The 144,179-nt window shown below is 42.5% G+C and overlaps 5 protein-coding genes across 8 annotated transcripts; 2 read left to right on the forward strand and 3 right to left on the reverse strand.

Moving 5' to 3' along the window:
* Positions 1-48,004: 48,004 nt before the first annotated feature.
* e2f3 (E2F transcription factor 3) lies at positions 48,005-53,059 on the reverse strand. Its single transcript, XM_085791972.1, has 6 exons — positions 52,934-53,059; positions 50,239-50,482; positions 49,963-50,096; positions 48,893-49,005; positions 48,619-48,796; positions 48,005-48,379 (listed from the first exon to the last, which is right to left on the reverse strand). Exons 1-6 carry the CDS (start codon positions 52,962-52,964, stop codon positions 48,117-48,119), a joined length of 963 nt encoding a protein of 320 aa, XP_085648098.1. The 5' UTR covers positions 52,965-53,059; the 3' UTR covers positions 48,005-48,116.
* Positions 53,060-55,599: 2,540 nt separating this feature from the next.
* On the reverse strand, positions 55,600-58,175 carry srfbp1 (serum response factor binding protein 1). The gene is made up of 3 exons (XM_085791983.1): positions 58,105-58,175; positions 57,237-57,710; positions 55,600-57,111 (listed from the first exon to the last, which is right to left on the reverse strand). The coding sequence occupies exons 2-3, from the start codon at positions 57,708-57,710 to the stop codon at positions 55,855-55,857; spliced, it is 1,731 nt and encodes a 576-aa protein (XP_085648109.1). The 5' UTR covers positions 58,105-58,175; the 3' UTR covers positions 55,600-55,854.
* Positions 58,176-58,207: 32 nt separating this feature from the next.
* On the forward strand, positions 58,208-73,296 carry maco1a (macoilin 1a). Of its 2 annotated transcripts, none has more exons than XM_085791981.1 (11): positions 58,208-58,487; positions 59,508-59,649; positions 60,021-60,147; positions 60,335-60,458; positions 60,591-60,769; positions 61,914-62,457; positions 63,518-63,676; positions 64,756-64,938; positions 65,096-65,216; positions 65,343-65,517; positions 71,060-73,296. In XM_085791981.1, exons 1-11 carry the CDS (start codon positions 58,408-58,410, stop codon positions 71,260-71,262), a joined length of 2,037 nt encoding a protein of 678 aa, XP_085648107.1. In that variant the 5' UTR covers positions 58,208-58,407; the 3' UTR covers positions 71,263-73,296. The 2 variants fall into 2 exon arrangements, with proteins under 2 accessions (XP_085648107.1, XP_085648108.1); XM_085791982.1 differs by having other exon boundaries at positions 58,224-58,483.
* Positions 73,297-74,033: 737 nt separating this feature from the next.
* On the forward strand, positions 74,034-94,135 carry ldlrap1a (low density lipoprotein receptor adaptor protein 1a). The gene is made up of 9 exons (XM_085791984.1): positions 74,034-74,332; positions 83,550-83,692; positions 84,195-84,307; positions 84,432-84,546; positions 87,098-87,170; positions 87,421-87,516; positions 89,576-89,703; positions 90,625-90,659; positions 93,119-94,135. Exons 1-9 carry the CDS (start codon positions 74,248-74,250, stop codon positions 93,261-93,263), a joined length of 933 nt encoding a protein of 310 aa, XP_085648110.1. The 5' UTR covers positions 74,034-74,247; the 3' UTR covers positions 93,264-94,135.
* Positions 94,136-106,935: 12,800 nt separating this feature from the next.
* fndc5b (fibronectin type III domain containing 5b) lies at positions 106,936-131,016 on the reverse strand. Of its 3 annotated transcripts, none has more exons than XR_015037137.1 (6): positions 130,756-131,016; positions 126,802-126,920; positions 124,824-125,022; positions 115,810-115,899; positions 109,651-109,843; positions 106,936-108,884 (listed from the first exon to the last, which is right to left on the reverse strand). XR_015037137.1 is itself a non-coding variant. In XM_085791973.1 (5 exons), exons 1-5 carry the CDS (start codon positions 130,829-130,831, stop codon positions 109,704-109,706), a joined length of 624 nt encoding a protein of 207 aa, XP_085648099.1. In that variant the 5' UTR covers positions 130,832-131,016; the 3' UTR covers positions 109,573-109,703. The 3 variants fall into 3 exon arrangements, 1 of the variants encoding a protein (XP_085648099.1); XR_015037139.1 differs by having other exon boundaries at positions 108,778-108,867; positions 109,635-109,843; XM_085791973.1 differs by lacking the exon at positions 106,936-108,884 and having other exon boundaries at positions 109,573-109,843.
* Between the last annotated feature and the right edge of the window lie 13,163 nt (positions 131,017-144,179).

Below are 144,179 nucleotides of genomic sequence, written 5' to 3' on the forward strand. Positions count from 1 at the left end.
GAGTGTTGAAAGTACGGTAAATTATCGGTCCAAGGGCGGAGTTAAAAACATTTTGTTGTCAAGGTAACGTGTGGTGAGAGTGGGTAAGTGCTGTTCCATTCATGTTTACAGCATCTGGACCCTCACAGACTCTCACACTCTGTCACTCAGAGCTGATGTCACTTAAGTCAGTGAGCGTTCAGGGCTTGAGTCTTTAGGGGCGGATTGGAATTGGGCCAGAGGCTCCATCAGCTTCATGTCAGAGTGACCTGCTGATACCACGGTCAGAAAAAAACTCTTGGTAACACGTCTCATATGTTGGTTCATCTACGGCGTGAAGAACATGGACTAAGGCTCCTGTGGTTGCAGTTACAGAGTGTGTCTATGTGTGTCAGCGCTGTAGGCTACACACTGTGAGTCAGAGCAAAAACTTTAAGAGCAAAAAAGCAAAATATTCACCAAGAACCATAGAAGGAGATCCTATTTTATCATGATGACAGATGTAGATGTACAGCTGCCTAATCCCTCTCACTGCAGGTTGCCAAGTCCTAACTAATGCAGGCTAACACTGAACAGAGAGGCATCAACATCTCTATTTTTAATAAAATGAAATGAACAGAATGGTGTTTCAGCAGAGTTAAAAAATAGGGAAAACAACGACAATGTAAATCAAACCAAACTGTAGACCAGTGAACTATCTTACATGAAAGTGAACTCATGTCATTCCCCAAACTGAAGCCATCTCTGTTATTCAGGATTCAGTCAGGATGCTCCTCCAACTGGCAGCATCAGCTTGCTGTGTTAGTGACTGTGGAGCTTCCTACATGCCCCCTGCTTTCAGTTCAGTCCTTAATCTTTATCATTAAATAAAAAAAGTGCTCTGAGAACGCATCATTTGGTCTAAGTATTGTTATAGGAGACGAAAGTGGACTGCGGACAGTGGGCCCTGAGTTGGAATAGGTTGGGAGCCCCTGCTCTAGCAGATCATTTGAAGCAAGAGCTAAAACAGAATAACACGATGGTTGACAACATTAAGAGAGGATGGGACATATTCAGCCTGGAGATGTGAAAATATGGTCAGTAGCTACGAAATGCAACAGACTTTATATTTTCTGGTTTCTTTAATAATGTCATATCAGTAGGACAATTAGCAGATGTAAATGATTACATTAATAATGGATCAATTTAAATTAGCTGCTTCCATTTCAGGGTGCTTCTATTCCACACGCTGGCTCACTCACACCATCATGGCTGACTGGGACACTTGAGCAGCTCACAGCCTTGGTTAATGCCATCAGTAACACCTGTGTCTCTCTTAATGTGTTGTTTCAGATCACCTGCTGTGAGGAGAGGCTCTTTTCAAGAGATCTGAAGTCCTATTTACTCTGTAAGAGCTCCGTTATTAACAGATTTTCGTCAAAATTGCAATTTGAGGGAGAAAGTGCCATTTTCCAATCGCAGAAGCCAAGAGTTTTAATTAGGGAACAGCTTCTTTTATTAACAATGTCTTAACAAGCTGTGAGGTGAACTGTGACTGGCAAATGTACTCAGCTGTGGCTAATTAGAATTAACTCCAGGAGATGACCAATCTACTAAATGAAACTCTCAGCTCTTGTTTTGCTAATTTGTTGTCAGATGATTTCCTCAAGAAAAGACTGAACATTTTGCACCATTAGCCGCTAACAGTATGTTAGTTAAGCTACACGCTCACTAGCACTAAATAGCAGTATCGAATGGTCTTTTAATTGGTACCGACCGAGTATTGATGCACGTAAAATTAAAGGTACCACATATCAGTACCTCAACACGCCCTCAGTGATGCAAACACAAAATGTGTAGATTTTAATGTCCTCTGTAGAGCTGAGCGCAACACATTGCCTGTCCTCACCGCGCTCTCCATCTCTCACATTAAAGGGGACATATTATGGAAATATCACTTTCTGAAAGCTCTTTAACATATATATGGATGTTTGTCTTGCCCCAAAATGTGAGAATTGACAAAAAATCTGTAATGTTCAGGCTCCCTAGGTTGAAATCCACATGGTTTTACAACCCGTTCCCTTGTCCTCTAGTGATGTAACTAGGTTTTGAATTTGCATAACCCCACCCCTACCTGGTACCAGTAGAAGGGGCGGGGCAAGCAGTGTTCCATTTGCATTTAAAGGGACAGGCACTGAAACCAGCCGTTCTGAACAGGGCTGGATGATGAAAAGGATGAAAAGAGCTGTGATGTTTGATCTTTGGGGGATTCTGACCAAAGCATGTCACACACATGTCTTATAGGGGGCTTTCACACCTACCTCGTTTGGTCCAGACTTTCGGACTTTCCAGATAGTTCGGATCAAATTGACAGGTGTGAAAGCTCCCCCGGACCACGGTCCGGACTAAAGACCGAGTCTTTGGTCCAGCCTCAGGAGGTAGTCTCGGTCCGGACTATCCTGGACCAAGGTCCGCTGCTGCGTAGTGTGAAAGCATTTTTTTTGGAAGGTTCGAACTATCAGACCAAATACAGGAGATAACGTCAGATGCGCTCGTGCCGAAAAAAGTAAATAAACAGAAAAAAAGGAAAGAGGAGCCGCGGCAACCGGCGGCAACACTTGGGGAGAGGAAGGGATCATATTATATCCAGATTTGGTCAGAGGGATGGGTGTGTCAGTGTAGGCTTTGTAAACGTTTACACGGAATTAAACAGAGTGTATACTAGAAAATTTCCTCTCGGGAAATTTTGAATGGGCCACGGGAGCTACTGCGGGTTGTGCCATCTCTGTCAACATGGGAATCAAACCCACGATCTTAAGGTCAAGACAGAGCTGATCAGACAGACACATGATCATCTTTCTACATTAGGTTAACTGTGTGTGTGTGTGTGTGTGTGTGTGTGTGTGTGTGTGTGTGTGTGTGTGTGACTGTAATCACATGAAGCTGGCTCTAGAGTCTGTGTGTGTGTGTGTGACTGACTTGTCACATAGTTAGTTAGTAGCTGCATCCTGTGTCAGTCTGATTTAGCTGTGTCTCTGTTTATAAACATTTAAACGAGCGCCAGGTGGATTGTTTATGAAGTTAACGAGCTCTGGCCTGAGGATCAAAGAGGTTACCACGGCGATAGGGGCCCCCGCAGGCTGAGACAGACAGAAACGTGGAGAAAAAGAGCCATTTTCTGCCTCTGCACCGGCCTCACATTTAGGCTTAGGGTGAGAAAACGGTAACTCCTATCAGAACAAAACACAGATCACATTGCTCTAAGGACTTCCTGAAAATTTTGGTACGATTTGGTGTTTCTACAGTAAATATTTTGGCGACGCTGGCAGTTTTAAAACATCAGGCCGTTCTGCTTCTCTCCGAAAATATTTGTATTGGACACAATGAGGAGCAGAGACAGACGTGGCCGCACTTAGAGGCTCAGAGTTTAAATTCTGTAAGTCTCTCTGATATTTTGAGCAGATTAAGAGATCAAGGATGAGCTCGTCTACAACCGTGGCCGAAATTATGTGTCTAGAGTGTAAATTGTGGCCGTTTGGAGTTTGGATAGAGAAAAAATCTGGAGTTTTTCTGGCATCTCTCCCACTCTAACCGATGATGTCACCCACTCTGACACGAACATTCCGTCCAATACACACCCATTATAATCTCATAATTTCTCCAAAAATGATCATGGTCATTGAACAGGGATTGATCAAAAACTATATGACCTATCAAAACGTGGAGTAATACGCCAATACACAAGACTTGTGTCTACTGTTTAAAGTTTAAATGGAGTCTCTAGGTGAAAGTATGCCTGAGCAGTAGACGTTTGTTAAACTCCAATGATTGGTCTTTTTCGGTCTTTTTTTTCCGCCCGTCCCATTGACTTACATGCAAAAATTTTGCGCAGTTTTTCGCGACTTACGTCGCGAATAATTCGTACACTGTTGAGAAAAGTAATAGCACACCGATCCCGATCAAGACGCACGTTTTGATATATAATATGTCCTGCAGATGCGAATCGAAAAAGCGTCCGGAAGAGGACGGAGAATAATAAGAAAAAATCCACACAATAACAGTAGTGCTGTTGGGACCAGTGCCCGGTGCGATTGCCCGCGGCCCTAATTATAAATCCCCAAACGATACATGCAAGCCTATTTTTTATAATGACCCGAATATATATTTTTTCCGCCGAAAAAAGTCTGAAAAAGACGGATCAGCGGGTGACACCAAACAGCGTCTGCCCCAGCAAGTCAGAGCTTTTATTTCTCTCACACTCACACACAAGTGACCTGGAGAGATGCAGCCGCATCTGACAGGAGGATCGCGCGTGTGCGCATAGCGTGTGTGTGTGTTCCCCTCCACTACACAAAACAGCTGATCGCTGATCGCTGCCACTCTGATCAATGAGAGCATTTCGCCGCGGCACAAGCCTCTTTTTTTCTCTCCTTTCATCAGCTCTAAACTCACTCTTCTGCACCGCGATTACAAACCACAGCGTGCTTTCCAGCAGTAGGCTATATTTTTTCTTTTTTTTTTTTACACATATTTTTCTTTTATTTTTTTCAGAGCATTTTCTATGCGCTAACGTCAGACGCACGCTCATCCGTCATGACGTCGGTAGATCCTTTAGTCCGCTGTCATAATAGCAGTGTGAAAGCGAACTTTACTGGACTATATGGAAACAATGTAACAAAAAAAAAAATTAAGTCCGGACCTTGGTCCGGACTATTAGGTGTGAAAGCGCCCTAAGACACTTGGGAACTATTTTAATGTGTGGAAAGGGGGCAGAATATGTCTCCTTTAACAAAGGACCTGTATCAACAGGACGGGCCGGGCCAACCATCCAACCAGCCACGCTGGTTCAGGCTGAGAATATACTGTATACAAATCACTTGGACTCGGCTGAATCAGGCCGAGAGTTAAAGGGATAGTTCAACATTTTGGCAAATTGGCCCATTGCCATAATTGCTATAGTCATAGCAGTAGGTTCATTACCTTTAATTGTCGGTGTAAGCTATTTTCAGTACGGCGGAGCGCAGCAGCTGGCTGCTCAGAGCTACGCTATGGAGGCTAACGGAATTTCTTGGTTTCCCTCATTAAACTCATCAAATACAAAATCCCCAAACTCCACAGCGCTTTTGTAGACAAGTTGTGACCTGCACAACCACCACGCTATAAGATAATGACGGAACGATACGAAACGGAGCCGTTTTCGAGGTAAATACATACAAAACCGCTGATGCGCGTTGCGTTCAGGGACAGTTTTTCAGCAAGCAGTCTCCGTATTTACCCTGTATTTACCTCGAAAACGGCTCCGTTTCGTATCGTTCCGTCATTATCTCATAGCGTGGTGGTTGTGCAGGTCACAACTTGTCTACAAAAGCGCTGTGGAGTTTTGGGATGTTGAATTTGATGAGTTTAATGAGGGAAACCAAGAAATTCCGTTAGCCTCCATAGCGTAGCTCTGAGCAGCCAGCTGCTGCGCTCCGCCGTACTGAAAATAGCTTACAATTAAATAGCCTACAATTAAAGGTAACGAACCTACTGCTATGACTATAGCGATTATGGCAATGGGCCAATTTGCCCAAATGTTGAACTATCCCTTTAATGCTAGTGAGTCGGTCTGTGTTGGGTTCCAGTTTCAACACCTTTTCTGTTTTAATTTTCATGCCCATTAGAACTCTGCAGTCTGTGAAAAGCCTCTCCTCTCCCTGCACACTCTGAAGCCCATTTTAAATAGAGATCCCTCTATATTGCCCTCAAGGAAGAACCCTCATTAGGCCAGCCTGCTTGTTTCTAATGAACCATAACAATAAATATACAAAGAGGTTGACATTTTTTTTAAAAACAAAATAACTTTAGTCACCACACATACACACAAAAAAGTATCAAAGAATAGGGAACCGGTTATCAGTAGTGTATCGGTGTTATTTAGGAAATTTAAACTTTTATCAATTTTTTCTATTAATATGTTTCAAACATGTCCGTTTATGTTTAAGTTCATTCATTACAAACAAGACACTGGGACTGTCACAGTTAGCCACCATATGACTGTCAACTATGAATATGCGTCTAAATCAATATTCTAAGGCTATGGATCAGTTCTCATACATTGAGTGGTTTGTGGCCACCAGTCACTAACCACTATTCAAGTTCAAGCATCATTATGGTTGCGCAGCTTCTTTGTCCTCTGTAAAAGGCCAATATGAACGTCATCAAACCACCAGTTTAATCAATATAAAACTACAGAGATATTATCCACAGTATTTTTTCCGCTGCCTTTGATGCCGTATACAAATTCATGCTAGTCGAGCTAACAATGATTATGTTAAAGCAGAAGTAAGCGATCCGGTGGTTTTGGCTAACTTCCTGTCAGCAGATGGAGTTAGCAGTCCCCGCCCTCGTCCCTACGTCACCACATTCACGCGCATCCCTTGGCTGCACACACAGAGAGGACCGCCCCTTTATGCCGTTCTCTCTCCTCATTGGATAAAGCTTGTAGGATACAAGGAAAGTTTTCTCCTCGGCTTACAGCAGAGCAGAGTGACTGACAGACCCGTGTTTCAGACCAAACACTCTATAGAAGTGATTGCTGTCGGAAGATAGAACTATTTAAGACTTATATTAACACAAACATTCCGCTTACTTCTGCTTTAAGTGACAGAAATCGTACATAAATAGCTGCATTCAAACTAAGTCGTAAAACTAGACACAAGTTTGTGACAATGTTTACAAGTACATGGGGTGAGGGAGAGTGTTCTTCATGTGTTTGACCTGTAACTGTTATTCAAATGTTAATGTAGATTGTCCTCATTCAGCCTTGAAAAAGCTTTTCTTTTCTTTCCTTTTTTCTTGTGTCCTATAGTTCACATATGAGACGATCCTCATCAATTCATTCTGATCTCAGCTCTGTGTGATGGACAAAGCATCAGTCACCTTGCTGTTTGGCGTGTGTAATTCAATGTAACGTCCCAAACACTACAGTGACACATTGACCCTGAGAATGAGGAGAACGACTCACAATAGCACATTGGTTTACATTCAACCGGCCAAGTTCAGCACAGAAGAAAAATCTCTCAGACATACATAAACACAGACACTTAGAGCAAACACAACTTTTACTGGACAGCAGACACACACACACACACACACACACACACACACAGAGCACTGTTTCCCTCCAGGCTATAAAACTCTTTGGTTCAGTGTGAGGTCACCTGGGCTGGATCATCGACCTCTTGATGAGTGTGTATCCTGAGCCGACCTTGGCTCTGTCCCCATGCTGGTTCTGTCTCTCTGTGCTCCTCACTGCCCTGGGCTGGCTGCTATCTGTCTGGAATGGCAATGAGCCAAGCTATTTCCAGCTTTGTTATGCATTCGCAGGCAGACCTATAGACCCCTGCTCGTTTTCATGCAGAGCCTGGACATTATTTCGCACTGAAAGAGCCAGATACCTCAGACGGGATGAAAGCGCTTTTTATCTACTGTAAAAAAAAAAAAAGAAAAAAAAAAACGGGTGAGGAAGTCAGAGCTTTAAAAAACTGCATTAGCGAGCGAGGGAGAAAAGAGGATGGTAAAGTGTGTTTTCACAGCGGCTGTTCCAGTGCAAGCGGGGCCAAGTGTTGATTAAACACACCAGAAATACAGTGGGAATACGAGACAGAGCAGATAAGAGCCTTCCAAATATAACAACACACACGCATGCACGCACACACATTCATACACAAAACACTTCACACAAGGACATGAGTGGAGCAGACAATATCTACCTCTGCAGTGCTAACAGTAATTACAAATTATATCTATTTAACTCTCAGGGCCACGGAGAGTCTTTGTCGAGCCAACAAAGTTGAACCAGAGTGTGACGGGGGAACAACAGGCAAGGCTAAGTATTCACCCTCAACTTCATCCCAGCGAGGACACAGCAGCCCCTTTAATTACTAAAAAAAAAAAAAAAAACATCCATCTGACAATAAAGTCAAGGATACACACCAACAAGTGAGGGAACACATACAAAACACTATGTAGCGTCAATGAGAGAGAGAAATAAGAGGTAGTGACCTGTAGAGCTTTATTATTCTCTAACTATAAAACCACATTCTATGAATTTCTTCCATTTCTTCTCACAAACAGGAACCAAACATGACCCGTGCTGCCGCTTCCATCAGGACAGCTCCAACAATGGCGGTCTGTGTTGTGGTGGTAACTACTCCTTACTTCTCATACGTAGCCTACAGCTCCTAACGCGGACCACGTGAGAGCGCCAGCGCCGGTGCTGACGCCGACGCTCCGAGCTGCATTCTCAGAGACGGCGGCGCATTCCACACGGGTCACCCGGGGTCAGAGCGCTCGGCGTTTCTCCATGGGCCCTGTGATGAATGGGATGGTGTCTTGAATAGCGTCGTTTATTTATTTATTGTGTGAGTTGGTTCATGTTGTTGCTTGTGAATCGAAGTGACATTCAAGTGCGACAAAAAAACGCTCTAAAAGCGGTTGAAGGGGGTGAAATACGGTGAATGTTTTCATATGGGCCGTCGGCGGTTTTTGGTTGATACATGGCACAAGCATCAAGACATCTTGTCCCCACATCGTCACGCTGAAGGTAACGACGTTAGACAATTTGTCATTTTACAGGCAGGCCGACTCCCAGAAAGGTTAAAGAAGAGCGTTCTTGACTTGGCACGAGTCACGATATTTGTCCTCGGTGGTTTGGGGTTAATGGAGGGAATTAAAAGGAAGCCATAAATACTTCTGAGCGGCTCTTTGGTTTTCGGTGGTAACAGAGGTGACAGTCACAAGATCTTGTGTTTATCCTTCACGTTAACCTCCCACAGGATCTGAATAACAGAGAGTCACATGAATCTGTTGGTCCAGATCAACAGGTCGCTCACTGAGATGGTGTCAGACAAAGAGCTGCAACATAAATGACTTTTTATTGTATCATCTTGATTTTATTATGTAATTGTGTACTAATTAACTCATCTCTGCATATAGCAACAAACAGCACTTTAACATCTTGTTGTCTCTCTTTCTGCTTGGCTCTTTTTCCACTGTACTGCGCATCTGACATCTGTTTTATTTGTTAGAAGAATTTAATAACACCCCCACTGACCACTTGTGACATGCAGAGCTTTTGTACTTTTTTGTTGTTGTTTTTTTTGGAAGCACTCCTGACCCATAAACTCCTGCATGAGTTAAACGGCTGCAGTGTGTTTAAAATTATCCTGAGACATGGATGGATGAAATTCGGAGAGAGAACACGAATGTGACACAATTTATTAACTTCTAGAGTATCCATCAGTGCACAGATGTCATGGGGATGAAGTTAAAATTCAACCAACTTTATTCATTTACACATGCAAAACTTAATCCAACTGGCCGGTAATGGGCTTCAACAAAGGCCTTTGGCTCTCATACAGTTTTACCTGGAAGCAATCTGGGCTGACCAAACTTTATGGTGATGTTTTAATGATGTTTTGCGACTCCTTGGCCGTTACTGCTCACAGCGTCAGTGAGTGTCTACACTGGATCAGCCCAGACTATTAAAGGAGACATATTATGCCCCCTTTCCACAAATTAAAATAGTTCCCAGGTGTCTTGAAGACATGTGTGTGACATGCTTTGGTCAAAATCCCCCAAGGATCAAACATCACAGCTCTTTTCATCCTCTCTAAACAGCCCTGTTCAGAACGGCTGCTTTCAGTGCCTGTCCCTTTAAATGCAAATGAACCACTGCTTGCCCCGCCCCTTCTACCAGTCCTAGGTAGGAGTGGTATTATGCAAATTCAAATCCTAGTTACATCACTGGAAGACAACTGAGGGAACAGCTCATAAACCACGTGGATTCCAACCTAGGGAGCCTGAAAATTACAGATTTCTTTTGTCAATTCTCACATTTTGGGGGCTAGAAGTCGAGACAACTTGTCTCAACTTCTACAAAAATGTTTGAATGACTTGAATTGAGTAGTTGGTACCTTTCTCATCATACCCCCCCAGCCCCCCGCCTTAATTAGCTTTATATGCCGCTGATGTTGCATAAGGGGGCCCCACAGAAAGAATAGCCTAGGGGCCCATGACTACCTTAATCCGCCACTGGAGACAAACACCCAAATATATGTTAAAGGGCCTTCAAAAAGTGATATTTCAATAATAGGTCCCTTTTAAGACAGATTTACTGTTGACCAGCAATCAGCAATAGGTTTTCCTTGATTAATCTGGTTTGACTAAACCTAAAGACTGATTACATTTATCTTGTGCTTGCTAATATGCTCAGTTGAGTGGGCAGCTGTGGCGAACGGTAGTGATCACAACTTTACACACTAGGTAGGTTGTAGTCTGTGATATTCTGAGTGGAAGAGAGTGTGGTGCTTATTTGAACTCGTCAGATAAAGACTTTTTTTTCTCCTTTCTGGTATTTGCACTACCACTTAGAGGATGTTAGTGATTTTATATCTATTTTAAACCATCACTAATCTCACCGGGGCAGACAAGGACAGCTGCATGGGAAGTCGGTGATTCAATGCTAGCTAGCTATAGAGTCAGCTCTATTATGGGTTCATCCACACAAATTACATGGGGAGAACATTTGCTTCACTTTTACAATTGACCCATTTCGGGCCGATAGAGTAAGTTAGCCAGGCTAGCCAACAGTAACCTAACAGTAATTCTATTTTCCCTGGGGGAATGTGCCCTGTCTGAAAATAGCTCAGCAGTTTTATTGATTCATTTTAATTCCCTTGATTTTCCCCGACTGGGTTTGACAACTGACAAATGAGCACAAAAGACCACTGAGAGTGAACTGGATTGAACAGCATCAGACTTTCAATTTCAGTACATGGATTACATAATCGTCACAAAATCATAAGGCCTGTGACTTTCAACAGCCGACACATGTGTGATGCTGTATCTGAACTTGGAGGGACGGTGGTGTGCTGACTTCTGCTAAAACACACTTAGCGTAGCCAGGAGCTACACAGAAACATTTCAGCGTGGTGGAGCTCTGGGACACGTTTGTACCCTCTTCAGCTACACACACACACACCCACAGGCAGAAACAGATTACCGACTGTCCAAACAAGGGGGAATGCAAACCAGAAACTGCCTTTTAATCCCAGCAACACATTGAGATGAAAAACAGTGATAACAGCACTGAGACAAATAAAAGATTAATCTAATAAGTCGGACTCGCTTAGGCCACCACATACAGAAGACCACTCCTGTACAAACAGGCTGAGGTAATCGTGTCGGTTGGTGTATGTATGTGTGTTTATGTGTGTGTGTGTGTGTGTGTGTGTGTGTGTCATGGCCTGACAGGCAGAGATGCCGTGCAGCACCAAAGCTGCCCTCACCATCTGGCCTTGGCAAAATGAACAGAGTGTTCCTCCACAGTCTCCCTCTCCCTCTCTCTGCCTCGACCATCCACTGGGGGATTTGATACTCATCCACCCAGAGAGATTAAGCGTTTCCATATTCCAGTCATATTCCACGGGTTGTTTTGCTTTCTAAAAACGGTGTTTGTATGCCAACATGTTGGCTGGGTGGGTTAGTGGCCGGGCAGAAAGAGAAGGAGAGAGGGAGGGAGAGAGAGAGGGGGATTGGGGTGAAAACCAGAGAGGGAAGGAGAGGACGGGAAATTACATGAAAAAACATTTTCAAAGTGTTGTTGCTGAAAACCGCATGATGAAGGTGAAAAAGTAGACGAACTGTGGGTCATGTTGGTATAATGAGTGTTAAGGTGAATAAATATAGTATAAGTGTACACATTCACAGCTCCGCAGGATACCTGCAGGGAGCCTTGGGGGTGTGTTGAGGATGTGTGTGTGTGTGTTCATGTGTGTTCTGTGCCTTTGGGGCTGAGGTGAGACTCAAGAGTTCACAAGTTCAGGGACTTCCAGCGCTGTGGAATAAATGCGAGCACGCACTTACGCTCGCATGGCCGTACCTGCGAGGACTTTCCGCTGGCTCCCAGTCAGTCTCCATCTTGTGATCTCCTCTCCGACCGAATCTTCTACTCTACGGCCAAGTCCTAATCCTAGAAAAATATTTTACAATAACAGGCTGCGCTTTAAAGCGTTCCACTCATCGCCGTATCCTTGAGAGGACATTTCACCGAAAAAAGAAGAAAAAAACAGATAAAACAAATCACTTGACAGGAGTGTAAACCCGCTGTGCTCTAAGAGGCTTTACCAGAAAAGATCACACTTTCATGTACACACCCCCCCACCCCCTCACCCCCCACCCCAACCCTCAATCTTTTTTTTTTTTTTTTTTCCTATTTGCTTGTTTGTTCCCTGTCAAATTCACAGAAACTGTCGACAGGATTACAGGGTGCAGCGTGAGGCCAAATGAGCTTTTCGGTCAATCTCAGTCCAGACACTTCTGTACGTCCTCTTTCCGTAAACCGTGTGACTCATAGAGACGACGCGGCTAAGCCCGTATGTTTTCCGCGCTGGATGAGAGCATCACATAAGAACTAATAACTCTGACACAAACAGTGCACTCTGCTGGTACTCTCCTGAGATGGCTGGGGTTAGCGCTCACATACCCTCCCTCCCCATGTGCTAAATAATTCAGGGAGGACAACAAGACTCAGCCCATCTCAGGTCTTAACCCCCCGCTGTGCCTCATCCCTCACACAGACACTTACAAACTCACACACACACACTCAACTATAGTCACGTGTTAGAGCCAAAACAGAACAAACACATCCAAGGACACATCACACTACTAAATATTCCATTGTGTGGAACTGCATGTTTTCCTTTATTCGAGAGAAGGAGTGCTCATTACTGAAAAGCATAATGATGATGAAAACTGATTAGGAGGCATAAGGGAAAAGATATAATTACATCAAAGTGCTCAAAAACAGAAATCTACATTTCACACACAATGAATGAACAACAGTCGTGTTTGTTTCAGTATCGATAAAGAACTGTTATAAGCAATGTAACACTAAGGGTTTCCTATTTTTTAGAAAGGAGGGTATCCCAGAATGCACTGGGGTAAAGAGGCAAGAACAATCAGGAGATAAGGGAAAACATGCTATATGTGAAACGTGCTTTATTTATTTATTATTACTGATATTTTGCCCACTTGGAGCATTTGAAACAAACTAGACATTACAAACTGGTTAGTGATTTTGATTGGTGATTTTTTTGGATTCATGTTTTTAGACAAGAAACCAATGTCAATTCTGTATTCGCCCTCAGATTTTGGTCTCCACCAACTCCTGAAGAAAACATTTACCTTAAACCAACACTAAGGAACTTTTCAACCTTCATATAATATTTTCATAACTTTTGTGATGATACATCGACTTACAACAGGTTGAATGACACCTCTGTCATGGCCTGAGGGGGTCTGTATCATTATGGTCTGTATCGCCTTCACTGGCATTAAGCAACTTTGAGGAGCATGGTAGGAACCCGGCTCTCACTTAAGTTTCACTTTCACTTTCACGTGTCACGACGAGGAGGGAGCAGCAATGCGGCACCTTTCCGTCGGATTGTGTATGTGTGTTAATGTGAAATGATCCGCTGGTAACAGAAACTTAGTTTGGACGTTGTAGTGGGAACTTGACGGGAGATCAGGATGTTTATGGCGCTACGCGTTGGTGCTCATGGGAAATGGAGTCTTCCTTCAGACAAAACACTACCGCTTTGGGCCACTGGCGCCGCCAAACTACACCAAAGCTGAAAGTTCTTTAGTATTGCTTTAAAGGGACAACGAGGAGTTTTGGAAAAGTGAAGTGTTTCCACACTACATTTATGAGCCTCCGTGCACCGTGAAATTCTTTGACCGGCGCAAGACAGACTCATGTTTTCATTCATCAAGAATTAAAGTCAGCGGTTCAAAGAGGTTCAGTTACCGTCGTAGTTCCGACCATAAACGGCAATACGGCGGCGTTATTCTCATGAGCGTCCGCGAAACCGAAAGTAAGGAAATGCTGGTCGGCTCGACCAGCATTTCCACCATTAATTAAAATAACAAAATAACCATAGAGACAAAGCAATATATTTATCGAAAATGGAGCCATTAACAAGTGTGGGTAGCGGAGATTCATCCACATTAACGTGAGACTTTTTTATGACCAAATAGAAACTCCTCGTTGTCCCTTTAAAGCCCCTGTACGGAGCTTTTAACTGGATACTTAAAAGTCTCTGGTTTCTGCTGATGTGTCTCTGTTACCTACAACAGCAAATGAGCCCATCAGTGTGAAGATACACTATTTCTAAGCAGTCTAATTCTAGACCTCTGGAAGGCATGGTCAGGTCGGACCACTGACCAAACCATACCAATAGATAGATACATTGCGCTGCTAAAAAAAAAAAACAAGTCCCGTCTTCTTTCCGACGTTTCCAAAACAAATTTACACGCGCCGGCCAGACAAACGGAGAAATGCAGTCTTCATTCCGGCAAAACTCCACCGCTTTCGTCTACTGGGGCCGCCAAAATCACACTAAATGAAAAGTCTGTACAGGGGCTTTAAAGGGATAGTTCAACATTTTGGCAAATTGGCCCATTGCCATAATCGCTATAGTCATAGCAGTAGGTTCATTACCTTTAATTGTAGGTGTAAGCTATTTTCAGTACGGCGGAGCGCAGCAGCAGGCTGCTCAGAGCTACGCTATGGAGGCTAACGGAATTTCTTGGTTTCCCTCATTAAACTCATCAAATTCAACATCCCAAAACTCCACAGCGCTTTTGTAGACAAGTTGTGACCTGCACAACCACCACGCTATGAGATAATGACGGAACGATACGAAACGGAGCCGTTTTCGAGGTAAATACAGGGTAAATACGGAGACTGCTTGCTGAAAAACTGTCCCTGAACGCAACGCGCATCAGCGGTTTTGTATGAATTTACCTCGAAAACGGCTCCGTTTCGTATCCGTCATTATCTCATAGCGTGGTGGTTGTGCAGGTCACAACTTGTCTACAAAAGCGCTGTGGAGTTTTGGGATGTTGAATTTGATGAGTTTAATGAGGGAAACCAAGAAATTCCGTTAGCCTCCATAGTGTAGCTCTGAGCAGCCAGCTGCTGCGCTCCGCCGTACTGAAAATAGCTTACACCTACAATTAAAGGTAATGAACCTACTGCTATGACTATAGCGATTATGGCAATGGGCCAATTTGCCAAAATGTTGAACTATCCCTTTAAAGAGAACCCGAGGAGTTTGCTTGGTTATAAAAGAGTCTAGATTTTAGACATTACCCACACTTGTTAATCGGTCCATTTCCCATAAATATATTGTTTTTCTTTATAGTTATTTTGATATTATTTAGTGGTCGACTCACCCAGCATTTCCTGATTTCCTGGTTTCTCGGACGCTGCCCGGCGGGTCATGGGAATAACGCCGCCGGATCGCTAGTTGGCATCGTTCATGATCGGAACTACGACGGTATCTGATTGTCTTCCAACCTCCGACTTTTGTTCTTGATTAATGTAAACATTCTTGGCAAATGCTTTCACTTTCGAAGAATCCAAGAATTTCACCATGCGTGCGGAGAATGGGAAAGAAAGTGGGAAATGTAGTGTGAAAACACTTTCCAAAACTCTGTTGGTTGACAGCAACACTAGTGAGAGCTGTGACTCTGAACCAAAACAAGGAGCTAAAAGGTGATAAAAAGCTATTTGGCATCGAGTAGGACTGGGATCATTCTCCCAGGGTTTGTTACTGCAAGTGATGTCCAGTAACCAGTATCACTTCAATGTGCAGACGCAAAACTATTGAACACATACAGTACAATATTCATTTACCTCCATGTTTACAAGACAAAATATTCTTTTAGGCTGTTTTATACAATTTCCAATATTGACATTAATGAAATACCGGTACTGATTGTCAACAGACATCAGTCACTAATCAATTAACTTAGCAATTATGTTTATATAGATGTAGATGTTTTAACCTGCTTATTCCACCTTTAATAACCTTACCAAGCCAAGAAAAACAGACCATAATTAATACTGCAGTCTTTTCCTGATGGTACTTGCACAGGCTGCTGTAGTTCAGAGGCAGACTATGGTACAATAGAGCCACCATTCATTACTGTTACCGGGCCAATGCTTCATAATGTTAGATTGTCTTTGTTAGACAATGACTTGGCTGAAACGAAGGAAAGATTAAATAGATTGCTGCCATTTGAGGCAAGTTAATATCGGCTGGCATCAGATGAAGAGGAGGAAACTGTGTAGGTCGAGGCCAATTAGCAACAATGAAATCTAAAAGATTAAGTTGTTTGCTCTAAACTACTTCATTTAAGGGGTTTTTACACACCGCTGCACCCTGATTGTGTCTCACTTATGTCCAACCACCATTAAACAATCAACTTCCTTTAAAATTGTAAAATAATTGCATGGCGTCTGTAGCTGTGCCAGACTCCTTTTAACTTTTTTTTTTTTAATCTTATCATCATGGCTGGAATGAGATCCATAACTCCTGGTGCTTTTTCTACACAGGTGGCTGGTCCAAGTAGTCTCATTTGTGGCTGTGCATGCATGTCTCTCACTCACTCACTCACACACTCACACACACATACAGTTTTACACCCAGCCTGTGATATCTCAGCCTGCACCAGATGACCAACTGTTTGGCTGCCTCTTGTCGGCCAGCCTGTGGTTCAGAGATCACCACACGGCTTCCAGACATTAACATGACTCACCCTTCACTGCATTCACATTCATGTGCAAGCACATAGAGTACACACACTCGCACGCACACACGCACAAGCACGCACACACACATCTTTGCATTTGTCAGGATGAAGTCAGTCTATAATTTCTGGCAGAAGTGGGAAAGATAAAGGAAAAACTGAAACAAGAACAAGAAAGCAGGAAGTGGATGATGAAAGGAGTAAAGTCTGAGTCTTGGTCCTCTGTTGACCTTAAAGATTTTTTTTGCCCCTCCTTTCTTTCCCTCATCTTCTCTCTCTATAACAGCCAGTGGTGATGGATGAATATTGTTCATTTCTGCAGAGAGTTGAAACAGTTTTCCTGTAGTTTGAGCAGATTATAGATGGTGCTCTTCCTTTAGCTCTGTGGCTGCTTTTCATAAAGAGAAAAAACAAACACTGTGTAAATACTGGGACCTACTCTCATAAAACAAAGGCAAATTAGCAGTCATTTCATAAAATGAAGCTTTAATTTCCATTTCCTTTTATGGATCACAGCTGCCAGAAGTGCTCTGCCTTTAGTTCGCCTGTTTGGCTCGACGAGGGTTTGATTCACAGATGTAATCAAAGTGAATGTGAGGTATTGGTTGAAAGATTTCCTTTGGCAAAAAGAAAGCACAGAGTGTGCATGCAATGAACCTGGAGCTTCAGCAGGAACCAGATGCTTGTCTCATCTCCGCTCAGCAACATTCAGAATGCATGCATCAGAACGGAGCGCTGGGCGGAAATGTGCTCAGAATGTAAAACACAAACTCTGTGATATTGGGATGCTGCAGCTGGAGCAGTGGAAACTGCTGTGTGTTTACTGAAAATGAGTATGGGAGTAGAAAGGTTCAACCAAACTGTGTTGAAAATCAATATTTTTGTGGTTCTCGTGTTTAGAATAATACAAGTCTGATCAGACTCGAGTCTGAACGCTGTATCTCCACTTCCACAGCAGCTAACACGTTTTCTAATCCAACCATGGTGGAGACACTTATGAAGATGGATGTGGAGGTTACTTTCTTCTTGCTTAACAGCCAAGTAACATCAGTATCACTGTGTCTCACAGAGCTAATGAATCAGTATTATTTTGTCATGTTTGCTAATGTTCATGACAGCTTATCCCATCTAGAAGGATGTTATGCCACATTTCTATCCGCTATTTTGTTAAACTACTACCCACATACAGTCAGGTTGCTTTCTCATGTGTTCAGATGAGGTGTTAGGGCGATATTAGCAGCAGTAGAGTTGTAGGTATCTGTGTCTGCAGTGGTTTGCTACCTCAGTGTTTACTTAAACCCTTAAAGGAGTCATATTATGCCCCCTTTCCACAAATTAAAATAGTTCCCAGGTGTCTTAAAGAGATTTCTGAGACATGCTTTGGTCAAAATCCCCCAAGGATCAAACATCACAGCTCTTTTCATCCTCTCTAAACAGCCCTGTTCAGAACGGCTGCTTTCAGTGCTTGTCCCTTTAAATGCAAATGAACCACTGCTTTCCTCACCACTTCTACTGGTCCCAGGTAGGGGTGGTGTTATGCAAATTCGAATCCTAGTTACATCACTGGAAGACAACTGAGGGAACAGCTCATAAACTATGTGGATTTCAACCTGGAGTCTGAACATTACAGATTTTTTTGGTCAATTCTCACATTTTGGAGACAAGACAAACACCCAGATATATGTTAAAGAGCCTTCAGAAAGTGATATTTCCATATGTCCGCTTTAAAACAAGTTTGTTAGTACACCGGATGTATTTAGTTGGATCGGGCCTGGCACCATGAGGGGCATTGCCCCCTCAGTTTTCTTTTTTGCTTAACAGTTTCCGTTTTGTGTACCATATGGAAAATCAGCACAACACAACAATAATGGTCGAGATACATGTGTCAGAGTACGAAACACCATAACTCCATGTTATTTGGGGTTATTTAAAGGGACAACGAGGAGTTTCTATTTGGTTATAAAAAAGTCTCACGTTAATGTGGATGAATCTCCGCTACCCACACTTGTTAATGGGCCCATTTTCGATAAATATATCTTTTTGTCTCTATCGTTATTTTGTTATTATTAGTGGTGGCCGAAATGCTGGGCGAGCCAACCAGCGTTTCTTTACTTTCGGTTTCGTGGCGAGTCATGAGAATAACGCCTCCGAATCACCGTTTATGGTCGTAACTACGACGGTATGTGATCGTCTTTGATCCTTTGACTTTAATTCTTGATGAATGAAAACATGAGTCCGTCTTGCGCTGGTCAAAGAATTTCACGGTGCGCAGAGGCTCATAAATGTAGTGTGAAAACACTTCGCTTTTCCAAAACTCCTCGGAGCCAATTGCAGTCCGAGCTGACCTGTTGGTCCGACTAGTCCACCCAAAGCACCCAGTAAGAAGCTGCAGATGGGTCGACCAAACGGCACTATATGTTGCATTCTGCCCTGCCCCTCTATACTATACTACTACTTCTCCTTCTGCCATCTGATTTTTAAAGGGACAACGAGGAGTTTTGGAAAAGCGAAGCGTTTTCACACTACATTTATGAGCCTCCGTGCGCACCGTACATTTCTTTGACCGGCGCAAGACAGACTCATGTTTTCATTCATCAATAATTAAAGTCAAAGGATCAAAGAGGTTCACATACCGTCGTAGTTCCGACCATGAACGGCGATTCGGCTGCGTTATTCTCATGACTCGCCACGAAACCGAAAGTAAAGAAACGCTGGTCGGCTCGACTAGCATTTCCACCACCACTAATAATAACAAAATAACCATAGAGACAAAACGATTTATTTATCGAAAATGGGCCCATTAACAAGTGTGGGTAGCGGAGATTCAACCACATTAACGTGAGACTTTTTTATAACCAAATAGAAACTCCTCGTTGTCCCTTTAAATACCAGCGCTCACCCTCAAAAACCGATCACATTGAATGCTATGCAGGCTTCGGGGGCGCAGAATCGGATGCGCGAGTCTTTCATAATAAAATCGAAACCAAGTTTTTTTTTTCCCCCTTATACGTTTATATAAGTTAGTTTGGAGCCTAAATCGAAATGACGCTTAGCGTTACTTCTCAGAGTTTCATTTTGACAATCAAATCCATCCAAACCACATCTAAACAACTAACTCTTGCTAGTTATTCTTTATAATGTTTGTGTTGTGATGGTTTCTGTTTTGCTTTGCTTCGGCTACAGAATGTAAGACACTCTAGATCTGCTGTAGTAGTGTTGGCAAAGTGTGTCCATGATTTTGGAGGTGGAGCTTCTGAAGGCGGGGGGAGGGGAGGGGGGGGGGTATTTGTTTTGCTGCTTGTTCAAATATCAACAGTCTGCAGACTCCCTTACACCTCCTTTAACTGCTAGTTAGAAAATGTTAGCAAGCAACGCTGCAGCCACACACTACAACCCTGGTGCCAAGTCTAACTGTTTGTCGCAGTCTGCCGTTCTGTTAGATTTTCATCGACTCACTTTGTGACGGCTCACTTACATGACAATCTACTTGTCCCATTTTTTGCTCATCTTTCTGCTGTCATTCCACGTTCCCCAGAAACTCTGACTTCATCTATGGGTTCACTAAAAATGGAGACCCTATTAAAAGCAACAAAACAAGTAATTTGCAATTTTGGGTTCAGTTTGACCAGAAAAATTATTCCTTTTAATAAAACTGCCACTTGTCAGTACAAGTTTCCAGAAATAAGGCAGATCATCACAAATATGACACTTGATTCGAGAAACACTGTGACAGATTGATTTGTTTTTGCCATTTGTGAAGTTATCACCATCAGTTTTTGTTCGAAAAAATTAATTTATATTCCGCTGCCCCTGCTGTGCTGTCAGTTGTATCAAATAGTGTTAAAATATCACACTCAAAAACATTGTTTTACTAATAAATACCTCAAACAGAGATGTTACTCCGGTTTCAAAATAACAAAAATTCAATCAGCATCAGCAGAGGTTGGGTGAAAAACGTCTTTTTCTATTTGGAAGATGGACAGAACAACAACTGCAGGGCTCAGATGGAAGTGTTTGTAGTGGATAAAGAAGCAGAGCTGTTAGACAGAGCTCTGGCATAAAGAAAGAAGGCATACACACTCACATACACACAAGTCGAAGGAATATAGTGAAGTTAAATTGAGGGTGATTGTATTCTCAGCATAGACTGGTCTTTGTCCCTAAGCTCTGTCTAAATATTGAAGTAGATCGTGGTGAAAAGAGCCGACTATCCAGAGGATTCAACCCAATCTGCATATTCATCACAATTAATTAGGATTCCTCTCTCCGCCATCGTTTTTTATCTTTCCTGCTTTATTTCTCGAGAGGGAACTACAAGACAATGCTGGGGCAGTGATCGGAATCAGTTATTAGTGTGAGGGGGGGCAGATACACACACACAAATACACACACGTCCCTTCTTGCGACATCTCAGACAGGAGAATGATTCTGTCTGCATCAGATATGATGATGAGTGTGTTACAGGCGCTTCTCATCTACATTCACCGATGATACAAACTTCCAGTGCTTTCTCTCACTTTGTCTTTTCCCTCCTTTGTCTGGGCCGACTGCGCATCGCGCCGCTGCTAAAGTGACTGAGAGCGGCTATTGTCTGGCGAGGCATACAAACCGACTCGCACTCAACAGCCTTCTCGCAAGGCTAACTCTTTTAATTGCTCAAAGAAAGAGGAGGCGAGAGATGGCGTGAAGCCTTGGGGCGAGGAAGTAGTGAAAGTTTGAGGTGATCGCCGTTGTGCACCGAGGGAAAGAAAAGAAGCATGTTGAAGTGAATTTACGTGCACAGTAGTTATGATCAGGTGCTTGACAGACGACTGGATTTTGACAGAAACTGTAGCAGGTAAACAACAAACGTGAGAACTGAGCTACAATCATAATTAGCAAAACAAACTCAATATAATAAGAATTGTCACAGCGATCTACACTGAGATCACAATTGAAAAAAAACTATTTTTAAATTGCAATTGTTTCATTTATTGAAATTATTTCTAACTGCATACTGATTCCTGCATCAATATTTATTATACTGTTTACATTGAAGTGATGTAATAACAGTGGAAGCTAGCTGGTTAGGCTGATCACACGTCATGTGAAGTGAAAGTTTCATTGTGAATAAATCCTCATGTCTAATTGTGACACTAGTTAACGGTTCAACTCTCTGCTGACAATAAAAACACTTCACTGCTAATTGTTGTTGTTGTGAAGCTTTAACTTCATAGGAGCTTTATCAACACCACAGGTGTAACTGGTGATAGACTGCTGTCTGAGAACAAAACCTCCAGTTCTGCTGCAATAATTACATATAGTGGAATTAAACATGAACTAGAACAACACTTTAGTGCGACTATACGCCAATGGCTGTACGGCAATGATGCTGTTGATGTCAAACATGTCAACAGTGTTGGGCACGTCAGTTAAAAAATAAATTAGTTACAGCTACTAGTTACTTGCCCCAAAAAGTAACTATTGCAGTGGTTCCCAAACTTTCTACGCCATGCATCCCCTTCTACTTTCTGACTTGGCTGACACACCCCTAGTACCCGACACATGAAAAAAAATTGCATTTTGGGTACACACACGTTTTTAATTCAGCTCAACAAATGCTTTTCTTGAATTTTTTTATTTACACTGTGAAAACTAGGGCTGTCCTGATTATCATATTTTGATAATCGAATATTCGTGGACATAAAACCGATCAAAATCAAAGCTTCGACGACCACGTCATTCCCCCTCTCTCTGCCTCCCCCTTCCCTGTCCATCTCACTATGTACTATCAAATAAAGGCAAAAAAGCCAAAAAATATACTTTAGAAAAAAAAAAAAAAAACACATAACACCATAGCGTCACCATTACCCTTTTCATGTCACGGACCCCCTAGCAGCAGTTTGGCACCACAGGGGGTGCACGCACCACAGTTTGGGAATCCCTGAACTATTACATAACTTTTTTATAAAATACTCCAATATGTCAGATTACTTGGACTCACCCTCTAACCACCTAATCATAAACATAACCACCTGTTTGTCTGGAACTAGTTCCAATTAAACTGCTTTTTTCTGATAGTTGATGGACTGAAACAAACGTGTATAATGTACACTTTAACAGGTGTATTATGTGATGGGACTTCTTGAGTCAAGTAACGGCGAGTAACGGCACATTTTATTAACGGTAACAGCGTTATAACGGGGGGAAACAGTAACTTTTTGATTGCTTGTTAATGAACTACTGTCTAACCTTCTTCCAGTCTCTGAGCTAATATAGCAACACAATCCACTGTCCATGTGTTGAGACATGAGGTATTAATCTGCTATGAAAGCAAATATACATCTTTCCTAAATCATCAAATGACCTCATTGTCCCTTAGCTTTTCTAGCCGCAGCAGATGAAAAAAGAAAAATCTGTTTTACTTTGAGCATGTTTAGTCTCGTTAGACTCGCAACGGAAAGCCAACATGGTGTGAGAAACAAGAATGTTACAAGCTGCAACATCTTGAGTAACAGGCAGCAGCACAGTTTATAGGAAATGTGGTCTTGATTTGAGGAAACGCTTGTGTTAACAAAGCTATTGTTGGGAAGAAGAGACACTAATCAGCCACAGCAACGCTTCATCTATGTGCTCTAACACTGCAAATATGACAACATTTAAAAGAATACAGGGCTCTTGTTTGGAGAGAGACACTCGTTTCTAAATATCGACTCAGAGATGACTTTGCCATCTGGCGTCCGAGGTGATGAAAGTGTTGAGATATCGGACAAAAATAAGGGGAAAATAGGGGAAGGGGTGTGAGACGGATGACAGAAGTTGTCCATTAAGCAAGCAGAGCTGTCCTGGTGTGAATATTGCATTTCCATGTTTACTGCAATTACAGGCCTGTTCACTGGTTCACCTCCTGCAGCGGGCAGAGATGGAAGGAGGAGACGCTCCTGTGGGACGAGGAGAATATCGCCTGCCCAGTCAGGAATATGAGATGTGGACAGGAGGTACACACACACACACACACACACACACACACACACACACACACACACACACATCTTGCTTGAGTTTAACGCCACAGCTGTCACATCCCCAGCATCTCTGCGGTTAAAGTGATCCTAATCTGTGTCTGTGTACTGCAGGGAGCTAAAAAGTCACTTTGTCTAATGTCATCTTGAAATGTTGTTTCTCTCGAAGGCGATGGGGAAGCGTGCCGCCGAGACATCGCCGTCTCCCTCCTTCAGTCGAGTGAAATTATTTTGATTGTGAGTGAGGGCGAAAAAGAAAAAAGAAAAAAATGTGAAGGAAATGAAAATCTATTCTACTACAAAAACAGAATTTCAGACTCCAGCCTGTTGTCAGCGTGTGTGTTCATCAGAGTCAGCAGATTCAGCAGACAGTCTAGCGAAGCCGACTCCCACACAAACATTTCATGCCGAGGGTCAGCGGAGGAGAACATGATCAACATTTTTAATGCCAAAGCAAGAAAAGTTGTGGATTGGAATACTTGAGATCAAACTTCGTATGAGTCAACTTTATTCAGGTAGCACATTCATGAAGTCAAAGAGCTTATATATTATAAGAAAAGAACAGAAGTTCAGACAGAAGAGAAAGGATAATAAAAGCTATGAAATAAAGACAGAGTCAGACCGACAGAGTCTGTCTGAGGAGAAAGACATCAGAGGAGCCTATGGATCGAAAGGACGGGGGGAGCAAATAGGGCGTGAGAGGAGACAGTGGGGGTCAAAGGTCACAGAAACACAGAAGCACAGGACAAAATAAATGACCTCTGAGACGCCGCTAATCTGATCTAATGACGTCCCTGAAGGCTGACATCTATCGAGTCAACCTCACTGTCGTTATAACACTTTATTTCCCATCATCCATTTCCCACCACATGTGCACACAGTGATGTTTGTTTCTCATATCCACCGTGGACACAGTGTGACTTCAGATACCATGGAAACACAAAGGCTCCGTGATATAATTACACTGGTGATGCCTGTAGTTGGACGTCCTTATCTTCATTTAGAGTTACTGCGTATTAAGTCTAGATTTAAATCAAGGGCGTTTGGCTCCAACTTTCGATGGAGCCATGTGAGGAGCTGAGGGCGTTAAATGTGTACCATCCTTTCAGATTAAGCCTCCGACTCATTTTTATACTGAAGCTTTCATGTAATTATCTTTTCAATTATCTTTGACCTTGCTTTCATGGCTGATTCTTTACTTTTATAAATCTCACTTTGCTGTCACTGACTTTTTGCTGTTGGTTTTTCAAGGTACTTTTTTTTCCATTGGCCTGGAAAAACATTGTGCAGCTGGGAAACTTGCTGTGTTCATGTTATTGGGGGTGTTTTTGTGGCTGTGTCTTAATAAGGTGTTTGGCTTACTTCCTGAAAAGCTCCATGGCTCGTTGTGATAGATTGTACAGTCCCTGAAACGCTGCTGGAGACTAGGAAAAAAAACAAAACAACAGCATTGGTTGTTTCAACAGATGCCTGGAAACAACATATGTTTACGTTCAAGTGACAAAGACCTTTGGCTGCAGTGAGAATTATGAATCAGGTTTGGTTTGAGCGGAGAATGAAGTGGTGTAACGTTGTTGTGGAGCCACAGAGGCAGCAGAGAGAGGGAGTGTGTATGTGTGTGTGTGTGTGTGTGGGATAGGTCAAGTCAAAAGTCACACACCAAAAACACGCCGTTTGTTATGTTTGGTGGGGAAACAGGGTGAAGGTGCATCTGATGCTGTGGTTACTACATTGTATCTATCACAGGAGGAGGAGATGGTGTGGTGAACTTCATTTGAGCCTCCACGTGTTGGCATAGAAACTACAGCATCTTTTCAGCTGGGAGTAAAACCACTACAACCATGTGAAACATGGCCTGTACTGCACTTTACAATGAAACACACTAGGGATGTCACGATTACTTGTTTTCACAATTAATCGTGGTATTAAACGCCACAATTAATTAATTAATCGTAAAGATGATGTTGGAACCATATCGGCAGATGTGAGCCAAAATAAAGGTAAATGCTCAGATACTGGTCCATTTAGCTAACATAATATTGAATTGGTAGGAATTTAAATGTTAGTGTGTCATTTGTATTTAAAAAACGCTTAAAATATACATAAACATTTGGTATAGATGACAATTTATGAACTGTGTATTTTAAACACTTCCCTGGGGGATTAATAACTGGTCTTATATTAATAAATATGTGAAATATTTGTGTTAATAATGAGAAATGTAATAATTTTTTGACTATATTTGATTTTACACATTCATAGTGTAATCCTAACACCGTGATTATTTCTCAATAATAATCGTACCAAGAAAATGTATGATCCTGACATCTCTAAAACACACAATGCCCTGTTTACAGCCTCCATATAATACCCTCTAGCATACACACACACACACACACACACACACACACACACACATTTACACACTGATGATACATCAGGGGAAATTCAGGGGTCAATATCTTGCCCAAGGCCACGCTGAAATGACTCCAGCAGCCGGGAACCAAACCACCAACCTCCTGATTAGTGGACAGGCCGCTCTACGTCAGGATCTGTTTATGACACCGATGCCGTTTTGTTTACTTGATGCAAAAGTTGGCAGCCCGTTGGGTTCAGCATAATGCTCCTGTGTGCCGATTGGAAACGGGGGAGGAAGTCATCCAACCTTAACCAACGACTAATTTTAACTCTGACATGATCTTAAGTTGTTTTTGTGCTCAGACCTAAGCAAATCCAAACCACAGGAGTTTGACATCAGAACATTTTATTTTTGCTACAGTTACGTAAGCCACAAATAAATGACACTGTCCTGCTCAAAGCATTGCTTATTGTTTAATTTGAGGACCGATAGGTTTTCTGATGATTGTTGTGAGAGTAGATGCAGCTCTGTAATCTTCCATGTGCGTCCGTTTGGGTCGAGTGCATTTGATTCCTGTTACTCTCATACTCAACTGTAATCGTAGGTTCTTCATTCATTCCTAGTATCTCTGTGCATCATTAGAAGTGAAGTTATCAGCTGGATGAATACCTGGATACCTCAGACATCCAACTTGAGCTGCTCACCGTCCAAAAGCCATGTAAAAGGCTGTGTAGCATCACATGTCACAAGGAAAAGGTTTGCCCTTCATGTAATTATCCCTGGGCACTAAAAGCAGAATGTGAAGCAGCGAATCCTAATGGTCCAGAGACAACAACACGGGCGGATGTGGCAAACTCTGAGTAGTTGTTACTGTAAAATGTTTTGAGTTGGACATGACCAACGCTGAAACCACACTTTGCCACTGGGAGCAACAAACAGGGCTTGTGTTGCGGTGATGTAGCCCGAGCCCGACCCGAGGGTGGAAGTAATAAATTTCAATTACTCTCCTCATCTGCAACCGACTGGGCCTTCTTTTTTTTTTTTTCCTGTCCTCACAGTTTGTAATTTTGCTTCTAGGTATGTTTTGACCAAAGTGCCTTTCTTTGCCACATTTCAAATTGCTTGCAGGCTCTTCATACACGTCATTAACTGGCCAGCTGCAATCATATTGAATCACTTCTGCTGCTTCCAGTTCAGGTTGTTTATCCAGTTTATTTTAGGGAAGAAGATCAGCTACTTAAACTGTCTCATCTGGCATGTTTTGAAACAATACAAGAGTGTGTTTGTCCTGTGTGTTGAGGTGGCCCCTCCTGACAGGAAGCATGAAATCCTTAAAGGGGAGTTACAACATAAATTGATAGTAAGTTTTGTATTTCCACATGCCAAACATGAGCAAAACAATATTTATTTCCTGAGGAGAGTGGGGGAACTCCACAGATCTGTGGTGTTTACAGCAGACAACTACTGCATGCATGAAAAAGGTTTTTAGTGTCTCCAGAGGGAGTCAATTCCCAAACACAACGTTTAATCAACTACGTGTGTTGGAGTTGTAAATATGTAAAATAATGATATTTAGCAAAGTTCACATGTATTAATTTGTGGATTGGATATCCCATCATGAGTCACTTCTTGAGGCATCTGTCACCAATATCGAGCCTAATGTTTCCCCATAGACAGTAATGGGTCTGGATGAGCTTAGCAGACATCTGCAGTCTGCTCGAGGCGACCGGCTTCAGGCTACTGAAGCTACAACTGTGGTTAATGTGAGAACGATATTTGATATCTGAGAACGACAATTATACACCATCATTAGATTTTAGATTTTTTTTTTTTTTTGACTCCTACATCCTCCTCTGGTACAATCTGAGGTCAATAACTTTGGTTCTAATCAAGTAATCTTTCACCAAGGCATCAGATTTACAGGAGTGGGACATTTTGGAACTGCTGCCTTTGCTCTTTCCACCCCTGCACACCAAATAGCACTTGGACGGCTCCAGCTTCACAGTGTGCTTCCAGTAAAGGAACTGGTGGTACCAGCCGCTTTCCAGTTCACACACACAGACACACACACACACACATACACACACAGTGTCAAACCACAACACACTCACGTTGCCAGGAAGGGGTCAAATTAATGGCTGACTTTGCAGCTCTCGGGCAGACGCTCAAACACACAAATACACACTCGCAGTCACACACACACATGCACACGTAGAGCCGGTTCCATTCCACTTCTCCACCCCCCCCCCCCTTTCTCCGCCCTTCCGCTCACTGCCACCCTCTGATTTTTTTTTCTCATTCTATGTCTCATTTGCATAATATACTCTCTCCTTCTGAAGCTCCGTGCACACACACACACACACAGCTGACAGATGGCACCACTGGCTTCAGACGGAGTGCAGAGCGGGAATGTTGAGGGGAATGAAGGGAAGAGGAGAACGTTCTGGTAAAATAAACACATACGCACACGCAATAATACCATAATTATCCTGGGCACTGGCCTTGGCACTAACCTGGGGAAAACCCTGATGTGCCAACTCGCTGCACCCGATGACCTACCAAAACCAGCAGGGGAGGGACACACTCGCGCATGCACACACATATACCCGTGCACTGGCTTATTTATGCAAAGACACGCATGCATACACAAAGTCAGTCAAGAACAGGGGAGATCTTGTGTACACAGGTCAAAATAAAAACCCCTCCGCCTCTCCGGTGCTTGTTGATCAATGTCTCTGTCTCTCATCGCTCGCTCAGTCTATTGGTTCTTTGTTTGACGGCGTGGTGATGGCGGTTAGAGCGTGTCTGTGCTGTCGGGCTGAGTTATCCTCGTAAAGCTCTGGGCTTGATTATCCTGCGATGACTCATCCAGAGAGAGAGAGAGAGAGAGAGAGAGAGAGAGAGGTGAACTTAGTGCACAAGAACCCAACAACCAGGCCAGTGGTTACATAGCTATAGAGAGAGAGACAGAGAGAGAGCTATGAGAACTGGGCCTTGAAAGGCATCAAACGGTGCAATCCCCAGCTCAGACATGTGAGAGCTCAACTAGAATGAGGACAAATCACACACATGTTTTGGTCACAGCAGACAAACAAAAACAAACAGGGCAGATATCCGTCATTTAACCTGCTTCTCTCCGGCTAATCACAGCTGCACCGTACCAGCTCGGAGCTCCAGTGTGCTTCTCAGCCAGTGGTACGCGTCAGGTCGTATAATTAAAGTTGCTGTAATGTTGTCGGTGGTCACAAACACAGCAAAATGACCAAAACAAAACAACAGGGCTGTCGTGGATGAATCTGCAGCCGGAGATGTGGGGATTAAGTTGCATAACGTCTCCCACTCTGCGCCGAGGGGGGGCATGACATTTAGAATCGGTCAGACGCGGGGTCCAGAGGGGCGACAAACACATGTTGACGTGCACTGCACACACATACCATCACACACACACACACACACACACACACATACACGAGTTCTCCACAAAAGCAGTAATAGTTGCTATGATTTACTACAGTATATGTGTGAGCCTGTATGTGTGTGTGTGTGTGTGTGTGTGTGTGTGTGTGGGCTGGGACAGTGGCTGTAGCAGATTACAGGTCTGTACCCAGACTCCTGACACTGACAGGTGTTTACATTACACACTTACACAGCACTGTGATCCCTGATGTCCACCTTTACACATTTTCTATTTCCCATTCAAGCTCTCAGACTCTATACTCAGACACTTAAAGGAATATTTCAACATCTTGGCAAATTGGCCCATTGCCATATCCCTATAGTCAGACATAGCAGTATGCAATTTATTTGGCTTTTTATTAGCAAAAATCAAATATGTCTTTCATAAATACGTATTTCACTGACGTATAAATGAAAGCTTTCTCGTACCTTAGAATGAGTTGTTACAAGTCGTTACAAAGATACAAGGGGGGGGGGGGGCACCGAACCGAGGCGGCTATGTTGCATCGCCATTTTTTACGTTGAGTGGCAGCGTGACCGTAGGTAACCACGGAAACTGAGTGGAGCTGTGGGCTCGGCCTGTTAAAACTGTCACCACTGTGTAGTGTGAGGAAGGACGGAGGCACTGGTGTTGCATTCAGGTGCAGTCAGGCAGACGGCCGTCGGCAAACCAACCGGACATCATTTTACTCCACCAGAGAAAGACGGTAAAACAATACCACATCACCATGACAACATATTGTCACGCCTGTATTGTTTTTTCTCGTGCTGGCGGACCACTTGTTTACATAGACGCTTGTTTATCCTGTTACATGCAGCGTCTGTTGTCTGTCTGATGTCTGCCCCATTTCACCTGAATGCAACACCAAGAATACGTTCAGATATGCAACCGCACCGCTAGATGGGGGAATTCCTACATACTGGGGCTTTAATTGTCGGTGCAAGCTATTTCTAGAACGGCGGAGCAGAGCCGCGAGCTGCTCAGAGCTACGTTACGCAGGCTAATGGGATTTCTTGGTTTCCTTCAGCAAACTCATCAAATACACAATCCAACAACTCCAAAATGCTCTGGTGGACAAGTTGTGACCTGAACATTCACCATGCTATGAGATAATAACACAACGTTACCACACAGAGTTGTTTTCAAGGTTAATTCATGCAAAACCGCTGATGCGCGTTCCCGTCGGGGGCAGTTTCTTGGCAAGCAGTCTCTGTATTTACCTCGAAAACAACTCTGTCTTGTAACATTCCGTTATCTCATAGCGTGGTGAATGTGCAGGTCACAAGTTGTCCACAAAAAATAACTTCCACCAACAATTAAAGGTAACGAACCTAATCCTGATACTATAGGGATTATGGCAATGGGCCAATTTGCCAAATGTTGAACTATCCCTTCAAATCAAGAGATTATACACTTCCTATATGTGCAAACAGCACAGTCACAGGATTTGTAGCGTATACACTAAACACATGCAAACATCCAAAAAGAATGTGAGACCATTCTCAACAGTCTTCACAGTTTTCATCCATACTGTATATTTAACTTTGTGGACGCGGTGCATTTACAAACTGCTGTGCTCTTCTATTAATGTTTAAGTATTTTCACTTGATGAGGTTGTTATATTTTACTCAAATATAATTTCCCCCAGGAGCACATGCACTTCTGCTCAACTTATATTTCGCCAAAGTAATATGTGCTCTATTTGAGCTGAGTGCCTTCCACTTACACACACACACTCTCTCTCTCTCTCTCTCACACACACACATATCTGTTGAGCCTGATGGGACAGGACTGGGCGGCGTTCTCACAGCACTAACTGTCACCACAGTGAGAGGTCAAACAGAAACAGTAACACAGCTTATATAAGTCACAATAACAGGAGCAGGGGGGAGCGAGGGCAAGAGAGGTGTTGGTGTGTGTGTGTGTGTGTGTGTGTGTGTGTGTGTGTGTGTGTGTGTGTGTGTGTGTGTGTGTGTGTGTGTGTGTGTGTGTGAGTGTGTGTGTGTGTGTGTGGGGGGGGTTCTCAGCTGATTTTCTGTTCTGTTTCCATATAATCCAATATTCCTCCATAATAAGAGACAATTAATGACACAAATCTGAATGACTTACTTAGAACATATGCATCTGATTTCAGTTCACCAAGTTCATTTTCACTAAGGACATGCAGACACTGTGTGTGCCTCAGCAGCTACACTGACTGTGACGGTCCAGATGTTGTGCATGTTTTCCTTCTTTCTTTCCTTTTAAGACGACAAGACACTTGTTAGAGATATTTGTGGAAACAGCATCTATATGTCAGGCTAAAGCATCTGGTGTGTAATGAGCACTGGCTGTCATCTGAGCCTTGGCACTGTTGGGAGAAGACACTTGTCTGTTTTTGGAATGAGCTGTAGGCTACAACACAGCACAGCTCTGTACAGCCTATGGATATTTATACAAGAGGTTTGTTCTGTTCTGCTTCTATATTGATTTTTTCCTTATTATTTTATATTCTGAGAAATATGTTGTGAAGTTAGTTTGTATTAACATTAGCCTAGTTTCCAGTTTGATGATAAACTTTAGGAGTGTGCATATTCTCATTTGTCCAGATCATAGTATCTCAAAGGAATTTTAAATCGAAAGCAACTGGACTTGGTTATTAGTCTAGGAAGACGTTTCACCTCTCATCCAAGAGGCTTCATTAGTTCATGTAGCATCTGACCAGGCTGGGACTGGTCAGATGCGATAAACTTTAAGTTTTCTGTTTTTATCAAGTCATTTTCAGTCCAGCTGTGGTTGTAGTGAATGACCACGCCGTCCAAACTCACAGCAGTGGTTAGTCCTGTTGCCACAGCAGCAGAGATAAAGTGGTGTGCATATCCACCTCTGCACAGGGGGATTTTACATTAAGCTACCTTGAAATAACCAGAGTTGCATATCTGAGCACATCTTGCAGCACGGGCAATGGGGTTACGGTCCGTCATGTTGAGCCTTTAAGCAGCCCTGTGAAGCAGTGGAGCACCCTCTAAAGGACAGTTCCAGAGAACAGATATCCTCCTGTTGCTGTGGCTCACTAACCTGCAGCTTTCATAACTCACACCACCACACGCTGGACCAAACATGAGCTGAGGCCATTTCTAACTTTGTCGATAAGTGAAAGTTGACAAATCACAAATGACTGTTTTGATAATTGATAATTACCATACAAGTGAATTCAGAAATATGTGTTAGCGAGGAAATAAATGACAATTTCTCAGTGATTAATTCTAATAGAGTATCAATAAAATTAAAAGCAGTGAAATAAATCAACCCAGAGAAAATAGCCTTATTCCCCACCTATCATCTGAGCTTGTAAATTAATGAGGGAAACCAATCTGCAGATTAAGTGTCTTCATAAATCACTGTCTATCCTGTGTTTAAAACAGCAAAAAAAAAGGAAAGAAAGCCTGTTGCTGACAATGCTGTAAAATTAATCATTGTATAAATGAAATAAAGCCTCTGACTGAAGAGGCAGGACAGACATGACTTGAGAAGTCCAGATTTGGGTCGCGGGAGAGGTGCTATGAAAGTTAAGAGAGGGGGAAAAAAAGAGACAGAATAAAGAAAGAAACTGAATCCGGTGAAGTCCAAGACTGATTCAGAGGGACGCTTGACAGGGGAGGGGCAGGGGGTGGAACGTCACATCACAAGAGGACAGAAGGCCAACAGAGGGAGAGCCAGGAAGAGGTGTGGAGGAGAGAGAGAGGGAGAGAGGGAGAGAGAGGGTGGGAGGTTTTCTATAAGCAGAAGCTAAAGAGGTCAGACTGCTAGTTTCTGGGTCACAGCGCATTAATCAAGCAGGCGCGGTGAGCCGCTGTCCTCGGCCCCGTGGCGACGCAGCAATGTGGACAGGCTTCTACCGACTGTGACCACACATTAGGCACTTATACTGCCAGCCATACAGACACCGCTCAGGGCGTCAACACATAAAGTTGCCCTTTATTCTAATCTACAGCATATAGGGGCATAACACAAACCCACATCTGAAGGAGCCAGCAGCCAGCAGAGCAGCGGAGGGGTGTGTGTGTGTGAGTGTGTGAGTGCTGACTGGCACGAATGTTAACCTTAACTCTCATCAGCATCCAGCTGAAGGCATAAACATGGGGAGGTAAGGCATACAGGACATGGTATGGAATGAGACCAGAGTGATTTGCAAGTCAGTGAGTTGTCGGCGGGGCATGCCGCATCAACTGCTTTATTTTCGTGTCGCATTCCTGCGGTTGTTGAGCTCGCGACTAGTCTGAGAATCAAGCTGGAAGTCTGCCATTCGCTCTTTAGTGGTGAAGGTCTAGGGCCGGCTGCTGCTAATGCTCAGTGGATGACAGTCACGCAAAGACAGAACGACATGTTGAAGGTTCTTATCAAATTAACCCATTTAACATCAAAATAAACCGACATCGACATTTTCAAAAAGGGAATTCCAGAAATTTTGTGTTAAAGTTAGAAAACCAAAATGGGAAACTTTGGTCAGCTTCTTCTATAAGACTGACTTGGAATTATGGTTCTCTGGAGAAGCTTATAAACTTCTCGGCAGGGCAACGGAGTGAGGATATTATGGGTAATCTTAGGTCACAGAGGTGTGATGCCTGCACCTATCAAATCTAAGTACCACCTGAGTTTCTTAAACACCTCACAAAGCTAGAATGGAGGTTTTTATATGTTCCTTGATCAGCACCACACATCACTTCTGCAACAATGGTGTTAAAAGAACCATCGGCTTGTGTGTTTTTCTGCTGGAAAAGCTTCTCTGCTGCTCTGTGTGTGTGTGTGTGTGTGTGTGTGTGTGTGTGTGTGTGTGTGTGTGTGTGTGTGTGTGTGTGTGTGTGTGTGTGCTCATCTGTCTCGCTCATTATTAAGACACTGTCAACTTTAACCTTATATACTGCTATTTTTAATGGTTTACGGACACTTGGCTATTCTAAATAGTACACTTCCATCTTGGCAGTCAAAGGTTAATGGTCAGTTAACAAGTGGTGACTACAGGGCAGAAAAACCAGACATGTAAATGTTCAGTGCAGTCACATGCAGAAGAGCATTTTCCAGTCTTTAAGCAGCATCTCACATCTGTAGATGGGACTCAAGAAACGGGTCCAATTGGGAGCCAATTCTAAATGACCCAAACCATCAGATTCTTGGGCCTCTCGAAGCTTAGGAACTCCTTTTATCAATGCTGGTGCTGGTTGTGATTTCATGTGGGGTAAAAACACCTTGTTACGCAACATGGCCTTCAATTCCAGGAATGTTATATTTGTCCCTCTATGCCTGACTTCTATCTGTTTCTGAGGGTACATATCCTGTGTTATAATAACATGTACACTATGAGGACTAACTGAAATCTTCAATGGCAGTGAAGGATGTACAACTATTCTCCGTTTCATCTATTTTAGATGATGACTGGTGCATTAGATAGCTGTGAGGCAACAGCCAGCACGACTTGTTAGAAAAACCTGGATCGCTGCCTGTTAAAGTTGAAAAGGCCAACCTGGGTAGGCCTACTTTAATCCCAACACTGAGAATTGATTATGATTAAGGCAATATGTTAAAAAAGAAAGATCAATGATAATGCCATTGGCATCAATATACTCTTATGAATTCCCATCCCTACACACATCACCAGACCATTATCACAGATCTGACATATAAGAGAGAGAAGGAGAAAATGTGAGTCTTTTTCCTAGTCGATAACTGTTTACTACTGATTTTATTCAATTAATTTGGACTGTTAACGGCACATTTGCCTTTAGACCACTTCTGAATGGCTTCCATTCATTTGGCATCAGCGCTAAGCTAAATGTGACAGATGCTTGAATGGTAGCTCCTACAGAACTAAACATGTCACTTTCACCTCATCCATAAACTGTGCTCGGAGTAAAAGAGCCAAAATATGACTTGGAGAATGGAGAAATAATCTTTCAAGGGCAAAACAGTCCCGACTGAACTGAAAGCAGCCATTAGACAAAAGAGACAAGAGAGAGCAAGAGAAAAAGGCAAATATCTTTCCAATTATCAGCGCTGGAGCATGTTCTTAAGAGCGAGCTGAAAGGACAGGTTATTAAGCTTTAATGCATCACAGCATAGGATCCATTCAAGGCCTTCTCCCTCATTAGACCCACCACCAGCCACACACTCTGCATGGGTGTGTACGCAGGCGCACGCGGGCAAGTACGCACAGCTAAGCACCTCACACACTACTAAACACTTAAACACTGGTAATGAGAGTGTGAGTGCTGGCTAGTCCGCTTAGAGACGGAATAATTGCAGATTTAGCCAACAAGGGCATTTTCATTCCTGTGTAGAAATGGGATTAGTGCACTATACAGAAAACACAAGTCACATTTTCCTAATAAAACCACTCAACAGGAGCGTGCCCAACCACTGTATACAATATGTATGAAAACATCTGATAAATCCTTGAGCAAAAGGAGGGAAAACACATCCCAATCGCATTTTTTTTTTCTGGATGTAACATTCTTTTCATGAAATAAAAGGAGCAGCTGTAAAACTGGAGGCAGCGCTTGTAGAAAAACTGCACAGTGCAACAATTCCACATGGAACCTGGCCCTGGTTTCTGACTTCCAATCCTTGCCTCTTTTTTTCTCTTTCTCTCTCTCTTCCTTTCCAAGCAAACAAAGGAAATGATGAAATATCTGTGGATGATATATTGCCCAGGTTGATGTCTGTGTATTAGTTTGTAGTGTGGGTTGATTCCACAAACAAAGCCAGAATTGGTTCTCCTTATTGAAATCCACCACATAATATGGAAGGGATCCATCTTCCCATAAAGCTCTCACACCCTCTATAAATAAAAGGATCAAGACGGAAGTGGAGAGTGGAGGGGGAAAGACCAAAAAAAAAAAAAAAGGAGAAAAAACAGTCTCAGTGGAAGAGGTGGCACTGATCAACATGAAGATGCAGAAGGTAAATGATTTGGCCTGTGTGTGTGTGTGTGTGTGTGTGCTGGGACTTCCACGGAGCCAGGCGCTGCCATATGAACACATTAGCGAGGCGAAACACCGTCGAACATCCAGTCCAAGTTCCGAGGATCGATGAAGAAGTATTGGCTGCAGAGCGTCTGCTCAGTCAGCCACTAACTCTCCTTCTGTCCGCTCCGGCATCCAGTGATCATCACCATGTGTGCACACTGTTGCCCCGAGTCTGATGAGGATGATTTTCCATAGATGGGATGATTAATGTGCCTGCTCTAAGATCCTGAGTGAGATTGATGCTGCCCGCTACCCCCTCCATGCCTAATCTTTCATCCTTACAGTAAATATGACACAATGTCCATATGCACGCAAAAAACAGCCTGATTACAAACAGCTTGCAAGCTCCTCGTCCCTTTTAATGATTACATCCAAAGGCACTCTCTCAGTCAAACGGCTGTTTCCCTTAATGAAATTAGCTGCTCGCACTATCTGCCTCCTCTGAGTGTGAGGTAAGGAGTTTCCAACGGGGGTCACTCGGCTAAGTAACCCTCGTTAAGCTACGCTGATGCAAATGAGATGCAAATCTGGCTAAAACGGAACACTGGTTAATTTGGCCTCCTGACATTGCAAACAGTCACAGGGGGGATCTGATGCAAATTACATGCAAATGACAACTGACGGTCTTTGTCTCGGTCGGCCAAAGGGTAGGTGCCTACGGGCTCCGGTTCACGACTGGTTTTTGTCTATGCAAATATTTGATGTATCCGAGTGGAACTAAAGAAAGTAAACACCCACTGGAGAGCGAGGTGGAGTGGCAGGAGGAGGTTCACGACAGGTCAGGAGGCTGTCATCACAACAGCTGAGGCATTATACACCCACACCGCACGGCCCGGCCCGGCGCGGCGCGAGAGACGGAAAAATAGAAACCTCAAACCAGAGAACAAGAGGGAAGTAGACATTACATTCCAACCGCTCCACATGTACCCCAGCCAGGACCCAGCTGTGTGTGATCCAGCCAACTCCTACATCATCTGGAGCGGTGCCTCGCGCTCTCAGATTCGCTCCCGACGATCCGGGCCCTGCAGTATGAAAAGCCTACGTTTGGATATGGCAGAGTTGTGTTAACACTTTGACAGAAGCTGTATTTAAAGCCAGAGCCTCCTGTGAAGAGGTCAAAGCTTCGTACAGACAAGTCCCTGAAGGCCGTGTGACAGAGGAGAATCACTGCCCCTAATGCTCAGTCCATCCACACAGCTGCTGTATGGATTCCTGCAGGCGGGGGCAGTTCATTGATCCTCCTGCATCCTCTCTCAAGCATCCACGGAGGTGGACAGTATTAAAGGTCCCATATTATGCTGTTTTTCAACTATTTCACATGGTTCTAAGTTGTCCAACCATATAGTATTCCTAGTGTATTGTCCCCAAATCAATCTGCAGCTCTACATCTCAGTAATCTAAGGGGGCTTTCACACCTACCTCGTTTGGTCCGGACTTTCGGACTTTCCAGATAGTTCGGATCAAATTGACAGGTGTGAAAGCTCCCCCGGACCACGGTCCGGACTAAAGACCGAGTCTTTGGTCCAGCCTCAGAAGGTAGTCTCGGTCCGGACTATCCTGGACCAAGGTCCGCTGCTGCGTAGTGTGAAAGCATTTTTTTGGAAGGTTCGAACTATCAGACCAAATACAGGAAATAACGTCAGATGCGCTCGTGCCGAAAAAAGTAAATAAACAGAAAAAAAGGAAAGAGGAGCCGCGGCAACACTTGGGGAGAGGAGATCATATTATATCCAGATTTGGTCAGAAGGATGGGTGTGTCAGTGTAGGCTACACTTGTAAACGTTTACACGGAATTAAACAGTAGAGTGTTTAATATAAATGCCCAAACGATACATGCATTTTTTTTCATATAGGCCTAGGCCAGCCTATTTTTTTTAATATATTGACCCGAATATATTTTTTTCCGCCGAAAAAAGTCTGAAAAAGACGGATATTTATCAGCGGGTGACACCAAACAACGTCTGCCCCAGCAAGTCAGAGCTTTTATTTCTCTCACACACACGCACACAAGTGACCTGGAGAGATGCAGCCGCATCTGACAGGAGGATCGCGCGTGTGTGCGCATAGCGTGGGAGTGTGTGTGTGTGTGTGTGTTCCCCTCCACTACACAAAACAGCTGATCGCTGATCGCTGCCACTCTGATCAATGAGAGCATTTCGCCGCGGCACAACCCTCTTTTTTTCTCTCCTTTCATCAGCTCTAAACTCACTCTTCTGCACCGCGATTACAAACCACAGCGTGCTTTCCAGCAGTAGGCTATATTTTTCTTTTTTTACACATATTTTTATTTTATTTTTTTCAGAGCACTTTCTATGCGCTAACGTCAGACGCACGCTCATCCGTCATGACGTCGGTAGATCCTTTAGTCCGCTGTCATAATAGCATTGTGAAAGCGAACTTTACGGGACTATATGGAAACAATGTAACAAAAAAAAAAATTAAGTCCGGACCTTGGTCCGGACTATTAGGTGTGAAAGCGCCCTAAAAGTGGCTCTCCAGAGCTCTCCTGAGAATGAGCCATTTCTGTGTCTGCACCTTGAAATGCAAATAAGATGTGTAAACCACGTCCACTCCACACCTGTCACGGGGAGAGGGTGTGGTTTTCACTACAGGTACATGTGCCAGTGTTGACATTGGGACAGGGGACGGGCATTGATTTCCGAAAAAAAAAAAAAAAACATTCTGAGACTGGCACTGAAACTGTCAAATAAAAAAAACAAGTGAAACTGAGGAGCGCAGCACAAACTGTGCACTGTTGTATGGACTGATGAGAATATTGAGGTGGTTTTGCGCCGGGAGAGGAGACTTCCTCGTTCAGATGTCTCTCATTCCGTGATGAGGACCGCTGCGCTGATGAGAAGCGGTATCATACCAATATTCTCTGATCCGCGATTTCATTTTTAATGACAGGCGGCTGTTTTTCAGTCAATGATTCAAAAGGATCATCTGGCGGCCACGATACCGACCGCTCCTCCCGTAGGCCTACCGCTTCATGTCAAATGACGGACGGGGGGGGGGGGGGGGAGAGCGTGTGTGTGTGGATTGGGGGGGGGGGGGTCGCTGTTCCGGAAAAGTGTCAGCGGGCGGAGCTCACGTTTTTCCAGACTGGCCCAGGGGGGGCATAAGGAAGTACCGGGAGGTGGAGTCACTTGAGTTCAGCGCATCCTGACGTCAAGTCTGCCAGCACTTCCAATTCGCCCGTTTGGAGACACGATCTCAAAAAAGTGTAGAAATCAATTAAGGGAGTGAACAGACTTTTTTCACCTCCAGGCGTCATAGAAAGGCCACGGGAACACATAGGACCGCTACAAAACCTGTAGAAAGTGGATTTTGCATAATATGGACCCTTTAAAGGGATAGTTCAACATTTTGGCAAATTGGCCCATTGCCATAACCCCTATAGTTTTAGTAAGTTCGTTATCTTTAATAGTCAGTGCAAGCTATTTTTAGAACGGCGGAGCAGAGCCACGAGCTGCTCAGAGCTACGCTACGGAGGCTCATGGGATTTCTTGGTGTCCCTCATCAAACTCATCAAATACACAATCCAACAACTCCAGTTGCGACCTGCACATTCACCACGGTATGAGATAACACAACGTTACTAGACAGAGTTGTTTAAATTCATGCAAAATCACTGATGCGTGTTCCCGTCTGGGGCAGTTTTTCGGCAAGGAGTCTCTGCATTTGCCTTGAAAACAACTCTGTCTGGTAACGTTCCATTATTATTTCCTAGTGTGGTGAGCAGGTCACAACTTGTCCACCAGAGCGTTTTGGAGTTGTTGGATTGTGTATTTGATGAGGGAAACCAAGAAATCCCATGAGCCTCCGTAGCGTAGCTCTGAGCAGCTCGCGGCTCTGCTCTGCCGTTCTAAAAACAGCTTGCACCGACAATTAAAGGTAACAAACCTACTCCTAAAACTATAGGGATTATGGCAATGGGCCAATTTGCCAAAATGTTGAACTATCCCTTTAAGTACTGGAAACTTCTAGTACGCATCCTTTCAAGCTGAATTACTGCTTTCATGTTGTTTTTTTTGCTAATTTAAATTATGCACTTTCCTTGTACCTTTAATACCAAACCCACTCTCAAAACCAGACATTTAGTTGTCAGCTCTGCGTTCTGCATATCCACACTCTAACAGCAATTATGTAACAGGTCAATCCAAAAAGCCGACGGATGCTGCAGCCCTCGATTGACTAAAAGGACACAAGTGTATCTTTTTCAGGTTTCAGTCGCTCAGAGCTCTTTGCAGATCAGTGAACTGTTTCTGCGTGGTGTCTGTGGAGAGAGCACCTGCAGAGGTGTGATGTTGACTCCTCTGAAAACTACCTAATCTCCTGTGGGGAGGGAGGAGCACAAACCTTCACTGCACCGAAGGCCAACCCATTAGGTGGAAGAGCTGAAGAGGAAGATGTGGATGTAACCTTAGATAAATTGTGCTATAGTGAATGGTGTAATTGTGTGCTCTTAAAAAGGAGAAATCCACCAACACTGGACAGATGCGACCTCAGCTGTCGGTACAGAATGTGGAGACGTAAAGACGCTGGAGAGAAAAGGAAAAAAGATCTTTTCACAGTTCTTTTAGAACCATATATTTGAGCGTGTATACATCGAAGGTTCAGGCTTTGACTTGGGGCGCTTTGTTGCTATAGTTGACTATTTGTGCATCATCAAGGTCACGTTACACCAGTGTGTAAAATGAAAGACAGCAGCAAGTCAACTTATTTCAATAGCACTGCTACTGTCAGTGACGGCGCTCTAAGCTCAGTAATTAGACCTCAACTTTGGTGAAAAGAGCCACAGGACAAAAAGAGAGATGCTATTGTAGTCAATTAACTGTTTCAACACTTTTGTAGAGAACTGTCTGCACTACAAAACAGGCGTCTACAGACAGGACACGAGTACGACTCCAAACTGACCCCTGAACAGCACCTAAGCACCGTCTATTTAGTGACGATGCACTGATCCGTTCTCAGGTGTGGGCGGATCTTTAAAAGCGCGATTGTTTTTCTGACATTTCGTCTCAATTAGAGAGTCTGACAGGAAACACAGAGAGAGAGAGGAGCCTGACAAGCTGCAAAGGTTCTCAGCTGGAACAGTGTGCGCCCCAGACCACCAGACCACAGGAACGCCCCGCTTTAAGAGCCACTTCATAGTCCGTTTTAGCTCTAACAATCCTCTTTTACATATTCAAAAAAAAAAAAGACTGTGTGCAGACCCAGAAACCCCCCAGTCACCCCGCAGTGACACTCCCCTGACAGACTGTCGGGCCGCCATCCCTCCATACTTCCCCGTCTACTTGCGTCAGACACGTTTTTCATTGCAGATGAGATTACGCTCATCTGAAGGAACAGAGGAACTCAAGTTTTAATTAGAACAGCTGTCTGCACCGGCTATGTAGTGGATCGCATTTCACAGCAACATGTTTTCCTCAACTGCACTTTGGACGTTCAAGGTTAAAAAAAATGTAAAACAGGCCACGCCTCCACACAAACAGGACAGAGGCTCTGAGTAAGAAAGGAGGAAGGCCGCCATAAAAGTGGAAATGATAATCATTCAAATGGGGCATACACTCCCCAACAGTCTCAACCATCATTCATGGTGTTGTATTACAGATATGCAAAGTGATAGTGAATTAAAAAGAAAGGAGTTCCTAACCTCCAACACGCCCCGGTCGCTCTCTTTATCAAACGGACGTCAAAGTGCAAATATCATGTTCACTGCTGCAAAAACAGCACTTTGCAGCAGTGACTGCAGGGTGGGCTCTCCTCTCCACTCCCCCTGCACCGTGGGACTGTTGACTTTACAGTCTCCCCGTCTGCAGCGCTGCATCTCCTGACGCTGAGTGCTGCCCACAGCTCATTCATGTTTCATCTGTTGGGGTGTAAGGGCGCTAGCAGGACTGCAGAGAATGTGACTTTTCATTTTTTCCTTCAGTAGAACAAAGCAATGCCAGTGATCGTATAAATGTTTTTTTCCTAAAGCGGTGGCAGTGCTCAATGTTTTTACTGAAAATAGGCCAAGAACTCAAATTAACACTCAAGAGCAGAGACAATCGATACACGGATTAACTGGGTGCATCGGAGCAGATGAAGCTACAGGTTGATATTGCAGATACTGTCCACTCCTGTGTCTAACTGTCTCCTGTCTCGGTCATTGTCCTGCCAGAGGCCGTCTTAGTCAGCCTGCGCGGCAAACAAGCGCACCTTTCCCCCCCTTCACTGTACTCTGCACACCATGAGCTGCGGGTGATGAATCAAACTACTCCTGTCCTGCTCTCTCACTATTCACTTCATTCATAAAACCCAAAATATTGCAAAGAGAGCGTCCGATTGGCTGGGAGGGCGCCACGCAAAAAGACGGCGTGCTGGCGGCAGCCAATGAGCGGCGAGTAGTACGGCTCTCTCCCTCTCTCTCTCTCGCTATCATGCTCCCTCTTTAACCCTCTCTCATTTTTGTTCTCTCCCTCCCTCCCTCCCTCCCTCCCTGCCTCGGTGCCTCGGTGCGTTGCAGCAGTCACAACAGCCCCAGTCTAGAGCACAGTGGAGGAACAAGTGCTGGGTTTTTGGTGATAGAGCACAGCTGGACCAGACTGTCATCCTACACTCTGATGGTGGATCACAAGTCACTCTCAACCCCCCCCCCCACTGTGGGGTCTGAGTCTTACATGGCAACTTGGTCCTATCTCATCCTATAAGCTCTGCCGTCAGGGTATTTTGTTCAGCGTTTTAAAACCTCCTAGGTGACAGGGAAAAGCACTCTAAAAATGAAACTCCATCGACTAATTGATCAGCTGATTGACAGCTATATTGGCTGATCTTTAACTGAGGCCCCCTTGAGACCAGAGGGGGCTGACGTCAGGACTCATTCGATATCGCCCCCCATTCAATATTCACTTTGTTTTGTTTTTTCTCCTCTTTGTGACGGAGAGGGGACAAAAAAAAACAACAACAGAAACACACATGAATCAATAACAGCAGTGATCCAGTGACTCTCCATGAACTCAGAGGAGAGCGTGTGTGTGCCTCTGTTTATGGGGAACTGGGTTGACAGGGTTTATGTGGAGGTTTGAGGTGCAACACTGCCATCTATGGACGGGTGTGGACGCTGAAGGCTGCCGACGGATTACATCATCATGTTGAGGGCACTGATGTGTTTTTCTGAAGATGCTGTGGCTCAGACAAAGAGAGGCAGGGACAGAGAGTTTCTAAACAGGACTGAAATAGGAGAAAGTTTGTACGGTCACACGTACAATGGCAACTGCCCACATATGAACCTGGTCTAAACATCATTAATATGTATTTAATTTCTCTTTAATATCATGTGTTTATGAATATTTTATGTACATACAGCATTATAAATATTGTCATCTAATTTGTGAGAACAAGGATGCTGTGATAAAGACAAGCAGCCTGACTGACAACACAGCTCATTACCATCATCAGTCTGTCTTCTTGTTTATTGTCTGTAGATAACCTCCAGTCACCTCAGGCTGTGTCAATAACACCTCATTAGAAGATTTCAGAAAGGTGTTTGTCTTTCAATTGTTAACCCTAACATCTAATTCAAAGGTAATTGATAGGCATTGTACACTGATTACATGCATTTCCTGTCTAAATCCTGTGTAGGAGGATTGTTGCAACTTCACTTGAGTGAAAGAAAAAAAAAAAGCTGCCATCACCAAATGTCTTCTCTGCTGTGATCATGATGATGAAACAGCGAACAACTTAAGGTTGTGTTAAGTAGTTGAAACATAACTGCAATCATTCGTAAACACCTTTTTTCTCTGTGTTCCTCTCTCCTCTGTTTAGCTGAATAACGTTTTGGATTCATTCAGAGCTGAAACATCTTAACTGTGGTCTGGACCTGAGATCCATCCAACTAGATGACAAATTCGTAAAGGTCAATTCCTAAAAAAAAAAAGATGTGCAACACCATCACATACTTTGAAACATCACAGCCTTGTGTATGGGTGTCAGAGATTCTGTGGGCTCACACTGCCTCCTAGTGTCTCCACATGTACTGCACTGGACTGGACTACATGTGAGAAACCAGTAAGGAAGTGGAGAGGCCACAGCAGAGCACACGCCTCACACATCTCACTGCTCATCTGTAACTGCCTACATTTACACATTTACACCCCATAAAAAATAAACTACATTAATTTGCAACTTTCTTGTTTCCAAACCGCATCATGATCCATTGGATAACTTGATTTAAAAAATTTGCAGTTGTTTGAAGTAAATAATCATTTAATTAATTAAAAAATATAAAACCCAAGCCGTCTTTCTATAACTTTGTGAACTGCCACTGTCTCTCATCCAACATCTGTTTAGAGCCACAGTAATGATTTACAGGGTCTTTACAATGACTATTGTTTGATGGCCGACAAAATGTGACTAATGAGATAAGTCATTCAGTTCACTGATATGATCATACAATTCCTTGATTAGTAGACCTAAAAGCTGCTCATATATCGTATGACATTTAAATATAAGGAAATAAATTGGAATTTGAGTCACGTTTGTAACAATTTAATAAGCCTGTAAAAAGAAAAAGAAGACAACATGATTCTGTGTTATGTCACTGCTGCTGAAAAATTGCTGGATAAACTTTTTTTTACAAAAGGCATTTCATTCATTTTTAACAAACAACAAACTGTGAACCTTTACTGTAGACTGGCAAACACACAATATTCCAATCCTGAGGTCAATGTAGTACGACCATAATAGATTAATAGTTCAATGTTAGAGCACGGAAAATCTAGCTTTACAAAAACAAAAACATGAAAAAAGGTTCAAACTAATTGTGCAACTTCACTTCCTCAGACAACTGAGAGCAAGTTATTAAAAGTGGGATTAACTTCATGACTTCTCAAAGAGATTAAAAGCTAGTCAATCTCATAAAGCTGAACAAACACAACTATAAACGCCTTCATGTGTGATTTGCTATGAAAGAATTTGAATGTATTTGCAAGTAAAAGTGAGAGCAGTGATCAAGGCACTATGGAGTAAACAACATGTAACATCTCCATTTATTTCAGTTTGACACAGCACTCACTTCCAAAACTGAGTTACACTCCAGATCCTCCAGTTGCATACGTGCATGAAAGCATTAGGTGCATACTGCACTAGTGATACAAACTGGTAGTCCAATGAGGAAATAAGAAAATCCAATCCATGAAGCGCAGAACAGCAGGTTAAACAGAACATCAGAAGTCTATAGGCAACCACGGTGTGTCACATTTTTAACAAACGGTCTTGTTTAGTTTTCATAGTGATATTACTCCAAGCTGGTCCAACTTCCATATGTCTGGACAGACGTCTGTGACGTGGCTACGAGAGAAGACCAGAGTGGAGGAGGTGAAGCTACTCTTCAATCAGCTCTGCAGTCGGTAGGGCTAAGAGCTGCTTAAATCAAACACGGCTTTAGGGAGACAGCTTGCAATATGTTTTATGAATTAAACATTTGGCATTGTTGCTTATAAAATCAATTGTCAAAACTAAAGCAGGTTCATTTTATTTTGGTCATTTCAGCTCTGCACCCCTGGTTAGGGTCTATCTGAATTTGGTTTTGACAAGGCTAAGAAAAAAAAAAAAGGAAAAGAAAGCTTTTCCAACGATGAGCCTGTCATAATATTATAAATTCAACACAGCACTTCAGCATCTTCTGCACTCATAAGAGATGTTGACGTGGGCATCAGTATGGCCATGAGTCGCTCCACTCATCAACAGGAGCCTCGTCACTCGAGGTCAACAGCAGGCAGCTGTTTACATTTCCACACCCTTAGTATTATACTCACCTAAGCTGACACCCAACATGTATTGTAGCCCTTTATATTTTCTCTGCCACAAGGTTTTTGTATGGAAAAAGGTTTTTCTGGTGAGTCAGTGCTGCTGGTGGTTGAATGTGACATCAGCAGACCATGTCATCCCCATAGTAACAAAGGCGAGGACAGACTCCACTGGTACCTGAGCCGTTACCTGTTCACATATTTGATGTCTCCTTGAAATGGACAGCTGAGAGACTTTTCAGTCAAGTCAACGTGTTTCAACATTGTTTTGGACAGAGCACTGCTATCGGCTCAAGAAGTCAAAGGAATAATATCAATATCAAACTTTGGGAGACACCATAAAGATTTGAGCCAATCATCCATTGATAACATAAAATTGCACCTTTAGTAGAAACATCCATAGGGCTAAAGAAGCCAAAATCCACACAGTGACTGATTTTTGCTGTTATTCCATTTTCACAGCAGACAGAAATGCTAGCAACAACTTAAGTGATCCTCATTAGTACAGATTGTTAAGTGTCATAAAAGTCAGTGTATCAGTTACATTATTCACTCAATTTAAAACAGCAATTATGGGCCTTAGAGTAAGATCATCATTCCAATGATACGAGGTATACAGATTTGTAATTCGGTATCAGATCGGTACTTGGTGTCGACCGACGCCCTGAGTTGAGATTCGACAAAAGAACGGAGCGGCGCTTCCTAAGTAGTGGAGGAAACACAAGGCATGCGAGTCGTTTCCATGTCAGTGCAAGATGAGGGGACAACCCTCAGAAATGAGGCACAAGATGTAATTTCATATTAGCATCTTGGCTTTGTGACTGGGGCACTCAGGCACAGAACCAGGGTGGGGAAAACAGCATTATTAAACTAAGAGCTGTAGTGTGCACAACGATCTGCAGCTGTAGCATTTGCCCTAAGTCCAAGACAAGCAGCAAAGTCTGATGGTGCAGACACACCAACTCCGGCGGCGACGGATCCCGACGCAGCTAATCGCCGACCGCACCGGCGAGTGGGCGGGTCTGTGTGACGTGGTGCGGAGCATGAGTTTCGCTCTGCCGTTTCCAACATGGCGGCCGGGTCACAAACGATCTCATTTTACAGTTAAACAACACACTCAAGTATGTTTCTGAAAACATTTGAGGCGGGAAATGTGTAGTGCAGTAACAGAATCTTGATTCACATTTGATCAACACTGCCTAGTTTGATAGTTTGAACAAAGTTTCTGGAGCCGGCTGCATCCGTCAGACGGACCCAATTTGCATAAAGTAGAAGTGGAGTCGTGATTATGGAAATTCACATACGGCGACTGGACCGTCAACTGGACGTGTCGGATCCATCATGCACCGCGCGACCGGAGCTCTTGCTCTGCATAGACAATGAATGGGATCCGTTGACTTGACGTCCGTTGCCGGAGTTGGTGTGTCTGCACCATCAGAGGTGATATGAGTCAGCTTTCAGAGCAGAGAACATCAGCGGCTCGTAATGCTGTTTAAATCTTTCACATGTGATGTGAAAGTTCCTCTGTGTTCACAATACACACTCTGATCCATGGTGTCTTTCAAGACCATCACTTCAGGCCAACACTGCAGGTCAATCACTAGTCCTGAGCTCTGACAGCACAGGCTGGACTATGAGAAGAACAGATTAAAGCTCTGAAACAAAGTGTTTCATCTGACAACATGCACATCAGCACAAGTCCAAAATGCCATTAGAGGATCCAACGTGATATTTTAAAGTATATATAAAGTATATCCAACATGTTAGTGGGTTTCCTCCTGTTGTGGTCATACTGTGCAAGTTAGGCAAATGTGACATTTGTTTAAAGCAGCGCTTGGCTCTTGTTTGGATTCCCCATGATATCCTAGTTAAGTGAAGATACCCATTCCCTCCAGAATGACTAAATCAGAGGGGGGGCACGTCCAGGGGCAACTGGTCCAGGTCAACAGAGTAAAAGTCAGTGATGCCCTCATTCTCAGCCAGGCTCAGGACGTAGTCCTCCCCTCCCAGAGACACAGCCAGAGGTGGACTAAGTGAGACAAAGCTCTGTGGGTCTTCAGAGGGGGGCTGTGGGGAGGGGGGGGTGACTGGAACTGATGATGACGGTTGTGTGGGATCAGACAGCGGGGTGCAGATACTATTGTTTCCAGAGGTTTTGTTAGCGTCGTCTAGAAAGATGACGGGTGTGGATAAGGGGATGTGGGTGGGGGGTACGGGGAAGGAGACATTGGGTGGGGGTGTGGAGAAGAAGACACAGGGTGGGGAGGAAAGATGAGTAATGGAGGTTTAAACACCCAAAGGAAAACTGAGTCAGTAAGGACATGATCTGACAGAGTACCTGCTGCCACGTTAAAGCCTCTGCATTGGTCCCTGTTTGAAACAGACCATGGGATGTCCTTACACTCACCTTTGACAGACAGCTGGACGAAGGACGAGAGAGGGACGGAGTCATTCCCATTGGTGGACGGGTTCAAGTGGCCATCAGTGGTCACAGAGGCGTCTGCAGCTTCCATGGGGATGGGGTCGTCGGAGCAGAGGAACACCTCGATGGGCCCCTGGGTGCTGCTGAGGTGGACCTGGAGGCTCTACACACAGGACAATACACAGTCGTTTTGTCAAGTGGTCTTTGAGAGACCACAGAGAGACATTTCTTGAGAGGCTGCTGTGTGGAGACACATTACCTCTGCTGGATGTGGGACCTCAAGTTTTGTCTCTGCGGGGGCTTTGATCACAATCACAGTCTGTTCACTCAGACTGGGGATCCTCTGAACATCCTCGTATGTCAAATAGGCAAATGTAATCCATAAAGTCAAGGAAGATAACCACAGATTCAACATTCCTGCCACTGTCTTTAGCCGTCTAAGGTTAGAAATAACACAACTGGTTTGTGTGCAACAAAACATGAGCTGATATTAACAGACTGTTCACACTATAAAATGAGGGTGAGGTGTAAACAGAGGTGGAAACAGAGGCCTTGTATAACCCAAATGACCATGATCAGTTGACTATTTTGTTAATTAATTGACCTTTTGCAGAAACACACATACAAGAGGAGCGTCAAATTGACTTGTGTGAACAGATTTTGTGTTTGTATTTATGTTTGTGAAAGGGATAGTTCAACATTTTTGGCAAATTGGCCCATTGCCATAATCCTTATAGTTTTAGCAGTAGGTTCGTTACTTCTAATTGTCGGTGCAAGCTATTTTTAGAACGGCGGAGCAGAGCCACGAGCTGCTCAGAGCTACGCTACGGAGGCTAAGGGGATTTCTTGGTTTCCCTCATCAAACTCATCAAATACACAATCCAACAACTCCAAAACGCTCTGGTGGACAAGTTGTGACCTGCACATTCACCACGCTATGAGATAACAGAACTTTATGAGACAGAGTTGTTTTAGAGGCAAAAGCAGAGTCTGCTTGCCGAAAAACTGCCCCCGTCAGAACATGCATCAGCGGTTTTGCATGAATTTACCTCGAAAACAACTCTGTCTCGTAACACTCTGTTATTATCTCATAGCGTGGTGAATGTGCAGGTCACAGCTCTGCTCCGCCGTTCTAAAAATAGCTTGCACTGACAATTAAAGGTAACAAACCTTCTCCTAAAACTATAGGGAGAAATGTGTCTGTTCTGTGGGAGAATGATGGACATGTAAGAAGCTGCTCAAATACAAAACAGCTGGTGGTGAAAGACTGTTTTGGGTATTAGACAACACACAACAACACACAGTAAATGACTTGACAAAGGCAAGGATATCTCTGAGAGTGATCGTCCTCACACATCCAGTGAATCTGCCCTACACAGGTTTGGATCAGCTCATCCAGCTTCTTCTCCTCTTCAGCGAGAAAATCCAGCTCTGGACCTGTATCAATATTTATTTTGCCCCCTCTGTTCACAAGCAGATCAAGCAGCAAGACAGGATCAATGTCAGTGTGAAATGTGACTATCCAGAAACTGAATCTAATATTAATACTGTATATTCATTGTACATCAAACACACATACCATCTACAGCATCCACTCATACTTACAGCCATTCAATGTAGTTTTTAGACTTCTTTTTGATCAGTTGGATTCCCTCAAGGACGTTGGTGACATCGTAGACACGCCTCTTAGGGGCATTGAGCTCGTTAGCCACGGTGTTCAGGTCCAAAATCCCATCAGGGGAGCGATTCACCAGCTCCGCAAACCTCCGTGTCAGGAAGCTAAGAGACGTTTCAAAGCGTCCCTTATCCAGGTAGGAGTGGAATGACGGTACAGGCATCTGGGCAGGAGCTGGGATAAAATACAGGGTTTGAGGAATTTTTTTAATACCGAATTATTTAGACCATTTAAAGATTCAAAAAGTCACTTCCCACAGAGCTGAAGAGAAAATGGGTGGTGGGGTGGCCTAGCAGTCTGCAGTAAAACATCAATATCATATTCCAGTAGACATTGTTGCATTGTAAAAAGTTATGTTTTTTGATTTGAACTGGATTACCTGAGTGAGAATATATCTGTGTAGTTAAGTTCAGTCCCGTCGAGTCCAAGTTATGAAAATGAATACCAGAACAATAATTCAGGAGTAGTTCATAAGAGGATGTTGTTTCCTCTTGTAAGGGTTGAGAAAGAAAGAGAAATGTGTGGAGAAACTGGAGGTTAACCCTCTCCACAGAAAGAGGATCAAAGCAAATTAACTTTGGAAACAACAAGTACTGAAGAACCAAATCTGAATGTGGTGCTGGATAGTGGTGCACAGACATCACCACTTATATCTTATATACACTACTCAAAAAGTTAGGGATATTCGACTTTCGGGTGAAACGTATGGAAAATGTAAAAAGTTAATGCTACACTGTTGTAACATGAAAGTATGGAATTTAAGAAGTATTGAATCATAATTCCTTCATTTCAAACAATGTATTGAAACAAGAGCTAACAACAGTGGTGGGTATACCACAACAAAACATGTCAATAAGTTGTCATGTGGCCAAAAGACGTCCACTCCCCTGTCTTTCTGTGTCTTTTCCAGCCTCTGTTCAACCTGCTGATGACACTCGGTTGATAGATTGTTAGGTGTTTTCTTGGTCTCATGATGTGAACAGCAGGATGACACATGAACAGCATGTGATAAGTAGCCTACTGAAACATTGAACAGTTGAACATGTGCATTCAGAAGTTTAGAGAAGGTCAAATTAAGTTCAGCTGTGCAGGTTACACAGGTTAGGTGCATTCTGATATTTAAACCAGAAGCCTAACATCCCTACCTTGTGTGAGTAGTGTATATCAGCTCGCCAGGCTTATATACCAACAAGTTGGACTCCTTTTGAAAGTGTTTCCTAGTATTTGGGCATCTGGATTGATGACAAGTTGTCTTTTAAAGAGGAACTATGCAAGTCTGATCACTTTTCCTCTGTTTTGCCAAACCTCCGCCTGGTCATGTGCATTTGTTTTGAACAAAACCAGCGAAAAATCAATCCATGGAAAGGTGGATAATGTTATATAACGTATACGATGTTATGACGTGTATATTTGTGTAGTCTTAACTGTCTTAAACAAAATATTGTGAGTTATGGAGCCCGTTTGTGTTGCGGTGCGCAGAGACGAGAGCTCTGGCATCAGGGCGGCGGCCAAGTAGCTAATACACTGATGTTGCAACGTTGGTTTTTAGCAAGGGGGCAGTTGTCGGTCTGAGAAGTGAAGCTCACTTCCGCGTTCAAAAAACTGCAATCCCCTCAGCTTCCTCTGGGGGCTGGCTACAGAAGGGAGCAACTCCAATTGAGCCCCATGTTGAAATAGCCGATTTTACAGCTTTAAAAAACATATTTACAGCCTGGTACATTTTATTTTTTTGGTCTCAACCGATAGTTTCTACCCCCGCACACACTCTGAGGGGGGTGAATTTTTTTTAAACTCTACCGTTTTACTATTATTAGCTTTAAAACTCTGGCCAATTAGGGCGTGGAAACGTTGAGTGACAGGTCCGGAGACCACTGCTTCAAGGCCAGTGGGCAGGCCCTCGGCCGGTAACGGCCGCACCTCTCCAAATATGGCAAGTAGAATCCAACATGGCGCAGTTCAAACCCCCGTAGTAGCGGCACAAAACAGACTCCCCCAAACCAATGGGTGACGTCACGGTGCTACGGCCATTCTTTATACAGTCTATGGTTTTTAGCCATGAGACACCAGGTGGAAGGCAGAGAGCCTCCATTCTCACTCTAACAAGTCACAAGTCATGTATGTTTACACCTTGCATGTATATTGTATTGATGACTTGTTTGTAATCAGGGCGTCAATGGAAAAGAGAGCTTGCTCTCAATTGGCCCTCCCTGAATAAATAAAGGCAACAGAAAGAGAAAGAAATGTGTTGGGATATGCAGCAAACACTGGTTTTCCCCTATTAACATATATAATGATATAACACATCCTGTTATTTCCATACACAAATGAACGAGAAGCACATGCTGGTTGGTTAATGACAAGTTCTAGCACAGTGCTGGCACATTATAATGAAACCCCATGTTACAATTTTTTTTTTTTTTCCCAGCCTGATAGTTGGACCAGTCCCAGCCTGGTCAGTTGCGTACATGAACTGATGAAGCCTCTGGATGAGAGGTGAAACGTCTTCCTAGACAAATAACTAAGTCCAGTTGCTTTCGATTTAACCTCCTTTGAAATACTATGACCTGGGCAAATGAGAATATGCACCGCCCCATGTTACAAGTGATCACATTTTCCATGTCTCACCATTTTCTCCTGTGTGGGACATGGAGGCCATTGGCTTGATGGCTTTGTAGGTCCTGCCAGCATCCTGAAGGTCCTGGGGGCCACTGAGCAGCTCCAGCTCCAGCCTGGGAGAGACAAGACAACGTCACGTCATCAGAAAGCAGCAGTAAGTTACATGCCTGCATGTGTTAGTCACGCAGCTGAAACTTTTTAATTACAATTACTCAATCAAGTCCTGCAGCCACAGTGAAGTCATCTGGGTTAACGTTATTGTAAAACACAGTGCATTCACTTTTAACTTCATTTGCACTTCATTAAGCGAATGGTGTCTGCGTGGGAAAAGTTGGTTTGTTACCTGGAATTGGGACGCTAACACTCCTCAGCGATGTGTTTAGCTAGTTGGAGCGACATGTCCCCCTCCCCCTCCCATGCTGACCCACGGCCTACACACTAGTTTGCTTCTGGCAGTAATAACACACTCCAAGTCGTCTCCTTACCTGTGTACGTCCACAAACACCGGCGGCAAAAACGGAATAGTTAAACTGCGTTATGCACTGACTCGTGACACAAAGTGTGCTGGAGTGTTGTCCGGGCAAGGCGCGGTATCGGTGTGTGAGTGATGCCTGAAGCTGGAGATAAAAACACACGTAAAGTTACCGGAAGTATACAAACGTAACTGCGGCTTGACGATTCGACTTTCAAAATAAAAGCACACGACACGAGCTAATGTGACTACTGCACCAAAAGACTTCAAGTAACTGTTGCCCCCAAACTTTAAACTACAAACTGTGCTAAACTGTGATCTAAGTTTATTGCGGATGATCAGCTTTTATAATGCCTGCTTTTGTAATGACTGCCGCCCACCAGATGCTGCCTTCATCAATTCCATTTATGTTGCTTTTCAGTTTACCTTTATTTTGAAATATTTTTTAGAGTTTCTGTTCCATTGGCGGGTAATCTGTGAGTGTTTGAGGCAGCAGCTGATTTCTGTGGCTAATGGAGGCAGTATCTTAAAACAATTAGTTTGATTACACATACCTACAAGCAAATATTGTACAGAAATGAAATTGTTAAGCCAGTTGGCTGCAACAGGGCCGTGTGTGCACATAAAAATCCATGATTAGAAATGTGTATCTGAAGCATCAACTAAAGACAAACTGACACTGTAAAGAAAATACGCATGTACCGCAAAACATGCGAGTTTATTTATTTTTAATTTTATTTTTGCAGTTATCAGGATGATACAGATTGCACACCTTCTTTTTCAGCGTCAGATAACTAACCAACGTTTCTTAGTCAAACTCCTACTCTATGACAAATAACAGCTTCAAAGATTTCATCTAACCTCTGACACTGTTTTGTCACATACATTTGTAATTATAGTTTATTTAAAGGACAAATTTCATATTAAACAAATATGTCCTATCTAAATAGAAGAATCACTTCAGTCTGTAACTGACACTGTGCCACAACATGTCACAGATCAAATCACATCACACGTTTGCTAAAGAAGGGAAACATCACGTACAGCTGCTTTTCGTTGACATTTATTGAAGAACAAGGAGTGAATTCAAAAAGCTATATTGAGAAAAACACTATACAAATACATTTAATTCTGTACAAACGAAATTAGAAAAAGCAATACCTCACGTCCTAAAGTAACATTTTTTTTATGCTTGTAATAAGAAAGAAAAACTTGCTCCACTATCAGATTTTTCTACTTATTTCAAGTGAAAATATGCTTGAAAAAAAAAAAAAAAAGTGTATAAAAACAAACTAGTTTTTAATGTGACGTGTCTTATTTTGAGTATAATTTGATTTGTTTTGACTAGAAATTACATTTTGACTAGAAATAAGATAAACATTATTGGTAAGATTTTGAGTTTTTGCAGTGAAACTAGAGAAACAGCAGCCATTCAATAGCCAGCAAAAGGGACGCGTCCCTTACAGGAATCCCATTGACCGTCAAAATGAACAGTTGGGAAAATTGTTGGGGAAAAAATAATTTGATCTCTGTTTTTAGCCTTGTTGTAGTAGCTCCCAGTGGCTCTGCTGTGTGAGATTTGCTGGGAGATGTTCTTTCATCGTTACACCATTGGATGAATGATCAAAGACGGTTTGGCATGATTAGAGTGCCTATAGAGAGAGTTATGTTATGGTAACTGTATAACAACCTGTCACGTGGTCCTTAACCGTAAACTGAACATATGAGGCATTAAAAAAATAAACAATCAGGGCTGAGTCTGATTACTGACACAGGTGATTATTTTTTAACATTTGCATCATCTCTATACCACCAACACTATTTACAGCAATAAGGGACAAATAAATCAGCAACAGTGCACTAAATCCCTGAGACATTTGTATTCACATGTACAGCTGCCTAGATTGGTTATGATAATTGCTAAAAATTCCTAGTTATCACATCAAAAACACAAGTAATGATGACAGACCAAAATCAAGAAAAAAACATTTAGTTTACGTTCTTCCTGCCATAGACACTTTTATAGATCTCCATACAGTAGAAATAGAGTTTCATACAATGTATACACAAAATACTGTGATGAGAAGACATTTTTAATAACACATGAGTGGAACTGTGTCAGACAAACAACAGGTTAAACATTCAATAAAAAAATCACTGCTTTAAATTTTTAACACAATTTTAACATAGCACATCCTGATAAATTAATAGTTCCTAGATTTGTTGGTAAACATACAGCATTGAAAACGTACATGTCTAGGTGATGTGTTTTACACCTAAAGAAAAAAATATCATGTCCTTTTTCAACCACTGAGATGAAACAACAGTTCACACCCATTAAAATCCTGTTACAGAACATAAGTGACACATTTTACATTTAACTAGTACACCAAACAATGAACCATCCAAAAATGTGTCATTTAACCACATTGTGTGTACAATTACAAGCAAAGCAGTTTCAGTCATCATCATCAAACTTGATCTTCTTCCCCTGGAAGGCCAGGATCTGTCCTTGCTGTTCCTTTCTTTTCTTACTTGCCTCCCAGGATGGATGCAATGCCTGCTGTGGTGCCTGATGGGTAAAAACACCTCCTCCGACATTTTGCCTTCTAACATCACCGCGGCCTCGTCCCCTCCCTCTGCCTTCGGGGCAGGGCTTGCTGTACTTGGACCCTGTATTTCTTTCTGCTCCTGAAACCTCGTTTTGGAACTTGGATTGTTTACTGAAACCTCTGTTTAAACCACCACCACCCCTTGGTTTCCCTTGGTCCCTTAATCTGTCCCCACCTCTGCCTCTGCCTGCTCCCCCACCTCTGTTCTGCTTAGTCCCAGAGAGGGAAGAGCAGAAAACAGACTGAAAAGGCTTCGCTTTCGACTTCAGCCTCGACTCGAGCTCATCGAGTTCACTCTGAAGCTTGTCCGAGGTGTTCAGTTCACCTGCAGAGCCTCCTTTCACTTCTGGTCCCCTTGCAACATTTTTCTCTCCATCTGCACTTTTTGGCTTCTTCTTCTTGAATTTGCTCACTTTTCCCATAAAGAAGTCATCATCGCTCTCCTCCGACTGGGAGGACTGCTTGTTGAAACGTTCCTCTGTACTGTCATCAAAGTACTCTTTCTCTTCCTCATCTGATGACTCAACATCACTCTCCTCCTCCTCATCTTCCTTTTTGTGAGGCACTGCAGGGTTGGGGTCATTTGCTGTATCCTCACTACCAGGTTCATTCCTCACAGTGTTCTTTACTTCACTAGTTTTAGTTGATGGTAGTGTGACAACCTTTGACTTGGGTATTTGTTTCTTTTGAACATCAACAGTGGCAGCTGCTTCCTCTATGTCCTTTTCAGGGTTAGCAACAGTTGCATCTTTAATGTCTTGAAGGACACCTTCTCCTTCCTCATTTTTTCCTGTTTTTTCCGTTTCTTGTAGCTGCACTGTAATGTCCTCTTGCTCTTTCTCAGTCTCTCTTTCTTCTCTTTTGACTGGTGACTGTGGGTTTAACTTTACAGCTTTGTTTGGCACCTTTTCCTTTTCTCTCTGCTTCCCACCTTTCATCCTCTCCTCTTTGAAGGCTTCTACAGCAGCTTTAATGTTCTCAATCTTCTTGCTAAACTGAGGATGGGAGGCGATGCGTGCTGTGGCCCGATCAGAAATAGTAGACTTGGGGTTTTTACACACCTGATCAAAGTTCAGATTCTTCTGCAAGGCTTTCTTGGTTACCTAACAAAGAAAAAAAATCATCCAGTTAGACATTTTAACAACTGTTTTTTTGTATAAATCATGAAAAATTGTGTTTTGAATGTATTCAAAAATAATTCATAGTAAGAAGTTATTATGAAACATACCAGGTCTGGTGAGAGCACCTTCATGGCATGGATCTCCTCCAGCAGTCTGCCAGCTCTCCTCTGGCTCCTCTCAATGTCCGCCTCTTTCCCCTTCTTCTTCTTCAGGGCAGTCATCTGTCGTGTCAGCTTCCTGATGATCAAAGCTCTCACCCTCTTCACCTCCTTCCTCATCTTCACCACCTCATTGTTGAGGTTCAGGACACCAGTCTGCTTACTGTCTTTAGGTTGAGGTGCCACTGGAGTATTTTTCTCTGTTTTTTCTGCAGCCTTTTCACCCTTGTCTTCACCATCACCTGCTTCCTTCTCTTCATCATCTTCCTCCCCCTCTTCTTCATCGTCATCATCATCTCCATCTCCATCAACCTCTTCCTTTTCTTCTTCGCTTACCTCCTCTTCTTTTAACTCTTCCTCCCCCTTTTCTTCTTCCTCAGCAGATGGCAACAGTTTCTCCATATTTTCCTCGTTGTGTGTCATCTGTTACAACATAAAGCCCGTTTTCTCAGTAACAGGTATCACATAATCTCATTTAGAACAGCCACATTAAAATGCACGTGTCTATACCATCGTCTTTCACGAGTTCTCCCCAAAATAAGTACTTTGTATTAAACCAGGGACAATTTTATCATTTTTAAATGTGATATGACAGTTGAATTAACTAAAGAAAATGCTCTCTGTCGAAGAAGTATAAATATGGTTCAGCATCTGCCCTAGGCTGCCAAAACAAACGTGGTACAGTAAGCATGGGTAAGTTTCACCACGTAACGTTACGTGTAAAGGGGTTTACCATACCAACAATTGCTGCTAACACAACAAACTGTAGTGTATTAAGTAAAATTATATAACTCTAACCCACTATTTACTCACTTACCGTCCAAAACTGCACAATAAAACTTTAAAAGTGCGACAAACGTCTCAACCCGTTGGAAGCCGCCATGTTTCTTTACGCCAACCACAGACGGCGGCGTGACGTCAGACGACGGCGAGAGAGGACGCATCGTGTCGTGAAAGGGGGAGGGCCTTCCGCGGTCTGTTTTTATTTATTTCTTTGTTTCATGTGCATAAAACAACAACAATGGTGGGTAATTGAAGAAGTGTGAACGTTAGGATGAGCGGATGACATTTCCAGTCACAGTTACCAGGCCGATATCTAAAGTGAATCAACAGGGGGAGGATGAAGCGGCGCAATGCGGACTGCAGCAAACTCCGACGGCCGTTAAAACGGAACCGAATCACCGAGGGTATATATAGCAGGTACAAAAAAGGGGCTGGAGGGACGTTATTGTATAACAATGGCGCCTCTCTGCATATGTCAAGACAGTGATGCCAGCGTCTGTTACATTCATATTTTTTGCATGCCGTGTTTTTTGAGCTTCATGTGCAGCTAAACGGACATATCCGCATAATGACAAAAAATGAAAGGCCTAACGTTACTTGTGTGGCATCCCATAGATGATTTTGTTCCCAAGCTAGGTTAGTTATATTCACATTTGTGGCCAAATTCAATTGAAAGGTGGCGACGAGACCCTGTGGTCATTCAGTCACGGCTCGTGGCGCGTTCCGCTCATTGAGTGAAAATCTTCTCGGCTAAAAATAAATAAATAGCATGGACTTGTGAGGGGAAAATGATGTTCTAGCTGGAGATGACAACAGCAATGTCAGGGGCGCTCGTTTTGAAGTGTGAGGTGCTGCCGACGGCGGGTCCCTCACCTGTGCTTTGTCTGGCAGAGGTCTCAATTTAACGACAATGAGACAATAGCGGCTGAAGGCAGACAGCTCGAAGTCTACACATTATTAGAGCAGGCTACAAATGAAAATTGCATGCTTTTTTCCTCTCAGATTGACTGATGATGGCAAGCCAGAAAAACAAGAGAAGCTGTGCATTAACAGTAACATGTCTAGACGTGACACTCTGTACATACACTCTCGACCTCTCTCACTTGTCTGGATGTCTCTCATCAGACATTACCTATTCCAGTTCATTTGATGACGTAACCACATCACTGGACGTATGGGCATATAGAATTATGAATAGAGGTTTGATTAGTCCTTATCTTCATTCACATCCTGTATGAACTTTAGGCAACATTGCATGTCACACTCCAAATGTAGATCTTATAAACACAATGTAGATCTTATAAACACAAGACTGTTGTCTAAACCAGGTGTCATGATACCATCTAAATCCTCAGTAAGCCTTTTCTAGTCGCTCCTCTGCCCTTGCTCTTGTCTCCTTTTCACATTTTCTTGTATCTGTCTTGTCTTCTCCCACAGTACGTTCCTGTACCTGAAGTTCCTCGTAGTGTGGGTCTTAGTCCTGCTGGCCGACTTTGTGCTGGAGTTCAGGTTTGAGTACTTGTGGCCCTTCTGGCTCTTCATTCGAAGTGTCTACGACTCCTTCAGATATCAGGGACTGGTAAGAGTTTGAATCCCTCCCCACCAAAGCTGTTAATTTGCTTGTGATTACTCAAGCTGGAGCACATTTAAAACAAAAAAGGTTAAATGCCACGCAGCTCCAGTCCACACAGTAAAGGAAAAATACACCTATTCCCTGTGCTACGATGCAGCAAAGCAACACTGGCATGAAATGGGACACAGGTGGCAAAGTCAAATTTGCATAATAATGGTATTGACATGTGGGTAACCAGCAAGCAAATTGTTCAGTGTGTTTACACATGTTTACACATGTTCTCTTGGTGCACATGTAAATGCGCATGTTTTCCACTCTGACATTATGCCAAGTTGTTAGGCAATATTTAATTGTCTGTCTTTTTCTCCCACACCTAGGCGTTTTCTGTCTTCTTTGTATGTGTGGCGTTTACATCAGACATCATCTGCCTCCTTTTCATCCCCGTCCAATGGCTGTTTTTCGCTGCCAGCACCTACGTATGGGTCCAGTACGTCTGGCACACAGGTTAGTCCAAGTTTTCTTGCGGATCCTTTTTTTTTTTTATCTCTGCCAGCCAAACCGCTACTTTCACCCCAAAGACCCTTTGCATGAGGAATTTCTAGCTGCCAAGTTTTTTTCAGTGTGAGACCTGAAAGGGCTGATTTTCTATTTCTTTTTTTTTCTCTCTTTCTACTCTCTACTTTTCATGTAGAGAGAGGAGTCTGTCTACCCACTGTATCGTTGTGGATCCTGTTTGTGTACATCGAAGCTGCCATACGGTTCAAAGATCTGAAGAACTTTCATGTGGACCTGTGTCGACCGTTTGCCGCTCACTGGTAAATGTCACAGGCCTTGTCTCTTTTTCCAGCAAATTGCCATGATGAGAAATAGAAAACAAAATCCACGATAATACATATAAGAGGATAACTGTGAAATGCTGACACCGTGTCTCTCCTTTTTTTTTCTAGTATCGGCTATCCAGTGGTGACTCTGGGCTTCGGCTTTAAGAGCTATGTGAGCTACAAGATGCGACTGAGGAAACAGAAGGAAGTGCAAAAGGAGAATGAGTTCTACATGCAGCTCCTACAGCAGGCTTTACCGCCAGAGCAACAGATGCTGCAGAGACAAGAGAGGGAGGCAGAGGAGGGTGAGACACACACACACACACATGCACAGGAATCACAGCACTTATTACCATTATATCATTATCATTCTTACAGCAGAATCAACACATAACACAAGAATATTGCAAACTGAAGAGGTAGTGTTAATTAGAAATCGTCTACCAACAGGAAAAATACTCATGAGTGAGAGAATGAATGATTGGAAATAATTGATAATTATGAGGATGATATCGCACTCGCGCTTAAGTCCTTTTGATCCACACCTAAGGATATTCACACTTATGTGACTTGTATGGACTTGGAGGTAACTACTGATCGATTTTGTGCAGTCACAGCTCCACATGGGCCCAAACGTGGGAATCATCCCGCATTGTGTAAACAAAGAAATAACCGATTACGACATCGTGTTTGCCGAAGTTGGATTCATTTGTAATGAAGTGTAACAAATGGGTTTGACACAGCAAAAAGGAGGCAGGACTGTGGTTGTTGTTGCTGTGTGGAAGTTTCTTTTGTTTACTGCCATAATTAGGGGCTGCAACTTATGTTTGTTTTCTCAAGTTGTTTAGTCGGTGGCGTGTACTCTTACAAAAACCCATTTCTCAGACTCAGAAGACATGCGGATTTCTTGTTTGGCACATTTCAAATCCAGAAGATATTCAACTTACTGTTAAACACAGTGGCAATCCAGCAATTGAGCAATCAGTAAATAGAAAGAAAGAAAATGTCTGGCTTTTTTTGCAGTTTAACAACTAATTGTTACAGCTTTAGATAATATTCATAAAGTAGGACACAATCTCAGCATATCTGATTTAACTCGTGGTGATGCTCATACTTGTAACTATGGTAACCAGATGATATTTAGCAGAAGTTCGGTGTTATATCATAACTAATACGAAGTAACTGTGTTTGTTCTGCTTGGTTTTCTACGATCAGCAGCCTGTATGTCCACATTATGTTTAATAGACAGTAGGAAGTTGTTCCTGCAGTCATGAAGCCCTTTGAGTATTTTCTCTTTGGGATGTTTTGTGTTTGGTACCGGTCACAGAGGACATTGTTCAGTCTCTGTTTGTGGTCAAATATGTTTCCACTTGGCTTCGGAATCTGGTTAATTCTGTCCAGTATGTTGTTGTACTTTTCATTAATGCTGCCTGTGCTCCCTTCTTCCAGCTGCTTTAGCTAAAGGGATCTCAGAGGTAGAACCTTCAGTAATATCCCAAAACGGAGCACCGCCCGGAAAGAAAAGCACCTCAGTCCCGTTACCAGAACTGGAGTACCGGGAAAAAGGGAAGGACGGTGCTGCAAAAGAGCGCGAGGGCAAGAAACAAAACACAATTGGAATCAATAACAACAGTATTATACATACACTGGACTCCAAACTACAGGAGACAGAGTATATTGAGAACTACGTTGGGGCAAAGAGACTGAATAATGACCTGGCAGGAGAAAACACACACGCTGACACCAACACACACTCTACTTCAAAAGAGGAAATGGGGGGCGCGGGGAAGAACTATAAAAATGCCAGCGGAGGCGGGGGCACCGTTTCCAATTCATCTCCACGGAATCACAGTTCTACGAACGGCAGCGTGCCGCCGGGTTCCTCCACCAGTAAGAACGAGAAGAAGCAGAAGGGGGCGGGGAAGGGCCAGAAGGATCCGGTGGAGAACTGTATTCCAAACAACCAGCTGGGCAAGCCAGATGCTCTAGTACGGTAAGACTCCCGCTGCTGCTCTGTGAACACCTGTCCTCACTGGACAGCTTGTTGCAGGTTCACACAGTTGTTGATGCACCTTAGAGGGGATACTTCACCCAAAATCGATAATTCACCATTCTCTACTCTCCGTCATGCCAAGGAAGGGTTTGGAGAACTTTGGGAGTCATCAAAACGCTTTGGAGTTCCTGGCGGGGTCCGGCTGGCAGCGGATTTTCATATAATGGCGGCAGACAGAGCTCACTTTTGAATCGTCCAAAACACACACTATGAAATATCCAAATACCTCCATACTGCTCGTCTGTACTGACCCAAGTGTCCTGAAGCTGCCACATGAAAAAGTTGTTCAGAAAAAATAATTTGATCTCTGTTTTTAGCCTTGTTGTAGTAGTAGCTCCCAGTGGCTCTGTTGATGTTGAGATTTGCTGTGAGATGTTAGTTCGTCATTAACCACTCGATGTATGATGTAAATATGGAAGAACATCTCGCAGCAAATATCGCACATCTCGCGCAGTCACTGGGAGCTATTACAACAACAATACTAAAAACAGAGATCAAATAATTTTTTCCCGAACAACTTTTTCATGTGGCGGCTTCAGGACACTTGGGTCAGTATAGACGAGCAGTATGGAGGTATCTGGATGTTTTATAGTGTGTGTTTTGGACTATTCATAAGTGAACTCTATCTGCCGCCATTATATGAAAATCCATTGCCAGCCGGACCCCCCCTGGAACTCCAAAGCGTTTTGATAACTCTGAAAGTTCTCCAAACCCTTCCTTGGCATGACGGTGAGTAGAAAATTGGTGAATTTTCGATTTTGGGTGAAGTATCCCTTTAACATTTGCAACCATCCAACAACAGTTCCATTGTGCTTGTAGGTATTTGGTTACATGACTGACCTTTTTATTGATGGATGCAAGTTGTCATCATATTCTCTACACAGTAATGAAATGAATGCTTCTGTGTGGTCCAGTGTTTGCCCCTGTTTCTGTGGTTTCCTTTGGCTCCCATCAGAGGTTTTCACAGCCCTCTCTTCTACTTGTTCTTCTTGCCTTAAAGGCTGGAGCAGGATGTGAAGCGTCTGAAGGCAGATCTTCAGGCCAACAGGCAGTGTGAGTCGGAGCTGCGGAGTCAGCTTTCCTCTCTGAGCAGCCAGGACCGCAGCCTTCGCTCTGAACTGGGCCAGCTCCGCCAGGACAACGAGCTGCTACAGAACAAGTGGGTGCACACACAGGCTACACACACTTGTCAACAACTTTTCTTGAGACTTTTCCTTGACATCCTCCTGAGCCTATAAGCAATATGGTTCGTTTTTTCCCCCCAACCACTATAACACTGTTTCCTCTATGGTACGTGAATGTCTTTCAACCGTTACTTTCCTTTTTTCAGTGTCATCATAATTAAAGGGATAGTTCACCCAAAATTCAAATTTCACTCATTATCTACTCACCCTCATGTCGACTAAGAGCTGTGAGAATTTTCAGAGTCCTCCGTGCCTTCTCTGAGTTACAGGGGGGTCAGCGCAGCAGTATTTGTCCATATAATAGTTGTGAATGGATACCACTTTTCTTCGTCCAAAAAGACACACCAAAAAACATCCAAATACCTCCACATTCAATATATTTATCAGAACTGAATCAGTAGCGGAACAAAGAGCTGTTTGGGTCAAGCTACTATGCTCAAGGCTATAATAACCATAATACAATTTAATAGCATATTTTCAGTAGAACCTCCAAAAGCATGGTGAATGCCCAGATCTGTCAAACTCAAACTACAAGCTTTCTGTTAAGGATGTGTGGTCTCTAAGACCCTGGTGTATAGGCTGAGTAATACTCCTTAAAAATGAGCTAGTTCACAGCAGTAGCAACTGAATTGAGGATAATTTATTTGATATATATACACCGAATACAGTCCAATATTATGTATTAAAATTGGTACATCTCAAATTTCCAGCAGGTCCCAGGGCAGCCAGACAGTTGAGTCGTAGGAATAACTGGAGATAAACTGCACAATTTGTAATTACACTGAACTCAAAAAGACCTCGTCTTTATTGGTGGCTTGTAGGTTTTAGTGTTTCACTATCAAATACAAAATTCTGTACTGTAGCAGAGTCAGTAGGCTTCACTGTCTGGGCATCATACAGTAGATAACCTGATAAGTTAAAACTTTGGCCAGCTGGTGGCACTAGAGGGGTTTTGGGGGGATCACCAAAGTAATGACAGCAACAAGCAGGTACGAAAGTTTAGATGTTAGATGGAATGTGGTCCAATCTGCCTGTTTTCTTCCTCTGACTTCAGGCTCCACAGTGCCGTCCAGGCCAAGCAGAAGGACAAGCAGACCATCTCTCAGCTGGAGAAGAGGCTAAAGGCCGAGCAGGAGGCTCGCGCCCTGGCTGAGAAACAGCTGGCCGAGGAGAGGAAGAGGAAGAAGATGGAGGAGGCCACTGCTGCCAGAGCCGTAGCACTAGCTGCAGCCACGAGGTACTAATTAGAGGATTACTGGGAAGTTTACCTCTGAACCAAGGAGATCAGAGAAAGCCAAGGCAAAGATTAGCCTTTGTGGCCTCTGTCTGTTGATTCTTGAACTTTTAAAGCTTTGTCCATTGTTAAATTTCAGTTTTTCTGTTCTGTTCAACAGAGTGGAGTCAACTGACTCTCTACGTGTCCGTATCAGAGAGCTGGAGACAGAGTGTAAGAAGCTCAGCATGGACATGAAACTTAAGGAGGAGCAGATTAGAGATCTGGAGGGCAAGTGTCAGGTAAGCCTGAATATCACAACTACTTTTTTCTCAGCACAATTCTTTATTTGGGGCCTACCTACACTTAATATATCAGTGAAGAGATTGGAAAAGAAATGATAACCCACAACGTGCTGTCTTGTGCAGGAGCTGCGGAAGTATAAAGAGAACGAGAAGGACACCGAGGTGTTGATGTCAGCGCTGTCGGCCATGCAGGAGAAGACCCAGCACCTGGAGAACAGCCTCAGCGCTGAGACCAGAATCAAACTGGACCTCTTCTCCGCACTGGGCGACGCCAAGAGGCAGCTAGAGATAGCACAAGGTAGACACTCACTGTGGGGACGCAGTGATGCGCTCATGCATCACTTTCAAAGCATCATTTGTTTCTAGGACTTGAGATGCTACAGTATCTGGTATATGTCTTCTGTGAAGAACCCTGTAGTGTAGGTGTGTCAAAGAGTGCGTTACACAAAAATGACCAGAGGGTTGTTGAGGAAGGGCATGTTAGCAATTTGTGTTCCATATAGCAGTATTTCCCTCACTTGATCCTTTTGCGATTTCAAATGGGCAGAACCCTGTTATTTAGTATCCAATTGATTAGTTTAGCATAGGCATATAAGGGTCAGAGGGGTGAGCTGTAGCTACTAAAGAGACAGGAGTAGAGCCACAAGCAACGGGTGAGATTGACAGCAAACTCAAACAGAGCTGTATGTATTTAGATTGGAATCAACTAGGGCCCGACCGATATGGATTTTTTGGGGCCGATGCCGATTACGATTATTAGGGGGGGAAAAATCCGATAACCGATTAATCGGCCGATTATTATTATTTTTTAATTAAGTTTTAAAATTGTATTACTATAATAATATATCTATATATATTATATAATATATAAATTAGGGCTGCCTGGTCGACCAAAAAATCATTAGCCAACCAAAATTTCATTGGTCGAAGGAAAAAAACAAACATTTGGAGCCCTGTCTTGTCAAAATGAAGTCAAAATCAATATGGGCTTTTATTTTGAAGGGCCAAATACAGGAAGTCATGACACGTGATACTTTTTTGTTGTTGGTTTTTTTACACGCACGGCGGGTCTCTCTCTCTCTCTCCCTCTCTCTTTTTTTTTTAAATCAAAAGCGACTTTTTCCAATGTTGTTCAAGACGTTTCTGGTTTGGAGACTGTTTTCAACGATCAGCGGTTGCTGCCGTGCCCGGCACCGTGTCAAAGCGCTCACCGGCGGTCAGTCTCACAGCAGTGTCACGGAGCAGAGACATGATAGTCCCCGCTGCAGTCAGAGTCCCACAGTGCTCCACACCGCGGACCCCCCCACCCGTCACACAGCCTCAGCTCAGTCACTCACCCTCATCTACTGTGTTTATTGCTGATAAATGCCAGTATATAACGGTAAAACCCGACCCCGACCGGCTTGTTGAATCTCGGACCCAACACGGCCGGAGACGAGCATTAATTAATTAATTCACAACCCGACCACGGTGTAAAAAAAAAAGGAAAAAAAAAAGGGAAACAGAAAGCCAGTGGCAACACTGGTTTTGAGACAGATCAGTCACTCTGCTGTGTGCTGTGACTGAGGTGGTGGTGGATGGAGTTTGTCATGAGGTCGGCGCCGGTGCGGGGGAATCTTTTCAAAGTAAAACCAAGTTTTATTCCCTGCATTTTATTCCTGAAAATATCGGCGACAATCGGCGAGTTTTGGCCGATTACCGATTAGTCTCAAACGGGCTATAATCGGCCGATTTAATCGGCTCGCCGATAAATCGGTCGGGCCCTAGAATCAACCTATGATAGTTATTAGGAAGGGAAACATAAGTTTGCCACAGCCAGCACAGTAGCAGTGAGTAAAACCACAACAAACCGCACACACATTTGTGACCTAATGCCTCTGGGTAACAATTTCTGACCAACCATGCACTGTACCCCAATACTTAATTGAATTTCTACCTCAGTAAATAGAATAATTAAGTCGTAGACATAACCACTGCACCACAAACACTATGTTGAAACATAGGGGCTGCTTTCTATGCCAAACCCCATGGGATCAAATGACGACAATTCACCACATGTAGCTTTTCCTTGGTGTGGATCACATGTCTCCTTGTGCTTGTTTTGTCTATACATAGCCATACGTCTATTTTTAGTTGATATACTGTTTGGTCATGTTAAAGGTTACATTTCAAGAGAATAAATGTTAAGGGTAAAATTCAAGAGAATAAATTTACTCTGAGAAAAGCAGTGGTCAGGCTAGCATTAAAAATAAATCAAGAAAGGAAACGGCACTAGCAAATACAAAGCAGTGAATCAGACAAGTAAAATATAATTTCATGATCATTCATTGTTTCAGTTGCGGTCTGAAGCGCAAATAGATGTGCCCACACCTCCACACAACCCTACAGGTTGTTCACAAGGTGCTGCGCTGCTGGATTTTGTGTGAATCTAGCCCAAGTTCAGCCCTGGCACTGATCAAACAGACCTATAGCTCCATGACAGAGACAGAGAACAGAGAAAGACGGAGGCTGCAGTGTAATCTGGTCAGAACAGTGTCCAAAGGCTGCAGACTGGAAATCTCCACTGAGAGGGATTATTGAAGGAATGAGAAATTCACATCAGAAAGCATTGTATTTCTCCTTTGTTTCATCATAGTAGATATTGTAACTTTTTTTTTTTCATTTTTATTCTTTTTTCATTTACCTATTTTTATTTTTAACATGCAAAAAATCATGGCAGATAATCCAACAAATTAGTGTTTGGCAGTTTTACTTAAATTTTACATAAATGTTGAAACTATGTTTCCAAGCTCCCAAATAAGAGTGTCCTCTGCTTTTGCTTCAAGTGTCATTCATTATAAACCTTTGTATTGGTCAAACTTCACAATACATCACATTGGCCCTGCAAAATAGTTTTTTTTTTCTCTAAATATTTGGACATACTTGATCAATAATAATCAATTCACTGTGCAAGAACCAAAAAACTATTATCTCCTGACAATAATAACTGTGTGGTAGGTTTTGTGTTTTGCTTACACTGTTCACATCACAGCAGCCACAGGTGTTAGTAATAACATTAACAATCTCTCTGGCCTCTGACTGTGTTAGTGTTAGAGACGCACCGGGTCAGAATAACCAAAAACATGGCGGACTGGAACAAACTTTGCATTCAAAGTGCTTCACGTCAGGCATAAAAACATTACAAACGGCACAAAAACAATTTCAAAAAGAATGTTTTAATGTATTTTGGCATTTAATTGCATTTAATTTATGTTTTACCATTGACGGTGTGGTTCTGCCCGGGTGCAAATTGTTGTGTGACGTCAGACAACTGATTCTTGGCGAAGTCGGAGTAGATTTTTTTTCTCTAACTTCAACCAAGTCGGAGCTCCGACTTCAGGTGGCGTTCAGTTGCACTTTTTCAAGTCGGAGGTCGGGAAAATCCGAGTTCCGACTTACTCATGTTGTGACAGTGAGCTGTGATCACCAGCACCCTGACACTGAAGCGGCCATTGTTATTAGTTTCATTAATCATACCTGTGTTTATAACTGTGACATTATAAACAGGTTTATGTTGAGAACATAAAGTTGTGTATCATGTTATTGTTGTTGCTGTGACAGACATTTGAACTTGTAGCAGGGGGAGAACAGGTTCCATCAGTCCTCCTGTTGAGCCTCGACAGTGAGCTGTCATTAATGTTATTAATTACACCTGTGTGTTCCCTGCTGTGACACGTCAGACATCTACTACTGGCAGAGCTCTGATACAGCAGAGCAGTGTTGCAGTCAGTTAATATTAATGTTGCACTGTCTTCATTAAATAAGAGTGACTCACCAAACACTAACCGGCTGGAAAACATGAGATACTGGGCTTTGAAATGGAATAAGTGAAAACGATAGAGTCACAAGATGTGCAGTGTACCCATCAACCATGGCATTGAAATAGGTAACTGTTGTTACCTTGTCTTGCCTGATTGGTTGATTTAAAATATAATTTTAGTCTCAATTATTTTCCATGGCTTCATGGCTTGACTGTGAAAAAATACATAGGTCATAGAAACCAGTCACCTGTTTTAATTGCAATGAATGACAAAATTAGACTTTGATGTGATATAATTAACTGCTTAGTTTTGTCTGACAGTTTTCCACAGAAAGTCCCATTGGTCAAGACTAGGGCTGGAATATTATATTAAATATTACAGTACAATAACCAAATCCCAGGAGCTGCTTTTTTTTTTTTTTTTTGATAAAGATAAAATATGTTACATGAGGTGCTACAGAGATGTCCTGGCCTACAAATCATATCCTCCAAATTTTGGGGATACAAACCTCAGTAAAACATCACATTTTTATATTATTATTTATTTTGAGGATGTGAGAAGTACTTTGTGCCTATTGTTCATCCCATATTGTGATACATATTCATATGGTGATTCATATGGAGTTTCATATACTGTCAGCGTTTCCGCTAGAAAAAAATGGCACCGGACAACGTGACCGGCAGGTTTTCAATTTACCGGACAAATGTTTGAAATTCCGGTCAAATATTATCTGAATTTATTGAGCTTAAAATGATAAATTATATGCAGGTCAGTGTTTCCCACAGGTTTATTGCAAGGTGCAAGGACATTGTGGCGGGGGTCGGACCGTCCGGGGGGTCGCGACCATAACGTCCGCGGCGCGCTGCTCTGTGTGTGTCGACGACGGAGAAAGAGCGCTATGCGGAGGTGACTGAACGGGACGATGTTGCGCTGGTCGAAAAATCTATTCATGGTGGACGTAATTTACTGTTAATGCCGCCGTCAACTGACCACTTAAATTCTAAAATAAATATTGCACAACCCTGCGCTCATAGCCTACATAAAGAACATAAAGAAACTGAAGGCCTTTTCTCAGATAGGCTACAATAATTTGCAAACATAAAACACATCTTGGACCGGCTCATTTCATAATAACACGGCGTACTGGCAACTTAAAATAGATAATAATAATAAATAGTCCGCTGCTTTGCAATAAAAACTCTACAAACAAACTGAAAAAAAATCCCTTGACAAGTTCTCTTAATTTTTACGCATTTTCGCGTGTGTGAAATGCAGCTGTTTTAAAATCTAATGTGTGCAGTGTCTCCGCGCAGTCGTGTAAATGGTCTGTATGGTAAATGGTCTGTATTTTATATAGCGATACCCAAAGCGCTTTACAGTATATATCATACATCACATTCACCCATTCACACACACATTCACACACTGATGGCGGAAGCTGCCATGCAAGGTGCTAACCACGACCCATCAGGAGCAAGGTGGGTAAGGTGTCTTGCCCAAGGACACTACGGCAGCAACCGGGACAGAGCGGGATTCGAACTGCCAACCCTCTGATCATTGGACGACCCGCTCTACCACCTGAGCCACTGCCGCCCCACAGTGACTTTGCTCTCCCCCAGGCAACTTCACTGTGCTGTTTTGATGCGATTCTGCAGACAGAAGCCTCTCTCCACTCAATCTAGATGTCGCTGCAATCTCTGATTTCGTTTTTTTTTTTGTTTGTTTGATTTTTTAAATGAAATTCAAATTGTGCTCGGACTCGGAGGGAATATTTTCACCGGACATTTTGACCGGCGGGGTTAGAAAATACCGGACTTCGGCTGATTTTTCCGGTCAAAGTCCGGTAATTACCGGACAACGGAAACCCTGACATGAGTGTACATCAGACACATGAGTCTGTCCTGTGTCAGTGTGTGGGACAGAGTACGGTCAGTCAGGTGACTTGTATTATCTCCTTACCTGACCCACAGAAAAGGTTTAAGTGAGGGTGAACTACAGATGACGCCGTGGTAACGTCCCTGTTCTCTCCATCTCATCCAGGCCAGATCCACCACAGAGAGCAGGAGATCGCAGAGCTGAAGCAGAAGATAGCAGAGGTGATGGCGGTGATGCCGAGCCTGTCCTACTCTTCAGATGGCAGCAACCTCAGCCCCGTCACCCCACACTACTCCTCCAAGTTCATGGACAATAGTCCCTCCTCCTTGGACCCCAACGCCTCAGTCTACCAGCCCCTCAAAAAGTGACTCTGACACCCACAATGTTTGTCAGAGAGAACTTTTTTCTCTTTCTTTATTTCAGTGAAGCTCTCCGTTCTGGTTTGTCTTTTTTTGAGTTTACAGCCCCTGACAGTTTTTGCACTTCAGACACACACATACACAGATGTAGACACACACACATACACACAGTGCACACAACTCCTCCATACATATGAACCCGGGCTCTTTTTTGGTTCTATTATTAGAACTATTATTTTCAAGGGGTTGTGTACAGTAGGGATTTTTGTTGTTGCTGTTGAGTTTTGGGATTTAGCCATTAGACAGCGTGATCTGTTTAAAGGGGGAGAAAGGAACACACAATTTGTTGGCCAAATGTCTACTTAAGAGCCATGCTGCATCACTTCATGTCAGTCTTCTTTTGGTGTACAGTTCAAATCCCCCCACAGCCATATTTTTCTTCTGGAGTTAACTGACACCCAGACTTTCAATTCTGCATAACAGGTGGTTAAGACAAAGACAGAAGACATTGTTTTCCGTTCAGATGTTAATTTGAAACCCCTATGAGAGGTACATGAATGTAAAACTATTCATGTTTTGATATCACCATTAACTTAAATCAGTGGTGGTTTGTTTTGTAATGTTTCAGTCCAGTTCTGATGACGTACATTTCTTCAAAAAGAGTGATATTGATACAGGTAATCGTTTGCTGTGTTCCTCAGATATTCCAATACAATTTGTTCCCTCAATGCTGGAACTGTGGGTTCTCCAGGATTATCAGTAAGTGGATGAGACAGTAGTTTTGTCCTAATTATAAAAAAATAAAATAAAATAGAATTCTACTGATAGATTCGACCTGGCACTGCCAAAAATGTTACATTATCGTTCACCTGTTTGCTGCAGACACCTTGTCCCCTCCCTCTGGACCAAATTAGAACCTGTTAGGCCATATAGCTCACTGGATTTAATGATGTCGAGGTAACCAGTTGTTACCATTATTTGCAGATTTTACAGTGCCTTGCAGTTTCTCTTTTTTCAAATGCAGAAACCACCTACTTTGCAATCCTGGGCTCTAAAAAGTATCAGCCTCTCTCTCTCTCTCTCTCTCTCTCTCTCTCTCTCTCTGGCTCAGACTCACCTGGCTTTCATTTGTTGGAGATGAAGATTTTTCACAGTCTGAACATTTCAATTCAGTATTCAAAAGGCTAAAACAATTAAGTGTCATCTCAGACATGTTCAGGCGTTTCACAGCCAATTTGATCTCAACATTACAGATTTAAAGGGAAGGCATAACTCTGGACATGGCACAGTGCATGTCATTCATGGTGACACAGTCTTGGTATACCAGACGCCAACCAAACTGTCTATTATCATGCCCTCAAGTTGGCATTTAGTTGTTTACAAAAATGTACATTAACTTACTGAGGAATGTTTTCTTTTGTTATTTCATTTCAGTTCTGAAGTGCCAAGTGTTGATGTTGGGTTTCCATCCATACTTTGATCGATGTAGCTAGCATAATGTTTGCAGAAGAGTGCTGTTATTTTTTTTGTCATTAGAACATATTTGGACGGTGTTGTGTTTACAAGGTTCTGGGCTGATCATGACGACGCAGCAGGAGGTCAGTTGAACTGATTGTGTTACTCACATTTATTTTTTTGTTACAGACTTTTAATTGACTGGCACCTCCTTGATATTTCCCATCATGTTGAGTTGAGTTCCTATATTTTCTACCAGGAAGGATTCAGTGAATGTGTTGTGTTGGGAAAAGGTTACCCCTGTACCATTTGACCATGTTGTGCTGTCATGTTGCCTACCTGGGGAAAAAAAAAAAAAAAGTATTTCTTGTGGATCGCTCTGGCGTTGTGAATTCAGTTCTCAAGTTGCTTTTAGAAGTTTGTGTAGAAGGAAGAGAAGGTTTTTTAAAAAGTGCTTTGTTTCATCTTTTCATTGTTCCATCATGTTTATTTTCTTTACTCAAAGTGATGGTGGCTGTGTCTCACTTTTTCACTTTGACCATCACTATTAAAGAAAGTCTTGCTGGTGGCAATGCAAGCTGTTAAGTCCGTGTGTGTGTGTGTGTGTGTGTGTGTGTGTGTGTGTGTGTGTGTGTGTGTGTGTGTGTGTGTGTGTGTGTGTGTGTGTGTGTGTGTGTGTGTGTGTGTGTGTGTGTGTGTGTGTGTGTGTGTGTGTGTGTGTGTGTGTGTGTGTGTGTGTGTGTGTGTGTGTGTCACAATCTTTGTGTCAAGTTTGACTTTTTATGACTCTATCAAGAGGCCAAACATTTTACCCAGAATTCACCACAAGATGGGGCGATCGGGGACAACTAAGCAGAGAAACAAAGTGTGTTCTGACATTTTCAAAAACTTTTTTTTAATTATTTTTTATTAGAAGTGACATACATAGTATAAAGTCAGTATTTTCAGCCACTAAACTTCAGGAAGATAACACTGATTATAAAAAGGTATGGCATCTGAAACGTAAGAAAATACAAACATACAATAACACAAATAATTAAATAAAAACTTTTTTTTTTTTTAAAGATCGTTCTGTCATGGCCATAACTGTATGTTAAAAAAAATTAGGCAAACATCACCTGAACAACCATGATGCATTCAAGTGTAATGAAAGTTTTGACATAGTTGCTCATTAAAATGTCCAAAAGTAACACATATATTAATATATGACTCTATTGATAATCTAAATGACTTGGCAGTGAATTTCAATTGTATTAGCCTGTATTTTACAAGTATTCCCACACATCAAAGTATATCATCGTACTCGACAGCGCACGAGATCTAACATCCCATGTGACACAAACGCAGCATTACTTTTCCGGCTGGGCTCGTTCACGTGCGCTGAGCTCGTAAATAGCGGTATTTCTGACGGCACTGGAAGGCACCACAAGTCAGTCCATCCTCCCCATCATCATCAGCAGTCTGCTCAACAACAACACTTCTCCTTGAGGGGACTCGGCGGCGAACTTCACCGACTCTCTGCACTTTGAGACGCCCGACATGGATGCACTCAAGTCGGCTGGGCGAGCTATCATCCGGAGCCCGAGCATGGCGAAGCAGTCGTGGAGCACCGGCAGACACACAAGTAAGAAGGAGAAAAAGACGGAGGAATGATGTTTGTTTTTAGAGCAACATGTCTTTCGGCTGAAGTTGACTTCTGCAGACCGCTGTGCTCTGCTTTACTATCACGGATAGTCAATAACTACTGTGTTTGTTAGCTTTTTGCTTTTTCTTCTTTTTTTTAACCAAAGATTTTTGTTCTGAAAGCAAAACATGGCAAACTATTGTTGTTATGTCGTCGACAAAGATAAAGTTTGACATCTTTTTTATTTTATTTTATTTTCTTTTTTTTAAATCTGCGTTGTCACGTCTCGTTTTGTTTTAGAAAATCGGCCGAAGTTCACAAAAAATGTTAATTTTATTGAGGGACTTTTTTTTTTCCTTTTCTTTGTTTCTGTTTTAGGGAGAGAAAAAATAGGTTTCTGTCTTATTATGTCTGGCTGTCTGTAGTTGGGGTTTATCCTGTTTCCATCACATTCCGGAAACAAATGTTATTTTGAAGCCAGACACAGAGCAAACTAAACATGATGTCACTGAGGAGAACTGTTTCATTAGAAATGTTAGAAGTTGTCCCTTAATCTCTCTGTGGTGATTTCTTCATGTTGTGTTAAGGATTCTCAGATTACTGGAATATTTTCAGCAAAGCCTGAATTCCTTTTAACGGTATTTCTGGATGTGTGGATAATCCCAGATCCCAGATCACTCTCCACTCTGCATTCACACCAACCGGAGGAGGAAGTGCAGTGCAGAGGTCAGGGTCACACAGCTAGAACTTACAGTAAGTTAGTGTCTTTGCTCAAGGGTCCTCCAGCAGCACAGGAGCTTGCCCACACTGCAACATTTACATGAAACACTTTTTTTAGGCCACTCCGGCACCCATTGTAGCACTCAAGGGCCACTTTGTAAACTAAATCTCACTTGATCCTGACCGGGTGGCAGAGGAAAAGCCTAAAGCTCCCCCGCCCGTAACCAGGAGGACACGTCAGGAATGCTGCAGGTCAGCCGGTGCACGGCCCCCGTTGGCTGGAGCTCAAGCTGCCCTATTTTACATTCCACCAGAACGGCCACTATAACAGATAGGGTTAGTACTAATGATACAGGACAGATTATATAAATAACCCACATTAGTGCATGTAACTTTAGTAGTGTACCTGGAATTATGAGTAATGCCTCAGGAATTTGAGATTCACTCTGGTGCCAGCATATTTCTGTATTAATGGATGAGGGTCAGACTTTACCTCTGCATCAAGCTATCAGTGGCTGCAGTGACATCAACCACTATTATTGCAATCCATCTAACAAACTGTTGCTAAAAGATATTTACAGTTAATGACAGAAATTGGCGTTATGACTTAAAAACGTTCCACCGTAAAACGGCCAGAAAGTAGCCTACAGTATAAAACCACTGTGGGCAATTTATTTGACTTTATCAAACAGCAAGTTAAGTGTGTGAAATAAGTACAAAATAAAACAGGACATTTTTGTGTTATCAGGTTTTAAAGGGATAGTTTAACATTTAATTGGCTCAATACCATAATCCCTATAGTCATAGCAGTAAGTTCGTTACGTCAGTGCAAGCTCTTCTTAGAACGGCGGAGCAGAGCTGCGAGCTGCTCAGAGCTAGACTACGGAGGCTCATGTGGGATTTCTTGGTTTTCCTCATCAAACTCATCAAATACACAATCCAACAACTCCAAAATGCTCTTGTGGACGAGTTGTGACCTGCACATTCACCACGCTATGAGATAATAATGGAACGATATGGAGATAAAGTTGTTTTTGAGGTAAATGCAGAGACTGCTTGCCGAAATACTGCCCCCGACGGGATCGCACATCAGCAGTTTTGCATAGATTTACCTCGAAAACAACTCTGTCTGGTAACGTTGTGTTATTATCTCGTAGCGTGGTGAATGTGCAGGTCACAACTTGTCCACCATAGCGTTGTGGAGTTGTTGGATTGTGTAGCTATTTGATGAGTTTGATGAGGGAAACCAAGAAATCCCATGAGCCTCCGTAGCGTAGCTCTGAGCAGCTCGCGGCTCTGCTCCGCCGTTCTAAAAATAGCTTGCACCGACAATAAAAGGTAATGAACCTACTCCTGAGACGATAGGGATTATGGCAATTTGCCAAAATGTTGAACTATAGTACTTTAACCCAACCTGTTTTAAGTGCAGTAAAATATCCCACTAAATGAGCCAGTTAATTGGAGAACGAGGTGTTTGCCTGAGGTAACGGGACAATAGCGGGGCTCTCGCTGTGATTATTAGTAGAATTAAAAGGTGCTTGTAAACTCAGCTAGTGACCCACATGTTATAAGTAGTTTATTGTAGTATAGATTACAGGCTGCAGGGCACACATTCTTCAGTGGTTGAGGATGACAGGTGGATGCAGCGGGGTGGAGAACGGCGAGTGCAGACCTTGTAGCATTTCACACGGACATTGCTGTTAATGGTGCTCCATCTACTACATACTGTGGGATTGCATTGAGGACAGACCTATTCAACCACATGAGGACTGCCCCCATTTTTAAATGGCAGCGTCCTCCCTGCTCCTTACCCGCTCTTATTTCCCTGGCTTGGTCGCCCTAGACGACCTACGGCGGCGTAGTGCCAGCACCGGGGACCAACCAGAGCAGGCTTGTCTGCAGCAAAGAGCCTTTTTTCCTTTTTTCTTCTTTCCTGGGACCTCCTCAAATGGAAGTGTGTGTGTGTGTGTGTGTGTGTGTGTGTGTGTGCTCTCCACAATGACGCGCGGTAAGACAAATCACTGCCAGTGTGGGAATAGTTCTTAGTTCTTCCCCGTTATGAAGCGCTTATTTCCCCAAAGTGTGGGACCTGCTCTCGATTTATCTTTTCTCCTTCAGTGAGGAGGCTGCACATGGGCAAGGCCGTTCCCCCGCTCTGCTTCCACTGTTATGGTCTGCCATTGTTCCCAGACTTCCCCTTCACGCCGCTGGCTGCCACAACCACTTGAATTCAATTTTCCTGCATCTCACCTGGCGAGACATGGCTCACTTCTGGTCTGGCATGTGGGAACAGATGAGGCTTAGTGTAAAACACACTGGTTCTACTACAGTATATCGATGGCCGAAATGAAAAACCTCCTATATGCAAAAATTACTTTTTAAGGAAAACTAAAAAAAACTTTTATTATTATTTTCTTGCAGAATGCTATTTGTCAATGGTATCCAATGCATGATACCCTGTTTTTGGACTATATTACTATGATTACATGTTAACAATACCGACCAGTATTGGTTGCAGTCTGTCCTGCTGGTCAGCGGTGTAAGGCTCAATCAGGCTCCTTTCATAAAAAAAAGTCTAAGTCTACTTTATATAATTGTGGGTCATTTTGATGTAATTATGTATAGCTAGAGGGGTACATAGTGATGCATAGTTAAATCATGAACTAACTGTGATAATAAAATGAAAGACATTCAAGAACAGATGGAAAAACTAATAATTGACGCCTACTGTACCGGTCTGGAAAGTGTTACAAAGACATTTCTAAAGCTTTGGGACGCCAGTGAACCACGGTGAGAGGCGCCTTTATCCACTAAAGGAGAACGCTAAGCTTAGAACAGTGGTGAAAACCTTCCCTAGATGGCTGCCATACAAAAAAAAAAAAAATTATGATGTTAAAAGGCTGAAAACCACGGGACAGGTCTGTCCTGCTGGTCAGCGGTGTAAGGCTCAATCAGGCTCCTTTCAAACTAAAAAATCTAAGTCTACTTTATATAATTGTGGGTCATTTTGATGTAATTATGTATAGAGGGGTCCAAAGTAGTGATGCATAGTTTTTTGTCAAAAATGCGAACATTTTCCACTTGTTCACATAACACCCTTTGAGATTTGTGGGGTAGAGACGCAAGGTGCTAAGGGAACACAATGGAGGTGAACGGTACAGGTCCTCTGTCCCTCAAAACTCATCAAATACACAATCCAACCATCTTTGTCCACCTCTCATGGACAAGTGGTGATCTGCACATTCACCACGCAATGAAATAATCATGTAACATTACATGACAGAGTTGTTTTCGAGACAAATGCATAGCCAGATCTTCAGACACGGCTGCTGGGCAGAGTGATTTCAAAAATGTAGTTTCATTGTGTTCACTGAGCAGCTCACGTCTCTGCCCTGCAGATCTAAAAACATACACCGATAATTAAAGGGGATGAACCTATGACTATAGGGATTATGGTGATAGGAGAATTTGCCAAAATGTTGAACCATCCCCTTAAATGGGAAATGCCTGAAATTCAGTGTCTTTGCTTTCTAATGCACTGGAAATGAACATGGTCAAGTTTTCTATAATGGTTAGTGACTGCATTACTAAATAATGACAAAGATAAGAGTACTGGATGTAAATAAACTCTGTAGAAGTAATATTGGGAGTTTTTCCTCAGTTGATGTGAGGGTCTAACGGCAGAGGATATTGTTATGATGCTGTATATAAATGAACTTGCCTTGCCTAATAATGTTATTTTCAACTCAAAACATTGCATGGAATACTGTATTTATTATTTTATTCAAAATCCTCCAGTAATACAACAAACTGAACAAAATACCATTCACATGGTGACTACAATGTACTCCTGCAAAAAAGAAAAAGGGTTATGATTGGATGCTCCCCATAGGTTAACCTGTTCAGTGGATGCTCCAGCACCAGAGCACCCAGGAATTGGCACCTATACCTAACATAACACTGAATTGGCAGGACATTCTACAGTGCTGTTTCAAGCATTATTTCCTTAGGTTTTCGATAAACTCACCCTTTTGATGTGCTAAAAGTTTCACCACTGGGTGCTAATATGCTATCCTGCATGATTCAGACTATTCTTATCATTAACGTGACAAAGATACTATCAAATACTTCATTAGTACGGTTGGAAGACACGTCTTATTTAGAAAACAATGGATTATTACAATCTGACAGAAATTTAGACAGGTATACACAACACAGACATCCCAAATTCCAGCTAGGGCTGCTACTGTGGCAGATAGGAGGTTTTGCGCTTCAAAATTTTCCCAGCAAACCTGATTGGTTAGGTGACTTTTCTGTCACAATTAAGGGCAGGGTTATCTTGCAAACAGACTAAATAGGAGGATCCTTCCCTGTTCTCATCATTTTAAGTGAAATCCACAATTCGGAAGTTTTGCAGATAGGAGGTTTTGCATTTCGGCCATCGATATCCTCTACATCTACAAATGTGGAGATCTATCTATCTATCTATCTATCTATCTATCTATCTATCTAGACAGAACTGAGCTCCTGTGTGATGAGCAAGACAAGTTTCTCAAAACTAAAAATTTGGTCAAGTTTGGAAGAATAAAAACTTGAGGACAAGTTTGATTTAAGTTGTTTTCATAAAAAAATACAAGGACACAGCAATGAGAACACATATTAAGCAGAGATCTCTGAAGCAGGCGATTTCTGTGAAAAAATAATGAACCTCCTGACTTGATGACACTTGTTTACAGACCTACTTTAGTTTCTATGTCAAGCAACTTGGGTCTGTTTATTTGGTTTATACAGTCTAAAGGCTGATGAGTGAACTTGGGGCTAAATGCCTCTGAAATGTTTGTTTAACATCTCCAGAGACTCCCCGACCAACTCCTGTTATCACATATGTGTTTACATTTTTCTACATCAGTTGGATTCCTTGAAACCTGTTTTTTTTTTGTTTTCCCTGAGGGGGAAGGGGCCTTGTGTGGTCGTAGATCAGTGGCATTAAAAGAAAAGTCAAATGGTGGCAGGAGTTGGGTTGTAAAAAAACGAAGAAAAAAAGGTTATTTGGCTTGGAGTCCTGTTGTGGGCTCAAGTTGTAGAAGTGCAGTTGGTGGTTTCCACAGTGACTCAGTGTTTGGTGCAGACACACAAATCAGCCAGGATGTGAATCGCCTGTCAGCTGGACCTTTTTGGATCAACACGTTTGTTGTCACAGTGTTCAACAAAGGCTTCTTTTTTTTTTTGAACATTTTGATGCATGAAATGGATGCTCATCTGTCACTGTTGGGTTCGATGGATTAGGTGACTAAAGAGCAGAAGACTTATCCTGTGTGTAAATATTGCTTTTGGTTGTCTCCTACTTCCACCCGCCCCACCATTAGACCATCAGAGAACTCACGGTTTAGTTCTTCCACCCAGGAATTAACGTCTTAACACCAACAGGTGGTGGGGTTGGCTTGTTTTACAGCCCAGTCACCTGTGTTTGGTTGGTCTCAGTTCACACGTGCACGTAACTGTTACCTGTCATGTGTCACTGTAGCTGACCTCTGATCCAAAAGCTCTCCAGCACATTCCCCTGGCTGAGCGCTGCCTGGTACCTGCACTCTTACTGTTGGGGGGGTTTTCTCAGGGTAGACGGAACTCAGAGCTGATTTTGGCACACAGTTTGTTTGGTTTTTTCCCTGAGCACTTTGTAAAACCAGCACTGAAACTGGCTCCAGTTGAAGTATTTTGTGTTGTAATGGAAAGTTGTGTTGACCCCAGATGTTTGACATGACATTTAAAACTGTGCTGACTCGAGCCAAACCCAAACATTTCCAGTCATCAGCTGTCTGGTTGTTGTTGTTGTTGTTGTTGTTAATGGTGATTATGTCGGTCTCCTTTTTCACAAACCTGTATTATTTTGTATTTCCATCCTTCTTTGTGTGTCTGTGGTGTAGGCAGAGAATTTCAACACAATAAGAGCACATAATTATCTTTCACACTAGCAGCCACCCTGCCAAATCACCACTTAGAGCCAAAGTGAAAACCAGTGGGCTGACATTACAGCCTGGGCCCAAAATATCACCACAGATTGTTTCAAGCAATCCCTGCTTCTGCTGCTCGGGTCATTTAAATTCTACCTGACCAGGGCACGCTGGTTCCAGCCACCACAACTGGTCAGTGGAACATTTTATAATCTTCTGGGGTCCATTCTCTCTAAACCCCCCAAAAAACAGAGCGCAGAAGAACATCTTGTATGTGTTTAAGCCTGGCCTCATGGTGTTATGTGATTAACCACAAAACAGTTTACATGTTGTGATGCTGTAAGTAGCAGCATGTGTTGGTTGCTGTATAACTTGAGTCCTGAATTAATTATCAGATTCAGATTCAGATTCATAATTTATTGTCCCCGAGGGGAAATTCATTTTCACAGTTCTGTTCCAGACAAAAACACCAACACATGTGCAACACCAGAAAAATAATACATACACATATACAATATAAACAAAAAACCATGACGTCTACCGCCTGCTGTTTAGAGCTGTCACAGCCACTACGAACGCAGTATGGAAATTTGTGCAGATACTCATGGTCCCCAGAGAATTATTATTTTTGCTACAGCTCCAGGATGAAAATCTTGCTGGTTTTGGGTTGGGCTCTTCTTATCTGGCACCACAACATTCACGTTTTTTTTCCTTTTTGGATTCTAATGACCCCACATGATGAATTGTAATAGTTCTGACGTTTCATTGAGCACCACCAGCAGCTCAAAATTATTATTTGGCCAGTGCTTCAAATGGTTACCACCATATACCTGCAAATAACATTCCCAAGTGCTAATTGTGTGTAGTGCTAATTACCTCGTGTCAACATGCTAAAATGCTAATCTGAGATGACAAACATCGGATATCAGATTGTCATCATTATTGTCATTGTGAGCGTATTAGCGTGCTCACACTATGGGATAGTTCAACATTTTGGCAAATTGGTCCATTGCCATGATCCCTATAGTGTTAGGAGTAGGTCCGTTACCTTAATTGTCGGTGCAAGCTATTTTTAGAATGGTGGAGCAGAGCCGTGAGCTGCTCAGAGCTACACTACGGAGGCTCTTGGGATTTCTTGGTTTTGTAGAGTGAAACCAGGAAATCCCATTAGCCTCCGTAACGTAGCTCGCAGCTCTGCTCCGCCGTTCTAAAAACAGCTTGCACCGACAATTAAAGTTAACAGACCTACTCCTAAAACTATAGGGATTATGGCAATGGGCCAATTTGCCAAAATGTTGAACTATCCCTTTAAGTTCAGAGCACCACAGAGCCACAGCCGCTCAGAGCTGTTTGACATGACTGTGTGACTGATGATGATGATGAATAAAGCTGAACGTTTTTCATCATTAAGTGCACAAATTATCCCCACATCCTTCACAACACACTTTTAAATGTCAAATTATTTTAATAGATGTTCTTTTGGGAGATGCTGAAAAGTTCTTGGCTTGAAAAGTCAGTGCAGTAAATTCCAGCCTTTATCTTATCATCTTTTTTTTCAGCTTCAATCCAACAATGCCTCTACCAGCCTTCAGAAAACCTCCATGTCAGTCTTACTTGACAAACCACAACCCTCTCCCCTTCTCATTTATAGTGTGTGTGCATGTGTGTGTGTGTGTGTGTGTGTGTGTGAACATGTGTCTGCATGAGTATGTGGTATGCGCTTCATCCCAGAGGAGCAAAATGCTAGGAGGATGAATTTCTAGGTAATGGTGATGTGTTTTTTTTTTCTCCCCTCCACTCTTGCCTTCTCTTCCCCCTCTCCCCTCCTTTCATTCTCTGAGGAAATGTGTGTAAACAGAGCTCCGGGGTCAGGGCCAGACAGCGCCGCTCGCAGATGATAAGAAAGCTGCACAGAGGTAGCAGCTGTTCTTTCAGCGGTTACAGTTTGGACACTTGTCGTTCTTTACAGGAAACATATCGGCGCAATATCTTTTAATTTTCCCGTCAAGGTTAACACAAAAGCTGAGACAGAAGGGCACTGTCAAGGAGGCATCTTTAGCTTTGTGGGGAGTTAAGTTATGTTACTTTCAGAAGGGAAAAAGCACGTTCCCCTTATCACCCTATGTCAGAGTCCATGTATCCTTGCTGAAGACTTTTTGCCTATTTATTGTCAAGTGCTATAAGTTGTTTTGGAGTTGAAATATTTACTTTACATTGACAGTACCTCTGACCTAGATACCCTGTTTTGCCTCTCCACTTCAGGGAGCGGGCAGATGAAATGACTCAACTTTAAGTCCAACATGGGCTGTTTACATTTCCTCTGATTTGTGTTTTTCTGAAGCCCCCTTGAACGTTCTCACGACTCATGTTAATTTTGGAACATGAAATGGAGAGAGAAAACCAAAGTCTTGGCTTCAGTGAACTATTTGATGATTTTAACTTGATGAACGAGAGCAGCAGGAACATGTTTCCTGTTGATCAATTTATCGACCCACTTTTCCTTTAAAATGTGTTCTTTTTTCTCCCCTCTCTGTTTCTGTCTGTAGAGCTTCCAGAGAACTGGACTGACACACGGGAGACCATCTTAGAGGGCATGACCTTTAACCTTCGTCACCTCGGCATGACGCTAGTGGATCAGCCCAGGGGAGAGGACCTGTCGGCAGCAGCTGTGAAGAGGATTGTTGCCACGGTGAGAGCTGGTTTGACAGTCATAGAGCCGTTTTCATAAAGATGATTATGAATTTCAATAGAAGAAACTATACCTGTTGTGATTTTCTACTGAAAGCATGTTGCCATTGTTTCTCACACTGACAATCATAATTTAAGTAAAACATCGAAATTTGGACGGCAGGATTTTCACTGTCATTGTTACACTGGCAAAAACATAAAACATCTTTATTTTTAATCCTCATGTGTTTCTCAACCATTTTGTGCTCAGTGCCTTGTATGTAAATCACTGTGATGCACTTTTATGTTTTGGAAATGTGCTATATAAATAAAGTGGATTGGATTAGACTGGATAAGATATAGTATCTTTCTATGTCTTCGCTGTAGCTCCAACAAGTAGATATGTTTGTTAGGACCAGTCAGCTACGGCAGCAGCAGCTGTGTATGAAGGCTCTGTGTCTGTGCTATATACTGTGCAAAGATGCTATTGATCAAATTTCTCTTTACCACTGTTGGTCTAACAGGCTAAAGCCAGCGGGAAGAAGCCTCAGAAAGTTGCAGTTAAGGTTTCCCCTCAGGGAATAGTGCTGTACGACAGCTTGAACAATAAACTCCTGGAAAATGTCTCCATATACAGGTATGTGCAGACAGAGCAGCATCCCTGGTATTATAATGATGTGTTGCGGTCGCAGCACGTGGCTACACATCCTGCTGAACTGCTCTGCATGATGTTTGTCTGACCTATGACCTCTGGCCTGCAGAATATCCTACTGCACGGTGGACAAACTGCACGATAAGGTGTTTGCCTATATCACTCAGAACACACTGAATGGGACCCTGGAGTGTCACGCCTACCTCTGCCCCAAGAGGAAAGTGGTGAGTTGTTCGACTAAAGTGAGCCACGAGGCTCATGGGATTTCTTGGTTTCCCTCATCAAAATCATCAAATACACAATCCAACAACTCCACAACGCTATGGTGGACAAGTTGTGACCTGCGCATTCAGCACGCTATGAGATAATAACACAATGTTATGAGACGGAGTTGTTTTAGAGGTAAATTAATGCAAAACCGCTGATGCGCGTTCCCGCCAGGGGCAGTTTTTCAGCAAGCAGTCTCCGCATTTGCCTCGAAAACAACTCCATCTCGGAACGTTCCATTATTATCTCATAGCGTGGTGAATGTGCAGGTCACAACTTGTCCACCAGAGCGTTGTGGAGTTGTTGGATTGTGTATTTGATGAGTTTAATGAGGGAAACCAAGAAATCCCATTAGCCTCTGTCTCGTAGGTCTGAGCAGCTGGCGGCTCTGTTCCGCCGTTTTAAAAACAGCTTGCACCAACAATTAAAGGTAACAAACCTATTAAGACTATAGGGATTATGGCAATGGGCCAATTTGCCAAAATGTTGAACTATCCCTTTAAACCTGGGGCACCCAGCAGGGTCCAGGTGATTAATATTCTTCCCACTGCTTTATGGTCGGAGGTGAATGACATCACAGGCACTGGTCTCCCTGTAACACTGCTCCTCTTCTCCCTCACCTCCTCCTCCATCTTTCAGAGGAAACCCTAGAAGTCCAGCTCCTCAAGTCCTCTGCCTTCTTCCTGTGTTGAAAAGCAGAAGGGCACTTTTCCTCTCATCTTACCTCAGGTTAATGATAATACCCCACTTCCTTAATACTAGACCCGCTGTCATTAGGGTTATAGAGATGGTGCTGCTGACAGTCTCTCTGTCCTCTGCTGCAGCAGCACTCACACTGTTGATGCGGTTATGGAAATGTAATGTTAGGTAAATCCGCTTTTTGATTTAAAATGTATTTAAGTCCGGTGTTGTTGGACTTGCATTTTTAAACATCAAAAAAGCTGCATGTTTCTGTCTGAGCCAGATTCACTTAGATTCAGCTGAAGCACTAAGATTGTGATTCCCTGTCCTACAGTTGTTGTTATGTGTTCACATGTTGTGTACTCTGCACCTTGTATTGTGAATGACAGTCAATAGTCAGATGTTACTGAAGCAGGCCCAACCTGTCTGGTCATATCCAGCCTGGAACTGCAAACCACCTCAGTAGCAAAGTGTTTTGTTTTTTTTTTGTTTAATCAACTGAAGGCGCCACAACTAGGAACATTTTTAATATCATTTTCATATCACTTTTTTCCATATCAATTTTCGAGTAATAGGTTGAAAGTGTTTTCTTAGGTCACCCTGACCTTTAACCATTAACCACTGTAATCTGTTCATCCTTGGGTGCAGGCGGTTGTTTGTGTTTTGTGAGGTCACTGTTAATGTGTTACTGAAATATCATGTCAATTAGAATGACAAGGACGGACAACATGAAAACAGAGTCACATGGTCACATAAGAATCTACTTGTTTAATGTTAATTTCTAGGTATTTGTTTTCTGCTGGTCTGATGATCCCTGTTGTATCACTAGTCAGCTGAACCATTACAACATCAAGGCACAATAACTACATGTTAACATCCTCACTAGCTGTTTTACTGGTGAAAAGCATTAGCTATCTACCTTTGTGAATTATTAATGTTACAACAGCTATCACTGCAGTACTGACAAAGGAGAAAATGATAGGAAAGTTATTAATTCGCTAACTAGAACTGACTGACTGCTGCAGAAATAAACATAGAAGTTTGTCAGAGGGCAACAGCTTTACCACTAATTTATTTTATTACATATTTACAATTGACCCTTTGTTAAGTCCCGCCCTCCACGGTTACTGTTGCAAGGTTAGCCAAACAATAGTCACGAAAGGGTTAACTCCCATTGGCAACCATTGAAAATTAGGCAGATTTAAATTGCTTGTAAGAAAACTTTGAATCAACTTAGCTACCTATCAGAAAAAAATGGATGTCCATGATAGAAGACAGACGTGGCTAAAGAGCGACTGAACAGGCATTACATGACATTTCCGAAAAAGTGGTGAAAAATCATACTAGCTAATGTGCAATCTCCGCCGATCTCCAATTTCTCCTCGTAAAACTTCACAAAGTTCAAAAGACATTAGCAACCCCCTTTAACCATATTGAAAAATTAAAAAGTAGTTTTTGTCTTTTTAGTCTACCTAGCTTGTTTCTTACGGTTTCATCCCAGGGTTGTCCAACCTTTGAACGTTGTGCAACTCGTGACATGGGGAGCGCTCCACCAATTAGAAGGCAACATTAATGTATTAGTTTAATCATCCAGTAACAGGGACTGGCTGATGAATCACTCAGGCTGTTGTTGAAATTTAAATCTGAAATTTTACTTTCACAACAACAGGATCAGTCCACAAAATAAAATGTCTCATCTTGAATGACCAAAATGTATTTGGATAATAAAACAGGAAACATTTTGTAGATCATGCTTATCTTCCATCTTAGTCAGTTTTGCTGATTAACATAAGTTGACTCAAAGTGATTTTCTCTCTTGTTCTCCAGGCTCAGGCGGTGGCTTTGACGGTAGCCCAGGCCTTCACAGTAGCTTTTGAACTCTGGCAAGTAGCCAAAGAAGGTAGGCATCTCACACCTCAGTCTTTGAGTCCTGGAAATGACACACACACACCATATCCAGCACCCCACACATGCACACACCTACACACACTTTCTGTCCACGGAGTAGTTGTTTTTATCAGCGCCTGAGACTGCGAGCGTTTGCACTGAATCAACCCCAGTGATGCTCCAAGGACGTTGACATCTGCTGCACAGTTCCAGTCAACAGGTCTTAACCTGCTTGTGTCATGTCTCCTCACTATCTCCTCCAGAGAAAGGGAAAAGGGTGAAGTCTGGTTCAGCTGGAGAGGGCAGCAGCAGTTCACATTCAGAGAGATCCAACAGCTTGGGGAGCCTGAAAGGGACAGGTAAAAAAAAAAAAAAACAAGAACCTACAGCCAGACTCTGAGGCTGTGCTGAGACACAACCGTGCTTTGAATGCACACTAAAATATTCACAATGACAATTCTAACAATGCAATGTGTGATTTTTACCATGTTCACTATCTTGGTTATTTTATTAAGTAGCTCTAAACACATCGAACAGCAGAGATCGACTGCTAAAGTCATTAGTTTTGTAGGAAATGTCAGTAATCCCTGTTCATACATGTGTCAACAACATAGATGTGTGCACTACAGCGGCCCATCCAATAGCTGATGAGAGATCTCAATAAATATCAGAAATGTCCCTGAGGAAAGGTCAGGGGGTCACCTTCATCATGGTCTTGTATCCTCATGGGACTTTGAACATATGCAGCTAATTTCATAGCAATCAATCCAAGGTACTTCACCGTGAACCCTGGGTGTCGACCTCATGTTGGCACAATATGAAAACCCCACAGCTGGAAGGATTTAACCTTTGGAGTCATTTCTGGAGTTTCTGTTGAGTCTCATGACATTCAGCAGAACCACGTCACTAGCGAATAGAAACAGCGTCTCTGTTACCTATGCCATGCAGTACTCATATTTTATGCATGCATCATACTCAGCATCATCAAATGAATCATTACACGTTGATTTTTCTCATCGCTTTCATTCAATTTACATATTACAAACGTAAGTCTCACCACAATTGCAATTCTCAAAGCAGTGAAGGAATTTCCCATAACACCGAAAGCCACTAAAACAATGCAAACTTTTTTTAAGCCAGTCAATTGCGTCAATGAATACAACACCAAAAAACAACCCCACCACCACCAGTGCACCAATTTTACTTAGCCACCAAATAATATGCGAATTATAACTTTTAATATTAGAATAAAAACAAATTAGGGTAACACTTTATAGTAGTAGAAGTACGCACTATTAAGCACTAGTTAAGCATTAATAAATACTGAATTCTTAATTTCTAACACATGAATACTCATTAGTATACAGTTATCAGTGATGAGTAAAATATTTTTAACTGTGTTTATTAACTACATACTAATGAGTATTCATGTGTTATAAATGATGAATTCAGTATTTAATGCTTAACTAATGCTAGTGTGTACTTATTATAAAGTGTTACCCAAATTAGGTAAAGTACAGACTATAAAGACTCCTGCACACTGTACACTTAAACGTGTAACAGTTCTACTTGTCCATCTCATTTCTTCTCTTTGAAATTACGTAAAATTAAAAAGAAAAGGAAAAAAAGATTGACAATTAAGTAATAACTTGTAAATTCATTCACACAGTATAATTGCTGTAGCTGAGGAAACAAAAATGATCAACACAAAACTGTGCATGGGGAAATGCTCCATTGTCAACACTACTCGTTACACTCCTGTATTATGCAATTATGTGAAATTATTACAATGTTTCACATGCACCTGTGATCCAAGATGTGTTTCTCTTTGTCTCACTCAACTGATCCTGTCCTGGGATGTGACTACATTTGTTTCAGTTTAAGGATACTTTACTACAGTACCACTAACAGTGTGTGACTGGCCTTTGCCCTTTACTGAGGGAAGTTTCTTGTGATTTGATGGGAAACACTAATGTGATGCAGGACAGGATCAAGGAAGTGAGAGAGGTCTGTTGGACCAGAAATACATCAACACCATGACACGGTGTCTTTCAGCAGTTAAATGTGTGGTCAGGACATGATGGCAGTTTATACAAATACAATGAGAAATGCAAATTAATGTGTGTGTGGAGGGGGGGGGGGGGGGGGGGGTGTAGGGTTGTTAACTGCATAAAGAGTTGTGAGAATGATGTTTTGTGAGGTGTAAAGTGCATTGAAGCGAGAGGAGGAAAAAACTAAATGTTATGGGATGTTAACTCACTGCTGATGCTGATGTTATGTTGTTCCTCAACAATCTATTACTCTCTGAACACTGAAGGCTCACTGGGCCATTAACATGGCTGTGGACTGTGATTTTACATTTGCTATAGATATTGTAGAAATGAGTCTCTGATTGCATCTCTATCTCTTCACATCCAGATGTTGCCACAGACAACCTGTTGGACATTGAGGACAGTGTGAATGTTGTAGTGGAGACCAACGGGAATGTGGAAGAGGATCAGCTAGACAACCACAGGCCCCCCGAGACCAATAACAACCCCGCCTGGGTAAGATTCTGTGTTTCTTACCAAGTCATTCGACCTCACATGATGCACACTGAAATTTTTCCCGGCTTTGATCACTGTGTAACAGACATTAAAACCCAGTGGGAGGAAAGGAACTCAAGTTTTCTGAGACGGAAGAACTTTGACCTGATTGGCTAAATCCTTCACTGACACGCATGACGTCTTCTGTGTTTTTATTCTAAGAGCTTCAGACATGTTATCTTTCCCAAGGGGGAAATAGTTTATTATTTTGATCTCTGCCTTCTGGCAGCTCTGTTTGTTTTTTTTACGGTGATCAACACTAGTTGCATTTCCACACAGATGTACTGTATGTATGAAAAGATCGATGTTAATGTTAACTTCTCACTTGAAAGTGTTTTAGAGCATTTATTTTAGGATGAGTAAAACAGTATGTAAAGTTTTTGCAAATCAGTCTGACATGCACTCATATTTCTTTAAAACAGAAAAAAAAACAATCAATGCAGAATGTGTCTGATCTGGTTCAAGCCGTTTTCTGTTTTAAACAGACCTTCATAATGACATAGGAAATCTTACATTTAGAGGGAAAGGAAAATGCGTGTGAATGCTGAAATCCATTGCTGAAACCATGCTAAATTAACAGAAGAAATTGACAAAGAGAGGAAGTACAGGAATGACATGCAACAATACTCTGAGTTTTATACCATGATGAATCAAAGACTGCCTGATGATAGATGAATAGTTGAAAGTGTTGTGCAAGTTTTACAAGTTTAATCAAGTGTGGAGCTAACCCGAGAAAGAGGGAGATTGTAGGAAAGCTACTTTCAGCATTCGCACTAATATGTAAGTTTGTTGTATTTCTGTTAAAAGCCTGTTTAAAACACTGTTGTTACATATATTCATATAATATTCTCTGTGTATTGAGTCGTGTTCTTCTTCTTCCAGGAATTAGAAGATGGTTTGGATGAGGCCTTCTCCAGGTGAGATTTTCTTCCCAGTAGCTTTGTTATCAAGTGAAATTCACAGATTGATTCCCTACCCTGCTTTTACTGTAGCCCACCTCGTATTGCTTGGCTTTACACCGCCACTTACTGGTGATTCGTGTGTACTGCAGATTAGAACCTCCCCCCGACCCCTGAGCCTCTGATTTATTAGAAAGTGAGGACCAATGAAGATTATCTCAACAGAAATGATACGATCAATCTCTGACATGCAGTCTGGTCCAGTCATCTTTAAACTGTCCTCAACCTGCTGTGTGTTTGTGTCTCCAGCTGTGCTCTGGATAGCTATGGTTCATTGCCAGGTAACGTTCAGTATCGCTGTCAACTGTTACAAGCCTCATTTAGTGTAGTCCTAATAAGTCCTAGTTACTAACCTAACCCTAATCCATTCCATTCAATCATCATCAAACCCAATAACACACTCTGCAGCTCAGTAATATTAGTCAATAGTGTGAAATAGCTTCCTGTGTCCTTTATTTAGCCCCAGATGGATTTACTGGGTTCAGAAAAGGAAGCTGATTCTAAGTATTGGACTTCCGTCAGAGTGAAAAATGTCACAGTCTCTAATATCTCATCACCAAAAATAGCTTTTTCTCCAGGTAGCCCTTTCTGTAATAAATATAATGTGTGAGTGAGTGTGTGTGTGAGTGGAGTGCAGCAGAGAGATCATTTAGCAGTTGTGGTCCCTGGTTTGAAAGTGGAGTAGTGGGTCACCTGAACTCCGATCACACCACTTATCCTGTGGTTCAAATGGACTCAATGTCTTGAAGTAAATCCTGTTGACTTTCACCCAGACTTGGTTTACATCATTACCTCTAAGAGGGAAAAGCTGTTTGCAGCCAAACAAGAGAGAACCCGAATCAGAGCAGACTGAGGCTTTTAGTTATATAAACAGATCTGGGAGGCTGAGCCGCGGTGGAGGCAGCATTGAAATCTCTAGTTGACCTAAACCTCAGCGGAAGTAGCTGAGGAGCCACTGCTACTCTGGCTACGTGACATAAACCTGGAAAAAAAAGTTCTACACAGCTAAATTAGCAGTTGGCCAACTTGTTGGGAATGTAAGATCATGATTGTGTTTTTTCACATTCACTCAGCTAGTACGATAAGCACTGCCTCCCTTTCAGCTCTTATTCTTGTTATTGTTAGTATAAATACACATGATGAACTGCCTTGACTCTCAGACCTGTTTATTATGAGCCCTCATGTGGTGAAAAGATTTCATTCAGTGGTTTTATGCATTTTGACCTTTTTGTAGAGGTTTTTTGTCATGTGTCAACTCACATACATTCCTCTGTCTAAGGAAAAGGTGGATGATTCACCATATGAAGACCCAAACCAGCATGATCCTGATCCCGTCAAGAACTGTTTGTGTAGCTAAAGCCTGATCTTCTTTCCTCGGTGCCTCAGAGCCCATTTGTGTCCAAAACTATTAGACTGAATAAAAACAGGAAAGTAAGTTACTGTTTCACAGGGCGATGTGTTCTTTCATCATGGGGAACAATGGTGTTTGTTGTTGAGTCAATCCTGCATAACACATAAAATTGTGTCTACAAACCATCAGGACAGTGAACTATGACCTTTTTATATCCTCAGCCAAGTCTGACACATTGTTATGAGTTATGATTGAGTGATGACCTTTTATTTGTTAAATATGTTTATTGTGAACCTCATTTATTCACCTTGGAAGGATGCCACACTGTTTCACTGGATACACAGTGTAACTTACTGAACCGTTGAGACCATGAGTGCACTTACTACATTATCAAAACTGTCTCAGTCTGTGGCTGATAATGTTTCCCAACAAATGCATGATTTACTTGGGAAAAGTAAATTGCACATTTGTTGGGAAACATTAAAAAAAACTACAGGGCCCAGATGTTGTCTGAAAAAGTCTGAGCTCTTTCATTAGGAGCTGGGTGCTCAGAGCAAAAAGTACTGGGGCAGACTAATCTCTGTTGTTTTTAGTGTTTTCTTGCGTTTGACAAATAGAAAAAAGATAGAATAAAACCAGATTCATCATTAAAGATTAACATTTTTTAAAGGGATAGTTCAACATTTTGGCAAATTGGCCCATTGCCATAACCCCTATAATTTTAGCAGTTGCTCAGAGCTACGCTACGGAGGCAAATGCAGAGACTTCTGCTACGCCCCTGACAGGAACGCGCATCAGCGGTTTGAATTTACATGAATTTACCTTGAAAAAAACGTACCTTGAAAACAAATTTGAGATTTCATGAGGGAAACCAAGAAATCCCATTAGCCTCCGTAGTGTAGCTCTGAGCAGCTCACGGCTCTGCTCCGCCGTTCTAAAAATAGCTTGCACCGACAATTAAAGGTAACGAACCTACTACGACAATGGGCCACTTTGCCAAAATGTTGAACTACCCCCTTAAAGAGGGAAAAAAAACTCCTCATCACTTTCTCTTCTGTCCCCTTAGACTGGCAGTGTCGCGTACTAACCCCCAGGTCCTGGACATTGGGGTGACGCCCAGTGACTGGCTCATTGAACCCAGCTGGGACAGCACCAATGGGAACACTCCACACGATCTCAGCCCGTTCGGAGACGATATCTTTGGCTTCTGACCACCACAACGCAAGCAGAGAAAGAGGCAACGACTTGGGGAGGAGGGGTGTCTTCATGTCTTCCTATGAATTAACAAGGCACCAGCGTCACTGTGTATTTAAGACAAGGATACAGTAAATCCATAAGGGAATAAGTGTAGAACTGTGAGATTACATTTGGCCGCTTCACCTTGTTGTTGCCTTCTTCACATGGACAATTCTTCCCTTCTTTGTGGAAGCAGCACGGCTGCTGCCCCTGCACACCAAAGCAATAATAATTCTGTGGAGGTTGCTGAGTCTCTGAGTTTATACACTGCAAACATCCTTAAACGTGTGTGTGTCTTTTCACCAGGTCATGTTATGTTAGCATTTTGCTGCTTTGTTTACTCGGAAAAAAAAAAATCTGTTTCTGTAGTCTTGGGATCATAATCAGTGTTTTTGTATATGTGTTTAGTTATAATTTATAGTTATACAATTATTTTTGTAAGGATGGAGACAGAATAAGGATTTCATTCAGACCAAGCAGACGATCAACAGGCCTTAATACCAGCAGGACAATCAGCTACGCTACATCTATCAGTTGTTAATGTGCAGTATCAGTGGATTTAGTCGATGTGAGGATTTTGTCTCCCATCGTCTTTGATGGAAACTGAAAGATTGTTTCATTTCTATAATAATCAGAAAATCATTCTAGTTGTATTTATTTGAAATCTGTGGCTCATTCAAGATGTTCTGTTACAGGCATTAGTTTTCCTGCAGTGCAACAGTGCTCTCTTGAACGAAGCGCTGTGTGCTCACATTCTACTGTGGCCATTCCAATTTACATCATAATCAACCAACATTGTATAGAATTAAAATGTATACATCAATAAACGATGATCCTTTTTGCCATATTTGATGTAGTTCATTAACAAAACTAGGCAACACTCAAAAGAGCTGGTAGCTCTGCCAAGATCAAACAGCTCAATCCAGAGCTGGACCGCCTTTGTCTTCCTTTGCTTTGACTGGTAGTTGGCAATTGGCTTGCAGGTGCATTACTGCTACTTAGCAGAGTTGAGCGTGGATTGGCAGCAAAATAAAACAACAACTTCTTCATTAACCCTCATGGTTTCCTGAAACACTCAATTCTGACCTTCATCAAATGGATGTTAACGCCATGAATACTTCTGATGTCTTTACATCAAGAACCATGTACCATCTCCTGAGATTTTTCCTGAAAGTGTTGGATACAGGTCTCACTGTCAAAGGGAAGTGGAAAATAAGAGCTTGGTGCAAATCACTCTGGTACCTTTGTGTAATGCTGCTTACAAACAATCGAACCAACAAGCATAGGGGAAAACATATCCTCCAACTGCAATTGCATGATGTACAAGACGAAGACAGAAGTTCTGGAACTGATGTTCAGAGTCACCACAAGTTCTGTTTTTGTAGCTTTTGAGTTTTCAGTCATCTCCTGTCAGTGTCACAAATAGATCCACATTTTGGGAAACTGATTCACCTTCTCACCAAATGAGAAGATTAATACTGCTGTCATGAATAAGTATAAGGCTACAACAAGCAGCCATTTCTCTTACCTCACTGTACAAAACATTCCTCATTCCAGTCTTCATACTAACACAGGTAATAGCTAATAGGCTAAAATATTCAACACCATGGATAGAAAATCAATGAAAAAAGACAATTTTAACATTCTATAACAGTAGGAAAAAAGAAAAACAATAAGATCATGACAGTTTCTCAACTATTATTGAACGGGCAACTTTTTTTCAGGAACTGAAGTGAATCAGTGCGTCAAGTGGAAATGGTCCTCTTTCATTTATTGTTACTGCAAGAATCTTTTCACAAAGCTGCACATCAGCTGCTGTTTGACCCATGTGGATGAATCCCTGTGAACACTTTCCCATACAGAGAAGTTATCACTCTGGTCTTCACCCTGTAGCCACAGCTGGTAAATTACTGGATATTCTCAGTTGTGTCTGGTTACTTATGGACTTATTAATGTATGCATTTGTAAATTTTTTCAGTTTTCTTTGATTTATTTTACACTCTTCTTGATTATCGACAGCGTAGCCGTCCGGGGATGAAGGTGCGGTTTTCTTACACCAGCACTAGGGGGCAGCTCTGCACCAACAATGAACTGAAGCCCACACTGAGCAGCTGGACTATTGTTTGACTCTTTAGCAGCAGCCGATGCTGGCCACATCTCCAGCTTTGGACCAAGCAGTCATTTGTTCTCCTTATTATCATATTTCATGTCTAATTCTGTCTAATGAACCATCCTGTTCATGCTTTTCTAAATTCAAAGTGACAGTACGGGCCATTAAATGGAGCTGTATCAGCTGTGAAAGAGGTTGTCACAGGGAGGAAAAGAACCAAACAATGCCTTGTGTCAGGCTGATCTGTAAGCCACCAGCATGAGGACATGATGGCAGGGGAGGAGGACACGCTAGACTTCAGCTGCCACGCACACACGTTCCCTGCCACGTTCTGTATTCGACCCGTGTGTGTGAACAGAACTCTAGAGGGCTGAAAGTCACGCGGCCTCCCCCCCGTTCTCCCTCTAACAGGCTCTGGCTCAGTGAAGCGGGGGCTTTTTTACAATTCGTCCTGACAAGCTTACTTAACCACCTGCATTATTTAACAGTCTTTCCTCAAAGGGAGCTCCAACTCTCTCTCTCTCTAAGTTTGATGAAAGCGTGCACGCTGAGAAACAACCCGGCCAACGTCTCCTCCCTGTCAGAAAGGGGACAAACACTGTTGGCACCATGCACTTAAATGGCTAAAGACTTGAAGTGAGCTTCTGCCATCAAGGTCAAGTGATCCAGGATGGATAAAAGCTGCAAAAATGTCTTACAGAAAACTCTTTGTAGCTAGTTTTTCCTTTTTGGATTGTATTCTTACTGACACAATAAGGTGAATATTAAATTTCTCACACTATTGAAAACCCGTGAAGAGGAAGCATTTATCTTACATTCCAAAGCACCCTCTGTGTGGCTTTTATCATCTGGCCCATTTAAAGGCTTTTATAGGCCTAAGTACATTACTATCCTATATACAGGGAAGAAATAACCTCTGAGATCGTTCCAGCAGCGTTTCCTCTCATCTTGTTGAGCCTAAGGCAGAGGGGGAGAAAATGAAACCTGAAATCTGTGCATGTACAATAGAATGGTTTGACAGGTTTGGAAATAAGCTTATTTGCTTTCTTGCTGAGACTTGGATATGATTACCAAGACTACTCCAAAATCTGTTCATTAAATATATGAAGCTAGAGTCGGGAGACTTTAGCTTAGCTTAGCATTATGTTTGTAAACCACCATGTTAGTGTTGTTTCCGATGTTTTCTTTCTTTCTTTCTTTCTTTCTTTCTTTCTTTCTTTCTTTCTTTTAAGCCTAAAAAAACACATTCTTCTCAACAAAATGTGGAAACAAAGTCTGCCCATGCAGCACTTATTGTCCATAGAATCTTATTTACAACCAGTATAACAAGTAGATACAGACATTAGGCCTACCTCTAAGGTAATAGCTGGCAATATACACTGGTTAGGCATACAGTAACATTACAACCACCTGTCTAATATTGTGTTGATCCCTTTGGCAGCCAAATACACAACAAACTATATGACACACTGTGTGTTCTGACAACTTTTTATCAGAACCAGCATGAACTTCTTCAGCAGCTTCTCGTCTGTTGTATGGAACCACTCGGACCAGCCTTCTCTCCCCACATGCATCACTGAACCTTGGCCCTGACCCATGAACATGACTTCCTAGGACCAGGGGCGTGTCCAGACATTTTTGATAAGGGTGGCCCAAGTGGGGCACTGACTTATGGTGGGGTGGCATGATGCCTGAGCATGAGTGCCTGCGTGCACACATCAATCAATCAATCAATCAAAATTTATTTGTATAGCACTTTACAATAGCATCAAAGCAGAAAGATAATACATCAAAACAATACATGAAAACACAAGAAAGTGCTACTAGTGCTGCAGGGTGTTAAAGGCCCTCTAAAAGTGCATAGCCTACAGCAAAATAAAAACAGGCAAAATAGGTACATATTAAGAACAGGACTTCCCTAGTCAGAGTTAAAAGCTAATCTAAAAAAGTGCGTCTTTAGCTTCGATTTAAAAAGACTGAGGTCAGTAATGGTGCGAATGTTGGGTGGCAGTCTGTTCCACAGCCTGGGAGCTGCAACTGCAAAAGAACGATCGCCCCACTGAATCTAGACCTTGGGGCCTCTAACAGAAGCTGGCCGGAAGAATGGAGGGCCCTGCCATGATCGCGGACAGTTAAAATCTCTGACAGGTAGGAGGGAGCCAGCGTAAAAAACAAACAATAAAAGTTTTAAATCAATTCTAAAACGAACTGGAAGCCAGTGGAGAGACGACAGCACAGGGGTAATGTGTTCACGCCTGGACGTTTCTGTTAAAAATCGTGCAGCAGCGTTCTGAACGAGTTGAAGACGCAAGATTAAAGACTGGCTAAGGCCAACATAAAGTGCGTTACAATAGTCCAGTCTTGAACTGATAAAAGCGTGGATTGCTATCTCGAGGTCCTGCCGACTTAAAAAATTCACTTTGGCCAGGAGACACAGCTGAAAAAAGCTGGTGCTAACAACAGACCTAATCTGCTTATCGAATCTGAGTCCACTGTCAAATGTAACCCCAAGATTCTTTACATGTGGTTTAAAAAAGGGTGCCAGAGTCCCACACATGCACGACAGGACCCTAAACCTAACCGGTTGGATATAACAGCGCTCTTGGGCTGTTAATCACTTGGTGATATCAGATCATGCGTGCACACATTATGTACTCAAGTATGCACGTGCACACGTGCACACGCAAACACACACCCACACAGGTATTAGCCACCCGGTTTTGTCTGCAAAACCCATATCTATGTACTTCAATTACTAACACTGCAAGAAAATCTAGACCTACTAGTCAAAATACAGGAGTGGCAACATACAATTTTGATAGAAAACCTCAGTATTTTATTATTGAAAAAATAAAAAAGTTACTTGACAAAAGCCAGTATAAATGTAAAAAATGCCTCTGACTGGGCATATAGCCCATATTTCAGGGTGGCACCTGGGGTGGCCAATCAGATTTTAGGGGTGGCCCCCACCCAAGGCCACTGCCTTGGACCACTTATGATAGAGCTTGATCACTGTGCTGGTCCACAAGAGCTGCAGTTTTTCAGATGCTCTGAACCAGTCCTCTAGCCCTCACAGTTTGGTCCTTGTCAAACGGGGTCCAACACATCAACTTTGTGGACAAAATGTTAATTTGCTGCAGGTTATTCACTTCACCTGTCACTGCTCATAATATTATACCTGCACCCAGGCACAAAGTGACATTAGTTGAAATTGCTGGCATTTTTTATCAGAAAAATCTCATTGCAGGGGTCAAACAGGGTACACAGCTGTTATGTCATCCACACATTATTGCATAGCTGAGACAAGCACTGCGGCAAAACTGGCACAGCATCGAATAAACATTTAAGCAAACTAATCCATAGCCGTAGCTTCACAGAAGATTAATCTACGGTGGCTGCAATCGATGCCACTCTTAATTCACATATCTAATAAATTTCGTGCATAATGTGACCTGCCAGCGGTAATGTATTGGAGCAGTTGGGTGGAGAAATGGTGACATTAATTTTGCATTGTTCCTCCATCAGGATGTTCAGATAACAGCACTGAGTGCAGAGAGGGAGAGAGGCAGAGATCAAGGGGACCATAAAAACTTGGAGAGGATATAGAGCTAAGTTTAAAGTCCTATTGATGCAGGGGAATGATTGTGTGTGTGTGTCCTTCAATGTGCACACTTCTTTATTTCCCCTCCCTTCATTCTTGATGCCCATGTCACATCAGACAGACGCTATCTAAACTTGCTGCCGTTCAAGGCTGGAGACAAGAACAGAAGTGTGTGGCTCATTAGGCTCCATCAGCCTCTTCTGACAATCTACTGAGTCATCATCTGCCGCCACTGTTTACCTCATTCATTATGAAGCAGGAATCACCATTTTATTTGACATAACACTATTAGCTCCTGTGTGTACGTGGGCCGAAGTGTGTGAACACCTGTGATTGTGCACTCTCCAGAGCCCCAGTCTAATTTATGTTCTTGGTTCCACATGATGCCCAGGATGGGTGGGCGTGAGTGTGAGCATGTGTGTGTGTGTGTGTGCGTGTGTGTGTGTGTGAGGTTGTTGCATCCACAGCGCTGCTGATCCAGTCTCATAAACCAGCCTTGAGTGTGAAGGCCTGGGCCACATCCATTGCAATCTAACCTTGTCACACCACATATGCTGGAGGCCAGCTCCGGCCACCCACACCCTTCATTAGCATTTGAAGAGACAACAACAACCTCTCTTACCAAACTCTGAAGACACAGCTGTAAACTGATGATTATGTACAGTTAAAATAAATACATGTATGACTAAATCACGATGTCATATGAAATATTAAGAGCTGTGTAGACTTATCATTCTTGTTCCACTTCCTGGGAGTCACTGTTGCTGCTTTTTCACTGTTAATATTCAGCGCAAACCAATCACATACAGGGAGTAATGATCTGTAAAAGTGTTGGTGTTATAATTTCAAACTTCAACAGAGCCAGTAGTGGCTCGCCATCTCCCACTGCTTCCAGTTGTTATGCTTGGCTAAACAAATTGCCACCTGGCTTTAGTAACTTATATTATTCCTACATGGAACATATTCTTGAATACATTATTCTTGAATAGAATCAAAACAATTTTAAAGGGATAGTTCAACATTTTTGGCAAATTGCCTCATTGCCATAATCCGTCTAGTTTTAGCAGTAGGTTCGCTACCAGTGCAAGATATTTATAGAACGGTGGAGTAGAGCTCTGAGCTGCTCAGAGCTACGCTACGGACGCTCATGGGATTTCTTGGTTTCCTTACTAATCAAACTAATCAAATACACAATCCAACAACTCCAAAACGCACGTTACGAAATGGAGTTGTTTTCGAGGTAAATTCATGCAAAACCGCTGATGTGCTGATGTGCAGTTTTTTGGCAAGCAGTCTCTGCATTTGCCTCGAAAACAACTCTGTCTTGTAACGTTATTATCTGATAGTGTGGTGAATGTGCAGGTCACAACTTGTCCACGAGAGCGTTTTGGAGTTGTTGGATTGTGTATTTGATGAGTTTGATGAGGGAAACCAAGAAATCCCATTAGCCTCCGTATCAGCTCTGAGCAGCTCACGATTCTGCTCTGCTATTCTAAAAATAGCTTGCACTGACAATTAAAGGTAACAAACTTACTGCTAAGACTACATGGGCCAATTTGCCAAAATGTTGAACTTCCCTTTAACAAATATCGTGTAAACTGGTATTCTTGCATAGACTGGCATCAGGCCAAACTATTAGGAAACTAGTACATGTAATGTGCTGTTGGCTACACAACAGGCACTTCCAGTAGAGGCTACTTGAAACACACATATTGCTTTAGTATTTCTAATTTATTACTATGTATTCATTTGCAGGCCTTTTTGGACTGTCACTGTGTCTAACAACTGGTAACGATAGTCCTTGTGTGCTCCCTCAACACCAGTTCTTTGTTTGAGTGTGTGCGTGTGTGTGCAGCAGGCAGCACACGTCTGACTGGGGACCGAGACCTGCGTCTCCCCGGCAGCAGGTGAGTAAAAGCATCACACTGTTCAGACTCAGCTTGGAGAAAGGAGAGGGCTGTGATACAGCTTATAAATTGTCCTCAAATCAACAATTAATATCCAAGCTGTCAGTTTCATTACTTAGTATTCGTGTAATAAATGACCCAGACAGATGGGATTACGGTAAGTGGTCTTGGCTGTTAATATCATGAGTGTTTGAGTGGTAGAGTCGGGGCGGCAGTGGCTCAGGTGGTAGAGCGGGTCGTCCAATGATCAGAGGGTTGGCGGTTCGAATCCCGCTCTGTCCCGGTTGCTGCCGTAGTGTCCTTGGGCAAGACACCTTACCCACCTTGCTCCTGATGGGTCGTGGTTCGCGCCTTGCATGGCAGCTTCCACCATCAGTGTGTGAATGTGTGTGTGTGTGTGAATGGGTGAATGTGATGTACTGTAAAGCGCTTTGGGTATCGTTACAGGTATAGTAAAGCGCTATATAAATACAGGCCATTTACCATAGAGTCACCCTATTGCTCTTGGCCTTTCGTCATGAAAAGAAACAAAGAACAAAGAACTGGTGTTGAGGGAGCACACAAGGACTATCGTTACCAGTTGTTAGACACAGTGACAGTCCAAAAAGGCCTGCAAATGAATACATAGTAATAAATTAGAAATACTAAAGCAATATGTGTGTTTCAAGTAGCCTCTACTGGAAGTGCCTGTTGTGTAGCCAACAGCACATTACATGTACTAGTTTCCTAATAGTTTTTAAACCAATAGAAATACACATTAACACCAAGACACATCAGTGGTGCATTGAAAATATTTTATTTCTTTTCTGTGTTAATACATAATTAGACATTTATATTTTCATAGAAACAGTATATATATACACACTACCAGTCAAGAGCTTTAAAACACCTCGGTTGTTCCACCTGTTATACTTAATTGACATAATTCAATGTCTCAGTGTTTCTGAAAGTTGTTGAAGTAAATCTAATCTAAATGTGTCTTTCCTTGTTGTTTTCTTTCTCCATTCTCATAGCAATATGCTATTTCCTGCAGTACCTAGAGTATCCGTAATAATCCTAACAATGCAATATGTTCAAACACTGCTTTTGTGCAAACAGTGTATAAATCATCAACAAAGTTGGGGGCATCAGTAGGAACTGTTTGTGTTCATTTACGATGCTTTATTTACTTTGCTGCTACAGGAAAACTCTTTACAAACTTCTTGAATTTCAATAAAAACTGGAAAACGGAGGTGTTCCTTAAACAGCTTCTGACAGGTCGTGCATATACCATGGATGTGAACAATAGCAGAGTCATGCTAGCCCTCATGAACAGGTTTTATCCCATGGACATCAAAATGGACAACACAGACATGATTGTACATAAAACACCGACTCCATTATTCTGCTGTAAATCCATGCTTCTTGGTTATTTGCTTCGACATAAAGTACAAATATATGCCGTAAGTATACGGTCCCATTCTTTACTATGTGTGGGACCTTGGGGTAATTATTCAAAGTTCTCAGCAGTCACTTGTCCGGTCATCTACAGTACAGGCAAACCAGTGGGGATGAGTGTTGTGACTTTGACTAGCTTGTAGCCTTCTGACAACACAAGATTAATGCAGATTATGCAACCAGGAGTTTGGTTTAAGGCTGGGGTTGCTGACAAGCTCAGTGGGAAAAGACTGCACTATTTCTTACATTAGGATTATTTAAATCTTATAGTTTTATAAGTTGAGGGTTTTAAACATTCAATACTTTATCCTTTGGATACAGAACAACTGAGTGCTTGTTAGAAAAAAAAACCAACAGAATTATGATCCTAAGAAAAAAAACCTTAAATTTCCTGCAACAAATATTTGTTCTTAGAATCTGCATGCACATTCTGTAAGCATCCAGGACCTGTCAGGTTTCCACATACTATCCATTTCATATTTGCTCCCATGCTGAACCCTAAACCTTCGTGCTCAGACTTTGCCACCTAACTGTTTAAAATATCTCACCATACTGGAATGAACTTGGAGCTTTGACACCGTAAAGCCCACTGGGTGTCATGATCTCTCTCCCTCTGTGTCTGTCACTTCCAGCTTCATTCATTGTCTGACTCATCATGACCCCTCTCTTTCTCTCTCTCTCTCTCTCTTCTTGTCTTTAGGTCTGTGTTGGTCTCGGGCTCCATATTCGCACATACGGCTCATTGGACGTTCACCTTGAGCAGCTGTTGAGTCGCCTCCTGCAGCCTCAGATAGACAGAGACGGAGCTGTCTGGGCCAGACCTGCCTTCTGCTGCTGCTTCCTCCAAATGTTTCTGTTTGGACTGCAGCCAGCCAGAGAATGGACTTGGTGCATGAGTGACTGTTTAAGTGTTTGTGTGCGTGCGTGCGTGCGTGCGTACGTGCGTGTGCATGCCCCCGCTCGGATTAGACAAGTGTAGGGAAATCACCACTTCAGGTTCAATGCTATAACAGCTACAAAGCACATTTGCACTTTTATCACTCACTATATCAGATTTATGCTCAGTGATTCAGATGATGTTTACCCCGCATGCACCCAGTCTAATGAGAAATTTAGAAAAAAATGACTTTGGTATGAAGGTGTTAACCATGTTTCATCTGTTCAATCACTATCACAACAAGATAATGCGGTTATTTTGATTTTCAAAGGTTTGCTTAGTAGGAGGGATATTGTGTTTGACTTTTCCCTTTAAGAGAACAGGAGCCAGTGACATAAAGGCCCTGCCAACATGACTTTCACCAAGTACAGTAAACAAAGGGACATTGCTAACCTCATTCATGTCTGCTTAAAGCAAACAATCAAACAGATCAATCAGAGGTGAAGTGAAGAGCTGGCCGTCATATTGAGGCTGCAGATGCGGTAACGCCACATCTTTCCAGGCCGTCTCCTCTGGAGGACCGCTGCACTCTGTTGACCATGTGAGAGGTGACAGACATAGATGAAAGAAGAAGAAGACTGAGAGAGAGAATGAAGAAGAGAGTTCCTCACCTCTGCTCTGCCGGCCAATTACTGTGTGGAGTAGGTGTGAGTGTCAGAGTGTCTGTTTCAGGAAGTTACAGATACGGACGGACAAAGACCTTCCCTCAGAATCTGATGTGGGAAAAGTGTGTGTGTGTGTGTGTGTGTTTCAAAGCTATTTGACTGTCTGACAAGCAGATCTGACTGAGCTAATGACCCCCTCAGAAAACAGAAGCAGGCCACTTTAAATTACTGCTATAAATAATCAAGTTGAGGAATGGAAAGAATATGTAGAGCAAAGTGTTTTTAACGTCAGAATCCATCTTCCGGTCGTGACAGTGGAGTCTTGTCCTGCTCTTTTACATTCTGACTTCCTCAGACGCAACCAGCCATACTTTTGTAGGAAAAAGCTTAGCATTCAAATTCCCAGTGTCTATTTTGTTCTACCACCATGTCCCACTTCTGTCATTGTTTCTCAAATATAATATGCTTCAAAAAAACCACAAGTGTACTCTGTAGTCTCATTTTTGTTTTGGTGCAGGTGAAAAATGCTTCCTTCAGCTTTTTTCTATCTACAGAGCTAGCTGGCATTAAAAAAACCAACACAACACTGAAACCATTATTCATTCTACAGTGTCTTTCTTTTAATCTCTCTTCTTTCTAGACACTTTTATATCTTTTTATGGTTAGAGAGACTGGTACTGGATGAATGAATCTGTGATTATTATTTTTTCCATCATCCTACATTAAAAAGTAATCAGAGTTTCACTGCTGTGGTTCAAAGTTTGAGGATGTTTTACCTCTGACCACCACACCCATGATGTCATAGTGTCCTAGTACACAGGTAGCCTACATCGCTGTAGCAACGTAAGAGGTCAGCAGGTTGTGATGTAACTTGAAATAAATCAGGATGTTCTGTTTAAATTCTTGTTATATCTGTGAAGCTCAAGTTAAAGTGCTACCACAATATCATGAATTTTGGAAACTAATAAGGCTCAAGGTTAGCAGGTTTATCTGTAGCTAAGCTATATTAAGCTAGTGTTATTGTCATAAGCTAAATATACTGTCCCTGGTTAACTTTTTAATGTTTCCAGATATTAAAATGTGGACTATGTAGGCTAAAAGGATCTTTAAATTGCAAAATAGCAAACAACATGATGGACAGAGGCTAAGGCTAAATCTCACCCCAACCAAACAGCTGACGATTGACATGGAAGGCATGGAAATAAAAGTAGGCTACTGTGATCTTGTAGTGTAATAGGACTTTATGTGGGCCCAGGTAACTGGCTGTGGTCTCTTGTGGGTAAATTTCCCCAATTTCCCCTCCAACAAAGAGCAGGACAGAGCCACTAACATCATTAACCTACTGTAATCTCCCACAGCTTTCACAACTAGCTTCACAACAAGGCCAAACTACTACACAGCTGATGTGCTTGTCTTAAAACATTAGCACAAGCAACCCCACAAAATAATGTAACCAAGTAAACAGTCCCATTAACCTTGTCCTTGTCTGTGCTGCTTGGTCACTGTTACCTGGACATGCCAACATAACAGGTAGAAGCAGCTATGACACAGTTCAACCCATACACACACATTTCCTAGACCAAGAAGCCACCTGCACACCTCTTGAAATGCAGAGCATTGCTCTCACGACACTTCGATAACACATGTGCTTTTGTAATAGTGACAGTGTTTCGTTACTTTCCTTATCTCCTCCTTTCCTCTGACTTCTCCTCTTTCATTGATCCCTTCATCCTCTCCTTCCCTCCTTCCCTCTATTTTGCCTCGCTTGTTTACCAGGTAAAGTCCACCCCGGCCAGTCTGAGACGAAAAGGTGATAAATGAGGAGAGGAGCGAGGGATGGGCAGTGGGCCGGGGCCGAATGAGAGAGAGGAGAGCTGATGCAGAGAGAGAGGGAGAGGGAGAAGGTGGCTAACGGGAGTCTGAGAGTGGATATAATGAGAAACAGGGGAGAGGGAAGCTGGGGGTGGTGGGGGACTGGTGAAGGGGAGAAACAGGGAAGGGTGACGTGATATATGAGGGAGAGAGCATTGCGACAGAGGGATAGAAAGTGAGGGGAAGTCGTAAATGGAAGAATGACGGCAGATGAGGGTGGCTAGAGATAGAGAGGGAAACAGGGAGGCTGATAAAGGAGGGAGAGAGGGTGAAAAATGGATAGCAGGGCGAGGGATCGCTGTTCTCGCGGAACTGATGATTGAGATGAGAAAGTAATGGCTGTCTCTCCCAGCACGGCATTTAAATACACAAGGCAGTATTTAAATCCAGCATGTGTGCATGTGTGTGTGTGTGTGTGGTACTGATTAGCAGTCATCTCAACCAGCCAGGCATTCAGACATTCACTCATTATCTCTAATATGGCTGCAACTCTGCTGAGTTCAGCTCTGCAGCGTTTTTTTTTTCTTCTTCCCACTGACTTTTTAGTGAACTCGACTGGTGAGTGTCGGTATCCAGAGGCTGGGGTCCAATATATTTGTAATTATGTGGATAACACATCATAATTGAACAGGAAGCCCCAACAGAGATAATGAAGCTTTATCTTTAGCAGGATAACTCTGATGGCCCTCTGCTCCCTCTCCTAAACCCCTTGATGAAGTGGTAACTGAATAAGTGAGAGGGTTATGAATATGTACACTGTAATTTCTCCTTTAATGCTAGGATGTTCAGGTGTACTTAAGAACTACGGCTGCAAATAATAATGTTTTTCCCAGATTATTAATCTTTTCTTAATTTTGCTTTTACTAAATGTATTCTTTTTCTTTTTCTTAACAAATCCCATCCAAAACCAACAATCTGGTGGTCTGTCTCTCAGTACTTTGTGGCTTTCCCAAACCCTCCACTGGAACCAGTGAGGCACTGTACTTTTAAGCATAAAAACTAGCTCAAAAATAGCACATTTGTTGGGGACTCACATTTGCAGCCACATACTGTTCAAGAGTATGTGGGATTCACACAAAAGTCAAACAAGGGAGAGGAATCTTGTGGTAAGAATCAAAGAATCAGAAAGCATTCCTGTTAATGTGAATATTATGTTTTGGTGGTTGTTGTTTTTTTGCAGGCTATTGGTTGGCGACATGATAGGAAAAGAGAAACACTTGATTGATCATTTCCTTCATTAAATGCCAATTAAAGAAATGTGTATATGAAACACAGGCGGCCCAGACAAATCTAAACAAAGTACTCTTCCACAGCATTAACCAGATATTTGGATGTTTTAAATGATGAGAATCTGACATCTGTCCATCAGCCTGATGCATTACAGTCACCGTCGGGACACCTATTCTTGTGTTGTGAGTGGTCCAACTAAATCAAAATTAACAGGCTATTGTTGATAGTAACACCTACTTATAGCATAAATCTACTCAACATTTATTACACTGTCAGACTGCCAGCCTATTTAAAAGGTGGACAGAAACCAATTTTTCTATTTCTGCTGTATACTCTACTGTGCACTGTGCCTGAGCAGCTTGTTGCATGTTCATTCAGGAAAAATGACACATCGTTAAATCATAGTACATGTCCATCATGTCACATCTCCTGCTGCGTCTCCGCCAAATGTTCTACTTGTGCTGTCAGTTTGGATGATCACATCTTAAATGCATTTACACCTGGTCATAATCCATTTTCACTCTGTCCCACGATGGTCTGAGCACTTAGGATGCATGTTAATAACTTTTTTTTTTTTAAAGGCTGCGACTGACTAATGGTTCACATTTCCAAACAGTGTCCAGCCACACAGCTGAGTGGATCAAGTGTGCACCTCTACAGCCTGGCTTCCCTGCTGGTCCTCCGCCAAAACCAGAGTGGAACCCCAGCCAAACTTTGCCCTGTATATACATTTCATTAGAAATGATGCCTCTGCATATCCTTATTCCCTGCACATCCTGCTGCAGACAGCATATGGCGCTGAATATGCATGACGAACAATAAACTTTAATACAAACCTAAGTCAGTCATTTTTCAGCCATGACAGATTTTTGACACTAATGTTAACTTCTGGATTTTAAACCTGAAAGTTGTAAAATTCTGATTTGATGAGGGATTGCCTGATCAAACTCTGACCTTGACCTATGTCTGAGTCATGAATGTATTCAGACAGCATCAGCTGATTTCTATCAGTGGAATATGGGGCGCTGCATAGACAAAAATAAATAAAAAAGATTTTATCTCTTCAGAGAAAAAACAAAAACGGACGTATCACTTGACGGATGACACAGTGAGAGAAAGAGAGAGAAAGGTGGAAGACAAGGCTCAATGTACAATTTGTCTGACCCCCGTATCAAAACGATACTGTAATCAAGACTGGGATTGTGAGGGCTCAAACAATCACAATAGGAGGAGCACCAAACGGCAATGTGCTTATTAGAGAGATGCCGACACGGGGAGAGAGATGAGCTGCTACACAGAGGGCCGGAGTTACCACAGAGAGGAGGTGACGGTCGATGGGCAGATAGAAAAAGACAAAGTCCTTGGTTTAAAACAGAGCTTAGCTTGTTTTGTTGTGTGCTGACTGATACCTGGACCTACAGGACCAGCTGCTCCTGTGAGGCAGACCACGTCTCTGCCGTCTCTGACCAGTGATACAAACCTTAGGTTGAAAAAGAATGAAAAAAAAAACTCACTCAGACATTCATGTTTGATGATCCACTCCTGGGATTTGATGGAGGGTAACCAGAACGTATGAATCAAGCAGTTCTCGTTTCAAGAGGAAAACAAGGTCCCCCTCTGGTGCTTTGACCGACAGCCACTTGATGTGGTGTGTGTCTGTGTGGACTTGTCCACGCAAAGTCAGGCTACACTTCAGTTTTGGTCACAACAAAATTGAAAAATGGTCTCATGATCCTCTTCTGTTTGACTGTTTTGCATCCTGCGGTTGCACAAGTTTCAGATGCGAGTCTGTTGTGTTTCAAGAGTTCTTCGTTGTGTCAAGCAGAGTTTCTGGGATGGTTAATCTTTTCCTCAGTACGATGGTGTCTGAGAATGGCTTTCTGTTCGGTCTCAGGCTCTGGAAGACATACATTTACTGTACTTGATGATAGACAAAGCAGAGTGACAGCTCAGGACAGGACTGGAAGCAAAGAGTCACAGATCTATAATCACCAAGGGTGTACAGAAGGTTTGGTCTCAAGGTTTGGTAAGGACAACTGTCCAAAAAACTTTTCCTCTCGCTCACTTCTAAATGTTTCCAGCTGACTCATTTTAAAAGAAGAAGTCTGTGAAAGGATTTAAATATAAACACTATACTTGACATTGCATTCTCTTGACATGTATGATATAATGCTAAAAGACAGAGGCTGAAGTAAGATGACAGTCCTTGTCCTGCAGTAACCCCAGCTTTCCCACTTTTCAGCCACCTGACTCCTGATTCAGCTTTTAGTATTTATAGCGTCGACTTCCACTCATTTCCTGTCAGATTGTCTATTGTGCACTCCACACAGTAGCTCTCCAGCCTTTATAGTCTGTTTTTTTGACTCCCTGCCCGTTTTAGCTCTTTGCTTGCTCCTTCTGCCTGGTTAATCTCCCTGCCTGTTTGTCCTTGCCTGCTTCATGCTCGCAGAGTCAACTGTCCAAACTTGAACTGGTGCCTATGAGATGCGCTATTAAGTCCTAAACCTGAACTGTGACAGCAAATAATCAATGAGAAAACTAGTAATTGATGTCACACAAAAAATATGTAAAGAAAAAAGAAAGAAAGTCGTAGTTACATAAGGTTTTACACAAGAGGGGTGCTTTCTGTAAACAGCAGTCAGTAAACACTTCCTGTTCCTCACCTGTCCTGAGGTTCAAGGAGTTGGTTATTGCAGAAGGCGATGCAGGGCTGGTCTTAGACGTTGGTGCGCAGCAGCCCCCCCTGTGGGTGCTCAGGAGTACTGCACTCTGAGGAGTTCTTGGCTTTGTCCTTGTTGTTGTTGGGCTCATTGTCTTTAATGATGTCATACTGACGACAAAACAGGGCGATTACCCCTAAAGAGAGAAATGGACACGGTGGTTACATGCTGTCATTCCGACATCCCATTTCAACATACCGCTATTCCAACATGCCATCGTCCCACCGTTCCGACAAGGCTTTCAATATAAGGAAATGTGTGTTACTCAACAGGTGACTCCCTCCAACTTATCTGGACTCTCTCCATCTATCTAGCCTGTCTAGCCTCTACCTGGTCTTTTTTACTAAACTTAGCCAACTCCTTTCATCATTGCCCTAGGCCCAACCAGTGCAAAATCTTTTGGGGAAAAAATATGCTATTAAAGGAATTGTCGGAAAAGCAGGGTGTTTAAAAATTGTTTAAAAAAATCATTCCGAAATTCCAAATAGAAGCCTATGTTGGACTAGCCTCGTAAACCAGCCTCTCGCGGAAGTGCATTTCATTTCATTCCGAGGGAGAGTCTGGCCTCATCCCCATTCTAAGCGTTTGGACTGAAACCCTCAGAAGGCCGAGCCAATCAGCGTCGTCCGCTGTGATTGACACAGCACGTTGGCCAATCAGGGACCGACCCGTCACTACACCAACTTGCTGATTGGCTGAATGGGGTTGTCTGTCAATGCTACTACCAAAGATATTAAACCGTCTTTGCTACTACTCCCGCCCAGCTCCCGCCCACCCCAGACAGTTAGAGGGGTGATGAGGCCAGACTCTCCCGAGAAATGAAATGAAATGCATTTCCGCGAGAGGCTGGTTTACGAGGCTAATGTTGGATGGGTGGGATGTCGGAATGGTGGTTTCCCCCCGGACATGGTAATTTAATTATTTTGTATAATGTTTGAGAAGTAACAGCTTTTTACACCTCATCACATCACATCATGTCCAACCATGTGAATAATTTGAATAAATAAAATTAAAATATAGAAATACACTTGTTCTCTTGTCCAGAGTTAGATAGGAAGAACAATACTATGTAAGCCATAGACAGTTGGTCTAGCATATCTGAAAACTAGGAAACAGCCTGGTTCTGCTGAAGATAAACATAGAGACATGAGAGAAAAAAAACATTTATCATTTTACCTTTGCACCGGGCAAGGCTAATTATGCTTAAGCTAGGCTAACCACTAACTTTCTTTGGCTTAATTGTTTACAATACAAATGTGAGAGTGGTATCAATCTCCTTATCTAACATATCTCTAAAGTGCAAAAATGTTAATCTATCTTTCCTGGATTAGTCATATAATAACGCTTCATGGAAGGTCCTAGCTCAGTTCTAGGTCTGTTTGTTGAAGTTGTTTATTTATAGTAGGATAAGCCCCTTGAGTTGTAACAACTCGTTTACGAGGGGGTCCTCCTACACAAAAAACATCAAGACATAACACAACTCAGCACAATACAATGAAAGGAAACAAGACAATACAATACAACACAGACAATAAAACAAAACAAAAAACAAACAAGCAAACAAACAGACAACCCCCCCCCAAAAAAAAAAAAACCAGACAAGACAGACATATACAAAAATCACTTACACAAAATTGCAACCAGAGTTTGAACAAATATTAGATGAGGAAAAAAAAAAAAAAAAATGTTTGTATTTATTTTCAAATGCAGGTTTTATCAGATGTTGACCACATCGTGATTTATACTGACCATCTGCCTTATGTTGTTGGGTTTTTCATGGTCCCAGCTCAATCAGCAGTAGTTTTGCAGGCACAACACCCATGTGAACATGCTCATTTCCACCCCCTTAAAAGACAATACTGATGATTTTGTTCTCTTTTTACTGTGCCGTGACAAACAACATAGACAGACCTGTCACCTGCCCAGCGTGGAGCAGAGAGACCGTGCAGCACTCAGGACTGTGCTCACTAAGTTAAAAAAAAAAACACATCACCAACTGAAGCATCTCACACAGAGAGGAGCACTAAGCCAGGACTGAGCCGTGATGAATCCATTTCACAATTGCCACTGTTATGTGTGCTCCGTTACTGCACGCGATGACATTGCTCCCTGTAGTTGTGAGTCTGTGTCCTCGAACAGAAAGGCAAACTCGCTTTGTGGTGTGAAAAGAGTCAATCCACATTTAACACATTTATTTAAAAAAAACACACGCTACCTTTGGCGTACAAAGGGTCATATATCATAGGTATTAATTTAACCCTGCTGATATAGACTGATCCAGGCATCTGTCCTCTGATGCCGACAGATTTCAACTGAGAGAAAAAGTGAGATGATTGCGGTGAAATGTGCAGATGTAGATATGAACTTGATCTTTAGATACCCATGTGAAGCCCGCCTTCAGTGAAAAAGATGAAAAACATGGCAGAGGAGATACAGATGCGAGGAGAGATAAAGAACAAGCAGAGAGAGAAGGAGAAAGAGAATAATTCATAATGGCGGAGGAGTGCGTGGAGGGTTGAATCTGGCCTGATCGGGCTTCACTCTCTCTCGCTCTTCTGCTTATGTCAGCCCCTGCTCATCTGATCACTGCAATACCAAAGGGCTTAGAGGGATATCTTACTGTGATATCCCCCAGCACGCCTCACAGGTCCAATTAAAAGCTGAAAAACACAATTCGCCCTCCTTCACTTTCCGTTTGTTTTCCCACCATCCTGCTCTCCTTTTTTTCTTTCCTTGAGACACAATTGCTCAGATTTCCACTCTTCCCCCTCACGCCTCCCTCTCCAAGGCTCTCCAAGCCTCGTGTCCTCTCATGGGTAATTGGCGAGCTCTCTATATTTCCTCTATAAGCCGTATACACTACACTATGTGGGCCATATTTATATCTCATTACATGGGTAAAGTGGGTTAGGAAGGAACATTCATTGCGGTGTGCATTTTTAAACAGTGCTGAGATGCACAAACACATATCTGCAACAAAGAGCTAATGACTGTGAGGGTTCAATAAGAAGCTTCCACATTTTTTGCTGTTTGAAAAACTAGTGTACGGAATGAATGTCCATGAATGTGATGATGAAAAGGCCACAGTCGTTGTCCTCACCCTACTTACAACATACGTGGTTACTTGTTTATTATTCCATCACAGCGAAACTTGACTTCCTTTCAACAGAAAGCTATAAGTTCACCCTCTGGCTGAGCAGCAGCTTCTGTTCTCTGCTTCGAGTGAGTGAGTGATGTCGTGGTTTTTGTTGACATCAGTATTTTCTCATTATAATGAGTGAGTCAGAGTTTCTGCAGCTGGTACGAGGGAAAAGTGAAAGCTGTTGGATATTTCTCAAGTGTAAAATTCCTCATGACAAGGGAAAAAGTTCAAAATGTTGTAGTATAGTTAAAACGCACAGCATGTTGGCCATAATGACACACTTAAAAAGTTCATGCAAATGAGCATAGTTTGTATCATGTTAAAGGGATAGTTCAGCTTTTTTGAAGTGGGGTTGTATGAGCTACAAATGGTCATTAAGTATAATATCTGCAGTATAACCCACACGGAAAGAACCTATGGTTTTAATATAGGTTTGAATATATGTGACATACATAAAATTTGCCGTTTTCATATACGCATATATGCTAATCTAAATGGTGCATATATGCTGCATATATGCACATAAACTGCATATAGGTTTCATATATGCGCATATATATATCCTATATATCCTCATAAGGATATATGCACATACATATGAAACTTATGCAGTTTATCTGTGCATATATGCACCATATAGATTAGCATATATGCGTATATATGAAAATGGCCAATTTTATGTATGTCACATATATTCAAACCTATATTAAAACCTATAGGTTCTTTCCGTGTGGGAAGGTCTCTGCTCTCCCCACTACTGAGAAACACCGGCGCATCACACTGCACCGAGACACAAGCAGTACTGTTGTGAATGAAGGACAATTAATCAGTGTATTTTCACCGCCTACAAGAAGTCCCATCTCAAAATAATACACCAGTTCAAGAGTATGATCTAAAGTAAAATGCACCAGCTGGTCGGAGGAAAGTTAGTTGGAAGTATTGAGTGAGTTGAGTTCCAGATGCGCCGTGTTTCTGCGGGGAAGCAGAGACCTTTCTACAGCAGATATTATACTTAATAGCCATTTGTACCTCATACAACCCCGCTTCAAAAAACTGGACTATCCCTTTAAGTCAGCTTAGTCACAGATGACCAGTTTTGCTTCACTTTGGACTTTTGTGAGCTACAAGGGGTCTACAATTCAGTTAAGTTTCCATACTGTGCCTGAATGATTATATTGTAGTAGAATGAGTGGTGTTGCTATTATAGCCATTAGCATTAGACAATAGTATTTAGCTTTGCTTTCATATGTCATTTTTCCACCAATATTAGCAGCAGGTTCTCAACACACCGGGGTAAACCTGCTGATAAGGAGCTGATTGCTGCCTTCACCACCAGTCGGGTTTACCTTTCAGTATGGACCGAGGACTGAGTGATGTCATCACCTAGGACTAATTTTTAGTAGATGAAGTTTTGGGATTGTGGGTGAGACTGGAAAGCTGTATTGGACCATTATGGAGAAGTGTTTCTGTTGAGGCTGTTTCTCCGGCTTACATCTGCCCTCTGAGAGCTCTAGATTTGTGACTACTGACAAACTTGCGAGTGCTTTTTTGGTTTATTGCTTGTGTGGACAAGTGAAACAGTCATTACAGTTTTCAAGGCCTCCGTGCTCCCAAGCTATGAGTCAGGCCTGCAACAAGAGTTTTATTTTCGTTTTGGTTGGAGCGAGAGTGCCCATGTGTGACAGTGTGGGCCCCCTACAGAGTCCCAATTCAAGGTAACAGATATGAAATTAAAATAAACTTTCAATTACAGACAGATTATAAAAAAACATAAATATGTTTTAATGTCTTACATTTACAATATGCTTATTATGTTATATGTCACCATATTTCATGTTTTGGTGATGATCGTCACAGACTTGACACGAGAGAAAGGCACTACCAGTTCATTTTAGTTGTGGAATAAGAGAACAAAGGTTGTATATAAATATATTAAACATAGAAATAGATTTAAATTGTACCCAGGGGTCCAACCATGGTTCACTTAATTCTAGTTATCTACATTGGGTGAGGTAGAGTGCTTTTGGGGAATAAATGAAGAACTGTCTTTACTGATTGTAGAATTGAAGGTTACTCTAATTTATTACATTTAATCAGATTCATAGCAATGCAAAGTCAAGTGACTCATACCTGCCAGCATCATTTTTCCGAGAGTTTCAAGGTAATGTCCCATCATCCACCTGTTCAATTCTTTGTCCTGGGGAACTCATATAATTTAAAAAATACACCACACAGTCACCACTTCACCTTCTTAAACTTTATCATCTGATGTTTTTATGACTCTCATTACCATTTTTCTTAATCCATTGTTCCTTATGTCATTTAATTGTCATGTCATTGTTTGGTTGACTGTTCTTTGTTCTTTCTTTGAACAACGACCTTAATCGACTTCCTGATTAAATAATGATTAAAGAAGAAATTACGTCTTAGCACATAAGCTGACATAAAATACAATGTTTATATTTGTTAAATCGCCTCAGGTTTATTGTATAACGTGACAGGAGTGTTGATTCAGACACATCTGATTTCTTTTGAGTTAAGGCCAAAGTTCCACCTCAGACCCTGAAATTGTCTTTCATGATTAAAACACTTCTCCAAAGGAGATAAAACAAACCTACTTCAAAAAATGTCTTTATTTTACTCAAACACATTTCTGTCCATTGTGACAAGTGACTATAATAGCTTCTTCCCTCCTGACACTCTTTATTTTCCATTTCCATAGTTGCTCTCAGTTGATGGGTGTACAGAATGGAAACCTGGATTTGATGTGTTGTCATCACCCAAAATGCACAGTGGCCAGCTTTACATCATTTCAAAAGCACTGCAGGGCAAAAAAACAACCCCCCCCCCCAAAAACAGAAAAGTCATCACCTCAGCCTGAGAGCGTATTTGCTCCCAAAGAAAGTGGATTCCTATAAGATCTGCGGTGATAAATGTGCGATGCTGAGGAGGACTATTACCTGCCCACATGATGAGCACCACTACAATGATGATGAGTTCTCCAGCCCTCAGCTGGGCGGCCTGACCAAACTCCTCCATCGTCACTTCGTCTGGAGAGAGAGAGAGAGAGCATACACACACACACACACACACACACACACACACACACAGTCAACAAAGTGCCACTGAGGACACTGCGATTCATTGTCCCAGAGAGCAAATGTGAAATTGCCATCACTCTGAAAGTCTGCAGGGGAAGATAAAGGAATCAAACAAGGCGACTGGAGAGCAGAGGGTGTAAATTCTGCACTTTGGTCAGTGTAATTAAAGCTAAAGTCAGAGCAGAGGTCCCTAGAGACGGAGAGAGCTGGATCCTTACCCTCCGTCACTCCCTCTGTTTCTCTGACAGCTCCACACCAATCACAGGGTTAAAGGTTTAAACACAGTCCACTACAACACCTCCAGCTCCGTGGCCTCATGCTAACCCCATTCCCATTATCAACCTCCCTCCCTCTGCTTCCCCCTGCCTAATTGGCTGAGGAAACATGAGCAGATTTGACTGTGAATTTAAACTGATATAAATATTTTAAATGATGACTTTTATTTTGAAATCTGATCTGTGAACAACCACAGAAAAGGTTGAGTTTCCCCCTGAAACTCCTCTGTTTTGCTGTCAGGGTCCAGATGAATCGGGGGCAATGCTGCTTCTCCGGTCCAACTCGCTCTCAGGTCTCCTGTTGCCATGGTGATCCCTCTGAGCTGAAGCTGAGGCCTCAAGCTTGACAGAGGGGATCTTATACTCTAATAAATTGGTAATAGCAGATTACATGTCTCTGTTGTAAAGCCAGAGCTTAGATTTTTTCTCTGATTCAGACAGGCTTGAGTTGGGTGCGACACTGTGTGTCTGTGTGTGTGGAAGCTGCTCACTGATCCGTCTTTGAGCCAGCACACCAGGTACACGCTTACCTTCGCACAACTAGGACTCAGAGCATGTGCAGTGCAGCCATCACGCATTAGTCAGCATGTATTCTATCTTATACACACGCTTTAAGTTGAAAAGATGCTTTGAATTACTGATCAATCTGACATATTTTCTTAAGCAAATAATAATATATCAGAAGATAATGGAAATATATTTCCCAGGAAGCAAGGTGAAGTCTTTAAACATTATTTTGTTTTAGTGACTATCATCAAAAATATTTTGTTAACAGTGATACATAATTAACTAAGTTATTTATTTATTTTTAATTGATTTTTATTTCTTACTACTGCCAATTTAGATATTTATGTTTCTTTATCGACCTTTTTAATCTATTTATTTGTTTATGTTTTTATTCTTGGGTATTACTACTGTTATGATTTATTTATTTATCTATTCATACATGAATTTATTCACTTGCTTATTTATTAGGGCCACGGGCAATCGCACCGGGCACTGGTCCCAACAGCTATGAAATAGCTGCAGGGACCAGTGCCCTGTACGAATTTTTCGCGACATAAGTCGCGAAAAACTGCGCAAAATTTTGCATTGAAGTCAATGGGACGGGCGGGAAAAAAAGAGCGAAAAAGACCAATCATTGGAGTTTAACAAACGTCTACTGCTCAGGCATACTTTCACCTAGAGACTCCATTTAAACTTTAAACAGTAGACACAAGTCTTGTGTATTGGTGTATTACTCCACGTTTTGATAGGTCATATAGTTTTTGATCAATCCCTGATCAATGACCATGATCATTTTTGGAGAAATTATGAGATTATAATGGTTGTGTATTGCACGGAATGTTCGTGTCAGAGCGCGTGACAGCATCGGTTAGAGTGGGAGAGAGGCCAGAAAAACTCCAGATATTTTCTCTTTCCACACTCGGCACGGCCACAATTTACACTCTACACACATAATTTTTTCAGAATTTGTAAGACAAACTTGTTATCTCTCATATCATGTGCTCAAAATATCAGAGAGACTTACAGAATTTACAGAATAAGCCTCTGAGTGCGGCCACGTCTGTCTCTGCTTCTCATTGACTCCAATACAAATATTTTCTGAGAGAAGCAGAACGGACTGATGTTTTAAAACTGCCAGCGTCTCCAAAATATTTACTGTAGAAACACCAAATCGTACCAAATTTTTCAGGAAGTCCTTAGAGCAACGTGATCTGTGTTTTGTTCTGATAGGAGTTACCGTTTTGTCACAGTAAGCCTAAATGTGAGACCGGTGCAGAGGCAGAAAATCGCTCTTTTTCTCCATGTTTCTGTCTGTCTCAGCCTGGGGGGGCCCTATCGCCGTGGTAACCACCTCAAGTTGCCGTGGTAACCACCTCAAGTTGCCGTGGTAATGTCTGATTCTCAGGCCAGAGCTCGTTAACTTCATAAACAATCCACCTGGCGCTCGTTTAAATGTTTATAAACACAGACACAGCTAAATCAGACTGACACAGGATGCAGCTACTAACATGTGTCAAGTCAGTCACACACACACACACACACACACACACACACACACACACACACACACACACACAGACTCGAGAACCAGCTTCATGTGATTACAGTTACAGACACACACACACATCAAAACACACAGGTAACATACAAATGCGCGCGGAAGCGCGCACTCCTCTCCCACACTCTAACATACACAGGTAACTTCATGTGATTATACACACACACACACACACACACACAGTTAACCTAATGTGATTACAGCTCCTCCATATCAGTGCTAATAGAAAGATGATCATGTGCCTGTCTGATCAGCTCTGTCTTGACCTTAAGATCGTGGGTTTGATTCCCATGTTGACAGAGATGGCAAAACCGGCAGTAGCCCCGTGGGCCTTTCAAAATTTCCCCAGAGGAAATTTTCTAGTTTATCCTCCTTTTCTCTCCCTCTATCAACCCATCTTTTTTCCGATCCCTGTAAAATAAAGGACCTCAGAGTGCCTCGGACCCATCAGTATTGGACTGCCTTTTACTTTTTACCACTTACTTTCACCAGGACAGTCTCCTTGCTGTGTGTTCATCTACTCTCACCCAGGGCAGCACTCACATTTCTTCTATTATCCATCTTTTTGTTTGTCTTCTTTTACTTTTAACTGTGTCTGTCCTTCTTCTGGGGCTCGGTCTGGTGAAAGTAAATCTAGCCCGAGCATGTGTAATTATGTTTTTTTTCTTCAATTAATCATGTCAATCACAACTATATAGATATATATTTTTATAATTCAATGAACCATGTCAGCCACATCTGTATAGATATATATTTTCATATTTCAATGAATCATGTCAATTGCAATTGTATAGATTTATATATTTTTTTTATAATTCAACGAATCATGTCAAGCACAACTGTATAGATATATATTTTTATATTTCAATGAATCATTTTAATTGCAGCTATATAGATTATATATATATTTTTTACAATTCAAAGAATCATGTCCAACCCTGTAACTATGTAAATGTACTTTTTCTACTGGTCCTCCGTCTTATGGACTTTTTATGTTAATTGTTGTATTGTTTTGGGGACTACGGATGTAATTCAGCACATGTGCTAAATCCGGTGTATTTACTGTGGGTACTCTAGTACTCACTGTCCTTTAATATGCATTGTCCCGACTAAATAAACAAATAAAGTAAAGTAAAGGTGCCGGAGGGATGGGGGTGGGGGGTTGGTATCTGTTCTGGGGTATGTTGAATTTACATCTGTAGAACACTATTGTTTTTCTAATGTAAAATTACAAAATATAATTACAAATTATGGTTATTATCAGTATGCTGCTCCTTTGTCAGAGTCACTGCTTTGCTCTCAGTTTTAACTTTTAACCTTTAACCCAGCAAAAAGCAGGAATCAAAGGCACTGAGCTGCGTTCCTTCAAGGCAGCAGTCTGAACAAGTGCCAGACAAAGCAGCTTCTGTAAATCAGGTTACAAGTTATTCCCTAATAAACGTCAGATAAGCTTGTTACAGTGTTTACTGTACACGGCGGCTGCAATAATCAAAGCAGCTTTAATCAGGTTGCAATCAAATTACCAGGCCCTTGTATTTTCTTGCTCCACGCGAACGTGTGTTAACTGTGTGAATGCGATAGAAGCTGCCGCTGCTCGCCGGCTCGGTTGACTGTCAGTGATGAATTAAAGGTTGAAACTGTTCCGGCAGCGAGGAGGCTCTGTAATATTTTACCGCCGTCGAGGATTGATTTACAAAACTGCAGATTTTGCGTCTCTGTGTATAACGTAATAACCGGCATAAAACCTTCCACCTCAACCACTTGGCATTGACAATTTTTCTTTTTTTACTTTACCACTTCCTGGTAACTTCAGTGCACTCCAGACTTTTGTCAGAGACGGGAGGAAAGATGAACCGACAGACAGACAGAAGCCAAACACAGACAGGATGTGTGTTGTGTTGCATTGCAGCCTGCAGATACTAAAGAGTGTCAGGCTGATTAATACCCGCTTAGAAGGGGAGGAAGGCAGTAATGGCTGAGAGATTTAATCAGGGCAGCTAATGAATGCTTCCACAAACACACTCGCACGCACGCACACACAGACACAATTTGCGCGCAGTGAACTTCCATCAAAGTCAAGGCAAACAAAACGAGTCAGCCCCCTCAACATCAAGACAAACTGCTGAGCGGCTAAAGGCCGAACCCACCTCACATACACCGCACAATATTACTGTGCTAACAATATTTCTGTCTGATACTAAGAGCTTGAATCATATTTCATCAGCCTAATGCGTTTGTTTCCTTTTTTTCACCTTTTTCAGTAGTTTTTATGAAGCAAGCAACTCCATCTTTAGTGTTGTTCAAAGGTTAAGAAATTAATTTATATGTGATATTCTAACATCTATAGGCTACTGCAGTTTGTGTTTGGATGAAGTATGTAATTGTATGTTCTTCTATATGTGTGTCTGCATGGTTATAAACATGATGTTTGCTCAGGTTTTAGCCTGTGTTTCATTGTTTCTTTCACCTGTCCAGGCCTCCAGATGGAAAATAAGCAGCTAATCTTAGCATATCTCCTCTTTCTGGAGATTAATGTATTTGTACAGGGTAGCCTAATAAAACGTCATTTTAAATAAAGTCCAAATTATTGAGGAGTCTTTGTGCTTGTCAATCAAATGCTCTCTCCAGGGCTGCAACTATCTCTGTGTTGAAGTTCATTTGTGAAATTGAGACTTTTCCTGTCATCTGATCAGTTATAGTTTCTGTCTGAGTTACACATCAAACTGGAGTTCAACCACAGACATATGCTGGAGATTTTATGAACTGTCATTAATGCAGAAGTCAGGCTCTGATGGAGGCTGGTGGCTGCGTAGCTTCCTCCTTGTCTGCCTTCTTTTACTTTATTTTATTTGTTTATTTAGTCGGGACAAAGCATATTAATGAACAGTGAGTGCTAGAGTACCCACAGTAAATACACCGGATTTAGCATATGTGCTAAATTATATCCGTAGTCCCCAAAACAATACAACAATTAACATAAAAAGTCCATAAAGACGGAGCTACATTATGTTATTGCACCAGATGTACACACAAAGGTAAGGCCTCAGAATGACCTTTGTTACTTCAACTCCATTCACTGTAAGCATGTTAAAGCAGAAGTAAGCAATATATTTGTGTTAATATAAGTCTTAAATAGTTCTATCTTCCGACAGCAATCACTTCTATAGAGTGTTTGGTCTGAAACACGGGTCTGTCAGTCACTCTGCTCTGCTGTAAGCCGAGGAGAAAACTTTCCTTGTATCCTACAACCTTTATCCAATGAGGAGAGAGAGCGGCATAAAGGGGCGGTCCTCTCTGTGTGTGCAGCCAAGGGATGCGCGTGAATGTGGTGATGTAGGGACGAGGGCGGGGACTGCTAACTCCATCGGCTGACAGGAAGTTAGCCAAAACCACCGGATCGCTTACTTCTGCTTTAAGGTTTTTGGTTATTATTTAGCAAGACCAGAGTTTTCCCTCAGCACCAGCTGGCAGCCACACGACCAGACATGAAGGCAGCTTTAGCAACTTGACTCTCCCTCCTGAGTCTGTTAGAGAAAAGCTGATTTTGAATGTAGAAGATTGTTACTGTGTTTTTACTGTTTCAATCAGGATCTTGAGAAGAGATCTCTGCCCATCACTCTTTTTTAAATGCACATTATCCCCAACTCTACGTCTAGTCTGCAGCATCTGTCTGATCCTGCTGTCTATCCCGCACCCTCTCTCTCACACACACAGCATTGGTTTACCAGAGTTTGACACATTTTAGATTTGTGTCACACTAAACAGTTAGTTGACACACAGACAGCTGTCTCTGTACATCCTGTTGATGAACCAGCGGCTGTGACCGTGGACGGACAGAAGATTGAAACACTTAGTTCTACTTCAACAGGTGTGTTTTGGGCTTTTTTTACTTGGTTTTATTTCTCTGATTTACAGCTCTGCCTGTGTGTGTGTCACATTAACAAGCTCAGCCCAAAAAAAATTCCAGCTTGAGCTGAGCTGAGCCCGTGCTACTTCTGTCTGAGCCTGAGCAGACACATTAACTGTATATTTATCTGTTCAGATGAGAATGAGTTCCTAATGAGCAACATGGAGGAAAGTGCAAGGTGTTGCAATTTATAACACTTTTGTTGTAACCCTATTATGCAGTGGTTTAAAGGGATAGTTCAACATTTTGGCAAATTGGTCCATTGCCATAATCCCTGTAGTTTTAGGAGTAGGTTTGTTACCTTTAATCGTCGGTGCAAGCTGTTTTTAGAATGGTAGAGCAGAGCCATGAGCTGCTCAGAGCTATTGCTGCGTTCAAGACAACTCGGAAGTTGGAAAAAAACGAGCTCCGAGTTGTAAAAAATGAATTGAACGGCGTCGAACTCGGAAATTACAGGTCGGGAACTCGGGTATCATATCAGAGCTCCGACTTTCCGACTTGACGTCACGACAACATCAAAACATGGCAGCCCTCGTCTTAAACAGTTAGAATTTAGACATTTTTATTTATTTGTTGAGGTTTTAATGCATATTTTTGTGTATTATTGCAGTAGCCTATATGAAATACGTTTATATTAAGGTGTGATTGTTGTATGGTGTGAAATTGCGGTCCTCGTTTGTGACGGAAATAACGTTTAACTGTTATCAAGGCTGTAACATTATATGTGCACTCATCTGCGGCGTCTCCTCTCCTCCAAAATAAACATCATTTACTGCTGCATTTATTTTTCGTATTCAGCTATGAGCCACAATATGACCAAACTTCCTTCAGGTATCCATGTTTTTTTTCTCCCGAGTTCCTGCAGCGTGAACGCAATGATGTCGGAAGTCGGAAATATCCAAGTTGCGAATCCCGACCTCCGAGTTGTTATGAACGCAGCATACGTTACGGAGACTAATGGAATTTCTTGGTTTCCCTCATCAAACTCATCAAATACACAATCCAATTCACCACGCTATGAGATAATAACAGAACGTTACAAGTCGGGGGCAGTTTTTCAGCAAGCAGTCTCTGCATTTATCTCTAAAACAACTCTGTCTCATAACGTTGTGTTATTATCTCATAGTGTGGTGAATGTGCAGGTCACAACTTGTCCACCAGAGCGTTGTGGAGTTGTTGGATTGTGTATTTGATGAGTTTGATGAGGGAACCCAAGAAATCCCATTAGCCTCGGTAGCGTAGCTCTGAGCAGCTCGCGGCTCTGTTCTAAAAATAGCTTGCACCGACAATTAAAGGTAACAAATCTACTCCTAAAGCTATAGGGATTATGGCAATGGGCCAATTTGCCACAATGTTGAACTATCCCTTTAAGGTCAACACCACCTGGCCCAACCTGGCCCAACCCAGACTATTGCGGACTTACAGAAAATCTAAGTCATGCTGTATACCAAAAACCTTATCATGCTTATATTTTATAAATGAAGTTATGCATGTTATGATGTCAGCTACTCCCACACAATTCTGGACAATTTATTCAGATAATTAGCGAAGAAGCTAAGTGGAAAAGGCTATGTCCACACACCGTTCCTGTTTGAAAACAGTAAACGTAGCCTAACAATTTAGCATAGTGGATGTGACGTGCCTGTGTTTGCTTCTGTGTTTGAAATGAAGGTTGTTTCAGAAATTATTAAGAATTTGACTGTTTACTAATGAACATCCACCTGGACTGTTGCTTTAAAACAGCTGAAGTGACTTATGATGTATGTTTTTACAATGCATACATAGCTTCAACAGCTCTCCCCCCTCATTGAGGCTACAATGAGCTCCCACATGACGGTGTTTCTAGGGATTGCACTGCTCCCTAACATCCTCCCTCTCTCTCTTCCCTCTTATCAACTTGCTGCTGATGAGCGTTTAGCGTTCGCTGCGTCCCTCTGAAGCAGCTGCTCTCGGAGCCGTAACTGGGTCGGACATGATAAAATTGGAAGTGCTGCAAGCCGCTCCAGATAACAGCATCCTCCTCGTTTGAGAAGGAGAACAATGCATTGCATGGGAGGTGGGTCTCACAGAGATTGGCTCGCTCTTCGCTTTATTTGTATGAAACTATCAAATAACCATTTCCTCTGTCGTGATAAAGACTAAACAGAACATTAGTCCTCTGCTGTGTTATTGTTTCTGATCAAAAGCTGCTTTTCCAAAATCCCTGCATGTACCTGCATGTGTAAATATCTGCACGTGCAGATTTGTGTGTGTCAGCGAGGGGGAAAAATAGCTGTGTGTTTACTGTGCGAGTGCTTGTGTGCTTTTATACTTACACTTCTGTGCTCTTGCATAATGAATTTTAATGATCGACCTATGAGTGTGTTTATAGCAGAAGCAGAAGTGTGCGTAACATTCATCTTTTTCAACTTTTGATGATGAGTTTCATTGTAAAAAAAAATGGTCTCAGTGTTTGAAAGGTAATGCAGAGTGGCAGAGACGCCAGTAAAGAGAGGGACGGGTAAATCAAGCTGCTAATTAAGCTCCAGTGTTCCTTTAAGTGTGTATAATAAATAGGTTGACACCAGACGTTTCACATTTTCACCCCTGTGTGTGTGATCAAAGTAAACACTAATGAGTCCCTCACCTGGACTCTTGGACGCCATCTTCTCCGACTCTTTGGGCGTTCTGAAGAGGACGGGCTGACTGGGGGGGCTGCTGCCTCCCATGCTGATGCTCTGGACGTGGACGATGTACTCGGTGTCTTCATCCAGATCCCACAGAGCGCAGGAGCGTGTGGTGGTGTTCACCTCCTGGATGAACCTCAGCATGCGCACATCCTTCTTCTGCAGACGGGCGGAGGCAGAGAGAACAGTGTAATGTGATACTATACAGTATATTGATCCCTGCGGGGGAAATTCTTTGTGTTTTGGCAGCACCTCAGCAGAGCGCTTGCGGGTCAGGGTTAAACTGATGCATCGGGTCAACGTCTGATATTTTTGAACCATGCATTATAGTAGGTTTTGATTTTCTGCCAACATGCCTAGGACACAATCCTGCGGGAGCCACTTGATGTATGTAAGTTCTCAGACACAGAGAGAAACGGGAACAATATATTACAATCATAACCTCATATCACTTTAACTGAAGTCACAGGTTCAGCTTTCCCTTTGCTCCCCCAAGGCAAAAAACAAAAGATCTTTCTACTCGTTAGCAGAAATGTACTGGCTGCGTCTTTAAAAACGTTTTTTTTAATTAAATGCAGATTTCTGGTGGCAAACTGCTGATGATCCCCTCATGTGAAACTCCTGCCCTCTGGTTCGGGTTGATGTGGTGCAAATGCGTACAAGTCTCCTCTGGTCAACGTTGGTAAAAAAAAAAAAAAAAATGCTGAGATAAAGCTTCATGGGTTCTTTCTTTTCTTTTTCTTTTTTTTTTCCGGGAAAGTAATTAAGCTTAAAGAAACAGAGTGCTCCTCTGACCATGTACGCTCAGCTTGAAATGTACATTATTATCCTGCTAAGACTGTTTGCTCGGGTCAATTGGTGCCTGTTAGATCCAGAGCCAGTCTCCTGAGGAGCACGTTTATTTAACAGGCAATTAAAATAGTGGGATTTCTTAACCTATTAAAACTGTGCATACACAGAAAGCATCTGTTTGGCTACAAATAACTGACTTTGACTTAATTATGATGAGACAGTCTGAGTCAAATTAATATTATTATTAATAGTAGGAAAAAAACATTACTATACATGCATGTTGTCTCTCCCACTGTCTTATACTTATATACTCATGGAGCTCTTTATTAGGAACAGCACACTAACACTGAGGTAGTTCGTCTTCTTGCTCTCACCATCTCTGTCACGTTGATTCCGTAAGATGCTTCAAACTTTCCTCTAAGTCCCGTTTCCGTGACGACATCGTTGCATCATATGGTTTCTGCAGATCTGCCAGCTGCGCATTGGAGCCGCTGATCTCCTGATCTACTTCAAACCAAAGGTGCTACTGCGTCCACTGCACCGCTGCCACATGACTGGCACAGTGGGGAGCAGGTGCACAGAGGTTCCTAATAAAGGGCTTTGATCAGTATATCTGAGTGATGATCATTGGAACTACAACTACCATAATGCTTTTGAGGATGTAAAGATTTTTCTGGATTCAGTCAGTTATGCTGTGGGCTGCACTCTGAGTCCTATTTTTGTTTTGTTTTTTAGCCTGTACTTGTTTATTTGGCAAATTGGCATCATTAAGTCATATTCGCTATTAGCAGATCTTCACTGTCACTATCACTCTGATTGCTTTGATACCGAAAAATATACTGCAGCGTAATGAGGAATGTTTGTTTTTATGATTTGTGACATTTATCAGCTGTAAAAAAAAAAACGATGATGTTCTCCGACCACGTTCCTCACTGAAGAGTGTGTAAGATGGGACTGACAGTGGAGACGGTGCAGTAGGAGTTTTGAAGCAAATTACAGGAAAGGGGTTTTAAACTAATTGCCTCCGTAGCTACGTGGGTGATGTGTTTGAGAAATTCTGAAATGTCTAAAGTTGTTTCTCTTCTCTCTCGCTCTGCATGCACTCACATGAAAGACACAACACAACACACACACACACACACACACCTGTTGGGTGATGGCGAATCCGATGACGGGGTCCCCCTCCAAGATTTCCCATGTGACCACGGCGGAGTTGACCTCGAGCTCTCTGATGGTCACATTGAGCGGAGCTGACAGCAGGGTGTCTGACATGACATGTGGAACGGCCACGGGAGACAAATAAGAAGAGACAGGTCATGAATATTTTGTCTGTAAAGCTTGTAACACACGCAGCAGATGCTCCTGTGCAGACCTGAACACACATCTCCATCTCCATCCCTCTCTCTCTCTTTCTCTTTGAACTCTCTTGCTCTCTCGCCCCGCCTTCCTTAAGATCCTCTCTTATCCTCCCACAAATTAATCTTCCCCCCTTTCATTAATACCAGGCCTAATTAACCACACGCAGGTCTCTTGGTGTTTCCCTTGAAAAGGCGTTCTTTCTCATCCGTCTTTGTCGTGCTGCTTCTCTTTCTCACACTCACAGGCGTTTTCTTCCCTTCTTTACCTTTCTTTCCCTCTCTGTTCTCACTCCTGTCTCCCACGCACATCTCATTAAAGTGTGACTCATGAGGATCCGCTTCCTCTGTCATCCTGACAATTGATGCTAATGTTCAGGATAAAAATCTCACACCCCACAATGCAATGCACTTGTTTGTCAGGAGATTAACTATGATGGACTAAATTACAGCCTCGCTAAGGTTCCTTCCCTCATTAACTGTTAAGGGAGCAGAGAGTGGAGAAAAAACTCATTGGTAGGGGCGTGTGTGTGTGTGTGTGTGTGTGTGTGTGTGTGTGTGTGTATACAAACGCAGGCATATTTATGTGTGTTCTAGTACAATGTCAAGGTCTGAGTCTGACGTTGTTTTTACAAGTCAGACTCACGGGAAACACAGACCTGGCTCTGATCGCAGAAGACCTTGACTAGACACACTCACACACACACACACACACACACACACACACACACACACACACACACACACACACACACACACACACACACACGCACAAGTTTAGCAATGAAACGTGCATTTTCTACCCTGTGCTCCCAGCGGACAGGCTCATATATTTCTGTTTATTTAAATTAGTGTCTCCCATAACGCAACTGTTATTCCAGCAGAGGCATGCTGGGAATGAAATGAACAATTAGCACGTTGGTAAAAGTCATAAAACAGTCATAAAAACGGGTGACAGTGGCAGAGGATTATTGTCCTGAAGGAATAAGGAATCAAGGGTGAAGTGGTTAGACTTTGAGGTTTAAAGGTCAAGGGTGTGGTGACCTCACAAAAAAGCTTTGTAATATCTCTATTACACATTCAGGGAATTCCTTCAAATTTGGTATGAACATTGATCTGGATTCAGAGACAGGATGATTACATTTTGGCAGCTAAAGGTCAAGGTAATGGTGACAACACAACACAACACAACACAACACAACACAACACAACACAACACAACACAACACAACACAACACAACACAACACCACACATGACTTTGACCTTTGAACGGAATATCTCTGCAAATTCAAGGAACTTCAGGTAAATTTTATGGTGCGTTCCAGGCAACCCGTAACTTGTGTTTTTCCGACCTGTTCCTATGGTTACCCGTTAGAACGTACCGTCAAACTCGTAACTTCCCACCTGTGAACTTGTACTAGATCGATCTACTCCCAGTTCCCAGTTAGTAACTCGTAACTTGCCTGGAATGCTACAAACTCGTAACTGGTGACTTGAAGTCGTGACTTACGGGTTCAAATGCCTGCCTGGAATGCACCATTATTTTCAAATGGAATAAAGGACAAACTGCTGAGACTTTGGTGGTCAAAGGTCAAAGGTCAAGTTCGCAGCGACCTCAGAAAACAGAAAACAGAAAACACTTTTTTTTTTTTTTGGGCCATTTTAGCCAGAAAGTTTCAACATAACTTCACACAAATTGTTACTATTACATAACTATGATGATATCTAAAACTAGGGGTGATGAAATCATGAGGCAATGATCCTAGTTTCTTCAGTTTTAATGACAGATTTCAAATAAAGACACATAAGCATCTGTCTGAGGTTTGCTTTCCCGGTACCGACCGCAAGACTTCCTCATGCGAGACCGAGTACGGCTGTGTTTGCAAATTGGCTGAGTGTGAAGTTGAATGTGGCGGCACTTCTTTTGTGATGAATGCTCCTTTTTATCTGTAAGGAGAAAATTGTGCTATTCAGTCTTTCAAAAGTTACAAAGTCGTGTTGTAACACCGCTCCTCCCTACACACACAGCCTCATCCGCAGCCGGCGTAACCTTCCCCTCTCCATTTAAAAGTGTGTGTGTGTCTTTGGGATACGATTACAGTACAGTGCTCTCTCTCTCTCTCTCTGTTTACCTGCCAGATTACCAGCAGAGATTGCAGTCTGTCACTTACAGCAAATTAGATCGCCACATTGTCTCACATCTCTGCAAATATTGAACCTCCAGCCTGCGACTTGTTCGGAGAGTCAAAGGATGGTGTTAGAGGAGGAAGAGCAGACTCTCTTATTCTCTCTCTGCTCTCCCGTTGTCTGAACACAATCCTCAGAGCACAGCAGAGAAAACTGGAGTGTTACACGGTGCAACTGAAATTAAATTTTTTTTTTCTTTTTTCGGTGGGCGACAAACTCTCTCAGTGGCTCCCAGAGGCTCTGTGTGTGTTTGCTGATGCAGAGTAGATGTGTGGTGTTTGTTCAAATCTGTGTGCGATACATAACTATGACTCCGTGTTTGGTGAGCTGTTTTCCCACTGTTTATCCTCCAGCTCACACACACACACACATACATACAAACACACAAACACTGAAACAATACAATAGCAAAAAAAAAAAGGGATTCCCATTCATTCTTGAGCTGTTTGCTGCCACAAAAAGAAAAAAAAAGCCAAAAGCTGGCTGCAGAATCACAAAACTCCCTCTTAATGCTACATTCATCTCCAGCATCAGGAAGTCAAATATCAAATCTCTGGAGGCTGAGATAAATCCCACGCGATCATATCTCCAAGATTTGGGCTTTTCAAAGGACTAGCTATCTGTCATCTCTCAGCTCATCACCCAGATCCTATGTAACAACGTTAAGATCCTGCGCCTGAGATGAGTATTCTTCTGGAACATAAGCTGCTGCAGGTTAAAAATATGCAATACCATGAAAGATAGATGAGCTACTATATCCAACATGCATGATATATGATGATTAGAAGCTATGCTGGGTGTGAGGCTTTGAATAGGAATTACTCATTTTTGTTTAATGCCGTTTCCTATCCCTCCAGGACACTGATGGATGCTGAAGCTGGAAGTTTGAAGGCAGGGGTACACACTTTAAGGCTGCAATTAAAGATGTTTTCCAATATAAATTAATCACCTCATTCTTTTTCTTAATCAACCAACATTAAAAAACGTGACAGATTATCAGTGTGACATCTTTAAATGTGCTGTTTGTTCAATCTTTAAATCTTATTCTTCGGTTAAGTGCACATTTTTCCAGATCATTCTCCTGAGAATTCAAGAACTTTCTTGAACCAACCACACCACAGAAACAAAGATAGTTTTTCTTGTCTTCAAAATAGAAATAAGCCCCCACACTATAGGGAGATATATAAAGAATATGAGCCTAAGCATTAACACAGTGAGAGGCTAAATTGTGTCAGCCATTTTTGGCATTACAAAGCTTATTGTTTCTACCTAGCAGATGCAAATGTTGATGCTGAAGCAAAAACACACAACACATACCAGCACATGAACGCATCCATAACAATGTGTCATGTCAGGTGCTTTTCCAAAGGAACCTGCTCTCTGTTAATAGACAACATGCATCACATTAGACAGCTGGTCCAAACACAGTGGTACTACAAGGCAGCATGGCTTTGATCAGCTCGTGCATCATTATCACCATCACCATCACCATCATCATCATCACCACCTTGTTTACTCGTGATGATCTCTCATCATCAACCTGTGGTCAAACTCACCGGCGTTAACGGAGGACACCGACAGGAAGCCCAGCAGGAGCAGCAGCACCGCCGCAGACAAGCCTGGTTTTGCCATCCTCCTGCTTCTTCTAGCGGAGCTTCACATCCTGCGCGGCCCATTTATAACATCCCATTTAACGGGAGGGAGCGAGCATCCCGGTCGCTGCCGGAACGGAACGGGGACTTGTTGTCCCGGAGACTGACTGAGGCTCACCTGAACTTGGACGCTGCAGCAGCAGAAGAGGCGCAACAACAGCCGGAGGAGGGGATGGAGAGATAGAGAGAAAGAGAGAGGGGAGGGGTGCTGTTCGATACCGTGATCGGGGGGGTGGAGGGGTGGAGGGGTGGGGGGTGCGGGTCGGTACCGGTGGAGCCTCAGCGACGGACGGCCTCTCTTCTCTGTCAGACTTTGAGCCCGGCTGCTGGTGACGGAGCGGCGGAGTGGAGAGGCTTTTACTACGCGCAGAGGTGAGCGGAGCGTAAAAGGAGTGCGCAAGTGCTGCAGAGTGCAACGTGCAGCCACAGCTAATGACTCTCTCTCTCTCTCTCTCTCTCTCTCTCACACACACACACACACACACACACACACACACACACACACACACACACACACCTGCAGCAGTCATAACCAGGTTGCTGAAAGAAGTATTGGCCGAAGCACCCCATTTAGGCTATCAATATACTTCAGTGGTGTAAATGCTTTTCGTGTTATCAATAAATTCATTGATTAGTTCTCTGACAAACTCAGGGCTGGATTAGCACCCCAAGGGCCCCTGGGCACCAGGTCCCAGAGGGCCCTTGTCGCACAGACCGCTGGCATCTCACACATCACCTCCACCCATTACAAACCAGGAAAGTCATTAAACTCCACCTTAATTAGACCTATTCACAATTGTGTATATGAAGCACCATGTCAAAACCAGACCATAATCACAAACTATTATGTCAAGACTTTCTAGTACATCTAAGGCTGACACAAACAGCAGATCAAATAAACACAACACAACACAACCCACAACATCCACACAATGACCACTAGGGAGCTTACAAGAATGCCATCCATATAGACACACAGTAGGCTACAGCTAAATGCAGCCAACATATGAAATTGACAACCAACTACAAAATAGCAACATACACACACTGAGTCTTTACAACTTTGCAAACAATCCTGTGAACTGAAAAGAAGCATGCACAAAAGATAAGATAATCCCTCTTTGCATGCTTCTTTCATTGTTTATAATTGCAGCCCTTGTGAATTCCCACACTGCCCAGGTCATTGAACGCACCATCGGCTCAAGTGGCTGAACCAAGTGGGCAGTTGTCGGTCTGAGAAGTGAAGCTCACTTCCGCATTCAAAAAGCTGCAATCCCCTCGGCTGTCGCTGGGGGCTGGCTCCAGAAGGGAGCAACTCCAATTGAGCCCCATGTTAAAATAGCCGATTTTACAGCTTAAAAAAACATATTTACAACCTGGTACATTTTATTTTTTTGGTCTCAACCGATAGTTTCTACCCCCGCACACAGTCTGAGGGGGGTGAATTTTTTAAAAACTCTACCGTTTTACTATTATTAGGTTTAAAGTTCTGGCCAATTAGGGCGCAGAACCGTTGAGTGACAGGTCCGGCGACCGCTGTTACGAGGCCAGTGGGCGGGCTCTCGGCCGGCCAGTGGCCGCACCGCTCCAAATATGGCAAGTAGAATCCAACATGGCACGGTTCAAACCCCCGTAGTAGCGGCACAAAACAGACTCCCCCAAACCAATGGGTGACGTCACGGACGCTACGTCCATTCTTTTTACAGTCTATGGGCTGAACGAGCTGGGGTGTGTGTGTGTGTGTGTGTGTGTGTGTTTACCAGTTTCAGCAAAGCCTACACATACACAGCCCCTCTCGCTATAATATATTCACGATGGCTCTCACTTAACAACACGCCCCATAAAGCGGGGTCCTCCGACGGCTCACCTGCTCTCATCACCGCGGCGCTAGTGCGAGGGGGAGCCGGGACTGGTTCGGCATCCTCCTCCGGTTGCTCCGGGACTTCTGTGATGTTGGCCGAGGCCGGACTAACATTAGCGGATGGGGGAAGTCACTGCTCCGCTGCTGCTGGTGCTAGCACTGGCATCCTCCGGGTCTATTTCATCCTCCAGTTTGTATTTTTTGTAAAATGATGTGATTCGCGGGACATCTTTAATCACCGCCGCTTCTCTGTCTTGCTTTTCCTCTTTGCTCCACCGCGCAAATACTTTTTTTATATCCATAATCTTGCTTTCTTTTACTCACGCTCTACTACTGACCTCCCGCTCACACACTCTGACCTCTCGCTCGGCAGGGGGCGGGGCCCTTGGCAAGTTGGCAACCAAGGGCTTGGTTGCCATGGGCCCCTGGGCACGTGCCCAGTGTGCCCCAATTATAATCCGGCCTTGGACAAACTGGTGGTGATAACTGATTCCTCAGCATGGGGATTTGCTGCTTTCCCTATTGAACATCTTTTGACTTTGGGATTGTTGGTCAACAACACACATGTCCAGAAGATGGTCATTAAAGCAGACGTAAGCGGAATGTTTGTGTTAATATAAGTCTTAAATAGTTGTATCTTCCGACAGCAATCACTTACAGTGTTTGGTCTGAAACACGGGTCTGTCAGTCACTCTGCTCTGCTGTAAGCCGAGGAGAAAACTTTCCTTGTATCCTACAACCTTTATCCAATGAGGAGAGAGAACGGCATAAGGGGCGGTCCTCTCTGTGTGTGCAGCCAAGGGATGCCGTGAATGTGGTGACGTAGGGACGAGGGCGGGGACTGCTAACTCCATCTGCTGACAGGAAGTTAGCCAAAACCACCGGATCGCTTACTTCTGCTTTAAACAATTAATTTCTAAATTGGAAAAGTTACAGCTTATGTCTGACCTTGTTTGTCAGGTTTGTGAATGTTCCACATAAATTTGAACCAAAAACTCAACATGAAGTGTTATGCTTTAAGAGCAACCGGAAATCTCTGAATCCCTCCTACATCATTTAACACTTAACACATGAAGCTTTACTTGACATATAAAGTAGTCTACCATCCAGTTGGATGATGTCTTCTGTGACTCTGCAGCCGTGATAAAGTCACAGAAATTAACCCAGGAGATTCACTTCCTGATTTAAATTTAGCCTTTTTTTGTCCTTCAACTTAATGCGTATAGCGTATTATTTAAATGCACTACACCAGTCTGTTTGAGTATGTACAGATCTTTTTGTTCATTTTCTTCTTAAACAAAAGCTTGATCCATCACACAAATATAATAAGAGCAGCATAATTAATATGTATGTGGATGGAAAGTGTAAAACAAGGATATTAGGACATAAATACACGTGTAAAATGTTAATGAGTTAATAAAGACAGTCGACTTCCATTTCAGCACTATAAAACGTCTGGACCAATAAAACCATGCATGTGAATTAACAATACCCAGGTAGGATGATCATTTCAGACTTCTCAAATACATTTTGAGCATAATTAAGCACCAGATGATTTCATGTTTGTCACAGAGAGAAGATGAATGAACTCATTATCCCCTCAGTGGAAATGACACCCAGGTCCCTCCTGACACATGGATTTAATTTCTACCCAGGAATCATCTTGGATTGCCTGGATTATTTCATTGAGCTGAGATTCTTTTTGTAGGCAAAGAGAGTGGCAGATGGTGGAGCAATTATTGAAAAAAGTGAACAATTTTTCCTAAGGCACTGTGCTACAACCAGACCTTTGCTGTGTGGAAAAACTACATACGATCATGCATCTAACATTTTAGTTTTACAGTAAAGTGAAATTATTACACAACTCTCATTCCCTGCAGCAGGATACGCGCAGATCCTCCAACAACATTAAGACCATTGTGGAGTCATTTTCTAGCACATTTGCTTCACCCCCCTCTGGCTTTGACCAACACACTGAAACAGTGAAATCTCCCTGAGTCTGAGGCTTTATGTATGTATGTGGAATCTATCTCTGGTCAATAAAGAAAAAACTAGTGCTCCTGTATGAACAGAAAACCAGTTCTGTGTCTGCTCTATATGTTTACCACAGGGGATGTATTTGGAATTGAGGGTCCTATGGGTCCTATAGCTGCTCAATAAAATATAATAAGTGTTTCATGTCTGATCCAAATGGGGAAATGTGAATCCTATATGGTCTATTAAAAGGACATAGAAGCAATATACGCTGTCCAGTCAATAAGGAGTATAGAGGGGTGCTATAGTGCATGTGCAGCTTATCAAGGATGAATTAGGGGCCACGGTTTCTCCCGCATTGTAGGGAGGGATGACGCTTATTCGCTGTCACATATAAGGACCCGAGGACAAGAACCGGCCATAGATTATACAGATCGATACATGATTAACATTCCTAACAGGGGCTTCTTAATGTCTCTTTCATTTCAATGAGAAGAGGTACAAGTGCCACTTTACGTGTCCCTCCTCCTCCTCCTCCTCTCTGCTCTTCACCGCCTTTGGCTGAAGGTTACCAGAATGATTTCAGACGACAACAGTCATATCTCTTTTACTCCTCCACTGACAGTTTTATCACTCAAGTTAGGTTCAGATGAGCCAAATCTCCTCTGTTGACCTCTGGATTCAACAGTTTCCGCACGCAAAAACGACTTCCCCTTTTCACCTACTGTAGGGCTCATCTGTTATTTTCATGGACAACGATGCTGCTGAGAGATTTATATATTTTTGGGGGGAATTTCTTTCAGAGGTTAATGCATTTGGTTCAATGAGAAGAAAGTGTATGCAGATTTGATGTGGGTGTTATAGGGAATGAGAGGAATATCTTAACTGCTGAAGAGGTGAGGAAGATTGTTGTTTGACCTCCACACAAATACTCACCTAAAACTAAAAATAGACCAATAAGACCAATAAAAAGAGGAGGTGAGATATCTCCTTACACAGATGGGAGCTCTGAGCCTGAAGGCCCCTAGGGAAAAGAAGGAAAAAAAAGAATTTTGTAGGACTCCCGATATAGCCTATATATTTTTTCCATTCATTTGTTTGTAATTTCTAAATTATGGTTAGAAACTTGTTTTGATAAACAATGAGGAAAATGCACTAATCACAGTTCATTCTGCTGATGGTTCCTGGGTGAATCAGTGAATCTGATATCGAGGTGTCTTCGCCAATCATATTAAGTCTTATATAGTTCTATCTTCCGACAGCAATCACTTATAGAGTGTTTGGTCCAAAACACGGGTCTGTCAGTCACTCTGCTCTGCTGTAAACCCAGGAGAAAACTTTCCTTGTATCCTACAACCTTTATCCAATGAGGAGAGAGAACGGTATAAAGGGGTGGTCCTCTCTGTGTGTGCAGCCAAGGGATGCGCGTGAATGTGGTGATGTAGGGACGAGAGCGGGGACTGCTAACTCCATCGGCTGACAGGAAGTTATACAAAATGACCGGATTGCTTACTTTTGCTTTAAGTTGTGGGCAGATTAATTTTCCAGCATATTCCAGGTAGCTTTTTATTTTATTTAACCTTTATTTAACCAGGCAGAACCAGGGACAGGTCTTCTATGGTGGGAACCCCCCCACCCTGTGGACAATTGGAAAATGAAAAGGTCAAAGGCTATCATCCTTACAAGGTGAAAGATTCAATGTGGCAAGTAAAAGCAAGATGAAGACATACAGTGTAGGCTAGTGTGTAACTTCCTACATTCAAGAGAGCAACCAGTGGCAGCCTTCATTTTTGTCACTTCTGCCCCCCACCAGCCCAGATTCACTTATCCCCTGTGCCCCCCACCAGAAAATACCCTGGCTATTCGCGAATAGGCTACTTTGTAAAAGCAACATGCAGAAGTTGTCTGGGAATGACTAAGTTAGCTAGGCCTACAGTCTATGGGCCTACGCAGGGAAAAAGACCGAAGGAGACGTCCTGACTTCCGACGTGAATTGAACGCACCACTACAGTAGCCTAGGCCTATCACCGGTTCCGGTTGGTTGAGTGAACGCGGGCGCGATTAGCTCCGTCCTCCTGTTTTTATAGCTACAATGCAGTCTACAGTGTGTGTGTGTGTGTGTGTGTGTGTGTGTGTGTGTGTGTGTGTGTGTGTGTGTGTGTGTGTGTACACTGCTGTAACTTCAGCCACCTGTTGAGTGGCTCTCCTCTCCTCACCTGGCTGCTGCTGCTCGGGGCCTCCTCTGCTCTTCCACCAGGAACAGTGGATCAATCAGCTGTTTGTGTGGACTGTGACTGTCCTGTCCTTCATCTGCAATGTATCGATGCTGAACTCCTGCAGCGTCGCTTCCACCTGTCCTGTCCTGTCCTGTCCTGTCCTGTCCTGTCCATCCCACCACAGACCTGTCTCTGCCTCACATCACCGGTCATGTCTGGCGGAAATAAACCCACCGTGGATCCCGGCGGAGCTTTAACATCGATGACTGCAATGATCAGTCTGTTCTTCATCTCGTCATCCCTCAAAGAAGCCAGGACGGAGAGTAGGCCTAGACCTAGACCAGACTGCGTCAAACACAACAACTGCAACTTCATGTTGGGACCAGTCAACACCGCTCCCTGATGGACCAGGCTCCTCTCCTCCACGACATCCTCACAGTAAGTAAGATTTTGTCTGTTTAACTGAAAGTTATCCAACCTCATGACTTGTCACAGTTGAATGATTCTAGTCATCCTGGGTTTGTTTACGTCTGTCAACCCGGGTCTTGCGATAATTTTCCGTGGGCAAAATGTAGTTAGGCCTAGTGGTTTCTTTTCAAAGTGGAGGAGGGAAGATGAGGACAAATGCAAATAACAAAATACCATCGAATTAGGCTATTGTATTTTGGGCATTATTATAAAATCTAATTTATGATAATATTACATATTGAAGCCTTATTTGCTCTGCTCATCTCTGTAATTGCCTGCTAGACAAAATATCATTCATGTCACCATGACCAAACTGTTAGGGGCCTGTTTCAAAACCCAGTGGATTTGCAAAGGGGGCCCCCAAACAGAAGCTAATGCTATTCGGGGGGCCTTGTCATGGAAAAGTTTGGGAACCCCTATAGTCTTTATTTGGTTGAAGATGTGTTTAAGGATAGCCTATAGAAACTCATCTTTTCTCCACCTGCCGTGAGGAAGCAGGTTGTTGACTGCTCTATGGGCTGCAGGTCTCATTATGATCACCCAGCGTCTTACTTTTCCGATTTCTGAATTTATGTTGGGTAGGGCAGTGTTCAGGCACATGAGTCAGTCTGACATGGAAAAAAAACCCTTATGTAGAACTTCCTTGTGACATAGGGCCCTGGCTGTTGTTTTTATTGCTTTGTTTGATTGATTATTGCTATGTGTGGTCCCATGGTCATATTTCACTGTCATACCACTCTCCTTATATCTGCTCTCTCTACATTCATTTTCTTTCTTTCTTTCTTTCTTTCTTTCTTTGGCCTATTTGCATTCATCATGTAATTTACTGCTCACCTGTCTGTGGAGGTTAGTGTGACTTGGAGCTATACTGTAGCTATTGTTTCTGTCCTGTTGTGTGCTTCATGGCTACAGAAGGTTTTAGTCTGAAGGTTTTAATGTGGTTGTTAGTGGACTTAAGTGGGCACACTAGCTACTGTACATGTGATGCACGTCTCTCACACCTCACAGTTGCATTGCATGACCTAGAAATTAAGTATCTCACCTTTTTTTTAATGCTGTTGATATTGCAGTATTGTGTAAACTAAATGTAGGCATCTTAACAGGCAGTAGTAAGTAATCAAGTATAACAACTGATCTATCATTTATGTGGAGATCTGCAGTAAGTCAGAAGTTTGCCATGAGGGGTAGAGCAGCTCCTTTCATATGGATTATTATGCAGGTTGTGTGTATAGTGGGAGAGAGAGTGGTATAAGGCTGGTGATTGGAGCAGCAGTACAGGTGTAAACGCACAGTGCAATGTTGATGCACTTCAGGCTGTTTGCCAGTCAATAAATGCTACAACTCACATCTCCACTGTACTGCCCAGCAGCCCTCATGATGAGCAAGGAGATGTGCTCACTCTGAGGCAGGTTAATACAGGTTTCAGTTGTCATTGGAGTGAGTCATCGTCAGTGGTGAATAAGATTACCATAGAAACAATGTTTCTCCTCCATACGTTCTCCTCCGTACTGTTGGTTCACAAAAGGATCCTATATAACTTCTGTTTCAACCATTTTTATTGAGTTTTTAACAGTGAATTAACAAACAGACACACAAATAATAATAATAATAATAATATATATATGAAAAATAAAGAATAAAAGTATATAAAAATAAATAAAAAATAATAATAAAATAAAAATATAATAATAAAATAAAATAAAATAGAACTTAGGATATCTTGCATATGCACATATACAGTATACATATATATGTATATATATATATATACATATAAATAAAAAATGAAATAAAAAGTTTACACAACAAAATGGTGGCTGCATTATACAAACAGTTAACTTCTTACTGTAAGTCAAGAGGCAGAAATGTGAAAATTGCCAGAGTGCTCAAGGTGAGGGGTGGGTGGCAGAACATAACAATGACACCTCAAAACTCTGTATGCAACTGATAATTCAATGATTGCATAATAGACTCAATAGAGTAATATTAATAAGTAATACAATACACTGAAATGCTGCTGTGCTGTCCACTTGTTTTGCCTGTGAGGTCTTTATTCTTTCCTCTCTGTTGTCTCTCTCACGTTGATGACATTTGGTTTCATCCATGGGGGATAAGTAGTACTTTGTATTGTATTGTTTTCGTATCTCACTGTATCATTATGGTGTTAATCAAATCATTTCTGAATTTACATTAATTCAAAGATCAATTCCCATAGCTTTTTTGTGTAAAATATTCTAATTCTGCACATAAAAACACTAAAAAACCCTAAAGCAAAAAATTAGACAGACTATAGAACAAACAGTTTTTGTTTGGTGGCAAAAAGAAAAAGCCAAATCCAATGTAAAACAAAACTGGAACTTAGTTGTGGCACTTCAACTGGAAACTAAAATAAAGTTTGTTGCTCGTAGTTGCATGCATGTCCGTATTAACAATAATTGCTTTACATAATTATCCCACTGGCTTGTGAGCCAAGCTTTCACAGAGCTGACTTATTTCACAATACACAGCTTGAGCAGCAATTAAAGAGAAAAATATTTGACATGTTAACCTCATTTTAGAGCAACAAATCACAATATTGCTCCAATACCTCCTAATTATAGTGAGTTTGCGGCACTCACTGAGAGTTTGTAGTGACCACTTCTTGTACTTGATGGGTTGTTTTCCACTGGGTGTTGAGAGTGTTGCAGGAAGCGTTTGGCCTCAAGAGCTTTCTATGCTGTGTGAAGAAGTGAGTGGGAGCTGATGGGATACAAACAGGCCTGAAGTGGCCTTAATCCATCTGAAGCTGCAGGGGAAGGAACGAGTGTGGAGCTGCTTTGAAGTGGCGTTATCGCTCACTTTTTCCTCGCTTCCTCTCCGTGCTAACCCCCAAACTGCCCCTGGAACTGTTTAATTACACTGTATGTTTGTGTGTCTGTATGTGTGTGTGTGTGTGTGTGTGTCTGAGCTGGGCAGAAGAATATTTATGGTGGAGTCATGCAAAGGAAGATGAAGGAGGCTCATGGGCGAAATGAAGTGAGAAATTATAGTAGAAATTGGACAGAAAAGAAATGAAAAAAAGAGTGAATAATAGAGAAATGAAGGTAAAAGAAGGACAGGACTCCACAGAGGATTTAAGTCTAACACAGGGAACAATGTTGGAAGAGGTGAAGAGGAGGAAAAAGTGAAAGAAAAGTGCCAAGAGTGTGATATAGAGATAATAAAAAAGAGTTTCAGTCCATTACCTTACTCAGGTCCCCCTGTTGCCAAACTGAACCCGTTCACCTTCGCATACAGTAGTGGCGCCTCCGCAATGTCACATATATTCAACCTTTCACGTGCACACGCTCATGTATGCTGCCATCCGGAGAAGAAGAAAAAAAAGTACAGGCGCCACCACAGAGCTGCTGATATCATCAGATCTCCTCTCATTCATGAATATCTGGCCCTTTTCTCCTTGGTGCTGCAATTCAATTTAAAAGCCGACCTCACGGGACCAGAGCTGTTCACCTTTCTCCTCTCTTTGCTGTCCGTCAGAGCAGGTGAGCAGGTATCAGTGGGGTACATGACAAAATATTTGCAGGTAGTAGAGGGAGCCATAGAGTCTGACTTTTCTTTGTGTAAAGTTTAATATGTGCAGCAGGAAATAAGTCCTCATTAACAATTCTCCTCTTTACTCCATGTGAGTCAAAGTGAGTGTGCTGTTATATCATACAGTTAATTAAGCTCAAAGGTTATGATGATAGTAAGCCTGGCTGGCATATGGCTTGTCAACAGTTTAACAAGGTGATGCGGGGACGTTTAAAATGAATGTCCACAAGCAGAGGCAGCGGCAGTACTGTCAGTGAGGTTTCACCTGCATGGAGAAACAAATCAGCTTGGTAGAGAAAGAGTACAGGCCCAGTATTTGCTTAGCAGTAAAGCACATAATGTGATGTGAGTGTGAAAAAAATCTTTATTATTTTAGTCAGTGAAAGAGTTTTGTTTCCTGATGTTGATAGATGATGATAGTTGATAATTATAGAGGAACTATGCAGGATTTTTGCCTTAACTATGCTATATTCTTACGTTAAACAGCTTCGGAGTAATTGTGATGGTTAATTTAATGACTTGTAACTTGTTACAGGGAGAATGGAGGCTCTCTGCCTTCCACCTAGCGTCTCTTGACCGAAAACACACCTTGCAAGTGTCCCAGCTCTCACCTCAGTGGCACCGCGACACAAACATGCCCTGGCTGTAACCCATAATCTCTTGGTTATGATGGATAAACTACACAAATATACACGTTGTAACATATATGATAAATAACATTATGCACCGCTCCATGCCAGCTTTGCTGAAAACAAATGCACATGGCCGGAGGGAGGGTTAGCATAACGGAGGAAAAGCGACCAGACTTGCATAGTTCCCCTTCATTCACAAAGGATCGAATAACTTTGTCTAAAATCAGAGGTCATATTGACAAATCCACAGAGCATTATCAGCTCAATGGAGCATTTTAGCTTCTTTCAGCTCTCTTTGTTTTGGTTTTATAGCAGGAGGAGGAGGAGGAGGTGCAGACCAAAATACAGCCAAAAGGAGAGTGAATACTGGACTTTGTTTGTGAAGCATAAGAAAGTAACATTTCACACAGAAAGTTGATCAGCAACAATGCAAAGTAGGTGGTGTGAGTCTGATATTACTACAAGGGTGGCTGCTCTTATCCTGCAACGGAATGGCATAGTGTCAACACAAAACTGCACTCCCCCGTTGTTTCCGAGTAACAATTTAAAAGTGGGTCAACGGGGGACCAAAGCAGCCTACTTTCCAGGAACAGATAGGTGGGTCATTATCTTGCTGGAGGACAGTGCTGACAGTTCCTCAGGAGGATTGACATCCTCCATGTGTGTCTCAGATGGATGAATACCAGTGAAGCTCTTTATCATGTTCTTTAGCAAAACAGTGTGGCCTTTACTTATGAACTATAGACCAACTCAATATGTCAGTACTGTGGCAGCAGAGACAGAGGCGGGAATTTATACTGAAGCTCTTGTAATATATGAAAAATATGAGCCGGTCTCTGGGCGCTCATTACTCTGTGGATCAACTGGCTGCTAGCCGATTCTCACTGTCAGACCGTGTGTGAGTTTCTTCAAATTAGCTGATGATCACTATTAAACTTTGTCATGAATCTTCCATGATGTCTCAGTTAGGTTTTGTTGATCTGATTGAAAATGTATTTGGGAATATGCAGCATTAAAGCACAATGCCATTAAGTGCCTTTAAATGGGTCATGTTGGGTGTCTGATGTGCTGTTTTACAGTAGCCTACCTGCCGTAGATTCGGATGAGTGCACTTCCAGGTTAGAGAAGCAGCCATGAGAAAAGGCACAGTAGTGATCCTACTTATTGCACTGTGGATCAGCTGGACAGAGTTTATATTTAGCTTCACTTTTGTAAAACTTTTTAAGATGGTGCTTGTGTGATTTCAGTATTCAGGCGGCACCGAGTAAAGCAGGGATCTCTGGACAGTTGGTGATGCAGACTAAATGTGAGGCGCTGGATTCCTCTAACACAAAAAGATCCTGAAGTTGTGTTGTAACCACATCACAGTCAGGGCGGCAGCAGCTGTCAGCGTCCATCGACACGGCCTCGCCGCTGACACGTCTGCAGCACCAGCTAGCTCGGGCTGTTGTTGTTGCTTTCGTCAGTTTTTCTCTCCCTTGACTTTACTTTGCTATTGTAAAACACTTCATTGTTATACTCAATTCAAACATAAAGCTGACTAAACTAGCTAATTAAACTAAAGTAAAACTATGTTCTTTTAAAATTAAACTTAAAGCAGAAGTAAGTGATATATTTGTGTTAATATAAGTCTTAAATAGTTATATCTTCCGACAGCAATCACTTACATAGAGTGTTTGGACCGAAACACGGGTCTGTCAGTCACTCTGCTCTGCTCTGAGCCGAGGAGAAAACATTTCTCGTATCCTACAGTTTTTATCCAATGAGGAGAGAGAACGGCATGCAGGGCTGTGTGTGCAGCCAAGGAACGCCGTGAATGTGGTGACGTAGCGACGAGGACTGTTATGGTGCGTTCAAGGCAGCTCGTAACTCGTGTTTTTCCGACCTGTGAAGTCGTACCAGTTCGATCTGGTACAAGTTCACGGGTCGGAAGTTACGAGTGGCCGTTATAGTGACTTTCACCGGTAAAACAGGTCGGAAAAACACGAGTGGGTTGCCTGGAACGCTACAAAGTCGTAAGTTGTGACTTGAAGCTGTAATTTACGGTTTCAAAAGCCGGCCTGGAACGCAGCGTTAGCCAAAACGACCGGATCGCTTACTTCTGCTTTAACTGAGCCATCAATTTCTCAATATTTGTTTTTTCATCACTAATATAAAACTTCAAGCTCCACAGAAGTGTTCGTCCTTGTCATGATGTAGAGACAGTGAGTTGTAAACACATTTTTGACATCATTAAAGTGATATTTCAACATTTTCGCAAATAGGCCCATTGCCATAACCCCTCTGGTTTTAGGAGTAGGTTTGTTACCTTTAATTGTCGGTGCAAGCTATTTTTAGAACAGTGGAACAGAGCCGTAAGCTGCTCAGAGCTACGCTACGGAGGCTAATAGGATTTCTTGGTTTCCCTCTTCAAACTCATCAAATACACAATCCAGCAACTCCAAAACGCTCTGGTGGACAAGTTGTGACCTGCACATTCACCATGCTATGAGATAATAATGGAACGTTACAAGACAGAGTTGTTTTAGAGGAAAAATCCGCAAAGAGACTGCTTGCCGAAAAAACTGACCCCGACGGGAACGTGCATCAGTGGCTTTGCATGAATTT

This window comes from Trachurus japonicus, chromosome 11, assembly GCF_045865225.1.
Source record: "Trachurus japonicus isolate A0001 chromosome 11, Traja_1.0".
Taxonomy (NCBI): domain Eukaryota; kingdom Metazoa; phylum Chordata; class Actinopteri; order Carangiformes; family Carangidae; genus Trachurus; species Trachurus japonicus.

Excerpts from the sequence above, each read along its gene's own strand:
- e2f3 (XM_085791972.1), bottom strand. The coding sequence starts at position 52,964 with ATGGCCTCCATGTCCCACACAGGAGAAAATG. Across the intron at positions 49,006-49,962 it reads GGACGATCACTCTCAGAGAT|TTGCCTATTTGACATACGAG; the intron begins ATCCTTGCCTTT and ends TATGGATTACAT. Across the intron at positions 48,380-48,618 it reads CGTCCAGCTGTCTGTCAAAG|ACGACGCTAACAAAACCTCT; the intron begins GTGAGTGTAAGG and ends TCATCTTTCTAG.
- srfbp1 (XM_085791983.1), bottom strand. The coding sequence starts at position 57,710 with ATGACACACAACGAGGAAAATATGGAGAAACTGTTGCCATCTGCTGAG. Across the intron at positions 57,112-57,236 it reads AGGTGCTCTCACCAGACCTG|GTAACCAAGAAAGCCTTGCA; the intron begins GTATGTTTCATA and ends TTTCTTTGTTAG.
- maco1a (XM_085791982.1), top strand. The coding sequence starts at position 58,350 with ATGACATTTCCAGTCACAGTTACCAGGCCGATATCTAAAGTGAATCAA. Across the intron at positions 60,459-60,590 it reads CGACCGTTTGCCGCTCACTG|TATCGGCTATCCAGTGGTGA; the intron begins GTAAATGTCACA and ends TTTTTTTTCTAG. Across the intron at positions 65,217-65,342 it reads ATCTGGAGGGCAAGTGTCAG|GAGCTGCGGAAGTATAAAGA; the intron begins GTAAGCCTGAAT and ends TGTCTTGTGCAG.
- ldlrap1a (XM_085791984.1), top strand. The coding sequence starts at position 74,248 with ATGGATGCACTCAAGTCGGCTGGGCGAGCTATCATCCGGAGCCCGAGC. Across the intron at positions 74,333-83,549 it reads GAGCACCGGCAGACACACAA|AGCTTCCAGAGAACTGGACT; the intron begins GTAAGAAGGAGA and ends TTCTGTCTGTAG. Across the intron at positions 84,308-84,431 it reads GAAAATGTCTCCATATACAG|AATATCCTACTGCACGGTGG; the intron begins GTATGTGCAGAC and ends TCTGGCCTGCAG.
- fndc5b (XM_085791973.1), bottom strand. The coding sequence starts at position 130,831 with ATGGCAAAACCAGGCTTGTCTGCGGCGGTGCTGCTGCTCCTGCTGGGC. Across the intron at positions 126,921-130,755 it reads GGTGTCCTCCGTTAACGCCG|ACACCCTGCTGTCAGCTCCG; the intron begins GTGAGTTTGACC and ends ATGTCATGTCAG. Across the intron at positions 115,900-124,823 it reads GATGGCGTCCAAGAGTCCAG|ACGAAGTGACGATGGAGGAG; the intron begins GTGAGGGACTCA and ends CTCTCTCTCCAG.